The sequence below is a fragment of the Pistacia vera genome, unplaced genomic scaffold (genome assembly GCF_008641045.1).
Source record: "Pistacia vera cultivar Batoury unplaced genomic scaffold, PisVer_v2 Contig1133, whole genome shotgun sequence".
In the NCBI taxonomy this organism is placed as follows: domain Eukaryota; kingdom Viridiplantae; phylum Streptophyta; class Magnoliopsida; order Sapindales; family Anacardiaceae; genus Pistacia; species Pistacia vera.
This window is the reverse complement of record NW_022195175.1, coordinates 44338-182500: the sequence shown is the minus strand read 5'-3', so window position 1 is coordinate 182500 and position 138163 is coordinate 44338. Positions and strand designations below refer to the sequence as shown.

The 138163-nt window shown below is 35.9% G+C and overlaps 9 protein-coding genes across 9 annotated transcripts in view; 4 read left to right on the top strand and 5 right to left on the bottom strand.

Moving 5' to 3' along the window:
- The window catches only part of LOC116143871 (homeobox-leucine zipper protein REVOLUTA), a 6297-nt gene extending 5171 nt beyond the window's left edge, over positions 1-1126 (bottom strand). Inside the window, exons 1-2 of the mRNA XM_031429322.1 lie at positions 322-1126; positions 44-203 (exon numbers count right to left, since the gene is read on the bottom strand). Of these exons, the coding sequence (XP_031285182.1) occupies positions 44-203; positions 322-557 (396 nt within the window). The 5' untranslated portion in view covers positions 558-1126. The remainder of the gene's footprint in view (positions 1-43; positions 204-321) is intronic.
- Positions 1127-24325: 23199 nt separating this feature from the next.
- Positions 24326-28418, bottom strand: LOC116143961 (double-stranded RNA-binding protein 2). Its single transcript, XM_031429413.1, has 3 exons — positions 27936-28418; positions 25704-25923; positions 24326-25280 (listed from the first exon to the last, which is right to left on the bottom strand). Exons 1-3 carry the CDS (start codon positions 28179-28181, stop codon positions 24439-24441), a joined length of 1308 nt encoding a protein of 435 aa, XP_031285273.1. The 5' UTR covers positions 28182-28418; the 3' UTR covers positions 24326-24438.
- Positions 28419-34402: 5984 nt separating this feature from the next.
- On the bottom strand, positions 34403-46616 carry LOC116143945 (vacuolar fusion protein MON1 homolog). Its single transcript, XM_031429392.1, has 14 exons — positions 46050-46616; positions 45334-45413; positions 45135-45206; positions 44959-44998; positions 44518-44619; positions 44214-44335; positions 43234-43366; positions 43010-43101; positions 36728-36809; positions 36219-36283; positions 35687-35986; positions 35509-35600; positions 34869-34933; positions 34403-34532 (listed from the first exon to the last, which is right to left on the bottom strand). Exons 1-14 carry the CDS (start codon positions 46413-46415, stop codon positions 34437-34439), a joined length of 1707 nt encoding a protein of 568 aa, XP_031285252.1. The 5' UTR covers positions 46416-46616; the 3' UTR covers positions 34403-34436.
- Positions 46617-52917: 6301 nt separating this feature from the next.
- Positions 52918-53551, bottom strand: LOC116143986. The gene has a single exon (XM_031429440.1). It carries the CDS (start codon positions 53440-53442, stop codon positions 52951-52953), a length of 492 nt encoding a protein of 163 aa, XP_031285300.1. The 5' UTR covers positions 53443-53551; the 3' UTR covers positions 52918-52950.
- Positions 53552-59832: 6281 nt separating this feature from the next.
- On the top strand, positions 59833-62296 carry LOC116144037 (ankyrin repeat-containing protein ITN1-like). The gene is made up of 4 exons (XM_031429496.1): positions 59833-60503; positions 60607-60756; positions 60874-61412; positions 61504-62296. The coding sequence occupies exons 1-4, from the start codon at positions 59975-59977 to the stop codon at positions 62155-62157; spliced, it is 1872 nt and encodes a 623-aa protein (XP_031285356.1). The 5' UTR covers positions 59833-59974; the 3' UTR covers positions 62158-62296.
- Positions 62297-64568: 2272 nt separating this feature from the next.
- LOC116143810 (protein ACCELERATED CELL DEATH 6-like) lies at positions 64569-68638 on the top strand. Its single transcript, XM_031429272.1, has 4 exons — positions 64569-65257; positions 66266-66415; positions 66533-67080; positions 67754-68638. Exons 1-4 carry the CDS (start codon positions 64729-64731, stop codon positions 68450-68452), a joined length of 1926 nt encoding a protein of 641 aa, XP_031285132.1. The 5' UTR covers positions 64569-64728; the 3' UTR covers positions 68453-68638.
- A 20319-nt stretch (positions 68639-88957) lies between these two features.
- Positions 88958-90887, top strand: LOC116143615. Its single transcript, XM_031429078.1, has 3 exons — positions 88958-89399; positions 89579-89728; positions 90508-90887. Exons 1-3 carry the CDS (start codon positions 88958-88960, stop codon positions 90885-90887), a joined length of 972 nt encoding a protein of 323 aa, XP_031284938.1.
- A 21122-nt stretch (positions 90888-112009) lies between these two features.
- On the top strand, positions 112010-113279 carry LOC116143606 (ankyrin repeat-containing protein At5g02620-like). Its single transcript, XM_031429069.1, has 2 exons — positions 112010-112366; positions 112575-113279. The coding sequence occupies exons 1-2, from the start codon at positions 112010-112012 to the stop codon at positions 113277-113279; spliced, it is 1062 nt and encodes a 353-aa protein (XP_031284929.1).
- A 19568-nt stretch (positions 113280-132847) lies between these two features.
- Positions 132848-138163, bottom strand: part of LOC116143823 (callose synthase 3-like) — a 5591-nt gene continuing 275 nt past the window's right edge. The window contains exons 2-9 of the mRNA XM_031429278.1: positions 137972-138163; positions 135483-135583; positions 134110-134234; positions 133901-134000; positions 133703-133807; positions 133497-133613; positions 133183-133275; positions 132848-132924 (exon numbers count right to left, since the gene is read on the bottom strand). The exon at positions 137972-138163 is cut by the window's right edge and continues 13 nt beyond it. Of these exons, the coding sequence (XP_031285138.1) occupies positions 132874-132924; positions 133183-133275; positions 133497-133613; positions 133703-133807; positions 133901-134000; positions 134110-134234; positions 135483-135583; positions 137972-138104 (825 nt within the window). The 5' untranslated portion in view covers positions 138105-138163 and the 3' untranslated portion in view covers positions 132848-132873. The remainder of the gene's footprint in view (positions 132925-133182; positions 133276-133496; positions 133614-133702; positions 133808-133900; positions 134001-134109; positions 134235-135482; positions 135584-137971) is intronic.

Sequence of the window (138163 nt, the reverse complement as noted above, 5' to 3'; positions counted from 1 at the left end):
CCAGGTCAAATCTGAATTGAAGAAAGCCACCACATATATTTACCGTTTGCAACTGTTGGCGCATATAGCCATTTTCACACACCAGCTGCGACACCTGTTTCTGCAACCGATCATTCTCCTCCATCAACAGCTTGTTCATAGCCGTCAATTTTCTGTTCACAGTTGAGAGTCTTGAAGCCTCTTTTCTCTGCTTCTCTCGACACCTACACAACCAAACACCACTCTCAAAACAAACATTTAAAACCACAAACAAATCAAATGCACAAAATTAACAACAATGAAATATTGAAAAAGATAAATTATCCAAGTGAGCTTTTTTACCTTCGATTTTGAAACCAAACTTTGATCTGTTTGGGCTCAATGTTGGAGAGAATGGGACACTCACGGATCAACTGCTGCCTACGCAATGAACTGGGTTTGGGACACTCAGCATATACTCTCTCAAGAGCCTCCACTTGCTCAGCCGTGTAACGAACATACTTTCCACTATCAAGTTGGTGCTTATTGATACTCCCACTACTACTCTCTCTCTGTTGCTGCGCCATCACCATAGCCATTTCTTGCAAATCCAGGTAGCGAGTTTTGGGTTTTTAAGAGTTAAAGATTCTTGTTTCTTAGTAAAGTCCGTCGCTTGTGATGTGTTTGTAAAAGAGAGAGAAGAGAGTGATAAAAGCTTATGTGTTATGATGTGTTTAAGGTGAAAAACAGCCAAATGGATGGTTTTTTTTCTAAAACCCTTTCAGTTATTGGTTGATCAACAAGCTGTAAACAACTCTCTTTTTTTCTCTCTCTCAATTTTATTTCTTAAAATTTTCTCAATAAAAACAAAACCTCCCCAAAAAAATCCAAACTTTCCTTCAAAAATCCTGGCTTTTCAGCTTAACAACAACTCACATACACAAAAAAACTCACACTCGCAGCTCGATATCACAGAAAAACTTGTTCCGTTTCAGTTTCCTGGTTCTTCTCAAACGAGCTTGAAAAAACGCCAAACAAAAGCCAAATTAAAGCAGGAGAAGAAACGACATGCTCTCTCTCAAAAAAGAGAGCCACCCAGATGTGGCATTAGAGAGAAGATGAGAATGAAGAAACCCTAACATGACTTTGAAGAAGAAGAAGAAGAAGAAAAGAAAAAGAGGAGTGAGGTTTCAAACAGTGAAGAAAAGAAGAGAGAAAAGAAGAGCTGTGTTCAAGTTCATTTGCACGCATACCGACAAACTTACCAGTGTGGGTTTCTTTATAATTTTCCTCTGGAATTACCATTTTGTCCCTATTCTTTCTTCGAAATGACATCTTTCACCCTCTAGATCTCATCACCTCCCTCTCAACGTCAAACTTACCAAATCTGTGTCTATAAATTAATTATTTAATAAAAATAAATAAATTAGTTTGTAAAATCTATTTTAACTCTAGAAAAAACCTAATTTTTGTTAGATTTACATATCTTAAGGATGCTCAACTTGGGTTTTGTCTTGTTTCTTGGAATGGTCAAATGTTTGAACAATAATAATTAGTTTATTAAATGAATATTAAAAAATAATTAATTAATTGAGGAGAAAATAGTTAAATGCGATTTAAAAAATATGAAATTAAAAATTAAATTTCTAGAAAGCTCAGTTGGAAGCAGAAAACGACGCATTGTAAGAATCATCATTATGAGTCAACAGAGACAGTAGTTTATGGATTTCTTTCTTCAACTTAAATATGTTTTTTCATTTTTAAATATAAAAACGTGTTCAAGACAAGACAAATTTAATCCATTTCTCTAGACTCTAGACTCTAAAGGGGGTTTTCAAAAATAATTATATTTTGAAGAATTTTTTGTATTTTAAAGGAAAATCCACAAATTGTGAGACTTTTTTTTTTTTTTTATTTTCTTCTTTAAATATTTAACGAATGTCTTAAATGTGTCTAAAATAAATGTTAAAACATTAGAATAAAACATTAGCATTTTGATGAATTGAAATTTATATATATTTTTTTTGTCGTTTTATATATAATATCGAATAATAAGAAAACTATTTTTTTTATTTTTCTTAAAAACACACATTAAAACAAGTCATAAAAACCCCATGGGTTTATTTGACGGTTAAGAAGTCTTGCTCTCTTCTTTGAGTTACGTGTTCAAACATTGGGGTTATCTATCACAATAATATTGTGGTTTAACTGGTTATTTTGCTTATAAAATGTTAATAGATCTTAATTGTTAATTGAGGTCATGATTGTTAGTATCCTACAATACATGATATGTATCATACGATACGATCGATACAGGTCACCAATGATACGTATCAGAGAGTGTATCCTAAACCTTTCGATACGTTAATATGTATCCTACGATACGATATGTATCCGTTCATATCTTAAAATATCGATATAAATCGATACGACTTTATAATTTGGGCCAAAGGTCCAAAAAAATTTCGGGTCAAAACCGGGTCATCCAACCCGATTTACTAAAACCTATTCAATTTACCCATTTTACATCGAGAAAGTGAAAGAAATATGTATTTCCTATTTTACTGATAATATAATATAAGTGGAGATATTATATGACATTGATCTTGAAATTTTGTGATTAATTTTGATTATGTAATACCGTAATTTAAAGCCAATATACCACAAAATTCTTTAATTAATCTTGGGGATGATATTAATTTTAGAAAATTTTGATTATTTATTATTTTTTTTGAAAAAGGCGTATCTTACGATACGATATATACACGATTCAAAAAATTAGGTTTTCGATACACGATTTGATAACCATGATTGAGGTGTATATAAGCTATCTCGGACATCCCAAGTATCAAAAAAAAAAAAAAAAGTCATGGACCTATTGAAGTTTATTATTAAATTATGTCTAAGTTGTTAATTTGAAAATTAAGCATTCTACCATTCATCAAAGCTTTTACTTAGAACAAAGCTAAGGTGTTCTATTTGGTTTTGAATAAAGAAAATATAATATGTGATACTCATATAAATTCAATATAATATATAAATTAATACCTTAAGTTATTAGTTCCAACAAGTCTAAGAAATACTTTTCAATTGTAGTTTGAAATGTGTTTTGATAATTTATTATTTTATTAGTTTTTGTATGAAAAGAAAAAGGGTATATAGAAATTATAATTGAAGCAAAAAGACAAGAAACGACAATCGAGTCTATAAAAATAAAAATAAACATGCTTTTGGAAATTATAATTAATCTTATCTTAGTACAGTTTGAGTCTAAATTGTAGGTTGTATTTACTATTATTAAATAATCAATCACTTTTTTTAATTGCAATGACCTAAAAGATAAAAGAATATTCTTCCAACCCAAAATAAATAATTAAAAAGAAAAATAAAAAAAGCAGTGGCAGTCTCGAGATTGTTCTAGTGGAACAAGGACAATTACAAATCCAAAAATATTAGAGGGACACTGCTTTCAAATTCAATATTAGTTTCAAGGCGGTTTCTTAATTCCAGACCAAATTTTATTATTATTTTTTATTTATTCAATATTCTCCAGCACAAATTCTTACGGCGGGGTGCACACGACACACAACCCCGGTCTGGTCGGTCAAATTTGGAGATCCATGTCACAATTTTTTATTAATTACAAAAATTAAGATATATATATATATCATGAATTCTTTAATTTTTAAAAAAAGAAAAAATAATATTTCAAGTTGTAATGTGATGGGGTGTGACATTTTCACCTGCTTTTGGCATGCGGGAAAAGTAAAATCACGTGCTACCCACAATCAGAGAGACTAAAAGAAATATCTGATTGGTAATATAATATAATGTTTCTTTTACATAAAATAATAATGGAATTGACTAAATTAAACCTTTTTACAAGCAAAATGTGGGTGTATATAATTTATATGTAATGGGTTATAACTTATATTACATGACAAGCAAACAATAAAGAAATTTTTATTGGCGCACCAGGTTGAAATTAATCTTTTTGATACAATGATTGTGCATTATTGTATTGAGTATTTTTTAATTCTGTGGCCAATTATCTCAGGCCCCTCCTTCCCTTGTGATCTTGCTGTTAACTAAATCTTTAATTATAAAATCAACTTACTAAAGTCTTGAACCCTATTCACAAACCACTAACCCATTACCTATTTTGTTTATCATTATTATTATTATTATTATTATTATTATTTGCATTTTAAACACAAACCCATTTTCTATTATTCACTAAATATGTCAATCACAACTTAAATATTGTTGTGTGTGATTTTGCCATAAGAGCTCACAAATCTCAGAAGCTTACAGAGAGATAGTTTGATCCAGAGTAAGCTCGATCTAGGCGAAACTCGTCACAGCAATCAATCCAAACCGTTGTTCAACGAAATCAAATATAAGCTTCAATCTTGGATATTTCAGAAGAGATAAGATTAACACTACTGGTAATGCAATCTCAGTAATCAATCACGGAATTACAAATCAACTTTGATTGCAATCTTGAACTTATCTCTTTTTCCACGAATTACAACTTGTATAAAAACCCCCTCAAACGATGAGTGAGGGGTTAGCAATTTTGTTTAGGCATATTACTTGTTATTGTAAGCCCTCAAAAGCAATAAGATAACAGTGGATATAGGTTCAAGTTCTAACTTGTCGAACCACTTTAAAAGTCATTTTGTGTTCTTATTTTACCGTATTTTACATTCAATTGCTGGTTTATCTTAAATCACGTACACATTAGTTCTAGTTCTATTAAGGTCAATCGGTTCTCTCATGTTGGTGCGATTTTCGTATCAACAAATATTAGCAAAATTATATTAAAGTAATATTTTATTGGGTGTGAAATGTGAATAAAAAAAAAATAACTCATTTGTAAAAGTTTCTCAATAAAATTGTCTTATATTAAAATTTCAACACCCGCTAAACCAAATTACTGAGTTTTTAATTAAAAAGGGGTAATTGGGTCTATTAACTATTGAAATTCTGGAATAAGGAATTAAGGATATTTCCCGGAACACCTTTACAAACATACTATTTTGAAAGATCCAAAAAATGTTGAAATTTTTGTATTAGGGGTGTTGAAGTTAACTCACGCGTCTCAACTAATTTTCAGGGTTTATTGAACACTTTATAAGTCCAAAGGACCTGGTAAGTCACAAAGTAGTAGATAATCTTGAGGTTCGAATTCAGGACTCAATGAAGAGAGTAAACCTCCTTGACTACCCCTAATCTTGAGTTATGAGTTATACTAAGGTGATGAATTACCATAATGAAAAAAAAAAAATGGTTATTTAATATAATTTTTTTAAATATTATTGTTCAATTAGATGAAGGATTAATTATTGCTTTAGCATCTTCAAGAAAACGAAACATTATTGCAGTTATCTATGAAGATCCCGGCATCGATAGGGAGGTACAAATTTCTCCAATAAAGTTGAGGATATGCATGAGATTAAGCAGTGGTCATATTTCTAAATTTACGGGTTCATATTTCCTAATGAAATGCACAAAACCTTTTTTGTTTCTCTATAATCTTTAGGAGGAACTTAACCATAATCTGTAATGAAGCTGTAATTTCTAAATTTGTGGTTACTATTAGTTAGCAAGAAAAAGAAAAAGAAAAGATAAAGACCGAAGAAAGGGACCAAACATGATTCAGATTCACAACTAATGTAAATAGTGTTCTACAGTTAGAAAGCTAACTAAAAGCGTTAATGAAAAAGATTTTTGACAGTAGATTTGACTGTGTAAAAACACAGTTATTTCCCAGAAAAAAACAAAAGTCATCCTCAAAATTTTTTTATTAAACAATTGAATCATGCTATTTTCTTGAAAAAAATAAATTCATTACCAGAAAGAAATGAAAACACAAAAGCTTTGAACAGGTAATGTCATATCAGAGATATAAGTTTTCATAACAAAATAGTGAAAGAGACATAATGAAGTAGTAGTAGGAATAGAAATGGTAAAAAATTATCACACTGGAAACAAAAATCGGAATAAAAGTTTATCTTCAGAAATGGTATGTTTGAAGTTGAAGTGGGAATACAGATGATTGGAAAAGATGGATGTTTGTTTGGATATTAATCCAATTTTTTCAACAGGGAAATGATTTTTCCAATCTTTATATGTATTGACTTTGCTCTCATCTTGAGCATGCCTCTTAAGTTGTGTAAGCATCATGTGGGAAAAAAATTAAATATTGCAGAAAACAAAAGCAATGAAATTGACTTTGAACAAAACAATGTTCAAAAGCATATTTCATTTCATGCTCCATATATGGTGCTGTCGGCATTATTGTGTATTTATCAGCTCAGACATAATCTTCTCTTTCTTTCTCTCTCTGTCGTATAGACACGAAAAAGAAAAGAGAAGAAAAAAAAGAAAGAAGAAGTTGAGGATATTCTTGATGTGTACACCATTTTGTTTTTTCATTCCATCATGTGTTTTGGTAACACACCGTATGCTTTCAATTCAACATTATTCCAATTAATTGTGTTTTTTGTTCAAACTGAAAAACATAACGTGGAAGCTTTGTAGCACTGTTTTCTCTAGATTTTTTCTGCCATTTGTAGAATAGCTCAATTTTATGAATCCATTAGAGAATACCATAAGTGATGGTACAAAAAGCAACATAAATACATGGGGTGATTGTTTAAGAAACCCATCTGCTTCCTCAATATAGACACTCTCTTGAAAATTATCAAAAACCTTTAATTTGAGGTATTTAATATTAAAAAAAAACCAGATGTGTTTCAATCTAAGCGATCTCATAAGGGGAAAATTATCACTGGATGACCTGATGGTAAAAGAGCAAATAAGGATTTAATATGGTCTCCCAAGTTTCAATCTCTTTAATGATAAAAGAACCAAAAAAAAAAAAAAAATTTAACATGTTCTCCTAAATTCAAGTTTCTTTGATAGTAAAAGAATAAGAGAAGGATCTAACATGGTCTCTCAAATTTGAGTTCCCATGATCTCTAATAAGGTTGATTATTAGAGCTTTTATCTAGTTGATATCTCTAACTTTTTAAGATCTCGAGGATTAATTTAGATATGCGTAAACTGGTCTAAATACCCTATCAGAACCCAAAAAAAAAAAAAAGGAACCGGGAAATGAAAGAAAAAAAAACCCTATATACGTTATGAGAAAAGAGGAAGAAAGTAATGCATTACATGTGCCTTACATTACATGTTTCCACGTAAATAAAAAGAGAGAGAGAGAGATAGGCGGTAGTACAATGAATGAAATATGATGAGGTAGAGGAAAGTCAAATGGGTATATTTTTCTTTTGTAAACTTTTAAATGATGGGATTAACATCCTTCCACTTTGTCCCCCTCTTACCCTAATTTTTGCTCTTTTGTTTTATTTTAAAAAAAAATTAAAAAAGAAAAAAGAAAAAAGAAAAGAAAAAAACTTTATGGTTGATGTTGTTGTTTGCTAATCTCTATTTATGGGTGGAGGGTTCCTATCTGCTTTAGCTAAGAGCCATTGCTTTTCTCATAGGAAAGGAATAATGCCAGTGCTTCCTTAACCCCTTTTGGGCCCCATTTGGGTCCAATCACTGTGGGCCCTTCCTGTCTGGGCCGACTCCAAAAAAATTAATATAAAATATATAAAGAAAAAATACAGAGCATTGTTGCGTAAATCAATAGAATGCTGAGGTGGCATTGCTTTGGGGGTTGGTGTCGTTGAAGTGGAAACTTGACCCCACTCCCCTCCCCAAGTCATCAAAAACTTTGCTTCTTTGCTACACTTGTACTCTCTCTCTCACTCCCTCTGTTTTTTTACATCATTTGATTCACTCTACATTGCCTGCCTCTATTCTTTTCACCCTTTGAGGATAAAGTTTCCTTCCTTGTTAGTGGTGTTCTTCAAGCTTTTCTACTCTATTGGCTCATTCTTATCCTATCCAACAATAAAACTCCAACTAGCCCTTTTTTATTAATTACTTCCTATTCGATCTGATTTGCACTTTCATCGTTAAGATTCTGAGTATACTACACTTAACTCCAATATCATGAGATACGAACAGTTTAATTCAGTTAAAAATTGACGTTAGTTATCATAATATCTAATAATTTTATCATATTCTATTAGGGTCAAGCTAAGTAATAAGAACTGTTTGACTGGATTGAACTATACTGGAATTAAGTGAAAATACTTCAAACTTGAAGGATGAAAGTAGAAATAATCCATTGATTGGTGAGTAAGTGTAAAACATAACACAATGTGTCGTAATTCATAAGGATGAGACAAAAGCTTTGCTTCTTTTGACATCATGTTATTTGGTTGGTTTAGGCATGCACTTGTGCAGGTGTTGTTTCTGTCACACACTCCCACCTCATGCATCATCCATCTCTCTTTTACAATTTGTCTCCATGAAGTTTCCAGATATGATATGACATGGAATTGAATTGGGTAAAATAATTCACAGTAGAAATATGATTTGTTAAATCCTTAATTATGAAATTATTGTATATTATCAAATCAATTGAAATGACATTAACCATTTCTCTAATCTCGGCTATATTATAGCCGATCATCTGATGGTAACCTAAAATAAAGTATAGGCTTCAAATCACATAACATTAAGAACAAAAGGCTAGGCTAGTGGCGGGCCCTGAGGGCCAAGGCCGCATTTAATGGGTGCTAACATGAGATCCTCATGCCTTAAAATGATATTTAATCTACTTTCATACAATAAAAAGTCACACGCATAACCTAATTTTATAAATTTTTTTTCACAATCTCATAGTTCACAATTAGATACCTATTAAGAGCTGATTAATTAGGAACTATCACTTTAAGATTATAAAAAAAATTATAAGATTAAATTATAAATGTAGTATTACAAATCTTTATATTCTACTCTTATAAAACATGAATAATACTAGTCTTACTCACTTTTGTTAAAAAGATTAAAAAGTGAATAAGACTAACATTTTAACAAAGATGAGTAAGAAAAATGGATAGGAGAGTGAGTAAGAAAAATGGATAGGAGAGTGAGTAAGACTTGCATTACTCGTAAAACATTACAACTCCATTAATGCCATCTGACACATTTTTTTTTTTTTTAAAAAAACCGCAGCGAATGATAAATTTCAGAATTGATCGATTTTTCTCCCGGTTTACTATTATTCAACTCTCGTGGTTTAAAATATAGAGATATACCCCTATTGAATTAAGGAAACCGCTGCAGTTTTTAATTTTTATTTTATTATTAAGTTAATATCTAGATAATATCAAAATGAGAAATGCATTAATCTTTAAACAAAAAAATCATCTCAATTACAAATGATAGTAAAGCCATTTTATAGTGATATTATGTATAAGAATAATATATACATAAAATATTATGGTCTCAACTTGAACCAATTATAAATACGAATAAACTTTACATTGTAAAAAATTATAATTTTTCTAAGTCCTGTCTTAAAGAACTTGTCTTTACATAGTAATAATTATTTATATATTATAAAAAATATATGTTATATTACATTAAAAGTTTAAGATAATATGAAATATTTATTTAAAGTTATTTGAGACAATGACTTATGCTTTAGAGTTGTTATCACATCTTTGAACTTGTGGGCACGTAATAACTCACCAGTATGGACACCTTATTGTTGAATCCAAAATATTTTTAGGTTCTCAAGCATGTTTAGAACTTTTTGTATTTTTGTACTATCATCATCGGAATTATCTCTTTCCTCTTCTATTATAATTGCAACAATGATTTCTTTTTCAATTAAAGTATACATAAAGGTGGAAAAGCAGCCCGGCCCGGTCCAGGTTGACCTGACTCGACCTGTGACGGGTTGCTTTTAGTGGCGGGTCAGTCCTGACTCATCCGACAACATTGACAGGCTGGGTTAGACCATCTCCAACCCATTGCACCAATTTGGTGCAAAATTGTACCAAATTGGTGCAAAACACTATTCCATCTCCAACCCACAACACCAAATATTACACCAAAAAGAATATTCCTTAGAATATTCTTTAAAATATTCTTTTTTTCTTTAATTGTAATAATCAACAATTAATCTGTTTCACTCATTATTTTTGTATATATTAATTAAATATTGTGAATGATATTTTTATTAAATAATAATTATTTTGAAAATATACAAAAAAGAGCTTAACAACAAGGTCAAGGATCTCAAAATAACTCTAGTTTTTTTTCAATATTTTGATGATCTTACTGGATCCGGAACTAATCTACCGGAATACTAAATTGTTATTTGAGTTTATGTTGTATTTTCTTTTAATTTTAATGTTTTTAAATTAGTGTTAATTTTTATTTTGAGTTATTGTAGTTTAATATTTGCATTGAATAAAGTTCTATTTTTAATTTTTCATCATTTTTTTAAATTATATCATTATTATAAATTTATTATTATAAATAATAATCAAATTAAATTAAATACAAATACTCAAATTTGGTGTGATTTTTGGTGTAAAATTTAATACTCAAATTAATTTAACAAAATTAAAACAAAAAACAAAAAAAAGCAAAATTTTAAAAATATATATATATATTTTATTTGCTACAGTGTTGCGCCATTTTGGCGTGGTGCTACAGTGCAGCGCCAGATTTGGCACAGCACTGTAGCACCATGCCAAAATGGCGCAGTGTTTGGCGTGGGTTAGAGCACCAACCCACGCCAATTTGGTGTTTTTTACGCCATTTTGGCGTGGGTTGGAGATGCCCTTAGGCCTACCAATGTTGGGGAATTGGTTGGCCCAACCCAGACTGCCAACCTTAACCCGCCAGGTTAGGTCACGGGTTGGGCCGGGTTAACCCTCTTTTTTATTTTTTATTTTGTTTAAGTTTAAATGTTTAATTAACTTTTCAAATGAATAATTAAATTTATTCTTTTATTAAAAAATAAAATAAGAAATTACAATAATTATTGCCTCGCTAAAAACCTCACCAAGAAAAACTCAATGGGACAAAAACTTGGTAAGGAAAAAAGAGTACAATAATTGACAATTAATTTACAATTTACAAAACAATTAATTTTGGGGTTCACTAGGACCTCCCTCATCCGTATCATCTGTATTACAAAATTGAATTGATTCTATTAAAGTATCGTCGACAACCTCGTATTGATCTTGATGACGCGACCATTCCCAATCTCAAAGACATGTGATGACTTCAATCATTTTTTGTGAAAGTTTAGTCCTCCTTTCATTTAAAATTCTTCCACTTGCACTAAATGTTTGTTCGGATGAGACAGTTGAGACAGGAACAGCAAAAACATCCAAGGCAAGTCTTGATAATACCGGAAAAATACATTTTCTCGCTCTCCAATAGTCTAAGAGATCAATGTTGGCTCTCTGTTGTGGATCTACTGGTAACATTTCAGGGATTGCCAAATATTGTTGAAGCTCATTACTCTGCGACTGCATGGAAGACAGTACATTAGTTGTTGTTGTTGGTGGAGCTTATAAATAGGAGACTGTACTTCGAATTCGGGTCCTTTTCGGCCTATTCAGTGCACCCCAAGAGTAGAAGTCTTCATTTGTTTCTTCTGATGCAGCTTCCCTGGATGTTTCGCCTCTTTGCGGGTTCCCATACCTGTTTTCATATTAGAAATATACTTCGAAAAGTGTATTTTTTACCCTCTCCTATTTGATTAACATATACTTCGGTTTGTAAATTTTCACATAATTGTCAAAACCATTTTCTAAACACTGCTAATTTAATTATAGGATCAAATATAGCATCTAAACAATAAAGAAAAAGAATGGGTTTCCAATATTTTTAAAAAAAAAAATTTCATTGCCTTTATTGGTGCATTTAAAATTACATTGTTTTTGTTTTTTATAATAACTCAAAATTTTTTATAATTGTATGTATTACCATGGACAGTAGGATAATACACACCGAAAGTTGTAAGTGGATTGGTAAAAGATTTAAGAAAAGAATGAAATACTTTAGCTATTTGTCATCATTTTCTACCAAATAATGAAGACCTCTATTATTTGCTACAATAACTAATTATATTAGTATAAGATAAACATGAATAAGCATTAAATAAGTACTATTCCATCTAACAAGCATGTCTAATCAAAAGTTCTAGGGACATTTTGATTTTATACAAGCGTCTTGAAATTCAGCATTTCTTTTATTATTACTAGTAATCAAAGCTAAACAATCTCTAATTCTATTATATTTTCTTTAATTATTTTCATCCCACTTTTCATAATTAAATTAATAACATGGCAGCACAACGTTGGTGAAAAAACTTCAATGTTATAAAAGATAATTACTTTGAAATATCTAAACTTTACTATTAAACTTCATTATCTAAAGTTAAACTTATCACTTTACTAACAATTCATAATCTTCTAAAACTTCAACAATTTTATTATATATTTGTTCACCACTATGATCACCATCCATTAATCCAAATCCTAATAAATATTTATTTAATTTACTTCATTATCAAATAATGACTATTCTCACAAATATAATATTGTTTAGCTCTACCACTCCAATATCGGCAGTTAGAGCCACACTAACATGACAAGTATGATTTTAGTTTTTAATTCTAATTTTATTTTTCTAAAAATTTTTATTACCCATCATTTCTAGTTGTAGTTTTAGAATAACTTTTAAATCCTGGAAAAAATGAATTTTGAACAAATCTTTCAAAATATTTATCTTCAGCCATATTAATAGGTTGATCAGTTGCAGCAATATATAAAGCTAACTGTTCCCTATATACATCAGAATTATAATGCCAATTAGTACCTATATTAGTTATTTGAGTTTGATTGTTTTCTCTATTTCCATGTTGATTAATATGTTTATTAGCATGCATTTTTAAAGTACTAGTACCATTACCTGAATCAGCTTTATAAATATTTTCACAGTATTTGCATCTTGCTTTCTTGACTTGAACGTCATTTTCTGTCTCGTAAAGTTTTTCGAAATGCGCCCAAACGTCTGATGTGTGTCTGTCTTTGCTTTCGACGGCAGTTGATGATTCCGCCTCAGTTTGAGATGAAGTTGGACGAGCATGACGATTACGAGGAAGACTTCTAGAACCACCGGGAGCTGTTGGAATTGGAGGCATATTTTGAGGTGTATCAGATTCTGAGAATGGGAAAGCGGGACTATTTGAATCTCCTCCTGCATTTATGTTAGTAAAATCAACGGGACTAGGACTAGGATAGTAGTTTCCTTCATCATTGTAATTGATGGGAGAGAAATAGCTATCCATTGTAGTTGAAAAAAAAAATTGATGTAGAAGAAATAAAAATTAAAGAAAGAGAATTGGAATATGGAAATTGGAATTTGGAATTTGGAATTTGGAAAATTGGAAATATGAATTAAAAATTGTAAAAACTAATAAAAATTAAAATACGAGCAAATTGATAACAAAGAGATTAAGAGAATAAATGAATAATTGAGAGATTAAAGATTAGAGAATATGAGAGAATGAGAGAATTTAAGTTCTGAGAAAAATGTGAGAGTTTAGGGCAAATTTATAGAAAAAAAAGGGGAAAAAAATGACGAAAAAGACCCCTCCAACGGCTATATTTCAAGGGTAAAGGGGTAAATTGAAAAAACAAATTAAATTTTTTTTTTTTGGGCCAACCCGTCGGGTTGCCAACCCGCAGGTCAACCCAGCGGGTTGGCGGGTCTCCTTTAAAAGAGACAAAACAGCAACCCGCCGGGTTGCGGTTTGCCATTTTTGGGCTCAACCCGGATCGCCATATTGGCGGTCCGGGTTCAACCTGCTTCATTGCGGGCCGGGCTAGGGTTGACCCGCCTAACCCGACCCATTTGTTCCACCTTTAAGTATACATGACTTGTTGCTCATTTGATGATTGAGGAAAACAACAGTATTTATTCGATTAATACATACTTTACCTCTATACCATTTGCACTAAGGATAACTAAGTCAAAACAATAATTTTTGTAACTATAACTCTATTAAGTTATAACTTTCTTGTAATAATAAAATTAATTTGGATTCACCGTTATGACTCTAGAGAAGTTATATTTTATATAAAAAATATTTATTAAATTTAAATGGGTAAATAAATAGTTGACCAAACACTGCATAGTGGATAATGTCATTTCTCATAAATTTCACTACCTTGTGTAGAATCACATAAGCACTTCAAAGTTCAAAATGTTAATTATGAACCTAATTAAGGTAACAAAGTCTATTCTAAAATATTTTATATTGTTTGTGGATTAATTATATTGATGAGTGTTCTCTACTTTAGTTATTGTCTAGGGTTATTATGAGATATATATATACTTGTTAGAGGACTTTTTGATAATTAAACCCATCTATTAAGGGGATTCATAATATTTTATATAAAATAATTGGATGTTGATAAATGAAGTGGTCCAATAGACTGATAGAGATCTATTCTACATAATAACCCTATTATTTATTATGTCTTTCAATTATAAAGCATTGATGGTAATTGGAATAAATCAACCCCTTAAATTTTTTTATGTTCTTAAGTTGAAAGTACATGAGCAAAGAAAAATTGACCCATTGGGTTTGTTGGCTGAAATTGAGAAGGAATGAAAAGACAAAATGGTGAAAAAAGGGTTGAAATTTATGAATGAAGAAAAGCAAAAGAAGAAGTTGATGAAAATGTGATGTTCAAATTTAGGTAAAAAATTTAATTGTTGGTTGGATTGGATGGAGAAAGAAAAGAAAAATAGTTTGAAAAAATTTGCAATTAATGAATGGAAATGAAAATACACATATTAAGCCATTCAAAACCCTCAATAATTCCAAAAATCTCTAATTCTAGTTTCTCCATTTTTAGAAAAGCACCACTTTGCTTCATCATTAACTTTCAACCTTATGCTTTGCTTGGCTTATACCCACTCAAATAAAACACCCAGAAATTAAGTGAAAGCAACAAAACAATAATAATAGCAGATATTGTATATCCTAAAGGCCTAAAATCCCTCTAATTCAAGTGTTCTTATGAAAAATGAGATTGCAAATATAATATGGAGCCTACCCACCTAATTCATAAAGGTGGAAAGCACCGCGGCCCGTCCAGGTTGACCTGACTCACCTGTGACGGGTTGCTTTTAGTGGCGGGTCAGTCCTGACTCATCCACACATTGACAGGCTGGGTTAGACCATCTCCAACCCATTGCACCAATTTGGTGCAAAATTGTACCAAATTGGTGCAAAACACTATTCCATCTCCAACCCACAACACCAAATATTACACCAAAAGAATATTCCTTAGAATATTCTTTAAAATATTCTTTTTTTCTTTAATTGTAATAATCAACTTAATCTGTTTCTCTTATTTTTGTATATATTAATTAAATATTGTGAATGATATTTTTTTAAATAATAATTATTTTGAAAATATACAAAAAAGAGCTTAACAACAAGGTCAAGGATCTCAAAATACTCTTTTTTTTTCAATATTTTGATGATCTTACTGGATCCGGAACTAATCTACCGGAATACTAAATGTTTATTTGAGTTTATGTTGTATTTCTTTTAATTTTAATGTTTTTAAATTAGTGTTAATTTTTATTTTGGTTATTGTAGTTTAATATTTGCATTGAATAAAGTTTCTTTTTAATTTTTCACATTTTTTTTAAATATATCATTATTATAAATTTATATTATAATAATATCAATTAATTAATACAAATACTCAAATTTGGTGTGTTTTTTTGGTGTAAATTTAATACTCAATTAATTTAACAAAATTAAAACAAAAACAAAAAAAAGCAAAATTTTAAAAATATATATATATATTTATTTGCTACGTGTTGCGCCATTTTGGCGTGGTGCTACAGTGCGCGCCAGATTTGGCACAGCACGGTAGCACCATGCCAAAATGGCGCAGTGTTTGGCGTGGTTAGAGCACCAACCCACGCCATTTGGTGTTTTTTACGCCATTTTGGCGTGGGTTGGAGATGCCCTTAGGCCTACCAATGTTGGGGAATTGGTTGGCCCAACCCAGACTGCCAACCTTAACCCGCCGGTTAGGTCACGGGTTGGGCCGGGTTACCCCTTTTTTTATTTTTTTATTTTGTTAAGTTTAAATGTTTAATTAACTTTTCAAATGAATATTAAATTTTATCTTTTATTAAAAAATAAATAAGAAATTACAATAATTATTGCCTCGCTAAACCTCACCAAGAAAAACTCAATGGGACAAAAACTTGGTAAGGAAAAAAGAGTACAATATTGACAATTAATTTACAATTTACAAAACAATTAATTTTGGGGTTCACTAGGACCTCCCTCATCCGTATCATCTGTATACAAAATTGAATTATTCTATTAAAGTATCGTCGACAACCTCGTATTGACCTTGATGGCGCGACCATTTCCAATCTCGAAGACGTGAGGACTTCAATCATTTTTTGTGAAAGTTTAGTCCTCCTTTCATTTAAAATTCTTCCATTGCACTAAATGTTTGTTCGGATGAGACAGTTGAGACAGGAACAGCAAAAACATCCAAGGCAAGTCTTGATAATACCGGAAAATACATTTTCTCGCTCTCCAATAGTCTAAAGATCAATGTTGGCTCTCTGTTGTGGATCTACTGGTAACTTTCAGGATTGCCAATATGTTAAGCTCTTACTCTGCGACTGCATGGAAGACAGTACATTAGTTGTTGTTGTGGTGGGAGCTTATAATAGAGACTGTACTTCGAATTCGGGTCCTTTTCGGCCTATTCATGCACCCCAAGAGTAGAAGTCTTCATTTGTTTCTTCTGATGCAGCTCCCTGGATGTTTCGCCTCTTTGCGGGTTCCCATACCTGTTTTCATATTAGAAATATACTTCGAAAAGTGTATTTTTTACCTCTCCTATTTGATTAACATATACTTCGGTTTGTAAATTTTCACATAATTGTCAAAACCATTTTCTAAACACTGCTAATTTAATTATAGGATCAAATATAGCATCTAAACAATAAAGAAAAAGAATGGGTTTCCAATATTTTTAAAAAAAAAAATTTCATTGCCTTTATTGGTGCATTTAAAATTACATTGTTTTTGTTTTTTATAATAACTCAAAATTTTTTATAATTGTATGTATTACCATGGACAGTAGGATAATACACACCGAAAGTTGTAAGTGGATTGGTAAAAGATTTAAGAAAAGAATGAAATACTTTAGCTATTTGTCATCATTTTCTACCAAATAATGAAGACCTCTATTATTTGCTAACAATAACTAATTATATTAGTATAAGATAAACATGAATAAGCATTAAATAAGTACTATTCCATCTAACAAGCATGTCTAATCAAAAGTTCTAGGGACATTTTGATTTTATACAAGCGTCTTGAAATTCAGCATTTCTTTTATTATTACTAGTAATCAAAGCTAAACAATCTCTAATTCTATTATATTTTCTTTAATTATTTTCATCCACTTTTCATAATTAAATTAATAACATGGCAGCACAACGTTGGTGAAAAAACTTCAATGTTATAAAAGATAATTACTTTGAAATATCTAAACTTTACTATTAAACTTCATTATCTAAAGTTAAACTTATCACTTTACTAACAATTCATAATCTTCTAAAACTTCAACAATTTTATTATATATTTGTTCACCACTATGATCACCATCCATTAATCCAAATCCTAATAAATATTTATTTAATTTACTTCATTATCAAATAATGACTATTCTCACAAATATAATATTGTTTAGCTCTACCACTCCAATATCGGCAGTTAGAGCCACACTAACATGACAAGTATGATTTTAGTTTTTAATTCTAATTTTATTTTTCTAAAAATTTTTATTACCCGAATGATAAATTTCAGAATTGATCAATTTTTCTCCACTGTTATTCAACTCTCGTGGTTTAAAATATAGAGATATACCCTATTGAATTAAGGGAACCGCTGCAGTTTTTAATTTTTATTTTATTATTAAGTTAATATTTAGATAATATCAAAATGAGAAATGTATTAATCTTTAAACAAAAAAATCATCTCAATTACAAATGATAGTAGTGCCACTTTATAGTGATATTCTATATAAGAATAATATATACAAAAAACATTATGATCCCAACTTAAACCAGTTATAAATAAGAATAAATTTCACATTATAAAAAATTATAATTTTTCTAGGTCCTGTCTTAAAGAACTTGTTTTTACATAGTAATAATTATTTGTATATTGCAAAAAATATATGCTATATTACATTAAAAGTTTAAGATAATATGAAATATTTATTTAAAGTTATTTGAGACAATGACTTATGCTTTAGAGTTGTTACCACATCTTTGAACTTGCGGGTACGTAATAATTCGCCAGTATGGACACCTTATTGTTGAACCCAAAATATTTTTAGGTTCTCAAGCATGTTTAGAGCTTTTTGTATTTTTGTACTATCATCCTCGGAATTATCTCTTTCCTCTTTTATTATAATTGCAACAATGATTTTTTTTTTCAATTAAAGTATAAATTACTTGTTGCTCATTTGATGATTGAGGAAAACAACAGTATTTATTCGATTAATGCATACTTTACCTCTATACCATTTGCACTAAAGATAACTAAGTCAAAACAATAATTTTTGTAGCTATAACTCTATTAAGTTATAACTTCCTTGTAATAATAAAATTAATTTGGATTAACCGTTATGACTCTAGAGAAGTTATACTTTATATAAAAAAATATTTATTAAATTTAAGTGGGTAAATAAATAGTTGACCAAAAACTGCATAGTGGATAATGTCATTTCTCATAAATTTCACTACCTTGTGTAGAATCACCTAAGCACTTCAAAGTTCAAAATGTTAATTATGAACCTAATTAAGGTAACAAAGTCTATTCTAAAATATTTATATTGTTTATGGATTAATTATATTGATGAGTGTTCTCTACTTTTGTTATTATCTAGGGTTATTATGATATATATATATATATNGAAGGGGTCTTCCTCTTCTTATATCCAGTTATATGTCTGTAATCATCACTAAATCCTTGGGTTGGTGTGATTGTCAGGACCCAATCTTATATAGTATTATTCACATAATATATAGATGTTTATTTTATAATTAATTTAAATATTATTCACTTATGATTGGTGAATAGATATAGATTAATATTTGATTGAATTTGTCAATCTGGTGTCCAGGAGAAGTCAACTAAGAAATTCATCATTGTTTTTGCATATTATTATATGTATTTTTATTGCAACTACACGTCTATACCTTTCTTTAACCCATTTTTTTCCCTCCGTTTAAAGCTTCTATTATTAAAAGACTAAGTTTCAATTGCGATGTAGTATTAATAAATTTATAAATCGATAAAATCAAATAAACAAGTTTTATTGTACGGTCTTTTTTTTCTTAAAGTTTAGTGATGAATTGGTCTCTCAATTTATTCAACATTTATAACCCAATATTTAACAACTAAACATTATTAATTAATCACTGTTAAACATGTATAAACTATAATTTATAGTTGATATAACACCATCATGCACACTTTAATTAATCTCTGAGTCTATTTGTTGAAATCTATTAAATACGTTACAAATCCAGTAAGTCAAATAAGATAGAAATATGATAAGTGATACTTTTGTGAGACTCGAATATAAGATCTTTAGATAATTTACTTAAATGACTAAAATCTTGTCGTACGGTCACAAGAGTATGGTTATCTAGTTGGTTCAAATTTTTTTTGGGAATATTGACCTTTCTTTTTAGGGAGATTTTTGCAAATTTTATGTTATGTTTATAAATTTTAAAAATATGATATTAAAAAAAAAAAAAAGAGAGAGAGAGAGATGAGTTTTGTTGATATATCATAATTCACAAGTCAGAGCAATGATGAGATAAATATTATGTAAATTATTTGAATTTATGGATCATAATAATAATAATTAATAATTAATTACTGTTTAATGTTAACAAAAGAGCCTGATCCTTGGTATTAATAACCTAATTAATGGAATGGTCACGGGTTCAAACTGTTCGGCTAATCACGTGATCTGAACTACTGTCACGTGACCTACTACAGCGTATAGTTATTATCGTGGTGGCGTCCACAGTGTAATAGACTAATATTATCCTGATCCTCCAGTCCTTTCTAAAACAAGATGATGACTGATAGTCTGATAAGTGATCATGCGCAGGTCAGAGGGATTTGGAATCTCCCACATCGAGTATGTAATTATAATTTTACCCTCGAAAGTTTGTTAAAAAGGGAGTTTATGGTCATTAAACATTAGAATTATAAACAGAAGACTTCATTATCATGGGGAGGGTAAGTGGGGAACAAGCTTTTTTATTAATCTCCGAAATTGATGAAGTTTGACTAATGAAATTACTAGAATGCCACCATTAAAGAGTTAATAATGAATACTTTTTTTCATTTTCATTTAATAAATTGATGTTGTCGCATACTCGCATTAAATGAAATTTTAGACCAAAGTTGTATTATACGTATCTTATTTCTGGAAAACGCGTTTTTGAATCAGGTTGCAATTTCCGTAAGAGGTTCTGTAAACCCCTGTCTCATCCTAACCATGAAAAAAAATAACAGTATCTTTAAAGAAACAAAATTAGATACAGCTGTGACCGAAGTGCATCAAGCAACAAACAATACCAAAAGGCCACATAGCAATAAACAAGAACTTTCTGGCAAATTTTCATCATCAATAACCACCTGGGAGCTCTAGACAACAGAAAAAAAAAAACAACTTTAGCTATAACCTATCTGCTCTGTCTTTCCTCTCTCCCTCTTTCTATTTTCCAGAAGGCCATACATCAAGCAGGTAGCAAATTAAACACATGGTAGCTATGAAAGCAATCTATGTTTAGCCGCAGTAATTTAAAAGTTCTATTATTTGCTTCACATACCAGGACCTTTATTGTGTTTATACCAGAAGAATGATTGTCCACCAGTGAAGCCAGTAAGAAAAGGCAGAAATTTTTGTAATTCATATATATAACCATATTGTAAATTCGTAGCAACGAATCGCTAAGAAAGTGATAAAGCTTATAGACAGAGGACATTTAAACAGTTAAATGAAGTTTCAACTTTGGTTATGAGTACAACCAAAACTTGTAACAACTCTTATATCCATGTACTAAACAGAGATGTGAGAAAGTGTCTACCCATGGCAGAAGAGTTTATCCTATGTATACTGTATAGAGGGTATATATTAGGTGCAATAGTCACTACATGGAATATAAAGATGGATAAACATATTTACCAGTGCATATTTAAAACATTGAATCTAAGGTAAATTAAGTTGGAGTCTGAGGTTAGAAAGATGTTAGAACGGTAGAAAAGGATCAGCCAGATAATCATACAGAATTCTAATAATCCATGTCAAAATATATTTTTTTAAACAGTTCAACTTTTTATCACTTGAACAAGCTGGAACAGATTTAAATTAATTTAATTTATTTGTGTCATTTTTTTCCAAGAATAAAAAACAAAAGGTTATACGTCTTAGTTTGCAACAGGAATTTGAATGCAGACACAGCTTGTAGAATGACGAGCTACTTGTTGAAGAAAATTGAGTACAGAAAAAGGATGTGAGAAGACATGACAACGGCTACTCCCTTTCTAAATCCAGCATGCCCACAGACCAATTAATATTGTCTATGAGATATACACCCCCGATAACCTAGATGTTAACTGAGGTTCAAAAAATGCATAATTATAGTACACAGTAAGTCAAATGCCCATAGAGTTGGTATTCAGCATTCAGGCACAGAAAATACATTCAAAATAACTTTTTAGGGAATCAAATTATTCCTTTTCGAAACATTAAATACAATCAAATTAAGATCAATATCCCTATCGTCTATGATTCCCAGAGCCACCAGATACTTCACCTTACTTTCCTAAATTCACTACAATTCCAAAAAGAATATTACTTGTAGAACCCAGGTGAGTAAAGAGCCAGAAGTCACCGAAAAACACTACTTTTTTATGACCGAAATACCCCCTAGACACCAAACTAATAACACAGGCAGACCCAAAACGCTAGAGCTGTTTCCAGATAAAACGACAAAAAAACAAAATTAATGGTTTAGTAAACGTTTTCAATGTCGATCTCCCTCACCAGAAACTCCCCGTAACCACTCTGTAAAAAAAAATATTAAAAAAACTTGATTGTGGTCACCGGGTCAGAGAATCCCACGCATTTTTGTAACCGCAAATACAAACCAGGGGCATTTCGGTCATTTCATCCAACCCACCAAATCCACCCAACTCCGGCGATCGCCGCCGTTGAAAATTTGACCCACAGAAAGAAGCTTAAGCTGGTCATTCAGCACAAAGCTCGCACCAAATCAGCAAATTTTTATTTTTCCTCTAAAAAGTCATTATTTATTACTTTATTCATTGCTATTGACTTCAAATGATCAGCTAAGAACAGAACAAAATTCCTAAATGGAACCTAACGGCGGCGACTAAGCAAGTGACGTAATGTAAAGAGGGAGGCGCGTGAACTGACCAGGATCCTGGCGGCGAGGGAAGGGGAGGGCCCCGGTTGGAGAGGGAGTTGAGAGCCACTCGGCCGCAGGTGTTCGGCCTGGCGGAGAGTAGAACAGTAGTGAGGACTCTCGAAGATCTCGCCGTTAAAGTTAACAGTGGCTTTAAATCTAGGCGCGTGGTCGGGACCTTCCCGAATGCACGTATAGGAGGGGAGATTGAAGCAGCTCCTTGCGCCAGCTCTTGCAGCTGGTTCTTGTACATTTCGAACCCAACTCGTTTGAGTCCACAGCCACTAGTAGTTGAAGTGGTAAATTACGAGTGAAATGAGAGGTGAGTCGGAGCGCGATCGGATCAAGAGAGAAAGCGGGTCGGGGCGAGAAGATCAAAGTTTAGTTTTAGGGTTTTTGGTGCTGTGAAGAGAAGGAGAAAAACAAGAAGAGGGAGGTTGGGGAGAAGAGAGAAGAGAAGGGGGTAAATGGTGAACGTGAAAGTGGGGATTGATTAATTAATTAAAGGAATTGAATTAATAATGGGTTTAATTGAAGATAGTCAACTGAACGTTAGGCTGCATGATGTAATTTTATTTATATTTTGTTTATTTATTTGCATTTGCAGTTTTCAACAACTGTATTTATTTATGTCTGGTGGTGGAGACATCCTGCTTTTAATTTATTTTCTTTTTTTTTTTTCTATTCGATTTAGAAATGTTTGATTTGTTTGTTTCTCTAGGTTGTTAACTATCTGGATTACTCTTGGATAATTAAATGTCACTAGATTTATATCAATTTAATATGGTTGATTTAATATTTAATGTTTCAACATAATATCCATTAAAATTGTATTATAATTTTCTTTAAAAGGTAAAATCTGTTATTTTAATGTTTAAGTGTCGTTCTTTATTTTTATTTCCATTTAAAAAATACCTTGAGAAAAAATAATAGGATAATATTTAAATTTGTATAATGAAAGGAGTGGGCCATGGGCATGGCCATGAACCCACTGTGGGATGGATGGAGGAAGATGAAAAGAGGTTGATGTTGAGTTAGTGCAGAGAATAAAGTTTACCCCACTTTGTCTTTGTGTTAGGATTTGATTAATCAACTACTAATGTGTTTAGTGCTTTTCAAATTTCCACTCCCACTCTCAAATCCCATTTTCTCCTTTCCAATTTTGGATCTCATTTCCCAAATTTTATTTATAACATAATTATGAACTCAGCATTATTTCACACATTAATTTTTTATTTGCTAACTGTTACAATTTGTCACTTTCCAACCCTCCAAATTATAGTGAAAGATAGCCTAATTCTGATTCTATCTTGTTTTCATTTGAATATTGCCAGAAATTTCATTCAGAATCGTGTATGGTAATAATATACAAGTTTTTATTTTTTCATTCAGAAGGCAATAACCCAGAACATTTCCAATTATCAGTTTAACTCCACTAATCAAATGAATCATTCCAAAAATCATATCTGGGCTCTCAACAGTGAAAGAGCAAAACAGAAAGCACAAAAAAGAAAAAAAAAAGATAGTGGAATAGCAAAATAATTACCACCCCACAACTCACTCTAAAATGCTACACTAGGGGAGTAAATATTCTAATTTTGTATTCCAAATGATGTGACATGAACATAAATACGATGAAATGGTGTAATCAATGTTAATTAATTGCCACATCACTTTGAAATGTAAAATTAGAGTATTTACTTCATAAGTGTAACATTACTCAATAACGATACGACCATAATATGCAACTGCTAATAATATAGGCAAATAAGTTGACACTACTGCTCCTGAACTGCCAATATATTGGGCCTGTTGATACTTCTAATATAAACCTGCAGAAACTGCATCTTCTTTGCAAACAAAAAAAAGTAAAATAGCTAGAGATAGGAACATTGAGGAAAGAAGATAAGACACTCATATATGATAAGATGAGAGAAGATCACAAAACAAACTTAAGCCCAACACAAAACCCTGAACTGTTTTCCTATTGTTCATCCCTAAAAGCTATCAAATTTTAAGTTGTCCCAAGCTTTGTGCTGCTTCAATTTCTTCCAGATTTTTCATGATTTTGCTTTCTCTTTTCTCTACTTGGCATTGCGTTCTATCTAGCACAGCAGGAGCACTGATGGTTGGCGAGTCTTCATTAAGAATGGGAGAAGCGATAACACTTGGAAAATCTTCCTTTTGAATGGCAGAAGCAACGTTTGGAGGATCTTCTTTTCGAATGGTGGAAACAATAGTGGTTGGATGATCTTCTTTTTGAGGAGTCATAGAATCCTCTTTACGAACTGGTGGAGCAGCATATACAGGCACAGCCTGCCTAATAGTGACTGCTGGAGCAATTCGTACAGGTGGGGCTCGCATCACCTGATGAGGAAGCATAGATGGTGGCGGAAGTGGAGGTGCAGAGAAACAAGGCACAGCAGTTCGCACTGTTACTGGCGGGGCTATACCATGACAAGTCCTAAATTGCCGAATGGGAACATATGGAGCTGCTCCTGCTGCAGGGAATCTTTGAGGTCGAGCCCCTCGGCCTTCTGTAGCTGACGGATGTACTGCCAGCAGAGGTTTATCATTTATTGTTGTGGATGTTGGTCTATGTCGAGAAGCTGCCTTAGGGCAAATTAAAGGTAGGATTCTTGACGTGGTAGCAAGTGGAGGTTGTGGACTTGTCGGTCTAGGGCTCGGAACAGGAAATTTCTTTGTAAATGGTATGGAAGCATCAGTGGAGTTTGCCATGGCCATCTTTTCCTTCAGCCGGTAATTTAATAAGGCCCGTGCTATCGTTATCTGTTCTAACTCATCATTGTTCTCTGGCTCAGTCGAAGAACTTGCTGTTTCTTTTGCCACTGTGAAAGAAGGAAAACACATAATTCACAAACAAAGCACAAGTTCGTAGGCTAAATTCAGAGTTCAAACATATTACTGCCAACTAGGTCCATAGGAAAGTTTTGATAACACTTCATACCCTTCCAAGAGAGGGTCAGGAATGTTGGATTGGGGACTATATGACCAAAGAGATGACCCTAACGTAAAATGACGGTCAAGAGCAGCAGTCCAGTTTTATTGCACATATAGTGCTCGGATCATAGAGAACTTGTATACCATAGGTCTTAGTTTCTAAATGACTTATAGACAACATAGCACTGGGTAGGACGGAACTGAGAGAGAGATTTCATGTCAAATAATTTTGAGGCTTAGTTCGGATTAATTCTATTTTATCACAACAGCAATTTACCTTTTCTTTAAAGAGAAAAAAGAACAAAACTTACATTGTTTTAGAGATGTCCAAGCTGCCATAGCAGCATTCTTCTCTGCTTGCTTCTTGTTCTTGGCAGATTCTCCTGTAAATGTTATTCCAGCCAATTCTACCATACCTGTAAAAACGGGTAGGTGTCCAAGGCCTGACCTCATTGTTGTGTATTGTGGCAATGGTGCTCCAACTCTTTGTGCAATTTCCTGTAAGAGGTTCTTGTAAACCCCTGTCTCATCCTAACCATGGAAAAAACTAATCAGTATCTTAAAAGAAACGAAATTAGATACAGCTGTGACCGAAGTGCATCAAGCAACAAACAATACCAAAAGGCCACATAGCAATAAACAAGAATTTTCTGGCAAATTTTCATCATCAATAACCACCTGGGAGCTCTAGACAACAAAAAAAAAAAAACCAACTTTAGCTATAACCTATCTGCTCTGTCTTTCTCTCTGCTCCTCCTTTTTCCTATTTTCCAGAAACGGCCATAACATCAAGCAGGTAGCAAATTAAAACACATGGTAGCTATGAAAGCAATCTATGTTTAGCCTACAGTAATTTAAAAGTTCTATTATTTGCTTCACATACTCAGGACCTTTTATTGTGTTTATACCAGAAGAATGATTGTCCACCAGTGAAGCCAGTTAAGAAAAGGCAGAAATTTTTGTATATTTCATATATATAACCATATTGTAAATTTGTAGCAAAGAATCACTAAGAAATGTGATAAAGCTTATAGAACAGAGGACATTTAAACAGTTAAATGAAGTTTCAACTTTGGTTTATGAAGTACAACCAAATCCTTGTAACAACTCTTATATCCATGTACTAAACAGAGATGTGAGAAAGTTGTCTACCCTATGGCAAGAAGAGTTTATCCTATGTATACTGTATAGAGGGTATATATTAGGTGATCACTAGTCACTACATGGAATATATAAGATGGATAAACATATTTACCAGTGCATATTTAAAACATTGAATCTAAGGTAAAATTTAAGTTGGAGTCTGAGGTTAGAAAGATGTTAGAACGGTAGAAAAGGATCAGCCAGATAATCATACAGAATTTCTAATAATCCATGTCAAAATATATTTTTTTAAACAGTTCAACTTTTTATCACTTGAACAAGCTGGAACAAGATTTAAATTAATTTAATTTATTTGTTGTCATTTTTTTCCAAGAATTAAAAAACAAAAAGGTTATATGTCTTAGTTTGCAACAGGAATTTGAATGCAGACACAAGCTTGTAGAATGACGAGCTACTTGTTGAAGAAAATTGAGTACAGAAAAAGGATGTGAGAAGACATGATCAACGGCTACTCCCTTTCTAAATCCAGCATGCCCACAAACCAATTAATATTTTCTATGAGATATACACCCCCATTAACCTAGATGTTAACTGAGGTTCAAAAAATGCATAATTATAGTACACAGTAAGTCAAATGCCCATAGAGTTGGATATTCAGCATTCAGGCACATAACATACATTCAAAATAACTTTTTAGGGAATCAAATTATTCCTTTTCGAAACATTAAATACAATATCAAATTAAGATCAATATCCCTTATCGTCTATGATTCCCAGAGCCCACCAGATACTTCACCTTAACTTTCCTAAATTCACTACAATTCCAAAAAGAATATTACTTTGTAGAACCCAGGTGAGTAAAGAGCCAGAAGTCACCGAAAACCACATACTTTTTTATGACCGAAATACCCCTTAGACACCAAACTAATAACACAGGCAGACCCAAAACGCTAGAGCTGTTTTCCAGATAAAACGACAAACAAAACAAAATTAATGGTTTAGTAAACGTTTTCAATGTCGATCTCCCTCACCCAGAAACTTCCCCGTAACCACTCTGTAAAAATAAAATAATTTAAAAAAACTTGATTGTGGTCACCCGGGTCAGAGAATCCCACGCATTTTTGTAACCGCAAATACAAACCAGGGGCATTTCGGTCATTTTATCCAACCCACCAAATCCACTCAAACTCCGGCGATCGCCGCCGTTGAAAATTTGACCCACAGAAAGAAGCTTAAGCTGGTCATTCAGCACAAAGCTCGCACCAAATCAGCAAATTTTTTATTTTTCCTCTGAAAAGTTACTTATTTATTACTTTATTCATTGCTATTGACTTCAAATGATCAGCTAAGAACTAAGAAAACAAAATTCCTTAAATGGAACCCTAACGGCGGCGACTAAGCAAGTGACGTAATGTAAAGAGGGAGGCGCGTGAACTGACCAGGATCCTGGCGGCGAGGGATGGGGAGGGCCCACGGTTGGAGAGGGAGTTGAGAGCCACTTCGGCGGCAGAGTGTTCGGCCTGGCGGAGAGTAGAACAGTAGTGAGGACTCTCGAAGATCTCGCCGTTAAAGTTAACAGTGGCTTTAAATCTAGGCGCGTGGTCGGGACCTTCCCGAATGCACGTATAGGAGGGGAGATTGAAGCAGCTCCTCTGCGCCAGCTCTTGCAGCTGGTTCTTGTACATTTCGAACCCAACTCGTTTGAGTCCACAGCCACTAGTAGTTGAAGTGGTAAATTACGAGTGAAATGAGAGGTGAAGTCGGAGCCAGATCGGATCAAGAGAGAAAGCTGGTCGGGGCGAGAAGATCAAGGTTTAGTTTTAGGGTTTTTGGTGCTGTGAAGAGAAGGAGAAAAACAAGAAGAGGGAGGTTGGGGAGAAGAGAGAAGAGAAGGGGGTAAAATGGTGAACTAGTGAAAGTGGGGATTGATTAATTTAATTAAAGGAATTGAATTAATTAATGGGTTTAATTGAAGATAGTCAACTTAACGTTAGGCTGCATGGATTTAATTTTATTTATTTATTTTTGTTTTATTTATTTGCATTTGCAGTTTTCAACTACTGTATTTATTTATGTCTGGTGGTGGAGACATCCTGCTTTTTAATTTATTATTCTTTTTTTTTTTTTCTTATTCGATTTAGAAATGTTTGATTTTGTTTGTTTTCTCTTAGGTTGTTAACTATCTGGATTACTCTTGGATAATTAAATGTCACTAGATTTATTATCAATTTAATATATGGTTGATTTAATATTTAAATTGTTTCAACATAATATCCATTAAAATTGTATTTATAATTTTCTTTAAAAGGTAAAATCTGTTATTTTAATGTTTAAGTGTCGTTCTTTTATTTTTATTTCCATTTAAAAAATACCTTGAAGAAAAATAATAGGATAATATTATAAATTTTGTATATATATAGTATTATTCACATAATATATAATTAATTTAAATATTATTCACTTATGATTGGTGAATAGATATAGATTAATATTGATTGAATTTGTCAATCCGGTGACCACTAGAAGTCAACTAAGAAATTCATCATTGTTTTTGCATATTATTATATGTATTTTTATTGCAACTACACGTCTATACCTTTCTTTAACCATTTTTTTTCCCTCCTATTATTAAAAGACTAAGTTTCAATTGCGATGTAGTATTAATAAATTTATAAATCGATAAAATAAAATAAACAAGTTTTATTGTACGGTCTTTTTTTTCTTAAAGTTTAGTGATGAATTGGTCTCTCAATTTATTCAACATTTATAACCCAATATTTAACAACTAAACATTATTAATTAATCACTGTTAAACATGTATAAACTATAATTTATAGTTGATATAACACCATCATGCACACTTTAATTAATCTCTGAGTCTATTTGTTGAAATCTATTAAATACGTTACAAATCCAGTAAGTCAAATAAGATAGAAATATGATAAGTGATACTTTTGTGAGACTCGAATATAAGATCTTTAGATAATTTACTTAAATGACTAAAATCTTGTCGTACGGTCACAAGAGTATGGTTATCTAGTTGGTTCAAATTTTTTTTGGGAATATTGACCTTTCTTTTTAGGGAGATTTTTGCAAATTTTATGTTATGTTTATAAATTTTAAAAATATGATATTAAAAAAAAAAAAAAGAGAGAGAGAGAGATGAGTTTTGTTGATATATCATAATTCACAAGTCAGAGCAATGATGAGATAAATATTATGTAAATTATTTGAATTTATGGATCATAATAATAATAATTAATAATTAATTACTGTTTAATGTTAACAAAAGAGCCTGATCCTTGGTATTAATAACCTAATTAATGGAATGGTCACGGGTTCAAACTGTACGGCTAATCACGTGATCTGAACTACTGTCACGTGACCTATTACAGCGTATAGTTATTATCGTGATGGCGTCCACAGTGTAATAGTATCCTCCAGTCCTTTCTAAAACAAGATCATGACTGATAGTCTGATAGTGATCATGCGCAGGTCAGAGGGAGTTGGAATCTCCTACATCGAGTATGTAATTATAATTTTACCCTCGCAAGTTTGTTAAAAAGGGAGTTTATGGTCATTAAACATTAGAATTATAAACAGAAGACTTCATTATCATGGGGAGGGTAAGTGGGGAACAAGCTTTTTCTATTAATCTCCGAAATTGATGAAGTTTGACTAATGAAATTACTAGAATGCCACCATTAAAGAGTTAATAATGAATACTTTTTTTCATTTTCATTTAATAAATTGATGTTGTCGCATACTCGCATTAAATGAAATTTTAGACCAAAGTTGTATTATACTTATCTTATCTCTGGAAAACGCGTTTTTGAATCATATAATATATAATATAATTAATTAATTTTAATTTTTGTCGATGTGAATGTAGTGAAAAGACGTGTTTAAGTTATCGAGGAGAATTAATGGAAAGTATAAAGATGGTTTTAATTAGTGAAGAAATAAAGAAAGTGTGATGTCCATGGCAACTTTATATCCACATGGGAAAGCAATATTACTATTTCCCCCTCAATGTTTGGGGAATTTTTTGTAACTGACAAATACACTCAAAAATTTGTCTCCCCTTCAACAAACTTCCAACTTCCTTATAAAAAGGTTTTTTTTTTTTTCCTCCAAATTTTTGCATTGAAAGTATATAAATCTTTTTCATCCATCGTGTTTGTTTTTCAAATGATATATTAAAATTAAACTATTCATTTTTTAAAAAACTTTATGAATTTTAGTTTCTTTTAATTTTATGTTTCAATCCTTCCATTGTTAAAATTCCAAAAACATTTGTCTAATTTTGGGTTGTATTTGTGACTTTTCAAAATCCTTGGGTGACTTAAATTTATTCCCCGAACCTCGAGGGGAACCAAAACTCTGTAGTTATGGCTGCGTTTGGTTCAAAATTTGGGGGTTTTGAGAAAAGTTTTTTGAAAAAAGTTAAAAAAAAGTTGAATTGGGCAGGTATTACGAGGTAAAATTTATAAATTAATAAAATCTCCTTTATGTTTGTTTTTTTACAAAATACCCCCTATAATAAAACATTAAAAGTTAACAAAAATACCCCTAACCCACCCTCAAACACCCCCAGCCGGCGACCACCAACCGGAGGGCCGAGCAGCCGTATGGCGCATGACGGTTGGATCTTGTCGGTCATGCGTCGCTATGGCCTTTTCCGGCCAGATCCATGGTGGATCTGCCAAAAGGCCAGATCTACGTCAGATCTGGCCGTCAACGGCCAGATCTGGCCGTATTTGCTCTCAACGACAGCCACACACGGTCGTCATTGATGGTCAACGACGACCTTTTGTTGGCCGTCGTGACCGAGTGTTACGGCCAAAGATCTGCCTCAACGGCCAGATCTAGGCCTTAGATCTGGCCTTTTCCGGCCAGATCCACCGTGGATCTGCCGGAAAAGGCTAGATCGACGCATTGCCGTCAGATTCAGCGGTAGTGCCCATTCTACCAGATTCGGCCATTTTCCGTGGTGGTGGCCGGAATCTGGTAAATGTAGATTATTGGGGTGTTTTTGTAATTTAAAAAAAATATTTAGGGGTATTTAATTTAATTATCAAATTTAAGGGTTTAAAAAGTTAATAATTTTGAGGTAATATTTTCAAAAATCTGAATTTTTGGGTATTTTACTGTTTAACTTTTTTGGGAATACTAAAGTAGTATTCCCAAATGTAAAACAACGCAGCCTAAGTATTCTATTTCCATTTTTCTTTGAAGAGGAGAGAGACGGTCACGACTGATTCAATTCAGGTTTATAACTACACCTCTTTTCCCGTTTTACTACCATTTCTTGCAATTTGAAGGTCAACTGGAATCATAGTGACCAAGATTGAACCTGAATGGAGAAGAAACCAAATTATGAACCTCTTTTTAGCAAATCATTGACAATGGATTTGCTTTGCTATGCACATCTAAAGCATATTGGCTTTGTTATAATCCCTTGATTATTAAGGAAGACTCTATCATTATTGCTGAAATATAGCTAAATCGTAACAACTTCTGATATTCAATTGACTTTGGTGGAACCGAATAATCTGTCGTGGATTAATGAAAATTGGCCTAAAAAAAAATTATGCAAAAAGAAAAGAAGTTGAAGATAATTTTTAAAGTGGTTATGTGAGTTGGAATCAAACCTACATCCACTGTGATGCTATTCCAATATTTGGTGAGGTAGTTACAAAAGAATTGTTTATTGTTGCCTTGCAATGATGACCTCACCCTTTTCTCTCTTTTTTCAAGGGTTTTTATACAATCAAATTATAATTGTTGCCGGAGAAATTTTAGGGATGACATGATTTTGGGAGGTTGATCTCACGATTCTTGGCATCGTTTATAAGCCGAAACTATAGGGATTGTTTGGTTGGAAGGATAAATAGGTTAGTATGTTACATAGATTGCTAAATTGTCTTCCTTTTTAAATATTAACATAATATTATTTAAGAATAATATTTTTATTATTATTTGTTGAATAATTTCTTTTAACCACCACATTTGAAATTCTGCTAAAACAACCCAACCATATAAAACATTAATTTGTAGCAAAATCACCTCACCCACCCCAAGCTACTATCGACAACTAGCCACCACGGCCGGCCGTTGCCGACAGTCGACAAAATCGAGCATGAATGGCTGTATATGGTCGGTCATGCGCCAACAAAGCCATTTCCGACCATGAATCACAAATCCATCATGAAACGGTCATAAAAATGACCAGATATAGCCGTTTCTGTCCATGGATCTGACTGGCCAGATCCCACCGGTCTTGCATCATTACAGCGACTGACACCTACGGTCGGCGGTGGTCTTGGGTGGTGGGGTATTTTGTTAATTTTTAAACTTTTTTGTGACTGGGGTGTTTTAATAATTTCTCAAATGTATGGGGGCAAGGAAAATTGTTATTTGGTAGATATTTAAGGGCAATTGTGTCCAAAATGGTATTTAATTAAAGACAAAATAGGTATAAAAATTAGATTACTCAGTAATATTTTAATCTTAGGGGTGGGAGAGGGTATCAGATTACCCCCACGTTACCAACAGTAAACATTATTTGTAACAAAAGAATCCTGTAATATTTTATTACTTACAAACCAAACACCAAAATCTTACAAAATAAACGAAAATTACCCTGATTATCTTATATATCCCACCAAAAGTATTAAATTTTTTGAAAATTTAAGGAAAAAAAAAACTTCAGCCCGACATTTCGTAGACGATGTAAACAAGTCAATCCACGGAATCAAAAACGAAACATACTAGTCAAACAACGCCGCCGTATTATTCCACGATATGCTTATGCTCAGCTCAGCCGAAGTTGAAGGTTAGGAAAATTACAAGAAAACTCAATGTAAGTTGTACGTAGTAATGAATCTGAAATAAAAAACAAGTCTTTTAGAAAGGTAATGGAATGGTATAATTACATCATTTTCCCACAACTTGTACGCGGGACGGGACACGTTAATCACGACAAATTCTCTAATTTATAAAATTCCCCTGCATTTCTTAAAAAAAAAAAAAATTAGAAAATATTTTATTTAATTATTACATGTTGAACATTATTGATAACATGTTCCACTTCATGTGTTATAAAGTCTACATAATACTGTTAGCTTGATATGGTAGTATGTTTGTCATTCATCACTACTTGTGTGATCTAACTTAGCATTAAAATACTCTTTGTTAAAAATGTTTGAAAATTTTAATAAGGAAAAGGATCACGATTATGAACAATCAGGTCAGGATACCATCAAACAACAATTTAACTCTCTCTTAAAATGTAATGAGCACGAACATCCATAAATGAATTGTAAAGGAGCATCAAAGTCAGTAAACCGTTTGAAATAAAAACATAATCACCAAGCCTTGGAGACAGAGGCAGATGAGAGAAATGAGTTCAAGGATTGGGAACATTAAGAAAGGCTTGATTCTGTTCTGGTGTATTATGGACTGGGGAGGTTTCACTTAAAACTTGAGACTCCACACTGCAACTGCGATTAAATCTTTAAATGCCCGCAAACCATTGAGAAACCAATCAAAGGGCATAAAGAACAAAATAGTCATTCATGATAGTGTAACAATAAAAACATTATCCAACCTCTTCAATACTTGTACATTCACCTTTGATGCTCTGCACACACAGGTCAAATTTTAAATGTAATTTTCAAGTGTTTGGATTGTGGCAGGCCTTGTCTATTGATTCAGATATTTACTAGTAAAATACTGCCTAACTTTAATTAGTGTACATATCAACGACTACTTTTAGAGGTTATCAATTGGACAAACCTTAAGAAGGTAACCATACAAACAAGTAACTAATTATAACCATCATGCAGTTGCAGCGGAGTGGGAAAAAAAAATTATATGAGCTTTTATTAAATAAACAAAACTAGGGTACATGCTGTGTAACAGAATAATTTGGGACATCACCATGAAAAGGGGCTTGCTCCCTGCAAAAATATCTCATTTTCCACATCCTTCACCCACTGACAAACCCGGTTGCAGGTCTTTATAGCCGAAGCCTGCACATTCAATTCCACAAAAATTTGTTACATACTCGATAAAATGAACCACAACAGACATTGCAGATTTACCCTGCCAAACTAGCTTAATTGATGCATATCTATCAAGGATAAAGGTAAAGAAAGTCTTTCAAGGTTTACAGATATCAACAAGTTAATTACCGTATCAAAAATATAGTTTCCCAAGTAAAATTGCCTTGACCAGTAATTATCCATGAAGACTTCAATAATTACACTTTTCACAGAGATAACTCATTTTGAAGATATTAGAGCTAAACTTCTTTACAAGTTATAACTAGAAAAGAAATCTTTCATCTGCATGATCAAAAAGCAAACCTTATCTGCAAGTGGATCAAAGGCTGCATAAAGTTCAAAATCCTGCGTGACCCAGCAAAGAAGAACTGCCACATGAAAGCAATTGTATAAATTCAACAGTAAAGCCTTCCGATCAAGCATGCATATATATGAACAAGTAATGTTATTCAATCAAAAGAAGAAATTAAGTTAGCAACGTTGCAAAAGAGGATCCATCAACAAAAGTCCAATCTTGAATACAGCAGAAACTTCATAGTATTTGGTCCCGGAAAATATTGCTTATGTCTATGAATTAGCTACAAAGCTTCAACTGTAAATGATCAAAAGAAATACCCAGGTCCATCAAACCATAAACACTAATGGCTTCAACTTGTAAATGTATGAAATGAGAACCTCTGAAAGGCATTTATTTCTGTGGGATGAGAGCACAAAATTTTCAAACAACTTGGCATCATTTTCTGTTCTACCATGAAGTTCATTTTCCATAAAATCCCAAAATTTCTTGGTTTGAGATGCCATTTATTGTGTGTAAACTTTGTAAAAAATTGTGAGATAAGAAGAATAGCCTGTGCAAAATGAAAAAAACTGCTCAAGCAGATAATTAGATGTATCCTGAAATTTTAAGATGTAATCTAAAATAAAGAAGAGAGGAAACTTTTACCATAGTTTTCATCTCTTCTAAACTGAGTTTTGTGGGGCCCAATGTCTTTATCATGCATGGAAGAGTAAAGTTTTTGGTAAGCTCTATACAATCTGCAAGCAAGAAACTAGTTATCCAACAGACAATAAAAACCAAAACTAATAATGCTAAAAGATCTGAGAAATGATTAAGCAATTACCTTTTCTGCTGTTGAGGACTGCTAATTGGTGGTGAGAACTCAGAAGACGCATACTGATCCAGATATATACTGCGATAAATAAAATGCCAAAGTCCAGAAGGACCACCAATACCAAAAACTGATTCACTAAACCCTTCATGAGAATCTGTTAAAAGCCTCTGTTGGCTCAAATGATGAGATATTGAAGAACGAGGCAGTGGATCAATAGGCAAATCCTCAACCCGCATTCCCCCTTCTAAGATGGATCTCTGAACTTCACTAAGAACATTTGACTTCACAAGGACACTTTCAATACGAATCCTATAAAAGATTTAAGTCAAATGTCTCAGTATAATATCTATTTGCTACAATCATGAGCTCATTAAGGTTTTTTTATTTTCTTTTTGGGCATGTCGGTATTTGGATACCAACCATATCACAATCACAAGGTTACAAAAAAAAAAAATTATAATTGATCAAAGAAGTTGAAAGTTGAAACACATATCTCTATATCCACAAATACTACTTATTAGATTTCAACAGCAATGTTTACCTGCAATCCTTAAGATGATAAAAGGCATCCGAACTAGTAGTAAGCAACATCAGGTATGTGTCCACCTGTCATCAGAACATGAAATTGCCAAATAAATTCTTCTCTTGTTATGATAACACACTGATAATGCCAATGATGAATATGGGATGTGAAAAAGATAATTCAAGAGGAGAAATTCAGAGATATTCCATTTTCTTGCTCTCTTGTACACTTCGGTTTCTAAAAAGTTCAAGAGATATTCCCCTTTTCCCAATCTAGTTGGGATGCTGCAGTGGTTTCATTAGATGTTTTGCTGTTTATATTTTAGCTGTTTAGTTTCAGTGGACTCCTTGTCTACACTTTTTGTTAATTTGCTTTAAGTACTATAAATTTCAGTTTTTTCTCCACCAGTAGGACGAAAAAGAAGAAGAAGAAAATAAAAGACAAAACCATTCCTCCAACAATCACAGACAAAACTTTAAGTGGTGGAATTGTATGAGATTAAATTTTGTGATTCTTGTCTCACTCACGTCAAAATAATGGACATAAGCATATAAAAATGCCATGGGATTATATCTTGGCAGGCAAATTGGTGAGAAAGATTCAGATGTCCTGCAAAAATCCAGAAAACCAAGTAAGACTCAACACCACAAAGAAATTCAGAAATCGCAAACATTAAGTCCAAGCCAACAGAATACAAGGATAATTCCAATTGTGAATATTCTAGTCCCTAATTTTATAAATATGTAAAGAATGTTACAACTTTTAAGCTAATCAACTGTAATATATAGCTGACAAGGATCACATGGAACTAGACCGATCGTTATGAGATAGGCTGACGCCAATCAAGTTTTCCATACAAGGTCAGTAAGAAAGAAAAGAAGATGTGCAATTAAGAGAAAATTAATAATTTTGACTTTCTTTTTAATTTTTATAAAGAAGGCATGCTAAAGCACATCAAATGACAGGAAAAATAAAGAATATATTCATGAAAAAATTAACTTCAATAGAAATATCACATCCTACTCATGAAATTAATATTACTTAACAAGCATCTATGAAATAAGTTCATTCATCAACAGCATAATCAGATAGAGAGCCAACATTATCAACTGCCAATCTTAAACTGCCAGCATTATTTCTATAGCAATACATGGAAAGGATTTTGATACAACACGCGAAATGAGGGTTTATAATAAGAGCCGTGGGAAGAAGCACCAGGGAATCAATTGTGATTAAGGGAGCAGCTAAAGTGTGAATAAACAGGTGGCAACAGATAAGTGGCTGAGAATGGAATTCTGTTAGGGAAGGAAGTGAATAAAAGGGAGCAGCAGAGGTTGAAAAGGCATCAAGAGAGAATTGAGTAAAAGGGGAGATAGCTGGCCCTCGAAGTCCAGCGTAGCAGTACCATTTATTTTCCTTGTTAATTGTTAATTGAATTCTGGTATTGAGAAGTGTCCATACATGAATGTAAATCTGACTTTACCAGGAAATACAAATTTGAAGTTCTGAATGTTTAGATTGTTTATATTTAATAGTTGAATATTTGATGCTGTGAATTTGTGGGTGATTGAACTAGTATCAGAGAGTAGGTTCGCATCAATTTGGTATTAAAGCACGAGTGTGGGTAATGGTAGCAACGAGAATGGAATCAAGACTAGAAAATGTGTAAAGAGAAGTGACGAAATTGGGGGTTGACATGGGAACGATTCGTGAGTGTATGGTGGAGATACAAAGTTGGATGAGAAGAAAAGATGAAGAGGAAGCTGGACGAGGTGAACCATCATCATCCAGGAACGTGAGAAACCAAGGTGGGGAAAACCAAAACGGGATCAGTGGATCTGGAAGTTCAGGATAGAATCAGAGTGAGGTAGGAGGACGTAAATTTGAGTTACCTATTTTTATGGGGGAAGATCCGTATGGGTGGATTTTTAGAATTGAGAGGTACCTCAGTTTAAATGGAATTCCAGATGAAGGGAAACTCACAACTGCAGCAGTATGTATGGAAGGGGAAGCTATTAACTGGTATCAGTGGATGGAGGTCAGAGCACCGGTTAACTTGTGGCCATCGTTCAAACTCACCTTAGTTCAGAGATTCAGTGGATCCCAAGAGAGTAACCCTTACGAGACACTCATGGCCATGAAACAAACCAGTACAGTTGCAGAATTTAGACGCAGGTTTGAGGCGGTGGCTGTTCTGTTGGTGGAAGAGAAGGAAGAAATCTTGAGTGCTGCGTTTTTTAATGGACTGAGGGCAGAGATTCGGGCCGAATTAAGACTGATACAGCCCAACACACTTCTTCAAATCATAGAGAGAGCCCATAGAGTGGAGGAACGCAACTGGGCTTTAGAGGAGGCAAAGCATGGCCCAGCAAGAACTAATAGATGGAATGGGCCTGGTATTCATGTTGGGTCAAATAACTTTGGACCCAGAAATTTTAACCCAACTTTTAACCCAATTTCAACCCGACCCGATTCACTCAAATCCCCAAATGCAAATGAATCCCTAAAATCAAATACATTTTCCAATTCAGTCTCCAACGTGGGACGACGAAACACAGAGAGTAACGCCATGGGCTCATCGTTTCATTCTTCTCCCCGCGAACACGCGTCTACAACTTTCAGGCCCTTCGATAGAGTTCAGCCACCACGACATGATTTCCCTTTTCGAAAGATGACAGAGGCAGAAATCCAACGAAAGAGGGAAAAAGGCTTGTGTTTCAAGTGTGATGGGAAGTATTTCTTTGGTCATAAGTGTGGTGACAAGCAATTTCAAGTAATTTTAGTTGACAAAGAAGAAGAAGATCCGGATCCAGGTGACATGGAAATCAGTGAAGCAACGATGGAAGAACAAGGCCAAGGTAATGTTGAACTTTCTTTGAGTTCGGTTGTTGGAATCAATGGACCAAAAACGATGAAGTTGAAGGGGAGTATAATGGGTCAGGAGGTGATTATCTTGATTGACAGTGGGGCTTCCCACAACTTCATTAGTAAGGAGATTGTTGAAAAGTTAGGCATTATTGTGACACAAACACAGTCGTTTGGGGTATGTGTTGGAGATGGATATAAGGTAAGGAGTGAGGGCGAATGTAAGGCAGTATGTTTAGAAGTTCAGGAGGTACGGATAATTCAAGATTTTTTTCCTTTTGACATGAGTAGTGCAGATGTTGTCCTCGGTATGGCTTGGTTGGAAACATTGGGTGAAACTACAATGGATTGGAGAAAGCAGGTCATGAAATTTCAACTGGGTAAAGAAATGGTGACTCTTATAGGTGATCCGGCGTTGAGTAAAACAATGGTTTCCCTGAAAGCAATGATCCGAACATTGAAGAGTGAAGGAACTGGTTATCTGGTTGAATTTGGGCAATTACAAAAACAATCGGATGAAGAAGCTAGTGTCAGTAGTAGCCTGTTATCAGTGTTAGCCAAATTTTAGTCTGTCTTTGAGCCTTTGCCGGGATTACCACTGAGTAGACCTCAGGATCATGCCATTCGTTTAAATCCTGATGCCCAAACCCCAAACCTTCGACCTTACAGATATCCCTATTACCAGAAAAATGAGATTGAGATAATTATTAGTGAGATGTTAGCTTCAGGGATCATTAAGCCGAGCATCAGTCCTTTTTCCAGTCCGGTCCTACTGGTTAAGAAGAAAGATGGTGGGTGGCGGTTCTGCGTTGATTACAGGGCACTCAACAAAGTAACAATCCCAGACAGGTTTCCCATTCCTGCCATTGACGAGTTATTCGATGAACTTGAAGGGGCCAATGTATTCTCCAAGCTGGATTTGAAGTCCGGGTACCACCAAATCAGAGTGCGACCAGAGGATACCCACAAGACAGCTTTTCGAACTCACGAAGGGCACTACGAGTTCCTCGTTATGCCATTCGGGTTGACCAATGCCCCGTCCACATTCCAAGCCTTGATGAACGAGGTTTTTCGGCCATACCTTCGGAAGTTTATCCTGGTATTCTTTGATGACATTCTAGTGTACAGCAAAACAATGGCCGACCACATGTAGCATCTCAGTCTCACATTTCAGACACTGCTAAAACATCAATTAGTGGCCAACCGAAAGAAGTGTTTCTTCGACCAACCCCAATTAGAATATTTGGGCCCTTTCATTTCGGCACACGGGTTGGCTGTGGATCCCTCAAAGATTGAAAGTATTGTCAACTGGCCCCAACCGAAGGATGTGAAAACACTCAGAGGGTTCCTCAGCTTGACAGGGTATTACAGATGCTTTGTGAAAGGGTATGGTAAGATAGCTCTTCCCTTGACTAATTTATTGAGAAAGGATTCATTCATATGGGGTGAGAAACCTCAGGAAGCTTTTGAGGCATTGAAATCTGCCCTGACCAGTGTACCGGTGTTGGTAATGCCTGATTTCTCTAAACAATTTCTCATTGAAATTGATGCGTCTGGTTGTGGTTTGGGAGCTGTTTTAATGCAGGAAGGAAGGCCGCTTGCTTTTCTCAGTAAAGGGCTATCAGCAAATTTGAAACTCAAGTCGGTTTACGAAAGAGAAATGATGGCTATCGTGATGGCGGTACAGAAATGGAGACATTATTTGCTTGGCCGACATTTTGTCATCAGAGCTGACCAGAAAAGCCTCCATTTTCTGACTGAACAAAGGTTGTTGAATGAAGAGCAGCAGAAATGGGTGTCAAAATTACTGGGGTTGCAATTTGAAATACAATACTGCCCAGGGCCAGAGAACAAAGCTGTGGATGCATTGTCCCGGCGGCCCGCGAATGTGGAGAATAACGCCATTTCAATGGGCTGTTTCGACAGATTCGAAGAACTGGAAGAGGCCATCCAACAAGATGATAAGTTGCGGCAGCTCACCCAACAGCTCATGGTTAACCCTCATGGCCATCCCCATTTCAAACTCAGGGGCAGACACCTTATGTACCAAAACAGGTTGGTTGTTCCGAAACAGGGCCCTCATATCCAAAAACTTTTGCATGAATTTCACTCATCCCCGATGGGAGGCCACTCTGGATTCTACAAAACATACAAACGCCTGATGAATGTGTTTTATTGGATGGAATGAAGAGGGATATCCAAAATTATGTGAACTCTTGTAGTGTGTGTCAACAAAACAAATATGAAGCATTGCGGCCTGCTGGTTTATTGCAGCCCCTTCCTATTCCAATCCAGGTTTGGGAAGATATTTCCATGGATTTTATAGTGGGGCTTCCGAAAGCACACAATGTGGATACTATCTTGGTGGTCGTTGACAGACTCACTAAATATAGCCATTTTCTCACACTCAAACACCCTTATACAGCCAAGGAAGTGGCAGCCGCATTCATCAAAGATGTGGTACGACTCCACGGCTTTCCAAGGACGATTGTTTCGGACCGCGATCGAGTGTTCATGAGCCATTTTTGGGGAGAACTATTTAAGCAAGCTGGAACTAAGCTTCATATGAGCTCGGCCTATCACCCGTAGACAGATGGTCAAACGGAGGTTGTTAACAGATGTTTGGAAACTTACCTTCGTTGTTTTGTAGGGAATCAACCTCGACAGTGGCCTCACTGGATTCCGTGGGCGGAATTCTGGTTTAATACTACTTACAGCAACTCCATGGGAATGAGTCCTTTCAAGGCCTTATACGGACGAGATCCTCCAACATTATTGAAATACGCAGACCACAGCTCCCCGGTAGATGAAGTGAATCAGTAGATTCAGAATCGCAACAATATTATCTTGGAGCTTAAGGAGAATTTACATAAGGCTCAAAACCGCATGAAAAGTTCGGCCAATGCGAAGAGACGGGATGTTCAGTTTGAAGTGGACGAATCTGCATACCTTAAGCTACAGTCCTACCGTTTGAAATCACTTGCTGCCCGCTGCAATGAAAAGCTAAGTCCCCGGTTTTATGGGCCATTCCGAATCCTAGAGAAAATCGGATCAGCCGCCTACAGGTTAGAACTTCCAGCTAGTGCTTGTATCCACAATGTCTTTCATGTGTCCCAACTCAAGAAAGCCAATTTTCCTCCGCCAAACATTCAGCCCCTTCCTGATTCCTTAAATGAGGACCTGGTTCTAATGGTCAAACCAGAAGACGTGCTGAAAGTGCGCAAACTAATCAATGGTCAAAGAGAAGTTCTAATTAAGTGGAAAGGGTTACCCCACCATGAGAATACTTGGGAAGAGTATGACGGCTTGAATTACCAATTTCCTTCCTTCCACCTTGAGGACAAGGTGGCTCTTCTTCAGGAAGGTATTGATACAACACGCGAAATGAGGGTTTATAATAAGAGGCGTGGGAAGAAACACCAGGGAATCAATTGTGATTAAGGGAGCAGCTAAAGTGTGAATAAACAGGTGGCAACAGATAAGTGGCTGAGAATGGAATTCTGTTAGGGAAGGAAGTGAATAAAAGGGAGCAACAGACGTGGAAAAGGAAAAAGAGAGAATAGAGAAAAGGGGAGGTAGCTGGCCCTCGAAGTCCAGCGTAGCAGTACCATTTATTTTCCTTGTTAATTGTTAATTGAATTCTGGTATTGAGAAGTGTCCATACATGAATGTAAATCTGACTTTACCAGGAAATACAAATTTGAAGTTCTGAATGTTTAGATTGTTTATATTTAATAGTTGAATATTTGATGCAGTGAATTTGTGGGTGATTGAACTAGTATCAGAGAGTAGGTTCGCATCAGATTTCCAAATAAACAAGTCAATATATAGCAGAGCCCAAAGAGTTCTCCTTAGAGTCCATAGTCATTTTATACTTTCACAACACCCATGCCAAGTTAATCAACAAAAGATGATGCAAGACTCATCAAAGTCAATCTATTTACCTGAATGATTCTGAAGACATAACAAAGTTGGAAAGAAGTAGCATATCATCAGGATGAAGAGAGGCTTTTTGTGCACCAACAAGACTCACAACCTGGAATTTAACTCCAAGTGAGAAAATGCCATTGGCATCAAAAGATTATAGACTTAAAGATCAATAAGACCTTAAAAATTGAAGTGCTTACAAAGAAAGAGAAAGACCAAAGAGCGATGAGGGGGATTTTACCTTGTATTTACACATTAGCAATGCAAACAGGACACCTGAATCAGCAACATCTTGCAATATAGCACCAGCAGCTTGCCTTGTTGCATAAGCGAGGGGGAGACAAGTATACGCATGAAGGAAGGAGGCTGGATTCCTAACAAGGAAGAAATGGTTGGCTAATTCAACAGTGTCATCCAACTTACAATCATGAAAGGTGAAGTATGGGTATTCCAAAGTGCAATTAGTTATAGAAACATACGGAGTTGTATGCAAACATATATGAAAAAATTTAGGTATTGAAATCACGAAGTTCTTAAAATTCGAGCTAAAGGTAAGTGACTAATTGTTAGCTTTGATTTCTACATTTTCTTAAGCCAGCGACCATTGTCCGCACATTGAACTTCAGAAAGTCCACAAACACACACACATATATGTATGGGCTTCTTCTTCTTATTCTCAGCAACTAGATCTAGACCACCACTACCTAATCTCCGAAGTTTTGATTTATTCTGAAACCCTAACGAGGTTTTCAAGCATAAACCCTAAAATCAGCAATCCCAAAATTATCACTCTCACTATTTACTACCTAGGAATAGCATCTATCGATTTGGCTTATTTTGTATATATCAGCCCCAAAACCATACCTTACCACTAAACCTTTATAGTATAATACCCCTAAATCAAAGCATAAGAAATTCAAGATAAGTGCCAGACAGAAACAGCCTAACCTGGAATATTTAACCGTTACACCATTTTAAATCCTAAATTCTTTATTTATTTATTTTTGGTGCTCAATTTAAACAAATAAGCAACCACACCCAGCTGACTGAAAAAATTCTGCTGAATTAGAGAGATTTCAACAACTTTTGTCCTATAAAATAGAGAAAAGAGGTAATTGAACGAAGATAGAAAAAAAAAAATAAGGAAACCCACAAAGGGGTAAAAAAAAAAAAAAGGTCAAAACAAATATAAACATTCACAAAAAGGTCAGAGAAACAAACCAGCTGAAAGAATGAATGAGTGATGAGAAGACAACATCCGTTCCTCCAAGCAGGGGTGTCATATCAAACTTTGGGTTCTTCTCGAAGCATCTGTTTACGGACTTTGTTAAAATAAGTATCATCTGCATTGATACCATATCAATCAAATGACAGTGGAACAATCAAAATGATTCTGGTTTATTAAAGCTGTACTGGGCTAATAATGTAAAGGGTAATTAACAAAGTAAATCACAATCTGTTGGTACAGCATCAGGTAAAACACAGCTGCCAGAAATCAAAATTCTGAGCGGGAGATTGTAATAACCTGGCCATATAGAAGCTCTAATTGTCCCCTTAATGATTCATAAGGCTCTTCCGTGCAGCTAATGCAAACTAAGTAGATTGGTCCCTTCACAAGAAAGATTACCTGGACACACAGAAATGTCAACCCAATCTAAGTCAACAGATTCAAAAAATCAAGACTTCACTCTCTAAATGAGAATTATAACATCAGCAAACTCATGCAGAACCACAAGGCATAAAGAAAAGACATTTAAGCTAACCATTACATTGCATCTTGCCATTGTTGCTTTCTTGGAATTTAGGATGACAAAATACATTTCAAAATACTCAATTTAAATGTTATATTAGCAAGGAAACAAAAACACAGTTTTTATCAGAACCCAAGAAACAAAGATTTATTAGAACGTTAAGAGCTCGAAGTAAAAATTTAAATCAGCTAGAAGAAGTGAAAACTCAAAAACACCTGATGCTTCCCTGCCTTAACCAATTTGACACGATCACCACTGAAAAACAGTAAAGCAATTAATGGAGGTAAGTACTAAAATTCAGTAATACAACTGCTAAGAAAGATTACCCTGAGAACAGATATATGCTTCATTGTGAATTCATTAAAATAAAGCAACAGATGCAGCCACATACCCATTCTCCACAAAGGAAATAATTGCTTGTAATGTTGCTGAAAAGCCCGCTAGCTTATGTTCGTCTCCATATCTAGAAGTCAATGAAAGATGCAATGAAAAACTGAAACAGATACTAAACATTTTCCTCCACTGTGAATCAAGATGGATGCAACTTGAGCACTACAGAATGCTGAATTTCATAAGCACAAGAGACAAACCTGGAATATATTGGTTTCCCAGAGTGACTCAAAATGAAAAAGTGTTTCTTTCTCTTTCTCCATGATATGGAAGCATCATCCTGCACTTTATTTATAAATCAAACAGGATATAACATTGAAAAATATACTCATAAACAGAAGATTAGTACTATACGATCCTTCTACTCGTCTCAACTTCACTCATTATAGAGCTTGAACTCCATAACTATTTGCTAATGTGCAATTCCCATAGCTCTCTGGGGTGTGTGTGTGTAGTCTTCAAATGTTAAAAGTACACTGCCTGCTAGACACATTGCTAAATTTTTATCTAGAAACATTACACTTGTGGACACTATACAGGAATACTGGAACTCTTCAAGGAGAATAGCACATCTCATCACATTGAGCATCAAACTTGTAACATTTAAAAAAAAAATGCCAACAATAAACTGACAATGTTCAATATACTAATTGCCCGGTCCATTACATTAAGCATCAAACTTTCAACATCTTAAACAAAATGTAAAAATTTTCATATTCAATGAAACAATAACTTCCCACAATGCACTACACAAACAAGAAATCTCCCACTCTTGGTCCATCATTTCCTGTCATTGAGAAATCAATTGCAAGACCTTCTCCACACTCAGTTGGACAGCAAATTCTCCAACAATTTACAAAATCAAAATTCAACACATTCCAAATCAACAAAGCACAACCAAAACCGACTGACTCACCTCATCAACGTGGCGTTTACCAGGCACCCAAGCGGCCTGAGAATCGTGAACTCCATCACCAAAACCATCATCATTCCTCACTTCCTGTATTTCATCCTCATCAATTCTCGAATTACTCGTCTCGCTACTACTCCCTCTCTCTCCCGCATACCCACTACTGCTAGCACTGGAAGACCCATCCGCCTCCACTTCTGCCTCCGAACTCTTCCTCCCCCACGCCAATTCACTATTCTCATTCACTGATCCATTACCGTTGGATTCGGTCAATGTTACTGACGCCAATGACAACTCGTCTTCGATTGGTTTAGGGCTAGGATTAGGGTTGAGTTCGTCATCTGAGGCTGGTGCTGATGAAGAGGAGGACATTGAATTTGAAATTGGATTCAATTTGGGGCCTGCTGTAAATGAAAGTTTAGATTTTTATGGAATCTTCTGACGATGACTAGGTTTAAGTGGGAAATAGTTTAGAGGTCCATGCCCAGCCTACCAGTCGTCGCTTGGTTGTTTAATTTCTCTCTGTGCGTAAAATTTGCGTTGCGAGAGACGACGAGCTTCTGACCAGTAGGTGCAGCTTAGCGAGCAATCGACTCCGGATTGATTCGTTTTGATTCTGGATTTTCAGCCTTGTAATTTTGGGCCACAAATTCATGGGCTTTTACTTCTAAGGAATAAGGATTGTCATGCTTTCAGATATATTTTGGGTTATATCTTTGGGCCTTTTCCTGGAGATGGAGATAAAACCATTAGCTTAATTTGAATCCACCATGTAGTTTTGTCCACTTCCATCCTTATGGATACGTTTGAGCGTCTGCATGGGAGTGTTTTTTCCATTGTTTCTTTTTTGGAGGTTTTTAATTAGACTGATTTTAAAGTGTTTTAAAATCAGTATTTATCAGATTTTTTATGTATTAGTTTTGACTGGCTCGAAACCCCCATAACTAGTGTAGTGTATTTTTGAGGGGTTTATAAAACGCCATAAATCAGATTGTTTTGGTTAGTTTTAAAATTTTATTCTACAAATACCCTATCTACTATAAAACTATCTCAATTATATCCAAAAAAAAAAAAATTAATCATATTATGCACGTCTTCAACCATATTAAATATAAAATAATTTTAAGCAATCATAAAAAAAATATTAAAATCTCATTTCTAGATGCCTTCTTGGAGAAGTGGAGTTACAATTTTTCAATCATTTCAGATGTTGCAAAGAATGGCGAAGAAGGACAAGAAGACTTTATCACATTTGAAATTATAAAATACTAATAAGTAGAAAACAAATAACAAACTCTTACCTTATAATTGAAAAAACAAAACTCTCAAGTACTGATTAGAGTTGGGGTATTTTTATGGGCATATATGTAAATTTATCATTTTAAAAAACTGTTAGAACCGCTGGAAAATAAACTTCCAAGCACAGGTTATGTGTTTTAAAAACTGCTATTAAAAACCCCTCAAAACCGCTACGATGGTCTACCCTCAAAACTACTACGGTGGTTTACCCTCATATCTGCTACCATAAAACTCCCAAGCAGACCCTAAGGGTTGTGTCAAAGTACATTACTATAATAATACATAAACATGAAACTTGTAAACTCACAATATAAAATTTGTAACATGTACTTTTACATGACTATATTATAGCCAACTTTTACATGACTATATTATAGCCACTAAGGGTGATTGGTTCCTGGGACCTTGTATTTTTTTAGGGAATTGGAATCGGAATTCCTAGATGAAACTGAAACCTGAAACACAGGTTCTGGTTCCGATTTGGTACCTAGGTTAACTTTAATTACCTCCACTTTTAAAAAATGTTAAATACACCTAATAGTTTATAAAAATTATAATTCAGTCCCAATTCCTACCCAAATACCTAGACCTTGGTTCCGATTCCCGATTCCAACACTGTTGGAATCAGAACCAGACTCGAGAAGTCCTGATTCCAATTTTTCAAAACTAAAACCAGATCCTAATAAGGCCAATTTTGGTTCTATCCTTTACTCATGCTCATCCCTAGCCATAGCCATGTTCCTAGTGGCTTTAAGACTCGATGAGAAGTTGGCAAAAGATGAGAATCATGAGGACAATTTTATAATGCAGAAGCCATCGTTGTCAAACTTAGGAGCTAAAGAATTGTGTTGTTTCCTTGTAAAAAAAAAGGCAGTGATTCCCCACCCATGCCAAAGCCATGCATGCATTATCCAAAGCCATCCGGGTTTGATGATTATCCAAAGAATAGATATATTATGAATACTTTTCCATAAGAGAATAAATACATACGTTAGAATATTCTCCCTTGGCCCAACTTCTTGTACTTTCACCAACATTCTAGTTTATCCATTTCGTATTACACAATCATCTTCAAATGTTATGCTACATTTGGCAAATATTTTCACCTATCACTTGGTACCACTTCTACCAAATCTGGTAACCATGTGATTGATGAATGATACATGAATCCACGTTTTCAATTAATAGAAATTGTGTAAATTAAATCTTCGCGTGAAATAAAAGTAGTAAAGGGAAATTTGTGAACTCCGAAAGCTAAACGCGTCATAAGAAAAACATAGAATAATAACTGAACACAATGATTTACTCGGGTTCGTTCATTTTTCAAGAACCTACGTCCAACATTTAAACAGAACGATTTTATTGAGTATCAGAAAACTGCAGAATACAAAAGATAAACAATATTGGCAACTCACTCTTCTCTCTATCTTCACACCTAAGGTTTTTAATTATTACAGAAAATATATAATAGAAATCTAGGCTCCGTTTGGTTCACTTTTTTACACTTTTTAGAAAAATTTTGTGAAAAAAGTTAAAAAAAGTTGAATTGGGCGGGTATTACGATGTAGGATTTGAAAGTTAATAAAAGTACCCCCTATATTTATTTATTTATTAAACACCCCTATAATAAAACATTAAAGTTTAACAAAAACACCCAAACCCATTCAAAAAATATGGACAAGCGGAGGGTGGCCGGAGTGGTCATATCGGCCTATGACCGGCTAGATCTTGTCTGTCGTGCACCGATATGGCCTTTTTCGTGGATCTGGCCAAAAAATGTCAGATCTAGCCATTGACGACCAGACCTGGCCGCATTTACTCATCAATGACGGCCAACATATAGTCGTCGTTGATGGTCAACGACAACCATATGTTGGTCGTCGTTGACGACTAGCTACGACCAGATGTTTGGCCTTAGATCTGGCATTTTCCGGCCAGATTCAGCTGGTAGTGTGCCGTTTTACCAGATTCTGGCCATCTTCCGGCAGTGGTGGCCGGAATCTGGTAAATGTGGGTTGCTGGGGTGTTTTTGTAAATTATAAAAATATTTAGGGATATTTAATTAAATTAACAAATTTAAGGGGTTTAAAAAAAGTTAAATAATATTGTGAGTTTTTGTAATTTTACTGTTTAATTTTATTGGGAATACTAATAGTAGTATTCCCAAAAGGGAACCAAACGGAGCCCTGATCTCATTTGGGCTTACCAAAATCTAAGCTAATTCAGGCCCAAATATTAGTAAACTAATTTTAAACCAAATTAAACATTGGGCTTACCGTGAAGGGGTCCAAAATTAGTCGCCTTAAATAAATAATTTGTCAAAACTAAGAGAAGTATACAGTATACATCAACAACACCATATTCAACATTATCTATTATTAGGCAAGGCCACTATTTTCAATTTTTTAATAGGAAAATAATACAGTCACCGATGGTAGTACACCGAATGACATAGCAAAATCCTGACCGTTTATTAAATTTAACTTAATATTAATAAATGTTCAAGGGTGCGTTTGGTTTATTATTTTGGATAGGATTTTGGGGATAGTATTGGATAATTGAATATAGGAGTATTACGAGGTAAAATTTAAAAATTTATAAAAAAACCCCATAAGTTTGCTAATTTCATAAATACCCCAATATGTAAATTGACAAAAATACCCCCACCACTTACAGTGCCAGATTCTGGCCACCACCGTCGGAATCTGGCCAGAAAATCGTGTTACGACACAGACCGGTCGGATCTATATCGTAACTCGTCGTTATGGCCTTTTCCAGCTAGATCTACCACGGATCTGGCCGAAAAAGGCTAGATCTACGGCCTGCCGTGGCCGTCGACGATCGGAAAAGGCCAAAGATATGGCTGTCGTTTTCGGTCAACGACGGCCATTTCTTTGGCTGTCGTTTTCGGTCAACGACTGCCATTTCTTTGGCTGTCGTTCACGGCCAGATCTGGCATTTTCCGGCAAGATCCGTGGTAGATCTGGCCGGAAAAGGTCAGATCGGTGAACTTCTAGCCATTTATGGTTGGCAGATTGGTCGTTGTATAGATTTCGGCTACCACCAACGGTGGTTGTCGGAATCTGACGAGTATGGGTTACGGGGGTATTTTTGATAATTTTTAAACTTTTTTTTATGGCGTATTTAATGAAATTAATAACATTATGGGGTCTAAAAGTAATTACAAAAATAAGATAATATTCTTGGAATAATATGTCAAACATTATTTGGAGAATAAGATCCAGAATTTAGATAAAAATAATAAGCTAAATATAATTCAAGATTTTCAATATATAAATTTGATGTACTACTATTGATGATTGTAGTAACCCGACCCACAACTTTTATTGTGTTTTATTTTTCTTTGCGTCACATAACATAGCTTCACAAAAAGTCCATGTGACCAGTGGTGACACCATAGTGTCGACACCATCACTCGGCGGAGTTTCATTTACATATTCCCATGTCGCCATTAAGTTCGAAAAAGACAGGACGATGAAAACGACAGGTGAACGTAAACAAAACGCCACAACTTGGTAATGGTATTGGTAGATAATAAAATGTTCAACTAAACGTCACTATCATCTGGGTCCCATGAAAAAATAAAATCTAACGGTGCGAAACATTCCAATCTGTCAAAAAGAAACGGCTGCAAGTTTTGTAACTTTTGCTTGTGAAAGACCGGCGTTACATATTATTTTTTATTTTTGTGGCCTGGAATGACTCTTTGCTTTTGTCCCATATTGAAACAACTAATGTCCATTGGGTGTTTATCTTTTTTTTTTAAATTTATAAAATTATTCATGCGTCATTTTCCTTTAAAAGTTACTTCTCATATGACGACATTCATTACATTACCCAATTAAGTAAAAGGATCAACTCAACATTCAAATATTACTTAAAATTGTAGGAGTTGTCACTGGAATGAAAAAAAGACTCAATACCAATTTTTTTTTTTTTTTTAATTTATGATCTCTTTCGAGATTCTAGAACTATCGACCTTACTCTTAACATCCGAGAAGGGATTCGAATTCATAAACTCTGGAATAACATTTAAAAATCTCTATTGAATCACTCGATCGTCCAGATATAATTAATGCTTAAAAATAATTTCTCTTTCTAATACAAACCATTTATTTGTAAATAAGTATATAAGTAAATGTATTAATTATGAACTTAAGATGAGTATTAATTTATTTAAATAAGTAAGACTAAATATGTAAATCATATTCCATAATTATGGGATAAATTGAAACAATTAGTTACAAAAATGTTGGTCAAGGTTATCCATTTTTGTCTAAAAGTCTCTAGTCTTATCCAGGTATATATTACATCCCATTGCCAACATATAATTTTTTGAAAAAAAAAAAAAAAAAAAATAGAGGATAACTTAAAGGTAATAATTGGACGTATTAAACATTATTCAATTAATTTGTATATCATAAAAAATAACGACATTATTATATATGATTATATTTATGATAAACAAAACGCAATAAGAACTTTTTTCAATTGCAAGTGTTGAAAAATTCCTCTCAAATCAGTATTTGGCAGTCTATTAATGGGACCCACAGCAGGAGAAATATTGGGTTAATTAAATTAAACTTGTCACGTTAATCATTTGGCTTATTCTAACGATTGTATTACTTTGCTAATTAATTCAATTAAGATATTACATTCCCCCCCAGTCTCAGCTACCAAATACAGCAGCAGCACGAGGGCATTGTCTTCTTGCAATTCACATGAAGAGTTCCAATAACCGAGTTTACGTATAATAATAATAATAATAATAATAATAATCAGCTAATAATTAAATCAAGATCATTATCTATTTCTTACCAGATCCGAGGTTTAGATATTTCATCCAAATGTCGATTAGTTTTAAAAAAAGGTTGTAGCATTAATTAATCTGACATGAACTGGATAATTAAATGCTTTTACTTAAATAATTAATACTCGAACCTTCCTGGCTCCCACCCTAGGCCTTATCCAATACATTTCAAGGGGTTTGTTCAACGTGGTTTTTTCGAAAAATGTTTCCTGAAAACAAAGAAAACGCTTTCATTTCAGTCTTTTTTACGTAGTCTTAGCAAAGTGAACCCAGAAGGCAAAAGCAAAGTTTACGCGAGGAAGTGCCAATGCTCAAAGCCGAAACAAAGGGTAGATTTGACTATTGTACGATGTGAACCATTTGTAAGTGTCATTATCATGAGCTAACACTGATTGCACCCTCTGCTTTTCTTACCAACCCCACCCACATCAACCCCAAACCCCCACCAATTATTGACCTCAACAGCCCTCTTTAATTTTATATCCCTTAATTGCCCCTGTTCTGTTTTAATTTTAGGAACTTCCGTCTAACAAGAACAATAATAAAAATAATTAATAATGAGTAACAAAAATTTAAAACAATTAAATTCCCTCTAAAATTTTGGATACAAACTCCCAGTTAGAAGATTACAGGCAGAAAATTGATCCGTCCCCCCAAAAAAAGGCAAAAAAAAAAAAACTACTTAAAAAACAAAAATAAAGATCATGTAATAAATCATTTCACTATAACTCCTCACTCAAGTCCTTTTTTTTGAAGGATTTGATGGTTTTTTTTTTTTCAATCTTGGAACCCAGTTTTTTCCCAAATTGCATTTCGTACCCTCGTTAGATCGCCTCCTTTCAAAGTCCTCCCCACACCTTCGTGAACCGAAAACGAAACGATTCTCGTCCTGGCCATCTGCCTCGCCAAAAACTCGTGCGGTGGAACCCTCACGCTTCCCTCGCCGTTCAAGTCATCGTCGTCGCTATCCGCCCGCCGGTTGTCCCTGTACTCATCCTTCAATATCTTGGACCAGTCAGGTATGTTAACCGGCAGCGAAGAGGGGGTCCCACCCGTAGAATCGGAACGCTTGGTTGCTTTTTTGCTCATCCGGGAACTAGAAACGGTGGGTTTGCAGGGGAACTCGGTTGAGGGGTCCGAATTGTTGTAGAAGTCAGACTCGTCGAGTTCGAATGACGACGACTCGTTTGCCGTCCCTAAATGAGGTGAGTCACTGGGGAGGAATCGATAGCTGGGTCGTCGGGGATAGTAACTCTTGCCTGTTGCCATTAGGGTTCTCTCTTCCCTTCTTCTCTCAGTTTTTTCTTCTTCTTCCTCTCTTTGCTTTTGTGTGAGTGTTTTTTATTGGTTAGATTTTGAGTTTGGTTTCAAAAATGTGAATGAGTTGATCTGCTTTTATAAAGGTTAGGTTACAAAATGGATAAGGCTCTCTGTTTTCTCTCTCTGTAACTTGATTTCCCGTTGAAATTACCAAGACACCCTGCAATTTCAGTGGGCAGGCCACGTAGGATTTTCCAGTTATCCAGTGATACGCATCCATACTACGGGAATGACAAATCAAATCAAATAATTGAAATCAACATTGATTGAAATCAATATTGATTTTAATTAATATTAGGGGAACTATATTTTATCCTAGAAATTAGTTTAAGATTGTAAAATTGCTGCGTCCAATTAACTGAAAACTGTATAAATTCCACCATAATCGCAGTTGAAAAAAGCAAATAATAGTAAACGGCGTTATTGAAACAGCGTGGAAGAATGACGCGTGCCAATGAGCAATCAAACTGTAACGCTAGCTAGTGGACAAAGATGACAGAGGGGGGGTAATTTGGGAAGACGAATTTGTCTCTTACGAGAATAATTTTGTACTGCCAGTTACACATTTGTCGTGACTTGGATTTAAAGATTTAAGAGAGAGAGAGAGGGGGTCACCTGACCTGGTTGGCTGGTTCTACGAAAAGATACAAAGTGGTTCTGTTGAAGCGATCAATGATTTCGACACGTGTTCAAGTTCATTGTTAACCATGCCACGTGGCTGGATATCGCTTAGTCTAATGGAAGGGCGTGATGGCACGTGAAGTGGGACCCACATCGGTTGTAGCGCTCTCATAGCCAGCTGGTACTGCCCACTCCTCTGCTGCTGTCCCATCAAATGCGACACTTGATAATATCATCTAATTATCGTCTATTATCTGAAATATCGCGTTGCGAGAAATTGATATTTTTTTAACGTTTTTTAACTATGGCCTATGGGGAGAATTATTGTGACTTAATTGTCCAAACAGATATTTAAAATTATTAAATTATTTTTCATATTAATTATTGGGAAATTGAGGATATTTTTAGGTTTATTCCTTTAAAATATTCGAAATTTTGGTAGTCAAAATAGTAGTGAAAAAGGTGTTAAAAAAATAGTGATAATGAGAGTGTGATTCTAAGTTAATGGGGTATATTGGTGGCTAACAAAAGAATAAAAATAGGTGGTGTAGTCTATGATGCTGTTTAAAAAATGACATCTCAAGGTGTTTATGTGTCATTATAATGTTCTCCATATTCAAAAGTTAGATTTAATTTATTTATTCCTTTTATATCTACTTTTTTATGCTCCATCGACTCCCCATTATTGATTTAGACTAACATATCAACTTTATTTAAACAAAATAAGACAGTAACAACGTGGCATCATATTAATCCATTTCATAATGCCAAGTTAGCAACTAACAATAGATATGTACCCATTTTTTTTTTTTTTTTAATAATTAAGGTGTTCAGATCGGTTTATGCGCATCTTAACCAATTTTTGAAGTCCATTGAATACTCTACAAACTCAATATTTCAGGTAAGCCATAAATATGGTAGGTAATCCGAAAGTGGTTTGAACCCAAGAAGTCAATGAAATAAACAAACTTTCTTGACCCTCAGATCAACCCATACCAAATTTATAAGAATATTGGATAATATAAGAGATGTCTGTATTTATCATCAAATTCAAAAGCAAAAAAATACATATAATGAAGATTTTATCGTCCGATTCAACCGTAGATTTTACTGATATTAGAAAATATAACAGATGTATGTATTTATCATCAAATTCAAAAGCTAAAAAATATGTGTAATATAGATTTTATTGTCCGATTCAATCGTAATGATTGATATTAATATAGCAACTCATTTAAACAAAAAATCAAAGAAGAGTCTATCACTAATTTATACATCTTCATAAAATTAGTATTGTTTAATTTGAAAGAATGAGTGATAATTTATGATTGATATAAAGGAATAGTTGGACTGGCATTGTCTGATATTTTAATTTATATTTATTGACCTCTAATCTAGTGGTGGTTTGGTTATTGTTAAGCACCCATTAATAAAGCAAATTTACTTGTTTAATCCAACACTAATCACGTGGTTTAACAGTAATTATCTCGTTGGTTTTAGAACCATATCGTGGTACCAAAAGGGGCGTGTGGGTGTGACTTTCGAAAACTCCTTTATGTTGACACCATGGATTAATTAATATGCCCTGTTTCCAAAGAGATTATAGAATAATAATACATACCTTCAATAATGTAGATCGTATTAAAATATTATTTTAATACCCATTGGTTATAGTTAATTTATGCTTAATTATTACGATTTTGTTCTATCCTGATTGATTTTTTAATAGACAAGTCAGAAATAAATAAATAAGATGCACCAACTGAAGAAGAAGAAGAAGAATAAATAATATATAAAGATGATCATAATCTATATTATTAATAACAAATTTTAAATAATGGATAACATCATTGTGCTTATTTTTACAAGATCTACTCAAGATATTTTTTGTAGTATAAAATTATACAAAATGTTTATAAATAGATAACAATATTTTTGTTTATGTAGATTAAATATATGCCTCTAATTTTTTCAATTCACATAATTTTGGACATTTGGGATTTTAAATATTAGCGTTAGCAATCATTGTTACGACTCTTTCCCACATTAAAAAAAAAAAAAATTCTATAATATAAAAATAATTATAACAAGAAAAAAAGTATTCTTAAACCAAAAATACTTTTAAATTTAATATTGACATATGTTAAACCTATTGCCTATCGTGTTTCTCATTGTTTTTTATTATAATTATAGATATTTATGTCAGTTTATGTATACTTCAATTAATCTTCTAAGACTTTAGAATTATTGGTCGGATAAGAGCTCAAACAACTACCTCTATTAGTAATCAATTGAGGAAGAACTCAAATTCAGAATCTCTTCAGTAATACATCTAAAAGTTTTTATCGAATCACTCGAAGAGATAATTACGGGTCCTTTGTGTTGATTAGAAAAGAAAGTTAAATGACAATGGCGGGCGTTAATTAAAAATGGGAAAGTAAAAGATGAAAAATTAATAAAAGGGTTTTATTAAGTGATTGGTTTCTTTTTAGTTAGTGGACCACGATCTTTTTAAAGAAAGATTAATAGAACTGAAGAGGTTACTACTTATAACATTATACGAAATCAAATTAGGAATTAGAAAGTGATTGGTTTGAAAAAAAAAGTAGCAGGTCTGCATCTTACTTTCCCTTTGCGTGTAAATGACAAATAGTGCTTGTATTATTGTTTACGCTCTGCGTTTACGTTTAGTCTTTTTTTGATCTTCCCCAAAATGGAATTCAAGTTGCTAATCTTACACTATTTATGCTAACTTGAAGAGTTTGTAAGATATTTGCTGTCTTTATCTAAAACAAATGTGTACAAACTTTGGAATTACCTATCATATTATGACTTATTTTATATTATTGGGTTTATAGGATGTTTAATAGATATTATAAATTAGTTGAGATACACGCAAATTGATGTTTATTTTTTTTTTTAAACTCCAAAGAGTTGACCTGACAGTTAATAAGATTTGCTTATTTCATTGACTTTTGGGTTCAAACCACCTAAAGGTCACGTACTATATTTATGGCTTATTTTGAAACATTAGGTTTATAAGGTATTCAATGAGTCTTAAAGATTCGTTAAGGTGCATATAAACTGGCTCGAATACTTCTGATATCTAAAAAAAAAAAAAAAAACAAAAAAAAAAAAATTGTGTATACACTCGAAGATCAGATTTGAAATTTGTCCAATAAAAAATATTGAAGAGAGAAGAATTACAACATTATAATTATATGAAATGAATGATTTTGTAATATTTTTTTCTTTGCATAAATTCGTTTCACTTGAATAACTATAATCTTAATGCCCAATTGGGTAGATGGAATGGGATTTGATTTGGTTTGAGTCATTTTTTCCATGAATTTGAAAGCATTATGCAATTATCTTATCAATTAACTTGAGGTAATGATACGCTCACACTATGATCAAATAAATAAGAGAGTGAACTTGAATATAAAAGTATCTTTGGTCAGAAAGAATTTATTTAAAGTTTTAAATATTGGTTTCATATTAAATGTGTTTATAGAATTTTAAATAAGTTATTTTATATTTATTTGAAAAAACTTAAAATTTGAACTTTTATAAATTTTATCCGAATAAACAGTACCAAACAAACCCAAATTTATAAAAAAATAATTAACAGAAAGAGGATGTCTGAGTCGTGGGGCAACAGACAAAATAAGTAATCTTAATCCTAATGGGTTAGAAATGTTGGATAATAATTAAAGTAGAGAGTAAAAACAAAGGCCCACCCCTCATTACTTGTCTCATCACCTATGAACTTAATTAATTATCTAAGCTAAGCTAAGTAATCGTAATCCTAATGGGTTAGAAATGTTGGATAATAATTAAAGTAGAGAGTGAGAAAAAGGCCCACCCTTCATTACTTGTCTCATCACCTATGAACTTAATTAATTATCTAAGCTAAGATAGTAGGGATGGGATTTCCATTTCATGCTAAAAGGTTGATGTGTAAGCTGAGGGGGCCATAACATAACATATAATAATAATGGCACTATAACGATGGGTAAGGTTAAGGCTATTAAGAGGCCGCTTGTTTTGTCACACAGATAATGACTTCAATTTCAAAAAGAATGGGACTCCAAGTGGTTATAACCTCTGTTTTAAAAACTGGACCGGTCGGATCAGGACCCGGTAGCTTTTCCGGTCTGATTCAGGTCTTAGGGGTTTTTTGTAATATTTTAAAATTATAAGAGTTAATTTGTAATTTTATAAGGGTGTTTTGGAGATATGTCAAAAGTTTAAGGATTAATTGGTAATTTTTTGGGATATTTTTGAAATAAATAAAAATTTTAGGGACTAATTAAACTTTTTAAGGAGAATTTTTGTAATATATTAAAATCTGAATTAATATGTAATTTTTTAAAAATAAAATTATCGCTGACATCATCGGTCCAATCGGTTGGATTGGTTGACTCGTGACCCAACCAGCAAAACGGGTTACTCTCCGATCAGGGTTTTAAAACAATGGTTATAACTTGTAGGGCAGAAGCTCTTCTTCGTGTTGTTTTCGCACTATTGGAACTTGGCAGTCAACGATGAGACTTTTGCACGTTTTACCTATACTTCAAAGTAGTTGTGTATGAAACTATAAATGTGTTTTCGTCTGTAACTATTCTTTCGTCTTTCTATCATTGCCAAGCTTCAAAATAAATGGACCACACACGCAAGAGTGGACAACTTCTTTTAAGGGTTGTTAATGGACTGGAAGAAAGATTGGATCAGTTCTGTAGGGCTATACATTTCGGCCCACGGTTACCCTAATTGAGCATAAGGAAACTGAGCAATACTTTGTACAATAATAGTGTAACTTATGATAAACTGTGAAAGTGCAAAAGCATTAACTAATTTTCTCTCACCGAGTTTCCTCCTAATTGTATTTTCTCTCTACTTTCTCATTGTCCAAACAATCTGATCCAATCAACACATCGTTAGAGGGATCATCGATCCTTCAATAAGTAGAGCAAGTCACACTTTCTCTACTTTCTCAAAATTCATAGCAATTAAATTTTCATTACTAAACTCAAAAAGATACTACTTATTAAGCCCTCTACTTATTAAGCCCTGAGGTGTTTTAACGTGCCAAAATTAATCAAAAAGTTAATTGAAATCTAACAAACATGTAAAGGTATGACAAGAGTCATAACAAAAACAAAAATACAGTTTTCCAAATGGTATGATCATACAAGAAGGAACAATCATTCCTAGTTTCATAAACTACCCAGATGAAGGTTCCACACAGAATGATCTCGTTCCAGGAGATTGTTCATGCTTCTGCCAAATCATGTCAGCTCATTAATATAAAATTTTTTATCAATATTTTTCTCTTCTAGGAGTGTACAAAGTCTCAAGTTTTTTCCTGGAAGAAGCCACTCTGCATGTGTTACATATTGAAAAGGATTAGAAATTTAGAATCCGGAACCAATGAACTTTACATTCATGGCTACTAAAAACAAAGAATAAGATGCTGCTTTAACCTTAAAACTATGCGAGCATAAACCAACAATTAATTCTTTATCCAATTCTCCAAATTTTAATTTATCAATTATAAACTACTTTTAATTGTTCTTCCTGCAAAATTAGTGGGGGAATATAAAGTTCTTTTGTAAAGACAAGTTAAACAGTACTCCACCCGATCTGCAAAGCAAGATTATGTTTTACTTATTCCTGACTTTGTGGAAAGACAGCCTCTAACAACTAGCATCAACATTCACCTGAATTGTAAAATCACACCAAAAACAATGGCAGAATTTTCAAGAAACTGCAGGCCATGAATTTATATACACGCAGGATATAGAGAATTTACCAAGAAACAGACTATCAACCTTAATTTTCTCGGTTGCTGCCATTGATGGGTTCTACCATAGACGGTATTGAAGTTAAAAATTTTATTAACTCAGAGCTTTACAATGCTCTGATGATCCAGGAGGACGAGAAGAGGGTGATTGATCTCTGCAGAAAGATTCCCGATCATGCGTTGCACATATTGACAGTCCATGATGATTCATTACTGCATATGGCAACTTATTCAAAAAAAAGTGATTTAGTGGTGAAGCTACTTGAAGAGTTGCCTGACCAGTATCTTGATAAAATGACCCGGCAAAATAAAGCTGGAAACACAATCCTTCACGAGACTGCAACGAGCAACCATGCTCTCCCTGTTGCCGAAAAAGTGTTGAAGAGAGCTCCCGGGTTGTTATGCATACGTAACAACAATGGCGAGACAGCTCTCTTTCGTGCTGCGCGTTATGGGAAAGCTGACATTTTCAATTTTCTTGCTGGGAAAATCTGTAATTATGATCAAGCCAGTAAGCTGCCGTTTTTTCAGAGGACAGATAAAACCACTGTTCTTCACATTGCTATTCTTTCTCAACACTTTGGTAAGCTCTTTTTTGCCATTAATTTGGTTAAATATGATATTGGAGACGTGTTTTATGAGATTGTAATCCAATCTTAATTTCACGATTGTTGTGTTAATGAAAGGTTTGGCCCTGCAAATTGCAAAGGAATATAAGTTTCTAATCGGCGAGCAAGATGTGGATGGGATGACTAGTCTTCAGCTTCTCTCATGCAAGCCAGAAGCTTTTCATCGCAAACGTGAAGATGGATTTCTCGAGAAAATCGTCAATTATGGTAATGGAATCTTATTCACAAGAACTAAAGATTCTGGTCTTAGAAAATTGTTGTAATCATGTCTATTCATGGATTACTAATTAGTAACTTCTTTTGGCTTTTTTTTTTTTTGATAAGTTAAATTTAGTTGCATTTTGAGTTGGAGACAAGATATTCAACAGGAAAAGCACCAATATCAATCAGCTATTGAGCTTGCCAATTTTTTGATTAAAAGAGACACCTCGTGGGAGCTTACTTATTCTATCCAAGATCAGAGTAGGCCTAAGATACACAAATACGGGCGTGCTAATATAGAACCTTCTTCTACCAATATCGTCAGCCCAACAGGAAATATCGATGCAGAAACTCCTCTGTTTTTAGCAACAAAGTCAGGATGTCTAGAGATTGTTAAAGAAATACTTAAAACATACCCTCAAGCAGTCGAACATATTGATGATGAAGGACGAAATATACTTCATGTAGCCATCAAGTATCGCCAGTTAGAGATCTTTGAGCTTGTAAGACAACTGGAAGTGCCAATGCGAAGACTAGTACGAAAGATTGACAACAATGGAAACACAATATTGCACATGGTTGGTGTGAAAATAAAAGATTTTGTACCCGAAAAGATGGAAGGACCGGCTCTGGTATTGCAGGACGAATTGCATTGGTATCAGGTATATACAACTTGAATTAATTAAGCATGCATTAAAATTTAATGTTTAAGATTTGGCTGAAAAGAATCAAACATTTTGAGTGTTTGTGCAGCGAGTCAAGGACGTGAGTGTGCCGCATTTTATGAATCACCAGAACAGTTTGAGGCTCACTCCAGAAGCCTTATTTGCATCTTCAAATGTTGACCTTCGTCTCATATCCAAAGAATGGTTAAAGCACACAACAGAAGGGTGCTCAGTGGTGGCAATTCTAATTGCAACCGTGGCCTTCGCCGCTGCATACACAGTCCCGGGAGGTTCAAACGAGAATACTGGTTTTCCGGTCCTCATAAACGAACCTTTCTTTGTGGTTTTTACCATATCCGACGTTCTCTCTTTAACATTCTCTTTGGCGTCCGTGCTTATGTTTCTCTCAATTCTTACATCTCCATTTAGATTAGAAGACTTCAAGAACTCTCTTCCTAATAAAATGATTCTGGGCTTCACGTTTCTGTTCCTTTCCGTTTGCCTGATGATGATAGCATTTGCAGCAACGATTTTGCTCATGATAAAAAATAAAGAAAGTTGGGCGAAAATCGTGCTTTACACTTGCTCTTTTATCCCAGTTGCGATATTTGCTCTATCGTATTTTCCTGTGTATGTAGTGACATCAATAACAAGAGGTTGCAAATACTTAGCCAACAAGGGAAAACAGTTGATTCCTCGGAGTTTCTCCAAATCCCGAACTCCTTCTTCCATTCCATATTGATCTCCACCGCAAAGGCTACTTTCATCAGAAGCTCAACGTAATTAACTTATTATCATGTATGTATTGGTTTGAATATCTCTTTAGTCTTTACTGCATTGATATATGTATGTTTAGAACTCTTCAGAATTATTATTTTTATTATGGCTATTATTATTATTATCATTATTTGATCATGATTCATGAAAAATCCAAATATGAGAATAGTATTAAAAGGACTTGACGAAGAAACCAAACAATAAGTTTATATATTCGACAAGTTATTGTTGGAGTTGTCGACCACTTTAACAATAAGGGGTCATACAGACGCATTCGGAGACTCTGTTGGAAAATGCTCGTAGGTTGTTTGGACCTTTTCTATGAAGAGCCGCAAAATGATTTCTTTAAGTTATTAAATTCATTATTGGGTTTGAGTTTAAGAATATGAATCCTTATATATTAGGTTTTAGTTTTTTAAATCTAGTATATAAACATTTTTTTCTCTTGTATGAGTGTGATAGCAAATCATAAGACAAATTACTTTTATTGTAACAAGAGAGGTGTGACAGTATTGCAATAATATTGACTTTACTAGATGTATCCTGTTAATTAGGTGAACCAGGGTAAATCAGACATACATTTCTTTCTCTTTACTCGATTAATATTTTTATGTGTTTTCTGTTTTGATTTCGTATTATTCTAGATTGTTTCAGTTATATTGCAAGATAAAAATCATATGAAGATTATTATAATAGTCTAAAACAAAACACACATGCCTCAAATATTACTAATTAACATGCGGATTTACTAGCTGATCATTATAAGCACAATACTTACTGTAAAATCCTACAACCGCAACAGAATATTTCTGCCAGACTTATTAGATCAACAGCAACTTTGAATGGAAGAAATGATGCTTAATCAGATGCAAGAGCTTTCACTATCTCTTGTTTCCACTTTGTTGGACAACATTCAACTTTATTATCCATCCTTTATCAACATTTTTATCAATTCAGCATGATCTTTCGCGAAATTTCCTTCCCGATATAACTCTTCAAATCAATTTAGAATTGATAGTCTGATGGTATATTTTGGCCATGATTAATGATTTACTTTTTGCTAGTGCATAGCCAGCTGTATATTTTACTCTTATGCTATCTCAAAAGTCTGATCTGAGTCATCAGGAAGTATTATCGGTTTTGGATTATTAAGACAAATTATCTTAAGCTGGGGTCAAGAGTGATTTAGCTGGGTCGATCTTATAGTCTCCTGTAATATTTATATCGCAAAACATGTTTATGTGATTAGCTTACAAGTTATTAGATGTAATCAATCCCCTGCAAAAACTAACAAGTGTTTAATGACATTAGCGGTTGCACCATATTAAACTCTCTTTGGAGAATTTCTTAATTCAGTAGTATAGCAGACAACTTAATTTTGTGCTCTTTTCGTTTTCGGTGAATTTGGTTAGAGATGATATACTAATACATGTACCCACGAGTCAATGAGTTGGAAATATAAAATTACACGAATACTGGAAAGAAGGTGTTGTACATTATTTTCCTACGGTCAGATTTGTGTCATCCGTCTACAGATTACTCTAAGATTGAGTGACCAGAATCACTACGTGTCACTCCCACAACAGATGATTTAACTAATAATCTCATTACTCTTTAAGCATGATTGCTTTGACTTAATCCGGATTACTCGGGATTATACGCATAATCTTCTCTGTAATCTATCAATTGTCAACTACTACCCGACAACATGTATAAAAGGGAGGCATCACCCCCATTTTGAAAACATGACACAACCCTGGAAAACACACTTGAGCAAAGAACCTATTTGGTGAGGCACTATAAGCTCACTACCACAGTTCCCCTGTGGTACCCAATTTGTATGTAATCCAAACTCAAATAATTAGATAACAGTAGACGTAAGCTTAGTTCTAACGTGTCGAATCACTTTAAAAACCTATTATCTAACCTGTTGTAGATATTCTAATCCACTCTAAGCTGATTATTTATAATCAAGTGCACACCCTACCCAATCCCATCTTGGTCGACTGGGTTCGTCTGGATATTGCTGATTTTTGTATCAACAGAAGGCAGTCGAGTTTCAAGTGTTTTTGTATCAAAGGCAAATGGAGTTTGGAGCCTGTGGAAACTTAATGTGGTTACATACTTAACTGCAGAGAATAAGATGCTCCTTAACACACTAATATCTGACAATTACCAGTCGTTTAGTAAACAACGATTCTCAGTTCGAATACAATTCATTAGCTGTTAATCGTCTTTAACAAAAGTTAGTGGGGAATATATTGCTTTTTAAAATTTTCAAAAGATAACAAGTTTAAAGACGCAACCTTCACCAAACAGGATTATATATATATATATTCCAAACTCTCCGAAAAGCATCCACTAACAGCTCTAGCATTCACACTGAGTTGTAAGAATCATAAAAATCGATGGCAAAGAGAAAAAGAGGGACCTCTTAAATTCCACTTGGCCATATGCAAACTCTACTAGAAACCAAATTAAACCCCCAAAATTGACTATTTTCTCTCCTGTATCTAGCTCTAATATCCAGCCAGTAATGTATTGTATCGCCGGAGATGTTGATGAAAAGCATCGCGTTAACTCAGAGCTTTATAATGCTCTGATGATTGTAGAAGATGAGGAGAAGGTGATAGAATTGTGCAGAAAAATTCCTGATCATGCATTGCACATATTAACAATACATGACGACACCGTACTACATATGGCTACTTATTCGAAGAAAGAGCATTTAGTGCTCAGGCTACTTGATGAGTTGCCTGAACACTATCTTGACAAAATGACCCGTCAAAATAATGCAGGAAACACGATTCTTCATTACACTGCCACGAGCAATCATGCTCTCCGTGTAGCGGATAAAGTGTTGAAGAAAGCGCCAGGGTTGCTGGGCATGCGCAACACCAATGGAGAGACTGCACTGTTCCGAGCTGCACGATATGGGAAGACTGATATATTCAACTTTCTTGCTGGTAAAGTATCGGGTTATGATCAAACTAGTAAGCATCCTTTTCTTCAGAGAACGGATAAAACCAATGTTCTTCACATTTCCATTCTTTCTCAGCACTTCGGTAAGTTTCATCTTCTAGATATCACTCCAGCCATAATTCATTTTTCTTTGCATATATATTCCAGAGCATATCACTCCTATAAGCATCTATCTACATGGATAAGGGCTGCAAGGGAATTTTTAGAAGTACTTTTGTACAAAGCAATTGGAGTGAAAAATAATAATTAAATTTCGTATATAAATGGTATTACTTTCTTATAAATGATTAAATTTGTAAATTAATGCTATCACGTTGACATAGTTATATAGTTGACATCCCAAATACATTATACATCTTAACATCTTAAGAGATATTCTGAATTCTCGTTCTGAATGATCTATAGTATTAATTATTGTTGACATATAAATAATTTAATTATTTGATGAAGGAAATGACAATTTCAAAGAGCTTGTGTAAATAGTATTATTCTTTCAAATATGATGACATATAACTTACGGTAAGAATGAGATTTTCTTGTACGATGTGTAATAGTACTTTGTACATTTATACCCAAGATAACAATAAGATTAAATAGTATTTGACACTGCTGGTACAGCCTACGTTGATAGAAATAAAATTGTGAATATATTAAAGGCAATATCTTCTTTAGAAGTTGTTTTTCTCCAAGAAGATGGAGCCTAAACCATTGGGATAGGAAAGGGTGAATATAACTGGCTAATAAGATTGACTGCCACATCTTCATATGAATTAATTAAACAAAACCACGATTCCTAGCCTAAATGACTAACGTTGTCCTTAATTTAAAAGACTTAGATCTTTTGTGGACATTTATTTCATTAAATTATTTAAACTTTATACATCTTTTCCCCCTTTCTTTCTGTGTTTAAAGAGATCCAATATTATTTTCGAATGGTGGGTTTCTTGTAAGAATATAATGTATATGTATTTCGAAACTTAAATATTCTTGCCTTTCAAATGGTGGGTTTCTTGTTAAGGATATAATGTATATGTATTTCGAAACTTAAATATTCTTGCCTTTTTAACCAAAATGAATGCGTGCAATTACAGAATTGGCTTTGCAAATTGCGAAAGAATATAAGTCCTTAATTGGTGAACAAGATGTGGACGGGATGACTCCTCTTCAGCTTCTCTCATGCAAGCCTGAAGCTTTTAAACGCAAACGCGAAGAAAATTTTCTCAAGAAACTCATCAACTGCTGTAAGTACTTCTCTGTTCATTTTTATAGTTAAAGACACATGTTCATTGATGTAAATATATTTATAGTTAAAGAGCGGTGGTATGCAAATGCAATTGTTAACTTTGTTTTTTGAAAAGTTACATGGACTTGTAGCTTGAGGCAGAGAGTATTAATGGAAAAGGAGGAGCGACAATATGAATCGGCAATGGAGCTCGCCAAGTTTCTAATTAGAAAAGATACTACGTGGGAGGATTCTTATTCTATTCAAGACCAGAGTAGGCCTAAAATACACAAATATGGACTCAATCCAACTCTCTCAGCCGCTGAGAAAGGAAGCGGAGAAGCCGGAGCCGGAGGAGGAGACGGTGCGGAGACTCCTTTGTTTCTAGCAACCAAGTCAGGATGTATAGAGATTGTTAAGGAAATACTGAATGCATACCCGCAAGCAATGGAGCATATCGATGATGAAGGACGAAATATATTGCATGTAGCGATTAAGTATCGGCAATTAGAGATCTTTGAGCTTGTAAGACAAATGGAAGTACCGATAAGGAGACTTGTACGAAAGACTGACAACAGTGGCAATACCATATTGCACATGGCCGGAATAAAAAGAACAGATTATGTGCCTGAAAAGATGGAAGGGCCTGCTTTTGTATTGCAGGATGAATTGCTTTGGTATGAGGTACGCTTGCTGTTAAACCCAATATATCCAGTAAGGATGTAAAAACCCCGGGTCCAGCCGGGTTTGTCTGAACTTTTGTTTTTTTAAAAGAAATATAAGTTCGGGTTGTGTTTACTGCGCTTCAAACCAGGCTTTGGTTGATATAACAAGAAAAACGACTCTTGAGATTAAGTGATTTAATAGAAATTTTAGAATATATTATCCCAGAGGTATTGAGTTTGAGACCCTCCTCGATTGCTAATAAAGAAAGTCCTTAAAACTCTTACTTGATTGATAGTTCTAAGATCTTAGAAGATTAATTGAGGTATATGTAAACTGGTCCAAACAAGCCCGATCATAACAAAATAAAAAATTAAAAGTTTTTTAAAATTTACTTGATATATGGGGGTTGGATATAGTTTTTTAAAAGGTTGTTTGTAATTTTATATTATAAAAGGTCGCTGGAAAGCCTGGAATAGTTTATGAACTTGGGTGGGGCTCCAGCTTTCCTGCCAATGCCCTGGCTGGGCCGGGTCTGGGCTTTCCTGTGAAAGATCAGGCCCGACTTGGGTATAGCTTGGGTTTGATTTTCGAGGATCGGGTCTTACATACCTAATATTGTCCTCTCCAGAAGAAAGTAATTGAAATTTGCTTATTTTCCTAATGGAACTAAAAGTCGATTTTTGCATGGCAGCGAGTTCAGGAAGTGACCATATCCCATTTTATGAATCACCGGAATGATTCGGGGTTGACCGCAGAGGGATTATTTGCCGCTGCAAATAATGAACTTCGTGTTACATCCAAAGAATGGTTAAAGCACACAGCAGAAGGATGCTCAGTAGTGTCAGTTCTTATCGCGACTGTCGCATTTGCAGCTGCATACACGGTACCAGGAGGATCAAATGAGAATACTGGTTTTCCCGTCCTTATCAATCAACCGTTCTTTGTTGTTTTCACTATATCAGACGTTCTCTCTCTCACGTTCTCTTTGGCGGCTGTGGTCACATTTCTCTCAATTCTCTCATCCCCCTTTAGATTAGAAGACTTCAAGCACTCTCTGCCGAATAAAATGACGCTTGGTTTTACGTTTCTGTTCCTTTCTGTTTGCCTGATGATGGTGGCATTTGCAGCAACGATTTTGCTGATGATTAAAAATAAGGAACATTGGGCGAAAATCATGTTGTACACCTGCTCTTTTATCCCAGTTGGGATCTTTGCTTTATCGTATTTCCCTCTCTATATAATAACTTCAATAACAAGAGGCTGCAAGCAGTTGGGGAAGAAGGCAAGGCGGTTGATTCCACGGAGTTTTGAAGCCTTTCTGAAGAGGATCTTTTGTTTGTCGACTGGTTTTAAAGCCCGAACTCCGGCAGGTTCTTCAATTATTCCATGAACTCCACAAGCTTCAAGTTTCTTGATTTGAATTTCAAAGTTTTATGTTTGCTTAATGTCAATTTGTGAAATTAGTGCTACTACAAAGTCCGCACTTCAGATTTTTAAGAGTATGCTTTACTTAATTTCTTGCCCCCTAATTATATGTATTGTTTTATAAATTTATATAATAGTGTTCGGTGTTGTGGTACTGGTATATACATCGTTATTTATTAGTTTAAATATTTTGGACTCCTTGCAATGACTGCCTAAGGTTTTAGAAATACTCATATCAATAAAACTACACTTATAACCAGGGTCAAGGAGGAACTTGGGGCGGAAGGGGTCATGGAGGGTTAGTTGACCTTCTTGACTTTGAAAAATTATCAAAATTAAAAAATATATATATAAGGGCTAGCTAGCTTACAACCCCTAGTCACGCCCCCCACTTAAATTACAGATACTCAAATGGAAAATCAAACCTGAGACTGTGTGTCTATCCACACTATCCTTAATTCGTTCTAACCATGTAGATTATCCACAGACAGGTCATATCAAAATATTGAAGTTAGGAAAAAAAAGATAAATATAAAAAATATATATTTTGATACATTATTTTAAGGGGTCGAAACATAAAATTGAAATTACAACAAAAGTTATAATACTTTACTATAAAAGCTAGATAAATCTTTGAATATTTTATTAGCATAAATTTTATTATAGTTTAATTTGGAGGTATTGTTATTTGTTTTGGCTTAATAACTTGTTTATTATCCACACTCCCCACTTAAATTACAGATGCTTGGATGGAAAATCAAACCTGAGACCGTGTGTATAGCCACACTATCCTTAATTCGTTCTAACCATGTAGATTATCCACAGACGGGTCATATGAAAATATTGAAGTTAGGAAAAAAAAGATAAATATAGAAAATATATATTTTGATACATTATTTTAAGGGGTCAAAACATAAAAGTGAAAGTACAACAAAAGTTATAATACTTTACTATAAAAGCTAGATAAATCTTTGAATATTTTATTACCATAAATTTTATTATAGTTTAATTTGGAGGTGTTGTTATTTGTTTTGGCTTAATAACTTGTTCATTAGTAAATTTTCTAGGTTTTGTTTCACTCGTTAAAGTATTATAAATTTATTTCATATCGTCAAACACAATTATAAATATATTAATTATAAAGAGCATTATAAATAAATACTCATATTTTTTTTATAAGTTTATTTACAATTATATTATTAAGTTTAATTAATGTCTTGACCCCCCCTAGAATGAGTTTCTGGCTACACCCCTGTTTACAACTTTTTTATACAACCCTGAGGTGGCAGCTCACAATTGGTTAGTTTGCATTTGGGTAGACAGGACCCACTACGAGCTAACCAATCGTGAGCTGCCACATTAGGGTTGTATGAAAAAGTTGTAAGTGTAGTGCTGCTCATACACATATTTGCCTTGGTGTTAAGAACCATTTACAAATATTAACAAAGTTCATATTTATAGGAATTTATGAATTTAAGATAGTTGTTAAAATTGAAATTTCTAAAATGTTTTTTTTTTTATGATTATGGATGTCGAGGCCAGCTTACGCACACCTCAACTAATCTCCTAGGACCTTGGAATTACTGTTTGAGTAAAAGCTCCAGTAGCCACCCTTATTACCAACCAAGAAGGGATTCAAACTTATGACCTCTTGAGTAATACACCCAAGAGTCCTTATCAAACCACTTGGACACCTAAGAGTCCCCATCGAACCACTCGGCACCCAGAGGTTGTTATTTCTAAAATGTTTTGTGTAATGGGGGCGTTTTTACCTTTTATGGAAATAAAAGAAAAATTTTGACTTTAAATTAATCCAGAGTTGAAATTCTCGAAAATCAAAAGTAAACATCTTTAGTTTAAGGGTCATATAAAGAATTTAGTTTCAACTGAAAAGACAAAAAATTTGATTTTTAGTGATTTTTTAATTCAAAAGTTGATATTGTAGAACTGTCTTTATTTTTAGAGTAATGCCGATTTACTAAAATAATTTGACCAATTTAAAAAGAAAAACAAATCGACAATTCTTGGCAGAATGATTTAATTTTTGTTTGAAGCATGTTAAAAATTAAGATTTACAGTTTTGTCAATTTCTTCACAGGAAGGTTGCAGTTTTGGAAATGAGTAAACGACATTTTCCCACACAAGGTTTGGTGAATCAACGTTTCCACCCCTGGTTTTATAATTTGAGATTCACACCCTTAAATTAACACCATTATTTTCTCTAATAACCCCCACATCTCAAATTTCTCTCAAATAACCCCCACAGGAGATCCCGGCCAAGCCAAAAATCCGGCCTAATTCTAGCACCATTAGACCTCCCCGACACCACCATCAACATCCCCTTATCCTCCTCACTAAAACCCTTAACTTTTCCACCGGAGTGCACCTCAGCGAGGTACCGGAATTTAGCTGTAAAGGAGCGACAACATGTAAAAACCTAAGGGAGAGGCGGCTGCGATCAATGATGTCGGGGGTTTTGGTAGGGGGAAGTCGGTGATGCTATTAATGGTGTCAGGGGTGGTTTCCGGTGCTGGGACTTGTTGGAATTTGGATGAAATGTGCGACTAAAACTAAGAGCGGCGAGCGGTGATTGGGGTGTTCAATTAGGTGGGGAGGTTAGATGTTTTGATGTGGGGGTTGAGGGGATTGTAATGGTGGTGTCAGGAGGGGTCGATTGCATCGGGAACAAGCTAGAATGGCCCGAAGTCGCTGTTGGGGTGAATTTGAGAAGTGAAGGGTTATTTTAAAATTTTCATCTTTAAAATGACAATTTTACCCTTTTAATTGTTAGATTAAACAGTTTTATATTAATTTAAGGGTGAAAATCTAAAATTTATGAAATCATTAGTGGGAACTTGCAGATTTGCCAAACCTTGGGTGGGTGAATGTCGTTTACTCTTCGGAAATTTGTCTCACATAATTCAAATGTCTCACAACGACTCTACACTATATCACTTCTAAATGTCTACATAAACTCTATGAAAATTATGGGATAATAAACCTGAATATCCCCTCAGGTATCAATATACACAAAGCCTCGATCATTTGTAAGACGTTAATAGAATTGATCATTCACAAAGTTGAGGTTAAATACCATGTTTACCCTCGATCATAATTTTTTGCGTATAACAAAGAAAATGTTAATTACTTTAACCCCAAAGGTTTGCCAAAACTTGAAAAACCCACCCCAGGGCGTGTGTTAAGAGCGTTTACAATGATTATAGTTTTGGACTAAATCGTTTGTGACACGACCCGTCCCGAATTCCCTTGTCCTGTAGAATCCGGGCGCTCCCACAAGACTCGGATACCCGAGACATGCCATGTAGAAAAACTGTGAAACCTGTTAAATGACCTGCTTTTCCTAAATAACATCATAGTATTTCTATTTCCAATATCTCAAAAAAACATACACCATCGATCGTTTTACAAAAGAAAAGATTTAGGGAAACTTGTGGTATCGGGTTTTTCCACTTATACTACACATTTCAAAACATAAATAAAGGAAATACATGATGGGAAACATGAGTTTTTGAAGCGGAAGTCCAAAATACAATACGACATAAATATAAATCCCACATAAAAAGATGTCGATGCGTGGCACAACCCTGAGCAGAGACTCACTGCTTGGCACGATCTCCGAGAGATACTAGTGAGGGGGGGAAACATTTAAAAAGAGTGATCTGAAATACTCAGTGAGTGGGGGGAAAGGGGAGGTTTATAAAAGTTCTTTAAAAAAAGAAATAATGATAACATACAAAATCCTGACGACAATATAATTCTATGAATATGCAATGGAAACAACCACCCCATTCACGTATGCAATATGTGATTTATTTCTAACCATCATGTACTCAGTGAACCGTACTCTAACTTACTTCCTTTAACTGTATCGAATTTTGAATAAAACCTCAACATTTGGTATTAGAAACTCTCACCACAACTAGTACCCTGAGGAAAATTTGTCATACCTGGTGGGAGTCCCGCACGAAGGCAGAGCGAGTGACATACATGTCATACCCAGCAAGATCTATCATCACGCGGGCAGAGCCTCTAAAACTGTCATACCTTGCAGACCACTCAACGCCTAGATAGAGCATTGATAACTGTCATACGCATGCGCAGAGCCAAAATCTAAAACTGTCATACTCAGCAGAATCCTACATTGCTCAAGGGGATGGGTACTTCGTATGGTGGTTTTAGAACCAAAATTATCTCATCATGATTTTAAATAATATTTAAATTTAAAGACATACCACATAATTGCTTGTAACTCATTATATGCAACATAGTATTTGAAATCACATCCAAGGGTGAAACTGCAAATTTTTAAACATGTTTCGAAACTGAAGGTTTAACCAGATCTAGAGTTTCTTCAACATCACATCACACTAACACGTCCCACACCACTCGTGCGTAGTTATCACTTTCATAATTTATATATAATCCCAAGGAAATGCCATACAATCATAAATAAGAAGTATTTTCATGACTTCCAAGACTCATTATTCCATACTTATAAAACATTACTCAATACCAAAACATTACTCAATACCCAACACACTTTCCATCCCAAGTTGCCTTAAATTCGAACACTTTTTAAACACTAACCAACCAATTTCCCAAAGGTATTCCAGCTAAGTGCATGCAATATTGCAATGTATTACCCAGCAAGCATTTCAATTAAAACACAATCCAAGCACAATTCCCACATACTGTCCAGCCCAGTACATGTGATATATTACCCAAATAAAAAGACAGCCGAGACACACAACCCATGTTAAATCACCATTATTCACTTCAAATTTTATGGCACTTTAGACACACTACAGCAAGTTCCCATATATATATATATAAAGCATGCAACATGGAAGGTTCCTCATTTGACTAGATCTAGTGTTGTCTCACTCAAATATTGTACAGCGGAAACATAAAATGGCTATTTGTATATTCTTAATCAACATGTAGCATGAAACATATTCCATTTAAATCGAATCTGAAGGCATTCCCACACAAACTCATTCAACTGATGCATGCAGAGTAACCCTTTAGTCAGATTTTTACTTAACATAATAAATTTTATGCCGAAAGCACACAATAGAAATTCAATAGTTGACATGCAATAGGAAAGGTTTGGATTTTGATAAAACCACTCACAAATTCAGCTCAGCCGAAACTCAAATGGACTGTCAAACACTCTTCTCTTCCATACCTACACCCAAAAACTCAAGATCAAACACTCATTCTGAAAGCAAAGAAGAAACACTTAAAGAAATTGCTTCCTAACCCCATGCATGCACTACCCGAACCCAGATTTTGGAGTGNGGGGCAATTGGAGCTAGTAGTGAATCAGCTCATGTCTTTACGGATGGATCAGAGTTGCACATAGGGTATTTATTTGACAACAAAGAGGAAGTGGTGAGGAAGCTAAAACTTGTTGCTGTGAAAGGTAATTTTGAGTTCATCACCAAAAAGTCAAATTCATTGGCTGTGACGGTTGCATGTCGTGACCGAAAGTGCAAGTGGCGGATTTATTGTAGAAGGTTGGCGGAGTCGGAAAAATTTATGCTAAGCACATATACCCGTGAGCACACTTGTGGATTGGGACATATTTCAGGTGAGCATCGACAAGCGTCTGCTGATGTTATTGGACAATTTGTCAAAAGTCGATTCGTTGAAGGGAAAGGTCCATCTCCTAAAGACATTCAGAGACTTGTGCGCATAGAGTTGGGATGTGCTGTTAGTTACTGAAAATGCTGGAAAGGGAGACAACATGCACAAGATTTTGTGAGGGGCACGCCGGAGCATGGGTACGCAGTATTAGAAGCGTACCGTTATATGCTTGAGTTGACAAACCAAGGTAGCAAGACGGCTTTGAAGTGGGATAGAAATATGATGTTTAAATATTTTTTTGTTGTTTACGGTTTTGCTATAAGGGGTTTTGTAAATATGATAAAGGTGTTAGCTATTGATGGTTGCTTTCTGATGGGAAAGTATGGAGGTACATTGTTGGTGGCCACTGCACAGGACAACGAGAATCACACATATCCTGTTGCATGGTGTGTGGTTGACTCTGAGAATGACGAGTTGTGAACTTGGTTTTTTCAGCAGTTACGTACGACAATGCCTGACATTGACAAGTTGTGCATAATATCCGATAGACACAACTCTATAAAGAAGGGGATTGCCACTATTTACCGTCAAACACATCACGGATTCTATATGAGGCACCTTGGTGAGAACATAAAACAAAATTTTAAGTGTGCTGACCTCCTTCAGACATATTACATGGCAACAAAAGCTTATTAGGTTGATGCATTCGAGGAGCACTTCCAGCAAATCCGAATCAAGGATGATAGAGTTGCTAAGTATCTTGAGCATGATGTTGGTTTCGAGCGATGGAGTAAAGCTTACTTTCCTGGAAGAAGGTTTGATTTCATGACCACTAACATAGCTTAGTCCATAAATTCGAAGTTGTTAACAGAAAGAGAGTTTCCAATAGTTGCACTTTTTGATGCAATCCAAAGGACACTGTCGCGGTGGTTCCATGAGCGTTGTACGGAGTCAGATAATTTTACTACAACCCTTGTTCCATCAGCTGAAAAATTATTGCGAGAACGTATGGAACTGTCAAATGCACTATTTGCCTATCCTCTTAATGCTCAAGAATTCATTGTGCGCGGCTATGGTCCAGATGCTCTAGTTAACCTTGTTAGAAAAACTTGCAGTTGTAAAGTGTTTGACATTAAACGTTTACCTTGTCCTCATGCACTAGCAGCACTGAAACAATCCAGATTTTGGTTCAAGAATTTACATGGAACTTTGCTCCCCTCTCTATATGACAGATCACTACATGCTAGCTTATTCAGAAACGATATATCTGGTGCCTTCAGAAGAGCAGTGGGTAGTGCCGCCAGAGGTGGCTAACATTATCATTCACCCGCCATTCAAGAAGATAGCAAAGGGGAGAAAAAGAATTAAGCGTATTCCATCAGCCTTTGAGGTTCCCCGAAAGATGAATAAGTGCTCAATTTGCAAGCAACCTGGCCACAAGAGAAGCAGTTGCCAAAAGCAATCACATGCAGATCCAGCAAATTAGGTTCGAAGAAGGATGAAATTCAGGGAGTTGCCAAGGCCAACCGTTAATGAGTTATTGTTTTCAATTATTGATGTTATAAATTTTATTGTTACCTTTAATAAATCACTCTTTATATTTCTTGTTACATGGCCCAAAAATTTGTTGTTGATTTTAGTTTGGAATTAGGTTATCAAATTGAGGAGAAAGTATGGAATTAATACATGTTGGTAATTTTAGTTTGTCAAAATTCAGGAGAAAAGCAGGAAAAGTATATATTGCCAATGATCGCTTAAGCGACTGTATATCGCTTAAGCGACAAAGGGTTTTTCAAACAGGATCGCTTAAGCGATATCACGGATCGCTTAAGCAATCGTGCACCTGGGTAGATGATTCTACCCAGGTGCACGATCGCTTAAGCGATCATCATCTACCCAGGTGCACGATTGCTTAAGCGATCCATGATCGCCTAATCGACCAAGACAAAAAGAGAAGAATCGCTTAAGCGATATATAGGATCGCTTAAGCGAAGCGATCCATGATCGCTTAATCGACCAAGTGAAAAAGAAAAGAATCGCTTAAGCGATATCTACGACCGCTTAAGCGACCCTGTGTAAATAAAGTTTCTTTTATTACGATCGCTTAATCGACCAACGAAAGATTTGAAAATTTGACAATTACACCCCCACCTACCCAACTTCCCAGATTCCGGCCACCACCGTCGGAATCCTACCGGGAAAGGGCGTTATGACGCATTGCGGTCGGATCAGGTTGATAGGGCATCAATATGGCCTTTTTCGGCCAGATCGACCATGGATGTGGCCGAAAAAGGCTAGATCACGGCCAGATCTACCCGTCGACGAACATAAAAGGTGACATCTGGCCGTCAACATCAGCTATTTCTTTTGAAAGTCGATGACGGCCCGATGTGGCCTTTTCCATCCATATCCATAGTCGATCTGGCCGGAAAATGTCACATCTGTGAATTACCGGCTATTTTTGATCGTTTGTAGCCGTCGGTGGTGCCAGAATCTGGGAAGTCTAGTGGGTAGGGGTGTTTTTGTTACTTTTGAAACTTTTTCAGGCGATATTAATGAAATTAATTCAGTTAATGGGTCTAAAATTTATTAAAAAAATACTAATATTTGCTAGATAATTAAATATTTGTTGGTGATTTTAGTTCGAAATTAGGTTATCAAATTGAGGAGAAAGTATGGAATTAATATGTGTTGGTAATTTTAGTTTGTCAAAATTCAGGAGAAAAGATGGAAAAGTATGTATTGCCCATGCTCGCTTAAGCGACTAAGTATATCGCTTAAGCGACAAAGGGTTGTTCACACAGGATCGCTTAAGCGATATGACTCATTGCTTAAGCAATCATGCACCTTAAAACAAACTATTTTGCCCATCACATGATCGCTTAAGCGACCAAATGAAAAAGGGAGGAATTGCTTTAGCGATAAAACGGATCGCTTAAGCGATCATGCACCTAGGCTGATTGAATCTGCCCATCACATGATCGCTTAAGCGATCCAATATCGCTTAATCAACCAAGTGAAAAAGACAGGAATCGCTTTAGTGATATCACAGATCGCTTAAGCGATCATGCACCTTAAAACATATTTGAATTTTCCCATCACATGATCGATTAAGCGATGTAGGATCGCTTAATCGACCAGGCAAAAAAGACAAGAATCGCTTTAGCGATATTACGGATCGCTTAAGCGATCATGCACCTTAAAACAGATTTGAATCTGCCCATCATATGATCGATTAAGCGATGTAGGATCGCTTAATCGACCAAGCCGAAAAAAGAAAAATCGCTTAAGTGATCATGGATCGCTTAAGAGATCATGCACCTTAAAACAGATTTTGAATCTGCCCATCACATGATCGCTTAATCGACCAAGCGAAAAAGAGCGGAATTGCTTAAGCGATCATGCACCTTAGAACAGATTTTTAATCTGCCCATCACATGATCGCGTAAATGATATACGATCGCTTAAGTGGTATCAAGGATATCTTAAGCGATCATGCACCTTAAAACTAGATTTTTTGTGCAAATGATTTTGCACAGTTACGACTCCGTACATAAAATTGTTAGTTATTGGCAATTGTGTGATATAGACGTAAACAGTCTATACCATATATGTTTGATATAGATGTAAAAGAATTATATGTTTTATTAAAATAGAATAACAGTCATGTTCCACTGAACAAATCGTACACCCTAAAGGCATTTTATTGCTCGAAGTTTTAACATCTTTATGTTCGGAGAAAAGAAGAACCATATTTGTTCTTAGAACTTGCATGGTTACCTAGTTCTCTTCAACCCTATATATTTAATATAGACGGCCACTTTCTACACCATATATGTTTGATATAGATGTACAAGAACTATATATTTAATAAAAATCTAATAACGATCATGGTTCACTGATCGAATCGTGAAACCAAAGATGTTAAGAGTTCGAGCAATAAAATGGCTTTAGGGTTGAGATATGGATAAAGAAGAAGACAGTTTTTGCTTGTGCAGATGGTTTTGCAGAGTTAGAGCTGGCTTCAATAAAATGGCTTTAGGGTTGAGGTGTATGATTCGTTCAGTGGAATATGACCGTTATTATATTTTAATTAAACATTTAGTTCTTTTACATCTATATCAAACATATATGGCGTAGAATGTGGTCGTCTATATTAAATATATAGGGTTCAAGAGAACTAGGTAACCATGCAAGTTCTCGGAACAAATATGGTTCCTCTTTTCTTGGAACATAAAGATGCTAAAACTTCGAGCAATAAAATGCCTTTAGGGTGTACGCGATATCATAAATAGTAAACAAATCTTATCCTTCATTTTTCATAATATAAAGGGTGCGTTTGGTTAAATATTCGTATCCATATTTCAAAAATGTTTGTTTGTTTAATTATTTAGAAATATTAGCTTATATTTTTAATTACTTTTAGGCCCCTTAAGTTTATTAATAATCAAATACCCCCAGGAGTAATTTTAAAATTTAACAAATACACCCTCACCTACCGAAATATCACAGTCGGAAAAGGCCATATCGACGCCGGCATCCAGTCAGAAAAGTGCGTTACGACGCACACTGGTCACATCGACCACGGATGTTGCCCAAAAAGACCAGATCTACGGTAGATCTGGCCGTCATTGTGGCCTTTCCTTTGGCCGTCCATGATGGCCACATGTGGCCTTTTCGGCGAGATCCAGCATCGATCTAGTGGAAAAAAGCCACATCGGTGAATTACCACCGACGGGACGTTTGTAGGCCGTTGTCACACATCCCGGCGACTCTTGGTTGCTTACGTGATTTAAGATCGCTTAAGCGATCTCTTCTGAGGCAGAATCAAATCTGCCTAGATCTAGGATCTCTTAAGCGATCCTCTAGGATCGCTTAAGAGATGAATCGCTTTTACTCTTGGTCGCTTAAGCGATCTTTAAGCGATCTCTTCCGAGGCAGAATCAAATCTGCCTATATCTAGGATCGCTTAAGCGATCCTCCGTGATCGTTTAAGCGATTTTAGATCGCTTAAGCGATCTTATACTGGGCAGAATCAAATCTGCCAAGATCTATGATCTCTTAAGCGATCCAAGTGGATCGCTTAAGCAATAAATCGCTTTAGCTCTTGGTCGCTTAATCGATCTTGGATCGCTTAAGCGATCTCTTACTGGGCAGAATCAGATCTGCCTAGTTCTGTGATGGCTTAAACGATCCTACATGATCGCTTAAGCGATGAATCACTTTTAATCATGGTCGCTTAATCGATCTTTGATCGCTTAAGCGATCACTTCCGACGCATCTGCTTAGATGAAGAATCGCTTAAGCGATCCATTGTATCTCTTAAGCGATTCTTCTTTTTCAAACTTGGTCGCTTAAGCCAGTTAAGATCTCTTAAGCGATCATTTGGGGAAAAATGTTGGTTGCTTAAGAGATATATGTGGTCGCTCATATATCGCTTAATCGATCATGAGAAAAAGAGAAGAATCCTACATTTCTCCTGAATTATGTAATGATCTGTCTTTATAGAGGTAATTTTGAAATAACTGTGATTGTGATACATTCCGAGGCAAAATCATTTTCCTCCCAAATCCGAAAAGAATAAGCAGCAAAATGAAGTCATTTATATCAATCTAATCCATCACAAATCAAAATGTAAGAGGCATCAATGAATTGAAAGTTTAAACTTAAAATCATTCATAATAGTGCCAAAATAGGATAAATCCTCAGCCACTTTGAAAAGCTTTCAAGTTCGGTATAATTACTGCCAGAGATCATTGTTTGGTACCATGCCTTGCCAGCAGCCTTGCTTGCAGATGCCGCCACTTTGAGAAGCTTTCAAATTCGGTTTAATCACTGTCTGAGATCATTGTTTGGTACCACGCCTCGCCAGCAGCCTTGATTGCAGATGCCTTGCGGGCAGCCTACTCTGACAGCCCAAGCCAGTTTCAGAAGTTCCCTCTCATTGTTTGCCAGCAACCTGCAAAATTTTCTCTCGTCACGAACCCAAGTTATGGAGTGCAAGATTGAAAAGTTCACTGAGTTCGTCTATTTCGGTAAAGCTCTGTATAACCCAAAACCTGCAGCATCAGCACCACAACCCAAGTATAAACATGAACATCACATAAACTACAAAATTCAAAGTCTAAGTTCCAAACCTTTTGATTGGGTTGTGGTAACTCAAAACGGATCTATTTCCCCATGGAAGCATTCAATAGCCCAGCGCTCCCGAAAGATGGTCATTGTTTCGTCATTCAATCCGTCCATCGGGGTGTTGGTCATGTCGAATTGAATAAATTTCAGGGCATATGCCCCACAATCAGCACTACAATAGGAAGAGCACATTAGCATTAGAATCAACTTATTTCACAATTGTATTATGTAAGTTAGTTTTATACAAAATTTACCTTGATTCATTTGTTGGGACGGGAATGCGCTTGAGTGGCCACTTTCCCGTCAATGCTTCATCACCGAGGTGGTCAAACATCCCGCTGTCGCGTAACAGCCGTGGGAACAACATGGATAGTAGCTCCAACTCGGCCTCCAACTGCCTGTCTCGACAAACTGTTGGGTTGCAGTCAAAGATCTTCAGCAACCTCTCCTCTAAGAGCGTGACAACTGCTATCCAGTGCATTTCCTTGACCAGGATGATGCAGTAGACGCTCTTAACCTTTGCCCAACTGTGGCCATATTTGGGCCTGTCCCCCATTACATACTGCATCATCCTATCATCAAACCTAAAATCATTAGGGACGCAGTCTAAGTCTTCTATGCCCGATCGTTTTCGTTTGGCTCCTTTTGCTACAGATGCACCGATGGCCTTTTTCAATAAATTGCGATATGTGGATACCAGCGTTTGGCCAAATGCCACATCAGTGATGGTACAATTGGGATACAGTAGATCACCATTGCTGGTTTGTCGCAGCCTCATCAGTGCCAATACCTCGTTGATGTGCTACATCAAATAAAAACAACATGATAAGTATACAATAGCTCATGGAAAAGATAAGCAAAAATAAGGAAAATTAAGCAAAAATAACTGACCGAGTCGTGAAGCCACCTGCCCATCATCAAAATCTCTCCAAACCATTCCCGAGAATAATCCACGGTCTTACACTTTACAAGGGCATCACTTCCGGATTCATTGTAATAGGCATAAAAGGGTTTTTTCCTTTCCTCCTCTATTGGCCTATACAAATCGACAGTGGATTCCATTTTTGCTTGCCCGCTTCCTCCCGCTTCCTCCATTTCTACATCCCCGCTTCCTTCGCCTCCCGCCTCAACCTCTTCCATTATAACTGCCCCACTGCCTCCAACAACCTCCTTAACCTCTTTAATTTTAGCTTCTTCCTCACTTTGTTTCTTTGTTTTCCTCTTAATTCCACGTGTTAGTACGATGTAAGGCGATTTCACAAACCTGCTCTTTCGGTTCTCTCTTCTCAGCCCAGGTTGCACTTCAACCGCCTTCAATACTCTACCAACTTCCTCATCCACCCTAACAACTTTCTCTTCCACCCTTTTCAATTGCTCTTCCATCCTATCAAACTTGCCATAAACAGCTATTGTAAAACTATCAAATGAACTGTTTATAAGGTCAACCACCTCACTCTCCCGACCCGCACGCCTCGGCAAAGCGATACTTGTTGTACTGGTTTACTGAGGCATACGAACATGTTCCTCCCTCCCTCCCGCCGATTCCTGCTTCACCCTCCTCGACGTCAACCACATTCTCAAGCAGTGACCCTGCAACTGCCCTCACATGTATGACCCCTTGTAGCTCCCGCGTCAGGCGGTCTATCTCTTCATCCATTTCATCCTCCAGTGCTCAGAAAGATGTGACATAGTCCCATTGCGCTTCACCCCTAGTAGCGGTGAGGAAGGGATGGACAACCCCCTGCAATAAGAAACAAAATCAATTAGATTTAAGCGACATTTTAAAGCAAGTGCATATTCAAAAGTTTAATCCTTTAATCTTACCCGAGCTGATTGAATTTCAATCTCTATTTGCTCATATCCCAATGGGTACACTTCTGGTCCTGCCACTGCAACATCCTAGGAAATGTCTGTTGCATAACCGAAGAAGACCTAATCCTCCCCCTTGCCTTAGCCAGGACAGGGATGACCTCATACATTCAAGCCTACATTGTAAAAAAATAGTCCATATCATAATTCAAACACATATATTAAAAAAATATTTAATAAAAAGCTATTAATATTTACCTGCATTGCCCACGGGAAGCCAAACAAATTGTACGTGGCCTTTCTACCCTTCTTCGTCCATTGGGAGTGCTTTGACGCCAGCTCTTTTGCTTGTAGGGACTCTATGGTTTGCTAAAATGATAGTTGTCCCCACGGATAAGTATTAAAGAAATTCAAGTTGCTTACAAACATCACCCAATCAATATCAATGACTTTTGTTGAGTCACCAGCCATTAGGATTGAATATAAGAACAAAACCAAGCACAGTTTGAACGTCTCTGAATCGTTAAACTCATCATTTATTAACATTTCCTCTAATTCATGTGCCTTAATAGACGTGTTCCCCGCCAAAACCTTGTTAGCCAACCTTTTGGCTGCCGGACTGTCCTTTATTCCTTTTGCCTCAACCTCACCTAGCAATTCCCCACATCTTAAGCCAGTCACCAACACATATTCCATCATCCCGAAACGTAGTGGCTTTCCATCCACCACGAACCACATTTCGTACTTTTTTTTGCTTTTTATTGAGTGCAACAACATATAATGCACTCCCGACCCCCAGAATGTCTTTTTCCATTTCGTGTCCATATCCCAAAATTGATTGAAACAAGTCTCTTTGAATCTCCTTTCACCATTCCTCAGTGTCCCTAAAATCCCCATTATTCTCGTTAAAACATCCCAACTTGACCTCATGTCACCCGCACAGGGAAGTACGGTACAGTATCGCTTACCCAACCCGTACTCTCTAAAGTTTATGCTCTGGAAAATCTGCATAATCGATATAAACAGAATATCACCAAAAAAATTTAACCAAATCAAATATAAACAAAATACGCTCCGGAAGAATCGCTTAAGCGATGGGCATATGATTCTGCCTTGTACAAGATAGCTTAAGCGATCTGAAATCGCTTAAGCGACCAAGAGTAAAAGCGAAGAATCGCTTAAGCGATACATAGGATCGCTTAAGTAATTCTTCGCTTTTACTCTTGGTTGAAATCGCTTAAGCGATCTTGCACGAGGCAGAATCAACATCTGCCCAGATCTTAGATCGCGTAAGCGATTACTGTTAAGCGATCTATAATCGCTTAAGCGACCCACAGTAAAAGGGATGAATCGCTTTTACTCTGGGTCACTTAAGCGATTACAGATTGCTTAAGAGATCTTCTACGAGGCAGAATCAACATCTGCCAGATCTAAGATAGCTTAAGAGATCATTTATATCGCTTAAGCGATTCATTGCTTTTACTCTTAAGCGATCCTAAATTGCTTAAACGACCAAGAGTAAAAGTCATCAATCTCTTAAGCGATCTTAGTTCTTATCAGATGTTCAGTATGCTTTGGACATTATTGCTTACATCGCTTAAGCGACAATACTGATACCTTTTCTTCGGCGGCCTTCTCCTCCTCGTCTGAACTCTCGCGGGACTCCTCTTCCTCACTTGAATTCTTGCCGGCCACCTTTTCCTTGCCAGAACCGTTTTGCTCCTGTTCTCTCTCTTGTTGTGCCGCCGTCATCTCCGCTGCTAGAACACCTTCACTGATCGGAATATCCACCGGAGCAGCCATTGAACTGCTTGCGCCATTAGACTCTACGATTTGAAGAGGCGTTGGGTTTTCTTCGTCATTGTGAATGTCAGCCATTGTTTTAAGAAAGGAAGAAGCTTTAGAATTGAATTTGGGTTTGAAAATTTGTAGGAATGTGGACTGTTATCGCCGAAAATTGCGCAGAATGCATTTACGGTTTGAAGAATCGATTTTTGCCTTAGTCGGTTTCGATTAAGCGATTTGAATGGGTAGGGCTCTTTTTCAAATTTCAAATTTTAAAAACTTTCATTAATTATTATTTTTTTCTTATACGTTTTAATCTTTTCATTTTAACCCCTTTTACATGTTTAATTAATCCTAACTATGCCATGTCATCTTCTCTAAATTAAAAAAAAATGAAAAACAGTTTCAAGGCCATTTTGTTAAATGCAAACTTGGCATGTCCTGGGAGTTAAATTTCCTCCATTTTATTCATATAGCATGAATATATACATATATACCAATAAACGAAAAGGTTAAAAAAAATTATACTACCATTTAACATTTTAACAGCCAAATTACCTTAATTTCCAGCATGTTAAGACACCATTCAATCAATTATCTCAAAGGCATTCCAGCCGAGAGCATGCAAGTGGATTTACCTAGCCAACTTTTTAAAACAAAGTACAATCCAAGCACCTCTCAAAATATTGCCCAGCTGAATTACATGCAGTTGAAGTACCCAGCCAACATCACATTTTGGTCAATCAACCGAATGCAAATAGATGCAGCTAGCAAGCAAAATACACTCCATTTTAAACCTCAAATTAAACAACCAAACATTCATCCAAAAGCATGGAGAGGAAAGCAAGTTCAGCAAGCTTCAAATTTAGCTCAACACTCATCAAAAAGCAAAAATGGCCAACTATATTTAACAAGCAAACATAAATCAGAATTTTTAAGGAAAACTTTCATTTGATCCACTCACAATTCTAGCTCAGCTGCAACTCAAATGGACTGTCAAACACTCTTCGCTTCCGTACCCTTCTAATCCTATAGTTGGCTGCCCATTACAGTGCTTGGATTTCGATCTTCACCGTTCATAATATAGAGTTGTGTTTCATAAACAACATATCCAAAAATCAGAACGATCGGATGGCAAACGAGCTCCAGATCATGATTTGATGATGCACCGTTCACAGACCCAAAATCTCTCCTCTCTCACTCTATTTCTCGTTTTCTTCTTCTTCCTTGGGGCGAACTGCCCAGTTTTCTTCTCTTTTAAACAAAACATTTTTCTGAAATTATTTCTGCCCCCAAATATTCCCTAAATTTCAATCTAACCCTGCCACCTAAGCTTTTCCTAGCAAAAATGTCCAAATTTTTCCCACTTGTTTGCAAACCCATCAAGATTTATTTCTTCGCTTTTACCCCTTAACGCAACTTTAAAAACTGACAGAGATGCCCCTATCTTACCACAATACCAAAAACTCAGAAAAATTAAAAAAAAAAAAAATTTAATTAACTAAATACAATTCATGATCTAACTAAAATCAGGAATGGGGTTTTACAGTTTGTATCCCATAATGTTAGACGTAAGTGCAATATACTTCAAACCTCAAGAATGAAAGTGTAATTCACTCTATAGACAATGTTATGGGTGTAGCCACATAAAAGTCTACGTTCTACCGTGATTATGCTAGAAAGTATTAACTCCGTGAAACACATGCATAAATATTAAATATTATGTTACAAAGCTGTGGGGTTGGATAACCTTCTTCTACTATGAATGGAATCTTACAAAGTTGTTTCCAAACTCTTTATCAATTTAAAAGCTTTTAAAGAAATTCTTTAATCCAGATTCAAAAATTATAATCTTAATGTGTACCTCTGATTAAAGTTTGCTCGTGCATATCGAGTTACCTTTGTAATACAGAAGTTCGCATTTTAAATTAATCAACAATCCAATGCCAATCAAAGTGTAAAACGTTGATTAAATTAACTTACATATTGTCTTTGGGTAAAGTAAAAGTGAGAGAATTTATTAAAACGTTGATTTAATTAAGTTATATGTTTATTGTCTTTGGGTAAAGTAAAAGTGAGATAATTATTAAAACTTTGATTTAATTAAGTTATATATTGTCTTTGGTATCACTTCCAGGAGAAGCAAATATGAAGAAGAAGACTTTTATTTTTATTTAAGAGTGATACTACATTTACAAAGAAATTTTATAAAGATCTCCATACAAAATGATGTGGCAAAAAATGAATGGAAGAGTGAATTTAATGAGTTTGACTTTTTGTTTCACTCTTCCATTCATTTTTTGCCATCTTACTTTGTATGGAAATCTTTGTAAGATTTCTTTGTAAGTATAGTATTATTGTTTATTTAATTGATTATGGGAAAAAACAAAGTATCAGGAAAAGACACGGTTGAAACTTAACTATGCCAAATACGTACCCTTCATAAACTTAGGAGAAATTGAATTCTTGACAAAAACATGCATGTATTTATAACCGTTAGACTAAATTAATAACCATTAATAATTGATGAAATCATATATATATCAAACAACGAAATCAAAATATATAAAACCAAAATCCAAAAATTCTAGCTTTACCCACCCATGGTAGCCCAGCGGTAAGAACGAACTAAGCGGGCTACAAATGGGTAGAATCCACAGTCTCAGATTTGATTCCTAGTTGGACGCAAATGTAATACATTTATCTATGATTTACTTGGGGGGCCATGATGATAGGTTGTTGTGGAATAACTCTCTTAAGAATTAATCAAGGTGCGCGTAAATTGGCTCAACTGCAGTTAAAAAAAAAATATATATATATAGCCTTCCAAAACTAACCCTAGTCTTAAAATCAAATCAAATCCCATTAATATGGAAATAATGTTACAGAGGAATATGGTGAATAAGGTAAATGCTAGCCTTGTTCGTAAGTCCAATCCCAAATACTTGATTGTGACATGGTGCGATATGAATTGGGGATGTAGTTGATAGTTTCAGAAAGTTTGGCGAAGTCAATTATAAGGATAATTGGGAGCAGTGTCGGTAAAGTTTTCCCTTCATATATATATAACACTAACAGACCAGGATCTTTATACAAGTCTTCTAAATTACCTCTTTCTCATATCTTACTTGTTTCCTTTATTTGTGCTCTACCATAGAACAAATTTGTTGACGCTTGATTTTGGACGCTAACGACTCGCATGTGAGAAGCGTTAAGCGGAATTAGGAATCATACATGATAGATCCATGAGATTTGAATATAGAGCTGAGATTATATATTTTGCAGAAAAATAAATAAAAGATTGGCAAGAGGGGGTTTTTATAGTGGTTTGGATGCTCAACAAGCGACTCCTACATCCACTGTTATTTTATTGCTCACTGACTATTTCTATGATTTTGCCCGTAAGGCATACAAAGATGAAGAAATACAGTGTTTACAGAGAGAGAATGAAAATGAAGCTCAAATCTCAGCCCAGCCTCCTTCTTCGGGAAGAGGAGTGCCCACTTATACACCTTTGCACTCAATGTAATGAGTGTTTTGCAAGTTGCCTTGATACATGGAAGGCTCTCGTCCATTCATCTCTTGAAATGCGATAAAGTTGGTGAGAATATCTTTGGAGATATGGGCTTGGCAGTTGGTACAAGAAGACATTAAATGAGCTGACATAGGCGTGACTTTTTAGGCATGACAGAAGCCCCCCAATTTTTGGAGTCCGTAATCGCGCTTCAGAAACTAAGGTCTTTGATCTGAATAGCTGCAGTCTCGAACTGAAGAGCTAGAACTGAAATCTGTTAGGAGCTCACCTGAAATCTGTTAGGAAAACGATCTGAAATCTGTTAGGAAAACGACCTGAAATCTATTAGGAGCTCGACTTGAAAACAAAACGAGCTCAACTTGAGAGCAAAATAAGCTCAATCTGAGCTAAACAAACTCAATATGCACATAACGAGCACGACCTAAGCACATAACGAGCATGACTTGGGCTCGACCTGAGCACATAACAAGCACGACCTAGGTTCGACCTGAACGAGCACGACCTAGGCTCGACCTGAATGAGCACGACCTGGGCTCGACCTGAGCACATAACGAGCACGACCTGGGCTCAACCTGAACGCATAACGAGTACGACCTGGGCTCGACCTGAATGAGCACGACCTGGGCTCCACCTGAGCATATAACGAGCACGACCTGAACGTGCGATAAGTTATCTGGCCACGTGATCTGGGTGATCTGAACACGTGATTTGAACGGTCTTGAAAGTGCGATTTGAGCGTGCGATCAGCGATCTGACCACGCAATTGGAGAATTCTGACATGTGCGATCTATGATCTAGCCAAGCGATCTGAGAACTCTGACACGTGCGATCTGCGATCTGGTCACGCGATCGAAGCTCTAATGCATGCGATTAGCGATCTGGCCATGCGATTAGAGAGCTGATGCGTGCGATCTACGATCTGGTCATGTGATTGGAGAACTCAGACGCTTGTGATCTACGATCTGTCCACACGATCAAAGAACTTGGACGCATGTTTGAGAATCGGACCTGCATGGGCCACCAAACTGTTAACGCTTGATTTTGGATGTCAACGACTCGCACGTGAGAAACGCTAAGCGGAATTAGGAATCACACGTGATAGATCCATGAGATTTGAATATGGAGCTGAGATTATATATTTTGCAGAAAAATAAATAAAAGATTGGCAAGAAGGAGTTTTTATAGTGATTCGGATGCTCAACAAGCGACTCCTATATCTACTGTTATTTTATTGCTTACTAACTATTTCTATGATTTTGCCCGTAAGGCATACAAAGATGAAGAAATATAGTGTTTACATAGAGAGAGAATGAAAATGAAGCTTAATTCTCAGCCCAGCCTCCTTCTTCGGGAAGAGGAGTGCCCACTTATACACCTTTGCACTCAATGTAATGAGTGTTTTGCAAGTTGCCTTGACACATGGAAGACTCTCGTCCATTCATCTCTTGAAATGAGATAAAGTTGTGAGAATATCTTTGGAGATATGGGCTTGGCAGCTGGTACAAGAAGACATTAAATGAATTGACATAGACGTGACTTTTTAGGCATAACAACATTAATGCCAAACATGGACGAAACTCAGAGCTCTACAAGGCTCTGATGAACAGAGAAGACGATAGGAGGTTGATAGAACTCTGCAGAAGGCTTGCTGATCATGCATTGCACATTATGACAATACATCATGATTTCGTACTTCATTTGGCTATTACTTTTAAAAGAAGAGACCCGGTCCTCAAGCTCACAGATGAGTTGCCCCCGCATCTTCTTGATAAAATCACCCGCCAAAATATATTAGGAAACATTGTTCTTTATGAAATCGCCGTTGCGGAGAAGTTGTTAAACAAAGCGCCGGGGCTGTTAGGCATGCGCAACAACAATGGACAGACAACTCTCTTTCGTGCGGCACTCTATGGAAAAGCTGAGATTTTCAAATTTCTTGACGGTAAACTCTCTGGTTATGATCCAGACAATAAGCAGCCCTTTGTTGAGAGGAATGATAAATCTACTATTCTTCACGTTTCTGTTATTGCTCGACAGTTTGGTAACTACTTCCCATCTAAATTATTGTCCTTTAAATTTGTATCATATAAGCTCTTTCGAAGGTACATTACAATTATTATAATGTTAAAAATTTTAAAATTATAAGCATATCATGTAGTGAATTTTCGTTTTATTATATTCTTCTTATATAATTTATCTAATTTTCAAATGCAAGAATAGATTTGGCCCTGCAAATTGCAAATGACTATAAGAACCTAATTGAGCAAAAAGATATGGATGGTATGACTGCTCTTCAACTTCTATCTTGCAAGCCGGAAGCTTTTAGTTGTCAGAGTGAATGTGATTTTTTCGATAAACTGATCAACAGCTGTAAGTTTCCTAATTATTAGAACATTTATAATATAGGGGTGTTTCTTTTAACATCTCCAATGATATTCTTTATTTTGAAGAGTATTTTTCATATAAATAAATAGTATTTTCATTAATTTTAAATATAAATAAAATATAAATAACACAATTTTTATTTAAATCTAATAGACTCTTTAAATTTAATAAAGATGTTCTTTATTTTTAAGAAAGAGACTTAATGTGAGAGAGAATTAATAAATAAAATGCATAGGAACTTATAGTTTATTAATTAAAATTAAGATAGAGAGTAAAATTTGACTCTCTAAATGTGGAGAGTTAAACTCACTCTCTAATTTATATTTTAAAGATAAAGAGTATGTTGGACTCTTATTTTTATGGATAGACTCTTTATAATAAAAAGTTTGAGTCATATAAAGAGTCATTCAGAGATGCTCTAAGTTGGTTAAACTAGAGCATCTCCAAAAGGTTCTTTATATGAGTCAAACTCTTTATTATAAAGAGTTAATGCATAAAAACAAGAGTCCGATGGATTCTCTATTCTTTAAAAATAAATTAAAGAGTGGATTTGGCTCTCCACATCTAGAGAGTCAATCTCACTCTTTATCATAATTTTAATTAATTAAATTACAAGTTTCAATAAATTTTGTTTATTGTTTCTCTCTCCTATTAAGTTTTTTTTTTTTTTTTTGAAAAATTGTTTTTCCTCCCACCATGATGGTCTTTTGAGTTTCTATATATTCATGTTCTGTTTTCTTTTCTCTAAAACATGAATTTTCAAGCTGGTAGTGATGAAAATTTGTATATTGATTCCATTGAAAATCCTCAATTTTCAACCCAACTTTCAAACTCTGATAATATATCTATTTTCACCAATACTGAAGAATCTCATTTGTCTACTCCAATTGAATCTAACTCTAAAAGATCACGTGGCGGCAACTTTACTGCAAAAGAGGATCTTCTTATTGTGTCAGCATGGCTTAATACCAGTTTAGATGTTGTGCAAGGAAATGAACAAAAACACAAAACATATTGGGCACGATTGTTGGAGTACTTCCATAAATACAAAAATTTTGAATCTGAATGTACACAAGTTTCTTTGATGAACCGTTGGTCAACAATTCAACTAGCTACAAACAAATTTTGTGGATGCTATGCTTAGATTGAATCAAGAAACCAAAGTGGCATCAATGAGCAAGACAAGGTATTTATTATTTTATATTTAGGAAAAAGAAAAGAGGGAAAAAATTAAAATCATAAATGCTTTATGGGAAAATTCAAAATAAAGAATTAAAATAAAGAGTTCATTGGACTTAAATAAAATTTTTGCTCTTTATATTTAAAAATCAACAAAGATGCTCTTTATTTATAAGAAATATGCTCTTTAAAATAAAGAGCACTATTGGAGATGTTCTAAGCTGGTTAAAGTAGCTTATTAAAAAAAAAAAAAAAAATGTTAGGGTAGAGGTACTTAGGGGGTGTTTGTATGAGCTTATGAAAATCAGTTTATAAGGGGGTGTTTGTCTAAGCTAATAAGCTGATCAAACTAGCTTATAAGCTCTAAAATTAAGCTGACCTGTTTGTTTATAACTTTTTTGAGCTTATAAGTTGAGCTTATAAGCCAAAAAAATAAGTTGGGGGGAGGTACTTTTTTTTTTTTTAGCTTATAAGCACTCTGCTTATAAGCTAGTTTGACCAAGTATATTACCACATTATCCTTGTTTAATTTTAAAATTCCATAGTATACCCTTATTTAATGTAGTACCCTTTTTAGTCATTTTATAATAAAATGTACTTATAAGCCANCACTTAAATTACAGATGCTCAGATGGAAAATCAAACTTGAGACCGTGTGTCTATCCACACTATTCTTAGTTCGTTCTAACTATGTAGATTATCCATAGATGTGTTATATTAAAATATTGAAGTTAGGAAAAAAAAGATAAATATAAAAAATATGTATTTTGATGCATTATTTTAAGGGGTCGAAACATAAAAGTAAAATTACAACAAAAGTTATAATACTTTACTATAAAAACTAGATAAATCTTTAAATATTTTATTAGCATAAATTTTATTATAGTTTAATTTGGAGGTGTTGTTATTTGTTTTGGCTTAATAACTTGTTCATTAATAAATTTTCTAGGTTTTGTTTCACTTGTTAAAGTATTATAAATTTATTCCATATCGTCAAACACAATTATGAATGTATTAATTATAAAGAGCATTATAAATAAATACTCATATTTTTTTTTATAACTTAATATTTTTTTTATAAGTTTATTTACAATTATATTATTAAGTTTAATTAATGTCTTGACCCCCCTTAGAATGAGTTTCTAGCTACGCCCCTGCTTACAACTTTTTTATACAACCCTGAGGTGGTAGCTCATGATTGGTTAGTTTGCATTTGGATAGACAAGACCCACTGCGAGCTAACCAATTGTGAGCTGCTACATTAGGGTTGTATGAAAAAGTTGTAAGTGTAGTGCTGCTCATACACATATTTGCCTTGGTGTTAAGAACCATTTACAAATATTAACAAAGTTCATATTTATAGGAATTTATGAATTTAAGATAGTTGTTAAAATTGAAACTTCTAAAATGTTTTTTTTTTATGACTACGGGTGTCGGAGCCAACTTACGTGCACCTCAACTAATCTCCTAGGAACCTGGAATTACTGTTTGAGTAAAAGCTCCAGTAGCCACCCTTATTAGCAACCAAGAAGGGACTCAAACTTATGACCTCTTGAGTAATACACCCATGAGTCCTTATCGACCCACTTGGACACCTAAGAGTCCCTATCGAACCACTCGGTCACCCAAAGGTTGTTATTTCTAAAATGTTTTGTGTAATGGGGCGTTTTTACCTTTTATGGAAATAAAAGAAAAATTTTGACTTTAAATTAATCCAGAGTTGAAATTCTCGAAAATCAAAAGTAAACATCTTTAGTTTAAGGGTCATATAAACAATTTAGTTTCAACTGAAAAGACCAAAATTTTGATTTTTGGTGATTTTTTAATTCAAAAGTTGATATTGTAGAACTATCTTTATTTCTAGAGTAATGCCGATTTACGAAAACAATTTGACCAATTTAAAAAGAAAAACAAATCGACAATTCTTGGCGGAATGATTTAATTTTTGTTTGAAGCATGTTAAAAATTAAGATTTACAGTTTTGTCAATTTCTTCACAGGAAGGTTGCAGTTTTGGAAACGAGTAAACGACATTTTCCCACGCAAGGTTTGGTGAATCTCAGTTTCCACCCCTAGTTTTAAAAATTTCAATTCTCACCCTTAAATTAACACCATTATTTTCTCTAATAACCCCCACATCTCAAATTTCTCTCAAATAACCCCCACAGGAGATCCCGGCCAAGCCAAAAATCCGGCCTGATTCTAGCACCATTAGACCTCCCCGACACCACCATCAACATCCCCTTATCCTCCTCACCAAAACCCTTAACTTTTCCACTTGAGTGCACCTCGGCGAGGAGCTGGAATTTAGCTGGAAAGGAGCGACAACATGCAAAGACCTAAGGGAGAGGCGGCTGCGATCAATGATGTTGGGGGTTTTGGTGGGGGGAAGTCGGTGATGCTATTGATGGTGTCAAGGGTGGTTTCTGGTGCTGGGACTTGTTAGAATTTGGATAAAATGTGCGACTAAAACTAAGAGCGGCGACCGGTGATTGGGGTGTTCAATTAGGCGGGGAGGTGAGAGGTTTTGATGTGGGGGTTGAGGGGATTGTAATTATGGTGTCGGGAGCGGTCGATTGCGTAGGGAACAAGCCAGAACGACTTGAAATCGCCGTTGGGGTGAATTTAAGAAGTGAAGGGTTATTTTAAAATTTTTATTTTTAAAATGACAATTTTACCCTTTTAATCATTAGATTAAACAATTCTATATTAATTTAAGGGTGAAAATCTAGAATTTATGAAATCATGAGTGAGACCTTGCAGATTCGCCAAACCTTGGGTGGGTGAATGTTGTTTACTCTTCAGAAATTTGTCTCACATAATTCAAATGTCTCACAACGACTCTACACTATATCACTTCTATATGTCTACATAAACTCTATGAAAATTATGGGATAATTATTTTAAACCTCCCAAGGTTTATCCAAACCTAAATATCCCCTCAGGTATCAATATACACAAAGCCCTGATCATTTGTAAGATGTTAATAGAATTGATAATTCACAAAATTGAGGTTAGATACCATTTTTACCCTCGATCATAATTTTTGCGTATAACAAAGGAAATGTTAATTACTTTAAACCCCCAAAGGTTTGCCGAAACTTGAAAAACCCACCCCAGGGCTTGTGTTAAGAGTGTTTACGATGATTATAGTTTTGGACTAAATCGTTTGTATCCCATAATGTTAGAGGTAAGTACAATATACGTCAAACCTTAAGAATGAAAGTGTAATTCAGTCTATAGACAATGTTATGGGTGTAGCCACATAAAAGTCTATGTTCTACAGTGATTATGCTAGAAAGTATTAACTCCGTGAAACACATGCATAAATATTAAATAGTATGTTACAAAGCTGTGGGGTTGGATAACCTTCTTCTACTATGAATGGAATCTTACAAAGTTGTTTCCAAACTCTTTATCAAGTTAAAAGCTTTTAAAGAAATTCTTTAATCCAGATTCAAAAATCATAATCTTAATGTGTACCTCTGATTAAAGTTTGCTCGTGCATATCGAGTTACCTTTGTAATACAGAAGTTCGCATTTTAAATTAATCAACAATCCAATACCAATCAAAGTGTAAAATAATTGACTTACTATCGTCTTTCGGTAAAGTAAAAGTGAGAGAATTTATTAAAACTTTGATTTAATTAAGTTATTGTATATTGTCTTTGGGTAAAGTAAAAGTGAGATAATTTATTAAAACTTTGATTTAATTAAGTATATATGTCTTTGGGTATCACTTCCAGGCGAAGCAATATGAAGAAGACGACTTTTATTTTATTTAATTGATTATGGGAAAAAACAAAGTATCAGGAAAAGACACGGTGAACTTAACTATGAAAAATACGTACCCTTCATAAATTTAGGAGAAAGAAATGATCTTGACAAAAACATACATGTATTTATGACCATAGACTAAATTAATAACCATTAATAATTGATGAAATCATATATATATTATATCAAACAACGAAATCAAAATATATAAAAACAAAATCCAATATTCTAGCTTACCCCAATGGTAGCCCAGCGGTAAGGATAAACTAAGCGGCTACAAATGGGTAGAATTCACAGTCTCAAATTTGATTTCTCGTTGGAGGCAAATGTAATACCTTTGTTTATGATTTACTTGGGGGGTCATGATGATAGGGTGTTGTGGAATACCTCTTTTGAGATTAATCGAGGTGCGCGTAAATTGGCTCAACTGCAGTTAAAAAAATAATATATAGCCTTCCAAAACTAACCCTAATCCTAAAATCAAATCAAATCCCATTAATATGGAAATAATGTTACAGAGGAATATGGTGAATAAGGTAAATGCCAGCCTTGTTCGCAAGTCCAATCCTAAATACTTGATTGTGACATGGTGCGATATGAATGGGGATGTAGTTGATAGTTTGAGAAAGTTTGGAGAAGTCAATTTATAAGGATAATTGGGAGCAGTGTCGGTAAAGTTTTCCTTCATTATATATAACACCAGCAGACCAGGCTCTTTATACAAGTCTTCTAAATTACCTCTTTCTTATATCTGACTTGTTTCATTATTTTATCATAAGAATGTGCTCTACCATAGAACACATTAATGCCAAACATAGACGAAACTCAGGCTTACAAGGCTCTGATGAACAGAGAAGACGATGGAGGGTGATAGAACTCGCAGAAGGCTTGCCGATCATGCATTGCACATTATGACAATACAGCATGATTCCGTACTTCATTTGGCTATTACTTTTAAAAGAAGAGACCTGGTCCTCAAGCTCATAGATGAGTTGCCCCACAATCTTCTTGATAAAATCACCCGCCAAAATATATTAGGAAACATGTTCTTCATGAAATCGCCGTTAGCGACGATAATCCCATGTTGCGGAGAAGTTGTTAAACAAAGCGCCGGGGCTGTTAGGCATGCGCAACAACAATGGAGGGACAGCTCTCATTCGTGCGGCACTCTATGGAAAAGCTGAGATTTTCAAATTTCTTGACGGTAAACTCTCTGGTTATGATCCAGACAAAAGCAGCCCTTTGTTGAGAGGAATGATAAATCTACATTCTTCACGTTTCTGTTATTGCTCGACAGTTTGGTAACTACTTCCCATCTAAATTATTGTCCTTTAATTGTATATATAAGTTCGAAGGTAGATTACAATTATTATAATGTTAAAAATTTTAAAATTATAAGCATATCAAGTAGTGAATTCGTTTATTATATTCTTCTATATAATTTATCTAATTTTCAAATGCAAGAATAGATTTGGCCTGCAAATTGCAAATGACTATAAGAACCTAATTGAGCAAAAAGATATGGATGGTATGACTGCTCTTCAACTTCTTCTTGCAAGCCGGAAGCTTTTAGTTGTCAGAGTGAATGTGATTTTTTCGATAAACTGATCAACAGCTGTATTCCTAATTATTAGAACATTATAATATAGGGGGTGTTTGTCTAACCACTTTAATGGTATTCTTCATTTATCTTTATTAAATACAGAATATCTTTATTAATTTTTAAATATAAAAAGTATAATTTTTATTTAAATCTAATAGACTCTTTAAATTTAATGAAGATGCTCTTTATTTTTTAAGAAAGAGACTTAATGGGAGAGAGAATTAATAAATAAAATACATAGAAACTGTAGTTATTAATTAAATTAAGATGAAGAGTGAAATTTGATTTTCTAAATGTAGAGAGTCAAACTCATTCTAATTTATATTTTAAAGATAAGAGTATGTTAGACTCTTATTTTTATGGAAAGACTCTTTATAATAAAGAGTTTGAGTCATATAAAGAGTCATTTGGAAATACTCTAAGCTGGTCAAACTAACTTATAAGCTCTAAAATGAAGCTGATATGTTTGTTTATAACTTTTTAAGCGTACAAGCAAAAAAAAAAAAAAAAAAAAAAAAAAAAAATGTAGGGTGGAGGTACTTTTATTATTATTAATTTTTTTTGCTTATAAGTTAGTTTGACCAAACATATTACCACCTATCCTTGTTAATTTTAAAATCCATAGTATACCATTGTTAATGTAGGACTCTTTTAGTCTTTTATAATAAAATGTACTATAAGTCACGTTTTACCCAACACGTCCAGTATTTATCATAACTTATAAGTACTTTAACCAAACACTAATTGATTAAAATTTCAAAAGCAGTTGTTGCTTAAAGCTAATTTTCATAGGCTTAATATTTAATTATCTCTCCCTCCCTTTTCTTCTTCTACTCAAATTTTTTAAATATTATTGTTGTGTACTTACATCTCCAATTATAAGTACGTAGATTAATAGTTGAGTAATTTATTAATTATTAATTGTTTCAGATAGTAGTGATTTGGCGATCTAGCTAGCGGGGGTAACAATTTTTAATTCTTTCCTTTTTTAATTTTTCTTTTATTTTAATGAAAAGGGAAATCTATGTGTTTTTTGGCCTGGAGAGAAAATGCTCGGAATGAAGAGCAAAAATAGAATCAGCTATGAAGCTTGCCAAGTGTCTTATTGAAATGGATACTCATGGGAGTCAACTGGTCCGCCAGTACAACATCAGGCCTAAGATACACAGATATGGGGCAGTCCTACAGTCTTAGCCATTGAGAAAGAAATCATGAACCAAGGAAAGGGAGAAAGAAACGATGCAGAAATTCCTTTGTTTCTAGCAGTCAAGTCAGGATGTAGAGAGATAGTTGAAGAAACATTCAAAACATACCTCAAGCAGTTGGTTATATTGATGATTCAGGACGAACTATTATACATGTAGCAATCAAGTATCGCCAGCAAAAGATTTTTGAGTTGTAGTTAAGGAAATGGAAGCAGTCATGCCTTTCTGGTAAGAAAGATGGACAACGATGGAAACACCATCTTGCTATGGTTGGAATAAAAAAAACCAGATTACGCACCTGAAAAGATGGAAGGACCGGCGCTGCTATGCAAGAGGAATTACTTTGGTTCGAGGTGCGTTTTAATTAGTACCCAAATATATACCTTCCAAACTTACGAGTAAATACTAATGAATTTTGTTGGTTGTGTTCGCAGCAAGTTAAGATGTGATAATCAGCATACCCCAATTCCTAGATCACCCGAATATATGGGGTTGACGCAGAAGCGCTATTTGGTGCTACAAATAAGGACCTTCGTATTTCGTCCAAAGAATGGTTAAAGCGCCCGGCGGAAGGATGCTCAATAGTGGCAGTTCTCATTGCTACCGTTGCCTTTGCTGCTGCATATACAATACCAGGAGGTCCAATCAGAATACTGGTTTTCCTGTCCTCATGAATCATCCTTTTTTTACGGTTTTTACCATATCTGACATTCTCTCTCTCACATTCTCTTTGGCTTCTGTGGGTACTTTTCTCTCTATCCTCACTTCACCGTTCAGATTACAAGACTTTAAGCACTCTCTTCCTAATAAAATGACGCTAGGCTTACCTTCCGTTTCTTTCTGTGTCCATGATGATGATTGCATTTGGAGCAACAGTGCTACTCATGATAAAAAAGAAGGAAAGTTGGGAACGAGATGCTATACTTTCTCCTTTATTCCGGTGGGAGTATTTGGATTATCATATTTCCCTCTCTATATAAGAAAATCAACATCAAGAGCTTTGGAATACTAACCAGGAAGACTAAGCAGTTAATTCCTGAGTTGTTTCTAGTTCTACTTATGAAGCTCTATGCTTTTTTCTGTACGTGCTTGTACAACTCCATCAGCTAGTCATTCCATCCCTTGAGCTGACCGCCACTTCAATAATTTTACAGACTAGTATGATAATTAATTTTTTCTTTATCAATTACGATGCCCTAATATTAATTAATTGTAGAAACAGAAATTTATGTTTAATGCATCATTAATTAAGTAATTGATGAATATGAAATACAAAAATATGAGAATGTTTAGTTACTTTAGTATGTAATTTGTAATTAGTAAATAAGTTTTTGAATCACAATCACCTGAATATGTTTGATTCTATCGTACAAATATGAGTAACAACCTATTTCTACCAAATAATGGTTTAATGACACTTCCTATCATTAGGGGTGGAGAAATATCCGGAAACTGAAATGAGCTGAACCGAACCGAAAACCGGTCCAAAACAGAACCGAAAATTAGGATTTTTTGTAAACTGGTTCGGTTTGTAAAAATTTAAAAATTGGAAAACCAGTTTGGTTTTCTGTTTAGGAGATTTTCCAAACGGTTAACCGAAACCGATTTTTAAAACCGGTTCACCCTATGTATATAAATAAAATATGTTTTAATTTTTTTTCCTTTTTTTTCAATATCTCTTATTCTCTTCTCCGCTCCACTCACTCTTTAGGGCCCATCTTCATTTTCAATATCTCTTATTCTCTTCTCTGCCTCCACTCCACTTTCCCGACTCCATCTTTGCCAGCGCCACCCACCACCACCAAATTGAAACTCCAAACCATCCATCTGTAATATCGCCAATGCCATTTCGCCGACACACTCCAGTGACTAGCAACTAATACCCACTCAACCAGCGATGACACAACTACTGCACTACAGTTCCTTGAACAGGAATAGCAATGACAGTCAACCACAGCTCCAGTTTTCACCGTTCAGATCTTCAATCCTCAATGTCACCCGCTCCACATCAATACTCCACCGCCGATTCAACAACCTAATGCATCTCTAATTCAACAAGAGATCTGATGAATATTTGATGGATGCTTTAATTTTAGAGGCTTTGATAAGACTCCGCATTGATAAGCACAAACAGTTCAAGATATAGAATATATTCACTCAAGCAAGCCTCAACCAATTATATTACTAGAGAATGGAAAAGAAACCACCAAAATATTTGATAAACTCAACAGATAGATCCCAGCAATTCGAGGAGCTCGAGGCCTCCACAATGACATTATTTGATCTGTATCCTTTCACCAAAATAGACCCTTTATTTATTACCTTCATGACTACCTATTCCACTAACAACTTTGATTCCCTTCTCATACGTGGCTGTAACTACTTCTCTAACAACCTACATCAAGGCACCTCACACTCTAACCCCTTTCTGTTATTGTCCCTTATGCCCTTTGTAGGTAAACATGCTAATGGGAGGTCTATCAATACCAAACCACCCCCCCCCAAAAGAGGGAATTGCTGCTAGATCACATCGTAAGCCTCCCATGATGCTTCAAAAGGAGCTAAATCTTTCCATTTGATAAGTACTTCTCGAGAGCCATTTAATAAAGTGCGGAAACCAATAACGATTCTGGTTGAACAAGGAGTTCCATATCTTGGTGAGGCAAGGTGGCAGGGGTTGGGGGTACCGAAGGGTGTAAACTTCGTTTCGGTTGAGAGATGTGAAAGACGGATGAATTCTGGCCGTAGGAGGCAGCTCCAACTGTAAGCCCTGCCCAATCTTCCCTAGTATGGGGAAAGGACCATAAAACTGGGGGCTGAGTTTTTCATTTAGTTTTTTGGCCAAGGACTTAAATAGTATGATTGGAGCTTCAATATACCTGGCCCCTGGTTGAAAACTAATATCCCGACGACGGAGGTCAGTAGTTTCCTTCATTTGTGCTTGAGACAGACAAGTTATGCTTAAGTTCAGCCAATATGGAATTTTGGGCAGCCATTTGCTGGTTGACTTCTACCACCGAGGAGGGGTAATCTGAAAACTTGAGGAGAATGCGTGGATCCCTGTCGTAGAGGGCTTTAAAAGGGGTCATTTTAATGGAGCTGTGATGTGTGGTATTGTACCATATTCCCAGGACAGCCACTTATCCCACTATTTTGGCTGCGAACTACAAAAAAATCGCAAGTAAGTTTCAAATATCGGTTGACCACCTTCGTTTGGCCATCGGTTTGGGGGTGATATGTTGAACTGAACTTCAGCGAAGTGCCAACAGCCTTGAAAAGTTCCTGCTAGAAGTTGCTGATAAAAATCTTATGCGGTCTGAAACAATAGAATTGGGAAAGTCGTGGAGCTGTATAATACCAAAGACAAAATGGTTGCAACATCTTAGTGCTGTAGGGGTGACATAGTGGAATAAAGTGGCCGTATAGTGAGTCGGTCACTACAACCATTATGGTATCCTGTCCTTTTGCTTTTGGTAATCCTCAATGAAGTCTATGCTGATATCTTTAAAAAACCTGGGATGGAATGGGTAAGGGCTAAAGAAGACCTGCTGGTTGAGAGCAATATTTATGTGATTGGCAAATGGAACACGTAGGACATACTTCTGCACATCCCTTTAATACCATCCTAAAATATATATTCATCAGTTCTTATATGTTTGAAAAAGCCTGAATAGCCCCCTTTTGAGCTGCTGTGAAACTCATCTAAAAGTTTAGGAATGAACTTCAAATTTCTAGGCAAAAAATCACATATTTGTAGATGAGACAGCCACGACGAAACCATACAAAGGATGAATGGTAGGGTAAAAAAGAAGGTTTGGATGATTGCTTGTAGCTTTGGGTCTTGCTGTGCTTCAGCTGCTAACTCATCCCATTCGAAAATTGTACTATCGAAATGGCTACTAATTCAGCACCCCTCTCGCGTCTCGACAAGGCATCAGCCACTTGATTGAGTTTCCCGGTTGGTAGTGGATTTCGAAGGAGAATCTAAGAGCTTGAAAATCCATTTCTGTTGTTCGGGTGTTAACACACTGATCCGTCAGAAACTATAAACTGCGCTGGTAAGATTAATGATAAATTGCGGTCCACTTAGGTAATGGCTCCATTTGTGGACAGCGAACACAATGGCCATCAGCTCTCTCTCGTATGCTGATTTCTGTTGGGCTTGGTGGGAGAAGGCTTGGCTAATGAATGCAATGGGTCGCTGATTCTGGACCAGGACAGCTCCAATTCCCTAACTTGTGCATATGTGTGTACCTCAAACGGAAGAGTGAAATCCAAAACTGCCAGCACCGGAACTAAAGTCATTGCCCTTTTAAGAGTTTCAAAGGCCTGTTGTGCTTGGTATCTCATGCAAAAGAGTCATTTCGCAACAGCTGTGTTACGGCTGCGCGATTAAACCATAATTCTGCACAAAACGGCGATAGTACCCAGTCAAACCCAAAAACCCCCATAATCCTTTGATTGTGCATGGGACGGGCCAATTTAACATTGAATCAATCTTCTATGGATCAGCTTCTACCCCTTTTGCTAAAATTAAATGACCCAAATACTCAATCTCTGACGCCAAATATACACTTCTTGTAATTGATTACCAATTCATGCTGGGTGAGGATCTGAAAAGCATGTCTCATGTGGCTAGGTGAGTCTTCAATCAGGACTGTAAATAAGGATGTCGTAAAAAAAAACAAGTATGAATTTGCAAGACTGGTTTAAATATGGTTTTCATCAAAGCTTGGAAAGTGAGGGGCATTGGTTAATCGAAGGGCACTGACTAGGAATTCATAATGCCCTTCGTGTGTCCTGAAAGCTGTTTTGGGAACATCTCCTCTTTCATCCTAATTTGGTGGTAGCCGGATTGAGGTCCAATTTTGTGAAAATGGGGCCCTTGATAGTTCATCCAACAGTTCGTCAATGGAGGGAATTGGAAACTTGTCGGGTTAGTGATGTTATTTAGGGCCCTATAGTCCACACAAAAATGTCAGCTTTCCTCTTTTTCTTAACTAACAATACAGGACTAGCAAAGGGACTAGTGTTAGGTTGTATTATCCCTGCCACCCATTCACCCACCAACTTTTCGATTTCATTTTTTTGGGAGTAGAAGTATTTGTATGGGCGAATGTTAGGAGGTTGGCATTGGCTGCTAAACTATGGCATGATTAGTGGGTCTCTTGGGTGGAAGTGGAGTAGTAGTGTTCAAACAGATGGCTAAACCTATTACAATTACTGCTACTGCAGGACATAGGTTCCTCTGCTTTCTTTCTTGACCCCAATGGAACAAAACTCAATCACATATCCGCATCCTGCTGTTGTAGGGATTTCATCATTGCTTTTAAGGACACAATCGTGTTGACTAATGATGGATCCCTTGTAAAACCACCCTATTTCCTTCACTAATAAAGGTCTGTGATTCCTCCAGTTTGCACACATATCACCAACGTATGAGCCAGGAAACCCCTAATACGACATCTGCCCTCAACTCAAATGGAATAGTCCTGGCACAATTCCATCCCCTATATCCTCAATTTTACTCCCCTACAGATTCCTCCCCCTGACAGTAAACCTATTTCCCACCATCACTCCAAACGCTTTTCCCTTTTCCACTGCTAAACCTAATTTTCGCACAGTCATGTGAAATGAAATTGTGGAAGCCCACTGTCCACCAGCACAATCACTCTGTACTTCCAATCAACCCTTTCAACTTTAAGGTTTTATCGGTGGTTACCCCAATGATTGAGTGCATAGACGGGCCAAAAATTACCTTTGTCGTCGTTTTCTGAGGTAAGGTGTGTACTTTGTCGTTTTCGAGCACTTCATCATTGGTGACCAGCAAGATCTGGATTGATTTGCTCCTGTAGTGATGGTTGGGTCCGTATTCTCATTACAATAGAAATAAAGGCCCTTTTTCTTTTGCTACAGCTCAGCGTCGGACAATTCGCCGGAAAGTATCCCCGCAAAAGTTCTGCGTCGTTGAATTGATTTGTGTCGTGAAAGTGAAATCGATTTGGGGAAAATGGGTGACCTGGATCTGGGTTTCGTGTTGGGTTAGTCCAATTTGGGTGAATGGGTTCTGGGTTTGGGCTTGGGGTGACCCTAGTGTAAGAGTCCAGCTTGTGTCCTTGGGCTTTAACAAACCTGGGTCTGTTTTTGTCTAAGGCCCAATTTCTTTCCCAACGTTCCCCATCCCTTTTTCCAAACCTTCAACTCTGTTCTCCATCTTCGATTTAACCATTACCCAAACAAAGCTTTGATACCACTTGATAAGACTCCCTGCACTGATAACAAACAATAGCACAAACAGTCCAAGATAACATAATATATTCACTCAAGCAAGCCTTAACCAATTATATTACTAGAGAATGGAAAAGAAACAACCAAAATATTTGATAAACTCAATAGATAGATCCCAACAATTCGAGGAGCTGAGGGCCTCCCACAATGACACTATTTGATCTGTATCCCTTCACCAAAACATACCCTTTATTTATACTACCTTCATGACTACCTATTCCACTAACAACTTTTATTCCCTTCTCATACGTGGCTGTAACTACTTCTCTAACAACCTACAGTAAGGCACCTCACACTTTTAACCCCTTTCTGTCGCTATTGTCCCTTATGCCCTTTGTACTGGTAAACATGCTTAATGGGAGGTCTATCAGGCTCTAATACTATGAATTATTCAAACACATTACTTAGTTTGGTTGTGGTAAATTTAATACTTTATCACCATATTATGTTGAGTAAAAGGTAATTTTGGTTTAGCAGGGCCCTTTTTTATATATTATCTCTATGAAATTTGAGGTGCTTTTGCCATCAGTTTTCAGTTTCGCTAAGCTTTCTTTACTAGGATCATGATGACCATTTTCTTATCAATTTTATTCACATGAATTTGAAAACCGGTTAACTAGATAACCAAACCGAATATTCGGTTTGGTTTAAATTCGGTTTATTCTATAAACTGGTCCAATTTCGGTTTACATTTTTGCCTAAACCGAATAACCAGTTCGGTTTACCCTATCCAGTTTGGTTAATCGGATTATCCCGCCCTATTATCCATAGACTTTTAAAATACCATTTTATTACCTAAATTTATATTTTGGCGGCGAATAGAAAAAAATTGAGTCTAGGTTGTTGGGACTTTTAAAGAGGAGAGCCTGATGAGTTTTTTGGTGGTAGAAGATTAGATTTTGGTGTTTAAAATTGATCGAAATTTGACTTGGGAGGGGCGGTTGTGCAAACCTAATCGCTCGATTATCGGTAATTGGCGAGGTCAGTGGGAGTAGAGTTTGAGGGATTTTAGTAAGTGATGATCGAAGAAGAGAATTGTGGTGGTGAGGGATTTTTTTTTTCATGAAAAGTGAAATCTATTTGTTGTTTTCCCTGGAGAGAAATGCTTGAAATGAAGGTTGAACCATGTGACTCTAATGTATACTATTATGTTCTGATTTTACCAAATTTCATTTTATTGTGAAGGAGTTGGTTAACATGTATAAGGAAAGATCGACAAAAAATACATACATACATATGTATATCTATTCTTTCTTAGGATTTAGTGTAGTCTTTCTTAGGATTCAGTGTAGTTGATCAATTTGTTCTTTACTTAACCTTTATCTCTTAGAGTTTGTCTTTTTTCCTTTTCCTTATCCTTCATAGTGAAGTGTTAAAGAGAAAACATCATTTGCAACTGAATTTTCATTTTCTAAGTCTCTTCGTCATTATGAACTGTTAATGGACATAGACATATTGGCCCAATCATGTAAGTCTTTTTCTTAGCATGTTTTATTGTAAACTACAAGCTTCAACTCAAGCAACTGAAGTTTTCAATTTTTGAATATCGGCACGTTCTGCATGTCTCTACCAGACAGTATGATAATTAATTTTTTCTTTTATCAATTACGATTAGGGGTGTTCGGTTTCGGGTACCCCTACACTTTTGAAGGAATCAGAACGAAACTGGAACCGACGGTTCCTTGAAATTTGGAACCAGAACCAGAACCGAGGGTTCCGGTTCCTAGGTACCCAGAACCAGAAACTATAACAACGGTTCCGGTTCCGGTTCTGGGTACCCTGTAAAATTACATGACCCCCCCAAAAGTTTTTAAAATGGTAAAAAAACCTTTAAAAATACAAATACCCCCCCACCTGGCACTTGTTAAAAAAATAAAATTACAAATTAAAATTCAAAATTACAAACTCCATTACTTTGTAAAGGTAGATTCTCAAAAGTCAAACCAACTTACTTAAATGTTATGAAAAATAAAATAAATGTATTCACATTACTTTTTCTACAAAAATTTATATTAACTCCCTAATCTTAATTTTATTTTATATTAGTCTCAGTCCTGGTTCCGATTCTAGTTCCTAACTATAGGAACGGAACCGGAAACGCACAGTAACGGTTCCAAAAATTGGAACCGGAAACCTACCCATGACGACTGGTTTGGGTAGGAACCGGAACCAAACCCGGGTACCCGGGTTCCGGTTCCAACCGGTTCTTTTGAACACCTAATACGATGCCCTAATATTAATTAATTGTAGAAACAGAAATTTATGTGTTAATGCATCATTAATTAAGTAATTGATGAATATGAAATACAAAATATGAGAATGTTAGTTACTTTAGTATGTAATTGTAATTAGTAAATAAGTTTTTGAATCACAATTCACCTTGAATATTGTTTGATTCTATGTACAAATATGAGTTAACAACCTATTTCTACCAAATAATGGTTTAATGACACTTTCCTATCCATTAGGGGTGGGAGAAATAATCCGGAAACTGAACTGAGCTGAACCGAACCGAAAACCGGCCAAAACCGAACCGAAAATTAGGTTTTTTGTAAACTGGTTCGGTTTGTAAAAATTTAAAAATTGGAAAAACAGGTGGTTTTGTTTAGGAGATTTTCAAACGGTTAACCGAAACCGATTTTAAAACGGTTTCACCCTATGTATATAATAAAAATATGTTTTAATTTTTTTCCTTTTTTCAAATCTCTTATTCTCTCTCGCCTCTCTCCCTCTCATTATTTTCAATATCTTTATTCTCTTCCCGCCTCCACTCACTCTTAGGCCATCTTCATTTTTCAATATCTCTTATTCTCTTCTCTGCCTCCACTCCACTTTCCGACTCCATCTTGCCAGCGCCACCCACACCCACACCAAATTGAAACTCCAAACCCATCCATCGTAATATCGCCAAGCCTTCGCCGACACACCTCCAGTGACCAGCACATACTACCCATCACCCAGCGATGACCACAACTACTGCATACAGTTCCTTGAAACAGGAATAGCAATGACAGTCAACCACAGCTCCAGTTTTCACCGTTCAGATCTTCAATCCTCAACTGCTCCCTGCTCCACAATCAATACTCCACCGCCGATTCAACACCTAATGCATCTTCTAATTCAACAAGAGATCTGATGAATATTTTGATGGATGCTTCTAATTTTTAGAGGCTTTGATAAGACTCCCTGCATGATAACACAACAAACAGTCCAAGATAATAGAATATTCACTCAAGCAAGCCTCAACCATATATTACTAGAGAATGGAAAAGAAACAACCAAAATATTTGATAAACTCAACAGATAGATCCCAGCAATTCAGGAGCTCGAGGCCTCCACAATGACATTATTGATTTGATCCCTTCACCAAAATAAACCCTTTATTATACTACCTTCATGACTACCTATTCCACTAACAACTTTTTCCCTTCTCATACGTGGCTGTAAATATTCTTAAAACCTACATCAAGGCACCTCACACTCTTAACCCTTTCGTCCCTATTGTCCCTTATGCCTTGTATTGGTAAACATGCTTAATGGGAGGTCTATCAATACCAAACCACCCCCCAAAAAGGGGAATTGCTGCTAGATCACATCGTAAGCCCCCATGATGCTTCAAAAGGAGCTAAATCTTTCCATTTGATAAGTACTTCTCGAGAGCCATTTAATAAAGTGCGGACACCAATAACGATTCTGGTTGAACAAGGAGTTCCATATCTCGGTGAGGCAGGTGGCAGGGGTTGGAGGGTCGAAGGGTGTAAACTTCTTTCGTTGAGAGATGTGAAAGACGGGATGAATTCTGGCCGTAGGAGGCAGCTCCAAATGTAAGCCCCCTCCCAATCTTCCCTAGTATGGGGAAAGGACCATAAAACTGGGGGCTGAGTTTTTCATTTAGTTTTTTGGCCAAGGACTTAAATAGTAGATTGGAGCTTCAAATATACCTGGTCCCTGGTTGAAAACTAATATCCCGAGACGGAGGTCAGTAGTTTCCTTCATTTGTGTGAGCTACAGACAAGGTATGCTTAAGTTCAGCCAATATGGAATTTTGGGCAGCCATTTGTGGTTGACTTCTTCCACCGAGGAGGGTAATCTGAAAACTTGAGGAGAATGCGTGGATCCCTGCGTAGAGGGCTTTAAAAGGGGTCATTTTAATGGAGCTGTGATGTGTGGTATTGTACCAATATTCTTCCCAGGACAGCCACTTATCCCACTATTTTGGCTGCGAACTACAAAAACACGCAAGTAAGTTTCTAAATACGGTTGACCACCTTCGTTTGGCCATCGGTTTGGGGGTGATATGTTGAACTGAACTTCAACGAAGTGCCAACGCCTTGAAAAGTTCCTGCTAGAAGTTGCTGATAAAAATCTTATCGCGGTCTGAAACAATAGACTTGGGAAAGTCGTGGAGGCTATAATACCAAAGACAAAAATGGTTGCAACATCCTTAGTGTGTAGGGGTGACCAGGGAATAAAGTGGCCGTATTTAGTGAGTCGGTCCAAACAACCATTATGGTATCCTGTCCTTTTGCTTTTGGTAATCCTCCAATGAAGTCTATGCTAATATTTAAAAACCTGGGATGGAATGGGTAAGGGCTAAAGAAGACCTGCTGGTTGAGAGCAAAATATTTATGTGATTGGCAAATGGAACACACGTAGGACATACTCTGCACATCCCTCTAATACCTCCCAAACTAATATATTCATCAGCTTATATGTTTGAAAAAGCCTAAATGCCCCTTGAGCGCTGTGAAACTCATCTAAAAGGTAGGAATGAACTTCAATTTCGGCAAAACAACCTATTTTGTGAGATGAGACAGCCACGAGCGAAAACCATACAAAGGATGACTGGTAGGGTAAAAAAGAAGGTCTTGGATGATTGCTTGTAGCTTTGGGTCTTGCTGTGCTTCAGCCGCTAACTCATCCCATTCGAAAATTGTATATCGAAATGGGTACTAATTCAGCACCCTCTCCGCGTTCGACAAGGCATTAGCCACTTGATTTGAGTTTCCGGTTGGTAGTGGATTTCGAAGGAGAATCCTAAGAGCTTGAAAATCCATTTCTGTTTTCGGGTGTTTTAACACACTGATCCGTCAGAAACTATAAACTGCGCTGGTAAGATTTAATGATAAATTTGCGTCCACTTAGGTAATGGCTCCATTTGGGAAGCGAACACAATGGCCATCAGCTCTCTCTCGTATGCTGATTTCTGTTGGGCTTGGTGGGAAAAGGCTTGGTAATGAATGCAATGGGTCGCTGATTCTGGACCAGGACAGCTCAATTCCCTAACTGATGCATTGTGTGTACCTCAAACGGAAGAGTGAAATCCAAAACTGCCAGCACCGGAAATAAGTCATTGCCCTTTTAAGAGTTTCAAAGGCCTGTTGTGCTTGGTCATCTCATGCAAAAGAGTCATTTCGCAAGCTGTGTTAACGGCTGCGCGGATTAAACCATAATTCTGCACAAAACGGCGATAGTACCCAGTCAAACCCAAAAACCCCCATAATCCTTTGATTGTGCATGGGACGGGCCAATTTAACATTGAATCCATCTTCTGGATCAGCTTCTACCCCTTTCTAAAATTAAATGACCCAAATACTCCAATCTCTGACGGCCAATATACACATTCTTGTAATTGATTACCAATTCATGCGGGTGAGGATCTGAAAAGCAGTCTCATGTGGCTCAGGTGAGTCTTCAAATCAGGACTGTAAATAAGGATGTCGTAAAAAAAACAAGTATGAAATTCCGCAAGACTGGTTTAAATATGGTTTCCAAAGCTTGGAAAGTTGAAGGGGCATTGGTTAATCCGAAGGGCATGACTAGGAATTCATAATGCCCTTCGTGTGTCTGAAAGCTGTTTTGGGAACATCCCTCTTTCATCCTAATTGGTGGTAGCCGGATTGAGGTCCAATTTTGTGAAAATGGCTGGCCTTGATAGTTCATCCAACAGTTCGTCAATGGAGGGAATTGGAAACTTGTCGGGTATAGTGATGTTATTTAGGGCCCTATAGTCCACACAAAAATGTCAGCTTTCCTCTTTTTTCTTAATAACAATACAGGACTAGCAAAGGGACTAGTGTTAGGTTGTATTATCCTGCCACACGCATCTCACCCACCAACTTTTCGATTTCATTTTTTTGGGAGTAGAAGTATTTGTATGGGGAATGTTAGGAGGTTTGGCATTGGCTGCTAAGATATGGCATGATTAGTGGGTCTCTTGGGTGGAAGTGGAGTAGGCTTTCAAACAGTGGCTAAACCTATTTACAATTACTGCTACTTAGATCCATAGGTTCCTCTTGTTCTCTTCTGACCCCATGGAACAAAAACTCAATCACTATCCCGCATCCTGCTGTGTGGGATTTCATCATTGCTTTTAAGGACACAATCGTGTTGACTAATGATGGATCCCTTGTAAAAACCACTATTTCCTTCACTAATAAAGGTCATTGTCAGATTCCTCCAGTTTGCACACATATCACAACGTACTGAGCCAAGAAACCCCTAATACACATCTGCCCCTCCTAACTCAAATGGAAAATAGTCCTGGCACAATTCAATCCCCTATATCCTCAATTTACTCCCCTACAGATTCCCTCCCCTCTGAAGTAAACCTATTTCCCACCTCACTCCAAAACGCTTTTCCCTTTTCCACTGCTAAACCTAATTTTCGCACCAAGTCATGTGAAATGAAATTGTGGGAAGCCCCACTGTCCACCAGCACAACACCTCTGTACTTCCAATCAACCCTTTCAACTTTAAGGTTTTACGGTGGTTACCCCAATGATTGAGTGCATAGACAGGGCCAAAATTACCTTTGTCGTCGTTTTCTGGGTAAGGTCAGGTGTATTTCGTCGTTTCGACACTTCTCTTGGTGACCAGCAAGATCTGGATTGATTTGCTCCTTAGTATGGTTGGGTCGTATTTCCATCACATAGAAATAAAGGCCCTTTTCTTTTGCTACAGCTCAGCGTGGACATTCGCGGAAGTATCCCGCGAAAGTTCTGCATCGTTGGATTCCATAGTATACCCTTATTTAATGTAGTACCCTTTTTAGTCATTTTATAATAAAATGTACTTATAAGCCACATTTTACCAAACATGTCAACTACTTATCAGTAACTTATAAGTACTTTAACCAAACACGTAATTGCTTAAAATTTCAAATGCTTATAAGCTAAAATTTGCTTATTAGCACTTGTTGTTTGTAAGCTAATTTTCATAAGCTCAGACAAACACCCCCTAAGTATTTGAAATCCTAAGTATTTGAAATTTTAAGTAATTACGAATTTGGTTAAAATACTTATAAGTGACTGATAAGTAGTTAACGTATTTGGTAAAATGTGGCTTATAAGTACATTTAATTATAAAATGACTAAAAATGGTATTACATTAAACAAGGGTATACTATGGATTTTAAAATTAAACAAGAATAATGTGGTAATATATTTGGTCAAACTAGCTTATAAGCAGAGTGTTTATAAGCAAAAAAAAAAAAAAAAGAAGTACCTCCCCCAAAACTTATTTTTTTTTTGGTTTATAAGCTCAAAAAAATTATAAACAAACAGGTCAGCTTAATTTTGAAGCTTATAAGCTAGTTTGACCAACTTATAAGCTTAGACAAACACCCCCTTATTATTATTATTTTTTGCTTATAAGCACTCTGCTTATAAGCTAGTTTGACCAAACATATTACCATATTATCCTTGTTTAATTTTAAAATTCTATAGTATACCCATGTTTAATGTAGTACTCTTTTTAGTTATTTTATAATAAAATGTACTTATAAGCCACGTTTTACCAAACACGTCAACTACTTATCAGTCACTTATAAGTACTTTAACCAAACACGTAATTGCTTAAAATTTTAAAAGCAGTTATTGCTTATAAGCTAATTTTCATAGGCTTAGACAAACATCGCCATACTAATCTTTAATTATCTCTCCCTCCCTTTTTCTTCTTCCACTCAAATTTTTTAAATATTATTGCTTGTGTACTTATGTCTCCAATTATAAGTTACGTAGATTGATATGTTAAGTAATTTCATTAATTATTAATTGTTTCAGATAGTAGTGATTTGGTGATCTAGCTAGCGTGGGTAACAATTGTTAATTCTTTCCTTTTTTTTAATTTTTCTTTTTATTTTAATGAAAAGGGAAATCTATGTGTTTTTTGGCCTGGAGAGAAAATGCTATGAAGAGCAAAATATGAATCAGCCATGAAGCTTGCCAAGTGTCTTATTGAAATGGATACCTCATGGGAGTCAACTGGTCCCGTCCGGTACAACATCAGGCCTAAGATACACAGATATGGGGCCAGTCCTACAGTCTTAGCCATTGAGAAAGAAATCATGAACCAAGGAAAGGGAGAAAGAAACGATGCAGAAATTCCTTTGTTTCTAGCAGTTAAGGCAGGATGTAGAGAGAGAGTTGAAGAAATATTCAAAACATACCCTCAAGCAGTTGGTCATATTGATGATTCAGGACGAACTATTATACATGTAGCAATCAAGTATCGCCAGCAAAAGATTTTTGAGTTTGTAGTTAAGGAAATGGAAGCATTCATGCCCTTTCTGGTAAGAAAGATGGACAACGATGGAAACACCATCTTGCATATGGTTGGAATTAAAAAACCAGATTACGCCCCTGAAAAGATGGAAGGACCGGCGCTGCTATTGCAAGAGGAATTACTTTGATTCGAGGTGCGTTTTAATTAGTACCCAAATATATACCTTCCATAACTTACGAGTAAATACTAATGAATTTTGTTGGTTGTGTTCGCAGCAAGTTAAGAATGTGATAATCAGCATACCCCAATTCCTAGATCACCAGAATAATATGGGGTTGACCGCAGAAGCGCTATTTGCTGCTACAAATAAGGACCTTCGTATTTCGTCCAAAGAATGGTTAAAGCGCACGGCGGAAGGATGCTCAATAGTGGCAGTTCTCATTGCTACCGTTGCCTTTGCTGCTGCATATACAATACCAGGAGGTCCTAATCAGAATACTGGTTTTCCTGTCCTCATGAATCATCCTTTTTTTACGGTTTTTACCATATCTGACATTCTCTCTCTCACATTCTCTTTGGCTTCTGTGGTTACTTTTCTCTCTATCCTCACTTCACCGTTCAGATTACAAGACTTTAAGCACTCTCTTCCTAATAAAATGACGCTAGGCTTCACCTTCCTGTTTCTTTCTGTGTCCATGATGATGATTGCATTTGGAGCAACAGTGCTACTCATGATAAAAAAGAAGGAAAGTTGGGAACGAGTTATGCTATACTCTTTCTCCTTTATTCCGGTGGGAGTATTTGGATTATCATATTTCCCTCTCTATATAAGAAAATCAACATCAAGAGCTTTGGAATACTTAACCAGGAAGACTAAGCAGTTAATTCCTGAGTGTTTTCTAGTTCTACTTACGAAGCTCTATGCTTTTTTCTGTACCTGTGCTTGTACAACTCCATCAGCTAGTCATTCCATCCCTTGAGCTGACCGCCACTTCAATAATTTTACAGACTAGTATGATAATTAATTTTTTCTTTTATCAATTACGATGCCCTAATATTAATTAATTGTAGAAACAGAAATTTATGTGTTAATGCATCATTAATTAAGTAATTGATGAATATGAAATACAAAAATATGAGAATGTTTAGTTACTTTAGTATGTAATTTGTAATTAGTAAATAAGTTTTTGAATCACAATTCACCTTGAATATTGTTTGATTCTATCGTACAAATATGAGTTAACAACCTATTTCTACCAAATAATGGTTTAATGACACTTTCCTATCCATTAGGGGTGGGAGAAATAATCCGGAAACTGAACTGAGCTGAACCGAACCGAAAACCGGTCCAAAACAGAACCGAAAATTAGGATTTTTTGTAAACTGGTTCGGTTTGTAAAAATTTAAAAATTGGAAAACCAGTTTGGTTTTCTGTTTAGGAGATTTTCCAAACCGGTTAACCGAAACCGATTTTTAAAACCGGTTTCACCCTATGTATATAAATAAAATATGTTTTAATTTTTTTTCCCTTTTTTTTCAATATCTCTTATTCTCTTCTCCGCCTCCACTCCACTCTTTAGGGCCCATCTTCATTTTTCAATATCTCTTATTCTCTTCTCTGCCTCCACTCCACTTTCCAGACTCCATCTTTGCCAGCGCCACCCACACCCACCACCAAATTGAAACTCCAAACCCATCCATCTGTAATATCGCCAATGCCATTTCGCCGACACACCTCCAGTGACTAGCACATACTACCCACTCACCCAGCGATGACCACAACTACTGCACTACAGTTCCTTGAAACAGGAATAGCAATGACAGTCAACCACAGCTCCAGTTTTCACCGTTCAGATCTTCAATCCTCAACTGCTCACCTGCTCCACAATCAATACTCCACCGCCGATTCAACAACCTAATGCATCTTCTAATTCAACAAGAGATCTGATGAATATTTTGATGGATGCTTCTAATTTTTAGAGGCTTTGATAAGACTCCCTGCATTGATAAGCACAAACAGTCTAAGATAATAGAATATATTCACTCAAGCAAGCCTCAACCAATTATATTACTAGAGAATGGAAAAGAAACAACCAAAATATTTGATAAACTCAACAGATAGATCCCAGCAATTCGAGGAGCTCGAGGCCTCCCACAATGACATTATTTGATCTGTATCCCTTCACCAAAATAAACCCTTTATTTATACTACCTTCATGACTACCTATTCCACTAACAACTTTGATTCCCTTCTCATACGTGGCTGTAACTACTTCTCTAACAACCTACATCAAGGCACCTCACACTCTTAACCCCTTTCTGTCCCTATTGTCCCTTATGCCCTTTGTATTGGTAAACATGCTTAATGGGAGGTCTATCAATACCAAACCACCCCCCCCAAAAGAGGGAATTGCTGCTAGATCACATCGTAAGCCTCCCATGATGCTTCAAAAGGAGCTAAATCTTTCCATTTGATAAGTACTTCTCGAGAGCCATTTAATAAAGTGCGGACAACCAATAACGATTCTGGTTGAACAAGGAGTTCCATATCCTTGGTGAGGCAAGGTGGCAGGGGTTGGATGGGTACCGAAGGGTGTAAACTTCGTTTCGGTTGAGAGATGTGAAAGACGGGATGAATTCTGGCCGTAGGAGGCAGCTCCAACTTGTAAGCCCCCTGCCCAATCTTCCCTAGTATGGGGAAAGGACCATAAAACTGGGGGCTGAGTTTTTCATTTAGTTTTTTGGCCAAGGACTTAAAATAGTATGATTGGAGCTTCAAATATACCTGGTCCCCTGGTTGAAAACTAATATCCCGACGACGGAGGTCAGTAGTTTCCTTCATTTGTGCTTGAGCTACAGACAAGTTATGCTTAAGTTCAGCCAATATGGAATTTTGGGCAGCCATTTGCTGGTTGACTTCTACCACCGAGGAGGGGTAATCTGAAAACTTGAGGAGAATGCGTGGATCCCTGTCGTAGAGGGCTTTAAAAGGGGTCATTTTAATGGAGCTGTGATGTGTGGTATTGTACCAATATTCTTCCCAGGACAGCCACTTATCCCACTATTTTGGCTGCGAACTACAAAAACATCGCAAGTAAGTTTCTAAATATCGGTTGACCACCTTCGTTTGGCCATTGGTTTGGGGGTGATATGTTGAACTGAACTTCAACAAAGTGCCAACAGCCTTGAAAAGTTCCTGCCAGAAGTTGCTGATAAAAATCTTATCGCGGTCTGAAACAATAGACTTGGGAAAGCCGTGGAGCCATATAATACCAAAGACAAAAATGGTTGCAACATCCTTAGTGTTGTAGGGGTGACACAGCGGAATAAAGTGGCCGTATTTAGTGAGTCGGTCCACAACAACCATTATGGTATCCTGTCCTTTTGCTTTTGGTAATCCTCCAATGAAGTCTATGCTAATATATTCAAAAACCTGGGATGGAATGGGTAAGGGCTAAAGAAGACCTGCTGGTTTGAGAGCAGAATATTTATGTGATTGGCAAATGGAACACCGTAGGACATACTCCTGCACATCCCTCTTAATACCGTCCCAAACTAATATATTCATCAGCTTCTTATATGTTTTGAAAAAGCCTAAATAGCCCCCTTCTGAGCTGCTGTGAAACTCATCTAAAAGTTTAGGAATGAACTTCGAATTTCTGGGCAAAACTAACCTATTTTTGTAGATGAGACAGCCACGGCGAAAACCATACAAAGGATGACTGGTAGGGTAAAAAAGAAGGTCTTGGATGATTGCTTGTAGCTTTGGGTCTTGCTGTGCTTCAGCCGCTAACTCATCCCATTCAAAAATTGTATTATCGAAATGGCTACTAATTCAGCACCCTCTCCGCGTCTCGACAAGGCATTAGCCACTTGATTTGAGTTTCCCGGTTGGTAGTGGATTTCGAAGGAGAATCCTAAGAGCTTGAAAATCCATCTGTTATTCGGGTGTTTTAACACACTGATCCGTCAGAAACTATAGACTGCGCTGGTAAGATTTAATGATAAATTTGCGTCCACTTAGGTAATGGCTCCATTTGTGGATAGCGAACACAATGGCCATCAGCTCTCTCTCGTATGCTGATTTCTGTTGGGCTTGGTGGGAAAAGGCTTGGCTAATGAATGCAATGGGTCGCTGATTCTGGACCAGGACAGCTCCAATTCCCTAACCTGATGCATCTGTGTGTACCTCAAACGGAAGAGTGAAATCCAAAACTGCCAGCACCGAAACTAAAGTCATTGCCCTTTTAAGAGTTTCAAAGGCCTGTTGTGCTTGGTCATCCCATGCAAAAGAGTCATTTCGCAGTAGCTGTGTTAACGGCTGCGCGATTAAACCATAATTCTGCACAAAACGGCGATAGTACCCAGTCAAACCCAAAAACCCCCATAATCCTTTGATTGTGCATGGGACGGGCCAATTTAACATTGAATCAATCTTCTGTGGATCAGCTTCTACCCCTTTCACTAAAATTAAATGACCCAAATACTCCAATCTCTGACGGCCAAATATACACTTCTTGTAATTGATTACCAATTCATGCTGGGTGAGGATCTGAAAAGCATGTCTCATGTGGCTCAGGTGAGTCTTCAAATCAGGACTGTAAATAAGGATGTCGTAAAAAAACACAAGTATGAATTTCCGCAAGACTGGTTTAAATATGGTATTCATCAAAGCTTGGAAAGTTGAAGGGGCATTGGTTAATCCGAAGGGCATGACTAGGAATTCATAATGCCCTTCGTGTGTCCTGAAAGCTGTTTTGGGAACATCCTCCTCTTTCATCCTAATTTGGTGGTAGCCGGATTTGAGGTCCAATTTTGTGAAAATGGCTGCCCTTGATAGTTCATCCAACAGTTCGTCAATGGAGGGAATTGGAAACTTGTCGGGTATAGTGATGTTATTTAGGGCCCTATAGTCCACACAAAAATGTCAGCTTTCCTCTTTTTTCTTAACTAACAATACAGGACTAGCAAAGGGACTAGTGTTAGGTTGTATTATCCCTGCCACCAGCATCTCACCCACCAACTTTTCGATTTCATTTTTTTGGGAGTAGAAGTATTTGTATGGGTGAATGTTAGGAGGTTTGGCATTGGCTGCTAAGACTATGGCATGATTAGTGGGTTTCTTGGGTGGAAGTGGAGTAGGCTATTCAAACAGATGGCTAAACCTATTTACAATTACTGCTACTGTAAGATCCATAGGTTCCTCTGCTTCTTCTTTCTTGACCCCAATGGAACAAAACTCAATCACATATCCCGCATCCTGCTGTTGTAGGGATTTCATCATTGCTTTTAAGGACACAATCGTGTTGACTAATGATGGATCCCCTTGTAAAACCACCTTATTTCCTTCACTAATAAAGGCCATTGTCAGATTCCTCCAGTTTGCACACATATCACCTAACGTACTGAGCCAAGAAACCCCTAATACAACATCTGCCCCTCCTAACTCAAATGGAAAATAGTCCTGGCACAATTCAATCCCCTATATCCTCAATTTTACTCCCCTACAGATTCCCTCCCCTCTGATAGTAAACCTATTTCCCACCATCACTCCAAACGCTTTTCCCTTTTCCACTGCTAAACCTAATTTTCGCACCAAGTCATGTGAAATGAAATTGTGGGAAGCCCCACTGTCCACTAGCACAATCACCTCTGTACTTCCAATCAACCCTTTCAACTTTAAGGTTTTAACGGTGGTTACCCCAATGATTGAGTGCATAGACAGGGCCAAAGGATTACCTTTGTCGTCGTTTTCTGAGGTAAGGTCAGGTGTAGTTTCGTCGTTTTCGATCACTTCGTCGTTGGTGACCAGCAAGATCTGGATTGATTTGCTCCTATAGTAATGGTTGGGTCCGTATTTCTCATCACAGTAGAAATAAAGGCCCTTTTCTCATTTTTGCTACAGCTCAGCGTTGGACATTCGCCGGAAAGTATCCCCGCGAAAGTTCTGCATCGTTGAATCGATTTGTGTCGTGAAATCGATTTGGGGAAAATGGGTGACCTGGATCTGGGTTTCGTGTTAGGTTAGTCCAATTTGGGCGAATGGGTTCTGGGTTTGGGCTTGGGGTGACCCTAGTGTAAGAGTCCAGCTTGTGTCCTTGGGCTTTAACAAACCTGGGTCTGTTTTTGTCTAAGGCCCAATTTCTTTCCCAACGTTCCCCATCCCTTTTTCCAAACCTTCAACTCTGTTCTCCATCTTCGATTTAACCATTACCCGAACGAAGCTTTGATACCACTTGATAAGACTCCCTACACTGATAACAAACAACAGCACAAACAGTCCAAGATAACAGAATATATTCACTCAAGCAAGCCTTAACCAATTATATTACTAGAGAATGGAAAAGAAACAACCAAAATATTTGATAAACTCAATAGATAGATCCCAATAATTCGAGGAGCTGAGGGCCTCCCACAATGACACTATTTGATCTGTATTTATTTATACTACCTTCATGACTACCTATTCCACTAACAACTTTTATTCCCTTCTCATACGTGGCTGTAACTACTTCTCTAACAACCTACAGCAAGGCACCTCACACTCTTAACCGCTTTCTGTCCCTATTGTCCCTTATGCCCTTTGTATTGGTAAACATGCTTAATGGGAGGTCTATCAGGCTCTAATACTATGAATTATTCAAACACATTACTTAGTTTGGTTGTGGTAAATTTAATACTTTATCACCATATTATGTTGAGTAAAAGGTAATTTTGGTTTAGCAGGGCCCTTTTTTTTATATTATCTCTATGAAATTTAAGGTGCTTTTGCCATCAGTTTTTAGTTTCGCTAAGCTTTCTTTACTAGGATCATGATGACCATTTTCTTATCAATTTTGTTCACATGAATTTGAAAACCGGTTAACTAGATAACCAAACCGAATATTTGGTTTGGTTTAAATTCGGTTTATTCTATAAACTGGTCCAATTTTGGTTTACATTTTTGCCTAAACCGAATAGCCGGTTCAGTTTACCCTATCCAGTTGGGTTAATCGGATTATCCCGCCCCTATTATCCATAGACTTTTAAAATACCATTTTATTACCTAAATTTATATTTTGGCGGCGAATAGAAAACAAATTGAGTCTAGGTTATTGGGACTTTTAAAGAGGAGAGCCTGATGAGTTTTTTGGTTGTAGAAAGTTAGATTTGGTGTTTAAAATTGATCGAAATTTGACTTGGGAGGGGCGGTTGTGCAAACCTAATCGCTCGATTGCTGGTAATTGGCGAGGTCAGCGGGAGTAGAGTTTGAGGGATTTTAGTAAGTGATGATCGAAGAAGAGAATTATGGTGGTGAGGGATTTTTTTCTTTTCATGAAAAGTGAAATCTATTTGTTGTTTTCCCTGGAGAGAAATGCTTGAAATGAAGGTTGAACGATGTGACTCTAATGTATACTATTATGTTTTGATTTTACCAAATTTCATTTTATTGTGAAGGAGTTGGTTAACATGTATAAGGAAAGATCGACAAAAAATACATACATACATATGTATATCTATTCTTTCTTAGGATTCAGTGTAGTTGATCAATTTGTTCTTTACTTAACCTTTATCTCTTAGAGTTTGTCTTTTTTCCTTTTCCTTATCCTTCATAATGAAGTGTTAAAGAGAAAACATCATTTGCAACTAATTTTTCATTTTCTAAGTCTCTTCGTCATTATGAACTGTTAATGGACATAGACATATTGGCCCAATCATGTAAGTCTTTTTCTTGGCATGTTTTATTGTAAACTACAAGCTTCAGCTCAAGCAACTGAAGTTTTCAGTTTTTGAATATCGGCACGTTCTGCATGTCTCTCAACAAACTGCAAGTGGATCAAGTTTCAGTTGAACGAATTAACAAGTTGCAGCTGATATTGTGCAAGTTGGCGNACCTCAACAACAAACACAAGACAATTCAACCAGACTTTCTGAAATACCTCTGTATTACTATTAATATCCAAAACAAACACCAGTTCAATCCTCAACAAGGTACACCAAGTACAATCCAAAAAATGAACAGCAATTTACAATAAGCAATTTGACAAAAGAGAAAAAGAAAGAAAAGAAAGATAACTCAAGATAAGCAATTGGCTTCGAAGGCCAGTACCTCCCCAACCCAAATTCCCCCTTACTTTTTCGATGCCACAAACATTCCTTGTCAACCCTTTTTATGTACAATTCCTACTCTAACAGAATTTCTTTAAACCCAATCTGAAGATGCCACCTATCCATTGCTTAATGCGCAGTAAAATGGTATTTATCCTCTATTCCCTCTCTTATTCTTTCTGCTGACGACGTGCACTAAAGGGGTCTCATCATTACCCTCCCCAAGGAGAGCCACCTTGTCTCCAAGGTGGAATAAAGGAAATTGGTGATCAATGGAGGTGAATTCCTCCCAGGTGTTCTCATATGTGGGTAGGCCTTTTCATTTGATTAAGACTTCCAAGGTACCATTTAGAAGTTTCCGTGTATGTAAAACCTCCTCCGATTTGGGAAAGGTTAGGCAATAGGTGGTGGATACTTCGTTTTCTTGAGTTGTGATACATGGAAAACATCATGGATGCGTGCTATGGGAGGGGTAGATTCAAGCGATAGGCCACTGTTCCAATATTTTCTTTAACTTCAAAAGGGTCATAGAATCGGGGACTTAGTTTCTCAATGTACCGACAAGCTAAAGAGCGAAGACGGTAGGGTTGCAACTTAAGGTAAATTGAATCTCTCACTTCTAGTTGAACTTCCCTCCTCTTTGCATCAGCAGAACTTTTCATTCGGCCTTGAGCTTTGAGGAGATTCTCCTGTAACTCAACTAAGATAATATTGCGAGCTTGCAATTGACAATTCACTTCATCAACAGTTGAACCCATGATCTGAAACCTTAAGAAGAGTTGGAGGATCGCGACCATAAAGTGCTTTAAAAGGGGTCATACCTGTGGAGCAATTGAATGTCGTATTAAACCAAAACTCGGCCCAAAAGATCCATTTAGGTCATTGACGAGGCTGACTACCCATAAAACAGTGTAGATATGTCTCTACACACCGATTCACCACTTCAGATTGGCCATCTGTTTGAGGATGGTAGGCTGAACTCATTTGAAGCTACGTTCCCGAATGATTGAACAATTCTTTCCAAAAGTGACTAATGAATATCCGGTCGCGATCAAAGACAATCGATCGGGGAAACCCATGTAGCCGAACAATCTCCTTAATGAAAAGGTCAGCAACATCCATGGCCATGTAGGGATGTTTAAGAGTCAAGAAATGGTTGTACTTAGTCGATCGGTCAACCACCACCAATATAGTGTTGACGCTATTTGCTTTCGAAAGTCCGGTGATGAAGTCTATGGAGATGTCTTCCCATACCTGATCAGGGATAGATAAAGGCTACAATAAGCTAGCGAGACTCAAAGCTTGGTACTTATTTTGTTGTCTGTTTAAGAGTCGACATACTCTTTGATATCCCATTTCATGCCTCCAAATATACCACACTTTTGAGCCTTTTAAAAGTACGAAAGAAACCTGAGTGCCCCCCAACAAGTGACGAGTGAAACTCATGTAGGAGTAATGGGATGTAAGCCCCTTTCTTTGGTAAAACCAGTCGGCTATTATACAAGAGATGGTGCCCAACTAATTTAAATGGTGTATGGCCATTCGGATCCAACAACAGCTTTTTGACAATCCCACACAATTTGTCATCTTGTTGAATAACATTCTCCAATTCTTCAAACCCTGCAAAATAACCCACAGACAGCCCATTGAAATCAACCTATTCACTTCTTCTAGATAACGCATCAGCTACCCAATTCTTTGTCCCTGGTTTATACTGGATGATAAAGTTTAAGCCTATCAATTTAGTAACCCATTTCTGTTGGTCTTCACTCAGTTGCCACTGATCTGTTAGGAAATGTAAGCTTGTTGGTCTGTTCTAATGATGAATCGCCGCCCCAATAAGTAATGTTGCCACTTTTAAACCACCATTACAATAGCCATTAATTTGTTTTCATAAACTGATTTAAGCTTAGACTGTGTGGATAACCCTTTGCTCAAAAAAGCTAACGGTTTACACTCCTGCATCATAACAGCCCCTAACCCACTCCCTGAGGCATCCGTCTCATTGATAAATTCTTTAGCAAAATCCGGCATAGCCAACACCAGTACTGATGTCATGATCTGCTTAAGCTCATCAAAGGCTTTTTGGGCTTCAGGATTCCATTGAAATGCATCTTTCTTAAGTAAACATGTAAGAGGAATTGCTATTTTTCCATAATCTTTGACAAACCTTTGGTAGTATCTAGTCAAACCAAGAAATCCACGTAATGCCCTGATATCCTTAGGAATTGGCCACTGTAAAACACTGTTGATTTTGGAAGAATCAACAGCCACCCTATCCGCCGAGATGACATGCCCCAAGTATTCTAATTTCCGTTGGCCGAAGAAACATTTCTTTTTGTTGGCAACCAGTTGGTGTTCTTCAAGTGTGCTAAGGGTGATCTCCAAGTGCTGAATGTGATCTTCTTTTGTATGGCTGTAAACCAATATGTCGTCAAAGAAGACCAAAATGAACCGATGCAGGAAAGGTCAAAATATGTCATTCATCAAGGCTTGAAATGTGGCTGGGGCATTGGTCAAGCCGAAAGGCATGACTAAGAATTCATAATACCCTTCGTGTGTTCTAAATGCCGTTTTGTGGGTATCCTTATCCTTCACTCGAATTTGGTGGTAGCCCGACTTCAAATCCAGTTTAGAAAAAATTAAAGCTCTTCCTAATTCATCAAATAATTCATCCACCACTGGAATGGGAAACTTATTCGGAACCGTTATCTTATTAAGGGCCCTATAATCAACATAGAATCTTCATCCGTCGTCTTTCTTTTTCACCAACAACAGTGGGCTGGAAAAGGGACTAAGGTTGGGTTTAATGATTCCGAAAGCTAACATCTCGCCTACTAGTTTCTCTATTTCATTTTTTGGTACTAGGGATAGTGGTAAGGTCTAATGTTTGGGGGTTGGGACCCGAGAGTGAGGCTAATGGAATGATCTAGGGTTCTAGGCGGCTGTAATCTTGATAATGAAGTGAAGACTGACTGAATCCGATTCAGAACTAGTAAGATGTTGTTGTCCCCCTCAAATTATAATTCCACTTGCTTTTGTAAATTCCCAAACTCAACAAAATATCCATGTCCCTCACACTGGATAGTCCTAAGCATAGCCTTTAAAGAAATTAGGGTCTCGCTTAAGGCAGGGTCACCCAAAATCTTCACAACTTTGTCTCCTAACTTAAACTTCATCACTTGTGTTTTCCAATCGACTGTTGTTTCTCCCAAGGTTTCCAACCAAGCAATACCCAGAACCACATCCGCATTGTTCATCTCAAATGGGAAAAAAATATGTATAATTGGAACTCCTTGGATATCCAGCTGCACCTCCCTACATTCTTCCTCACATTGCACTAGATAACTGTCACCAACTCTCACCTCGAAAGTCTGCGTCTGCATCACTAATATCCCCAATTTTTCTGTCACACCTTTGCTAATAAAATTGTGTGGTGCTCCATTATCAATCAACACTATCACTTCAGCCCCTCTGATTTTACCCTTCATTTTCATAATTTTTGGACCCGAAATACCCACAATCGAACTAATTGAGAGCTCTGTATCATCTTGCAATTGTTCTGCTACAGATTCACTCAACTCACCCCCACCATTGTTCATCTCATCCTGGTTATCCTCCTCATCAATCAAAATGACATGGAACTGTTTGTCCCCACATACCCCACACGCCCTTTTTCTCTGAATCTCAAGTTCTGTCATTTGTTTGAAAGGAAACTCCCTCCTAAAATTCGAATTGGTCGGTGGTCGTTGAATAGAGTTGTTGCTGCCGCGTTGGCTGTCGCTCGAAACAACATGGACATGTCGATCATTCCAATTTCAGCCTGTCTGTGCACTAAAAGTTGGGTTTTGGTTTGCATTTGTGTTTGCAGTACCTGATGGTATCATCGGGTTAGACACGTATGAATGCCTTGACCCGTTTTAATGCTGCCCCAAATTCTTACCTGACCCACTACTATGAGTCCAAGCCATTCTATTAACTCCATTTACAACTCCAGGCCTTAAACCCTTACTTAGCCCATTCTTCAATTCATCCAAGGCCCAATTTTTCTCTTCTATTTTCTGGGCCAATTCAATTAGTTGAATTATTAAATTGGGTATGCCTAATCTGACTTCAGCTTTAATTTCTGGCCTGAGCCCATTTAGGAAAGCAACCCACAGTATGTCTTCTTTCTCATCTCTTAATGGTGCAAAGAGTGCTTCAAAATTGCATCGGTAATCTTCCGTAGAACCAGTCTGCGGGATTCCCATCAGTGCTTCATATGGTCCTCCCTCTTGGGATCCACCAAACCGATGAAGTAAAGAGAGTTTAAACTCAGGCCATGATGCGACTGAAGCATGTATTTCCATCCATTGAAACCAATTTATCGCGTCTCCCTCCATACACACAGCCATTGTGTTCAACCTCTCCTCCTCCGCCACATGATACACATTAAAGTATCATTCGATCCTAAATAACCACCCATAAGGATCCTCACCCATGAATATTAGCAAATTTTGGTCGACTTCGTCCAGTCATTGTGTTTTCATCGTTTGTGTTTAGGTTAGGTTCCCCGTTTTCCTCCTCTATGTTTGGAGTCGGGTTCACCGGTATTTCTATCGACCCACCCCTTTTAGCTGTCCTAGCTTCTTCCTCGTCTTTACATCTAATCCAAGCTTGGATTTCCAGCAAACAATCTCTCATCGTTCCCATGTCCTCTCCATAATATCTAACCTGTTTTCCATCCTTATTCCAACCATTCCCCGATCGTTACTGCACTCTAATACCACTTTGATAGAACCCTCCTTTTATGTCAACCTGCAAAATCACACATGCACTCAAATACCCAGAATTCCCAGTCACCTCAACAACAAACGCAAGACAATTCAACAATACTTTCTGAAATACCTATGTATTACTATTAATATCCAAAACAAACACCAGTTCAATCCTCAACAAGGTACACCAAGTACAATCTAGAAAATGAACAACAATTTACAATAAGCAATTTGACAAAAGAGAAAAAGAAAGAAAAGAAAGATAACTCAGGATAACTAGCTGGCTTCGAGGGCCAATACCTCCCCAACCCAAATTCCCCTTTACTTTTTTGATGCCACAAACATTCCCTGTCAACCCTTTTTATGCATAATTCCCACTCTAACAGAATTTCTTTAAACCCAATCTGAAGATGCCCACTTGTTCATTGCTTAATGCATAGTAAAATGCTATTTATCCTCTATTCCCTCTCTTATTCTTTTTGCTGAAGACGTGCAATAAAAGCGTCTCATCAAAACTCCACATTCGATCAAAGCTTCTGAAAATCTGTAAGAATGAACCAATCTCCACAAAATTAACTTTCCCAATCCATCGATCTTTATCAGCAGGCTCGTTCTCCTGAATAACAAGACAATCAATCATATGCTAAGGCTTCATGGATGAGGATAACTCTAGGAAAAAGAAAAAGGAAAACAGTGACTAGCAAGCAGAGCTTACCCCCATTTTTTATCATGGAGTTGTTCCATGGGTGGACAAAAGAAATTAGCATTTACACACATTGGCCAGCCTAGCCGGAAACAGTCAAAAGACCTGTAATTAAAAGCACAGTGAATTTTATCTACAAAAGTATGTCTGGTGAAGAGAATAAATGTAACAAATGGAAGTCTAATACCAGAAGTACTCATTTAAACCATCATAATTCCTCCATTGAGAATATTTTGATCTTCCTTTCTAGCTTCGTTCAGCTTCCTGTCAAGAAACACAATCATTGTGATCTTTTTTCAATATCTATGCCAACAGAAATACAAAAACATGGAATGAACCGAAAAGGAAATACAACACTAAAAACTTATGGGCCTTCCAGAGATATCATATAGCATGCATACCCTTGTAATTACATATAGGCGTAACGACTTTCCTCAAGAAAGCTTTTTCATCACCTCCATAGGCTGGCCTCGCACGCTCTCCTGTCATGGGACTGATATTTCCAGCAAGCATACCATACAATTCAAATGCTGTCTACAATTGTAAACTACAACAATCTTCAGCTCAAGCAGCTAAAGTTTTCAGTTCCTGAATATCGGTACTTTCTGCATTTCTCTTTCAACAAACTGCAAGTGGATCATTTTTAGTTTAATGAATTGACAAGTTGCAGCTGATATTTTTGTGCAAGTTGGCAAGGTTGTTACTCGTTTGTTATGCAAGTGGCATGGGTTGTTATTCTTTAGTTATGCAAGTTGACAAGTGGCCATGCAACTTGCATCAATGTAAATAATCTAATGGTTAGAGTAAACCTATGTAACATAGAATGTGTGGTTGGGATTCCAGAGAAATGAGGCAGCACATGACCTGCTTTTGTTATAAATTGTGAATGTAAAAGTCAAATTGTTATTAAGAAAAATCAGTAAGAAATAAATGCTTCAGTACTGATTCCTTTACTATCTGTTTCAGAGTCTTTATACTCTGTCTTTTCTTCCTTTTTTTCTTTTGTATGTTTTTATGGTATCAGAGCCTTAATTGACAAACGTCAATGGCTGATCCTAATTCCTCTACATTAACTTACATCAACACTGATGGAAAGATCTCAAGCTCAGTATCATCTTTTCCTCTGGCAAATGCTCTACCAACCATCACCGTGAAACTAGGAGAGAAGAACTATGCCTACTGGAAGTCACAAGTAATCCCTGCATTAAAAGCCTACGAACTGGAAGGTTTTGTTACAGGTGATAAATTATGTCCTTTACCTTACTTAATCTCTCAAAATGATAACTCTGGAAAAGCTGTTAACACAGAGTATACCATCTGGAAAAAATTAGATCAATTTCTGTTTGGCTAGTTGATATCTTCCATTTCTGAAACAATGTTTAGGCATGTAGCAAATTGTGAAACAAGTTTTGATGTTTGGAAAACTTTATAAATGCATTTTCTTACTGATTCGAAAGCTAGAATACTGCATCTGCGAAATCTTCTACAAACAACCAGAAAAGAAAATTTGAGCATCAATGACTATGTACTGAAAGTGAAAGAAGTTGCTGGATCTTTAACTGCCAGTGGATAGTTGTTAACGATGAAGAGTTACTTATGTACATTCTTGATGGCCTGGGAACCGAGTATGATGCAGTTGTAGCAAATTTACCTCACGAAGTGGAGATGTTTCTCTTTAAGAAGCGCAGTTCCTATGACACAAGCATGAGATGAGGTTAGAGAAACAACACTCAACGTATGTAGGTTTTCATGAAGCTCAGTCTTTCTTGCAAATAAACAGACTATGAACTCTCAGCCACATCAACAAAACTCAAATGCAACAGCTCATCAACCAAACCAACCTGTGTATGGACAAACTCAAGGACAGATAGAATCACATAATGTCTATTCAGGTGGTCAGGACATGCATCAAACTATTGGAAGCTTTGGAAGAGGCCGTGGCAGAGGTAGAAATTTTTATAAACCAAGAATGATATGTCAACTATGTGGGAAAACTGGACACATGGCACTCCAATGCTAAAAATTGGACACATGGCACTCCAATGCTTTCACAGATTTGATACAAATTTTCAAGGTACTTAGAATCATAGGTATCAATCTGCACCAATTCTTTCTCCTGCACAAGCTTACTTTGCTAACACATGCTCTACACCTTACTATACGAACCAATCTTCCTTGGTTCCCATGAACACTATAAGTAATCAGTCTCCAGCACTGAAGTAACAACCAAATGCCTTCAACTCTCAACAGCAACAACCTTCAAGTTCAGCCACACGTGGTATTGAAACAGTTTTTGATAACCATCAGAATGGAATTTTTTCACAAGGGCTACTCCTCTTACAGTCATGGATCCAAATTGGTTCATTGACTCATGAGCAACTCACCATATCACTCTTGATCTGTAGAATATATCTCTCAAAAGTCAGTATAATGGTCCAGAAACTTTACAAGTTGGAAATGGATAAACCTTGAAATCTCACACACAAGTATGACCACTCTTCCCTCAAATTATTTGAACAAATCCATTTATCTTCGGAATATACTTTGTGTACCCAATGTAACAAAAAATTTACTTAGTATCTCTAAAATTACAAAAGACAATAACATTGTTGTTGAGTTCTTTACTGATGGATGTATTATTAAGGACAAGCTGTCACAGAAAACTCTGCTTCAAGGAGTTCTAAATAAAGGCTTGTACCAACTTACAATACCAACTGTCGGGAGAATTGAAAATAAAGTAGCAAGTGACTCTCTGCATAGCCTTGTCAAGACACTTCCTGGTCAGTCCACTGAAATGATTCATCAACTGTCTCTGCATGTTACCTTGTGTGCTCCAGTCAAGTTTCAATCTGGAAATAACGTCACCAAACTGGCAGAAATTGCTCCAGCTAAATTGAGTGACGATACTGTGCTTTTATGGCATAGAAGATTAGGCCACCCTCATGCTTCTGTTCTTAAAACCGTTGTGAACAACATGAATGTAAAGCATCATGCTGATATAAATAAAATTCACTTTTGTGAAGCTTGTTAGTATGGAAAACTTCATCTCTCAGTCTAGCCGTCAACCTCTTCTAAATCTCTTGAACCCTTTGAGTTGGTGTTTGCAGATGTTTGGGGACCAGCTTCAATTGTTTCAGCTACTGGCTTTAGATACTATCTACTGTTTGTGGATGATTATACCAAATACACCTGGATTTATCCTCTAAAATTTAAATCTGAAGTTTGTACCACTGTCTCTCTTTTCATTAAGCTTGTGGAACAACAATTTGACAAGAAAGTTAAAGTTTTTCAGTCTGATTGGGGCGATGAATTCATACCTCTGGTCACTTATTTTTCTCAACAAGGCATTCACTTTTGTCATCCATGTCCCCATATTCACCATTAAAATGGCAAAGTTGAACGCAAGTATCGCCATATCACTGAAACTGGACTTACACTTCTAGCTCAAGCCTCCATCCATGCCACTTCGTTACTGGTGGTTTGCCTTTCACACAGCAATGTATTTAATAAACCAACTACCCTCAACTACCTTGACGCATAGCAATCCTTTCCAAATGCTATTCAAAAAGGCTCCTGATTACACAGCACTTAAAACCTTTAGATGTCAATGATTCCTTTTTATCAGGCCTTATCAAAAACAGAAGTTTTCTTTTCACTCTAAAGCATGTGTATTGTTGGGATACAATTCACATCACAAAGGCTACCTATGTTTAAACAGTCATGGCAGAGTCTACACTATCCAGAGTGTTAAGTTCAATGAAAGTTGTTTTCCTTTTGCTCAAGGTTTTTCTGACACAAACTCTACTTCTTCCGAATATCACTGCCTAATTCCACAACCACACAGTCCCATTGGAAACTAACTTTACCACCCTTATCTGCTTCAAAACCTCTTACTGAAAACAACTACCAAAACTATGTTTCTTCCTCACCGTCAGTTCCTCCTTCCTCACATTTTACTCCTATTCATTTGCAGGTTGATCTTCACCCATAAAATTTTTCACACTCTTTACAAACACCGACGTCTGCATCTACTGCTCCAAAACTACAAAACTTTCATCCCATGATTACAAGAGCAAAGGCTGCTGCTCTGCTTAGTACCACTACAAACACTACTACACCTATAGAACCTTCATTAGTTTCAGCAGCTTTGCAAGATCCACTTTGGCATGCAGCTATGATCTCTGAATTTGAAGCACTGCAAAATAACAACACCTGGTCCCTTATGCCTTACTCTCCCAATATGATGTTGGTTGGTAACAAATGGGTATTTCATACTAAAACCAATGCTGATGGCAGCTTCCAAAGGTGTAAGGCACGTCTTGTTGCAAAGGGTTTTCATCAAACCCCTGGTATAGACTATCTTGAGACCTTCTCTCCTGTTGTAAAAGCCTCCACCATCAGAGTCATTCTTACCTTGGCAGTTCACCATGGCTGGGATGTGCAACAAGTGGACGTAAATAATGCGTTTTTAAATGGAGACCTCTCTGAATCTGTTTACATGACACAACCAGAAGGCTTTATTGACAACCATCATCTTACTCACATTTGCAAGTTACATAAAGCCCTATATGGATTAAAGCAAGCCCCTCGGGCATGGTTTGATAAATTGAAAGCTGCACTTCAGTCTCACGGCTTCCAAAACTCCACCTCTGATTCCAGTTTATTCTTTTACCATCAAGGAGCAACTAAACTATATTTTTTAGTCTATGTAGATGATATAGTCCTCACAGGAAATGATCCTAAGCTGCTAAATCAAATTGTTCAAGATCTTGACCACACTTTTGGTCTTAAGATACTCGGTAAACTAAACTTCTTCCTCGGCATTGCGGTTCACCATACCTCTTCTGGTTTGCTCTTAAATCAAAGCTCCTATGCGCAAGATCTGCTTGTCAAATATGAAATGCAAAATTGCAATCCTTGCTCCACACCAATGATCCTCAATTCAAAATTATCCCTTGATGATAGTCCTCTATTTGATCAGCCTTCACTTTATCGAAGTCTCATTGGTGCACTCCAATACCTTACTCTCACATGGCCTGACCTGTCGTTTGTAGTTAACAAACTCAGCCGATTCCTTAAAGCTCCAATCGTGAATCATTGGCAAGCTTGTAAACATATCCTTCGGTATATTCAAGGGACTCTTCATTATGGTTTAACTTTCACCAAAAGTGACACTTTGCAATTGGAAGGTTACACTGATGCTGACTAGGCAGGAAACATTTCTGATTGTAAGTCTACCACCAAATATTGTATTTTCCTTAGTTCCAATCTGGTTCAGTGGTGCTCCAAAAAACAATATGTTGTCACCTTGTCCTCCACTGAGGCTGAGTATTGAGCTCTTGTCTAAGCTGCTACTGAAATTGCTTGGCTTCAAAACTTGTTTCAAGAACTGTGCATCTCCCTTCCTGGCATTCCTGTTCTCTGGTGTGACAACACTAGTGAGGGAGCTCTTACTTCAAATCTTGTTTTCCACGCCCGCACTAAACACATCGAAATCGATGTCCACTTCATTCGTGAGATGGTTTGTTCCAAACGGCTTGTCGTTCAATATGTTGCTACTGCTTTTCAAGTAGCTGACATCTTGACGAAACCCCTCTCTAGTTCTCGTTTCTGCACTTTACGTGATCAACTTCATTTAGCTTCCTATGGTCCCTCTTCCTTGTTCTTGCTTGAGGGACGATCGGGTTCAGGGCAAGCTGCAAACTTCAGAGAAAGGGACGATCAGGAACATAACAAATGATTACAGTTTTTTTTCTTAGAGCAGTCCAACATCAGCCGTCTCATGCAAATGCAACAGCTCGTCTCATGCAAATGCAACAGCTCGTGACGAATTGGTTGCTATAAGCAGCTTGACTCATGCAAATGTAGCCAGCTCTGGTGAACTGGTTGCTACAAGCAACTCGTCTCATGCAAATGTAAAGCTCGTGGCGAACTGGTTGCTACAGCGCTCGTCCATGCAAATACAGAGCTCGTGGCGAACTGTTTTTTTTTTTTTTTTTTTTTAACAAAAATGCTTGGATTGAAGGCTTAAACTTCATCTTAAGGGACGATGTAAACTACAGCAAGCTTCAACTCAAGCAGCTAAAGTTTTCTTCCTGAATATCGCACTTTCTGCATTTCTCTCTCAACAAACTGCAAGTGGATCATTTTCAGTTTAACGAATTGACAAGTTGCAGCTGATATTTTTGTGCAAGTTGGCAAGTTGTTACTCTTTGTTATGCAAGTGGCATGGGTTGTTATCTTTAGTTATGCAAGTGACAAGTGGCCGTGCAACTTGCATCAACGTAAACAATCCATGGTTAGAGTAAACCTGTGTAACATAAATGTGCGGCTGGGATTCTAGAGAAATGAGCAGCACGTGACCTGCTTTTGTTATAAATTGTGAATGTAAAGTCGATTGTTATTCAAAAAATCAATAAGAAATAAATGCTTCAGTACTGATCCCTTACTCTCTGTTTCAGAGCTTTATACTCTGTCTTTTCTTCCTTTTTTCTTTTGTACGTTTTTAACAAAATAGCAAGCACAAAAGCTATTAGCATTCAAATAGAGCAGAAATTTGGTGAAGGCATTTTTATGAGACGACAATCCATTGGGATAATGAAACAAAATTAATACACAAGAAAATGAAAAATATCATTTTATCCCATATAACCTTGTTAAGCAATTGTTGAAATAACCATTTTTCCACATAAACAGGTGCAATATAGAAGATGAATATTTGAAAACATCATGGTGATAAATATACAAAGACATTCTGCATGATTCTCAAATTTGCAGCCTCCCCCAAATAGAAGATAGAGACCCATATAGAGTAATTTAGCTGTTGACATCCTGTTGTTTGTTGGTAACCTGCAGCACTTGAACCTCCTATTCAGGTGAAAAATTAAGTTACCTGTGATTTATATATCTCAAAATTATAACTAGAAGATGAAAAAAAAGCCACATAAGCGAACATAAAATTGTCGGGTGACTGCTACAGTGCCTTACCAAAAACTACTTTTCCGATCCAAGTATTTGCACCTTTTTTTAGTTCTTGAAGAGCTTCTTCATCACATCCTTCAGAGCTCTATCATCCAACTAAATAATAAAATGAAGCATATCAAATGAAGGTATAAGAGGAATAAATAATTTTGTAAGAAGGCACCTTGAAAGCTGTGAGTCTTGCATGTCTACATAATTTAGCAAGAATTTTAACTAGAAACAAAAAACTCGAAATCATATTATAGTCAAGAAGAGAGCAATAATGTTGTGGCCACCATCCACGGCTTGGTAGTGGGCTATTTAAAAAGAACAAAGTACATTCCCTAAGAAACTGTTTTAGGGTAAAGGAAAAACCTCGGGTTGTCCATCAGACTTTGGAAACTGCCTTATGTGGACATTTGCAAGTAATAAGATCAGGTGCTCCCTCTGATTAGCTACATTATCCTTCTGTACAATGGTGAGACTAAGAAATAAGAATAGTTCAAGAAAACAAAAGGAACTGATTCTTCCAGATATTTAATTATAGGACTCCCAACACAACATTGCAAGACCATAATTTATTGACAAAAGAAATAATTCTGTCTCATTCATTCAACAATTTTTTTCTTTTTTCATTTTCACAAAATATTTCATCAGAAAAAAAAAAAGGGAAGACGTTTTCATTCCACCTGAAATCCATACTTCTCCTGAAGCCAATCTAGAATGTCTTCATCTTGCTTTTGATTGTGTTTCTTGGGCCATCTAAGACCCCTAGTGTTACGGAGGGCAACAACTGCTGCTTGAATCTGCAAATGATGATTTAAAATAATAGCGTAGCAAAAACAATAGAAAGCTAAGAGTCGAGGACCAGACAAGGTAAAAGTTTGAGACAAACCTCAGGATATTTCATAATAGCTTGATTTGCACTATCAGGATCCAGAGGAAGGATATTGTACGGGACACACATCTGTATTCTTTCTGGAAATAACGGTTCTACAATCTGTACAAATGATAAACCACAGTTCCATCAGTCATTTAAGTGGAATATAAGCTCGTACTCAAAACCACTAAGAGTCAGGATATGTCACATCACCTGACAATCGACTTCCATAGTCTCTTTCCAATTAATATACCTTAAAACCTCAAAAAGAATTTTAGCAGTTTGGTACAGCTTTGTAATCTGTGCACTGGATCTAAATGAAAAAAGGTTATCAGTACAACAAATACCACTACCAGATCATATCACCTAGAAGAATTTATCAAATATCATATAAAGAACTATTTATCAGCCGCAGAACTCACCGGTCAGCTTTATCAGCGGCATTTTGAAATGCTTGGATATATTCATTGTAATAATGTTGATAAATTCTCTCTATTTCATGCACATCACTATTTTTCCATCTTTCTATTAATATTGGATCATTCTCCTGCAAAAAATAAATAAATAAATAAATAATTAAATTAAATTAAAAAGAAAAAAACAAAAGCCATCAAGAAACCCACACTACTTACTACAAGAAGAAAAAGATTTAGACACCAAAAGATAGAGATAAATGCTAGTCGAGGTACTTGTGGCTACTGCATAAGGCTTCGTTTGAGCACATAGGATTTAACATGGCATAAAAATTGTCTTAAGTGGATTCGCCCATATCAAATCTTGCTTACAAAACAAATTCCGGAACTGTTCTCTAAGCACCTGGAATATTTGAACTGAGCAATGTGTTTGGCAAAAGTTGCAGACAGTGGACATCATTCTACAACAGGTTTCAGCATAAACTTTATTTCAACCCAAAAGTCCCCCGACCTTTCCCATTTGTCACAGAAATTTAAAATTGGGGGCCACTTCAAAACACTATAACTTTGGCAGCCACAAAAAATCATTAGATATAATATCCCAAGCAGGTGGCTAGAAGGGGTTTTGAACCCTTGACATCCTGGTTGAAACTGAGGGCTTTTACCACCAAGTCCAACCCTTGAGGTTAACTAGTCAAAACACACTGAATATCTGACCTACAGTTTCTTCAACAACAAGCACAAACAAGGTTTGCTAGTGTTATGTAACAAAGACATTGTTGCTCATTTTTTTATCAAACATTTTATTACCGTTCAACACATGCAGCATCAAACTCAGTTTTTTTAATACATATTCAAAGACAACATTCAAGTGGAATACAAATGAACCCTCCCAGTTTAAATTTCACTCTATGTCATATTTTACACAGCTGTTTCATTTTTATCACAGCACGTTCGTGTTGACGAATCACGGTCAAGGCCATAAGCAACTTGTTTGCATCCCATATACATTGATACTTAGCACCTAATAAGAATTGCATAATACAATAAATGACATTCTCATGGACCATGTTTCTCGTAAGTTTAAAACAAAAAAATTTTTATGATAGACGACTCAAGAAATGAACATAAGTTAAGCATATCCACAGATCTTCAACAGATAAAGACAAAAAAGGATTTTTCCCTTGTTAGATATTTTCTTTTAATGGCACATCTCAGCCTACTCCAGTTCTCAAATATAACCACATGAATAGTTAACAAACACATAAAAATTCTGAAATTAAGAGTAAACTTCCATGAGAAAGAAGGCAAATATTGAAAAATAAAAAATGAAAACAAGGGTGGTAGGCACTCAATTCAGAGCTAAAAAACTAAATGCTCACTCTTTGGAGACTTCGAAGCATGGCCGTTAGGAACTGGCTAACACCTCGTCCACTAGAAGCGGGATCCAATCTCTGAGCTATGTGATAGGCATAACAGCGGCCTACATTCACCAAAACATATAAATCACAGCATTAGAAATACAAATAAGAAGAGAATTCTGCCACAATAAAATTTTAAATAAGAACAAGAAGCAGATTGAAACTGAGATTTAAAAGCAAACAAAAGATAACATGAGAATACATGCTGCAACTATAACGATGGATAGTCATGACTATAGAGAAAAATATATATATATATATCTGTTCTCACTTTCTAGACAAACAAATTAAGGGAGCAAATGATTACCCCATAAACACTTCAAAATTCATATGAGTCCAGGAAAAAACTTTACAATGAGACACATATGACTCTTTTGAATACAATACCATTTGGGTAAGGTCATACCCTAGTCAAGAGTAATATCACTAATCCTAAAAGTTTAAACTCATATGTAAAGATCAACAATTCTAAGCTGTAACACACTCCCTCATGTGCAAGGCAATTACTAGTCCAATGGTTTACCAAGTGAACACAAATATTGGCATTCTTTTTGCCATGTTTTGAAGCTTGATTAACACAAGTACAGGTTTTCAAGAATTAACCACAAAATATAAGAGTCAAAATAGGCTCTGACACAATTAAGGAACCAGTAATTGCAAAAGGTAACAGCCAGAAATATCATTTAAGTTCTAAAACCACAGAAAATTAAAAAAAAGTAGTTATTATGAAGCTCTTGTTTTCTGTGGCCTTACATTTGGGAAGCCAATGTTTATTAGTTTTAGATGTCATTACCTCTCAAATTTGTGCTACTTAATATGAATTTGTAGGCAGCAATTACAACCATTTTTACAAAAGGTTATCTAAAGAAAACCACATTTTAAAACGATTTAGCTTTCTTGGACTAGTACAGCTCGAGAATTCATCATTTTGTAAGGTCATCCAAACAATGTTTCAAGGCAACTTACAAGACTTTAAACTTGTTAAATTACATCACAGCACTGCCAAACGATTTTTGTACAAGAAACAATGAATCCATAGTGTTTTTCAACGGTTTAGCTTTCCTGTGTTAGGACAGCTGAGAGTTCATCATTTTGTAAGGACATCCAAACAATATTTCAAGGCAAGTTACGAGATTTCTAACTTATTAAATTACATCAAAGCACTGCCAAATGATTTTTGTGCATGAAATAATGAATCTCTAGTGTTTTCTAATGCAAAAAACCAGTCAAATGCAATTTATGGGCGTATCACCCAAGGTCCAACACTCTTGAAGCATAGCATAAAGTAGCCAAGATAAGGAGGTAAGAATGGAGCTTAAAAGTCCAATATCACTTGCTCAGAGGAAGTCATTAGATCATATATGTAAGAGATCCCTTTTCATCATTATTGAAACCTTTTGGGTAAATCCAACTGTACGGGTTAGGATCAAAGCAAACAATAAAATATTATTTGACATTGGGTTGTTACAATAGCTAAGTAAAGAAAAGCTATACATATCCACGGAGGAAATTAACCAAAAAAACAAAAAAAAATTATCTTGTAGCATAAAATACTAAAAAACAGAATATAGTCGTGGTAGGGCCTTAGAATTCTACATTTTCAGACTATTCAAAATTTTCGTTAAACTGGCTTAAAGGATGTTTAAAACAAAAGCACTTCCAAAAGAAGAGACTCTACTATGCATTTATGTGCATTGCACATACAACAAGCCAGTTATGAAGTACATGCATGCCCTCATGCTGGTTGCATGCAACAGATGCACAAATGTTTTTTTCCCAAAAGAATAATAAATTAACTCGAACTTAAGTTTAATACCATAACAGAGGAGAACTTTGAAGAACAATTCAAAAATGCATTTCCCTTTTTCAGAAATTTCAACAGGTAACACCAGGAATTGATTAATATCCCACTCCAACAATGCAGTGTGCTCACGGAGAGAACAACCATAAAGACAGTCAAGACACACAAATATCCATTCACTTCCACTGCCGGTGACCCACCACATCCACAAGCAAACATACCATCAGAGCTTAAATACTTGTACCTACTTGCTTGAGCCTCGCGTGGTTAGTTAACAATGTTACCATATTTACTTATATCAGCATTCTCGTCTGTCCACATATAGGTTAGTTCAATCCTTGTTCCATTTTAACAAACCTAATAGCTTAAACTGTTTTGAGCTCAAAAAACACTATTAATACATCCCTCACTCCACATTTAGGTGGAGTGAAGGATGAATTGAAGAGTTAAAAGACCAAGGGGTCTTGGGCTCAAACACCACTATCAATACATATACCAGGCCACAGAGTGAAGGATGGATTGAAGAGTTACAAACCAAGGGATCTTGGGTTCAAGTTGTAGAAAAGGCAAAGGTGGCCACCAATTACCATAAAAAAATAATAATAATAAATAAATAAATAAAACTATTAAGCTAACAACAAGAACTTACATCGATAAGCAACCCTCGGGTTACTCGATTCAACTTCTTTAGCCACACCGAGAATCGGCTCAACATCACCAAGCGCAGACGGCACCACCAACAGCTCATTATCAAACATCGTCACTACGAGATTCCCCGCCATCTCCACGTCGCCTGCGTCTGCGTCCGCGTGATTCTTCTACCAAAACCTCAGTGTCCAAA

What these genes read in the sequence shown, in the direction of transcription:
- LOC116143615 (XM_031429078.1), top strand. Translation starts at nt 88,958, where the DNA reads ATGAACAGAGAAGACGATAGGAGGTTGATAGAACTCTGCAGAAGGCTT. An exon ending in TGTTATTGCTCGACAGTTTG is followed by an intron (nt 89,400 to 89,578) that starts GTAACTACTTCC and finishes ATGCAAGAATAG; the next exon opens with ATTTGGCCCTGCAAATTGCA. An exon ending in CGATAAACTGATCAACAGCT is followed by an intron (nt 89,729 to 90,507) that starts GTAAGTTTCCTA and finishes TGAATTTTCAAG; the next exon opens with CTGGTAGTGATGAAAATTTG.
- LOC116143986 (XM_031429440.1), bottom strand. Translation starts at nt 53,442, where the DNA reads ATGGCAACAGGCAAGAGTTACTATCCCCGACGACCCAGCTATCGATTC.
- LOC116143961 (XM_031429413.1), bottom strand. Translation starts at nt 28,181, where the DNA reads ATGTACAAGAACCAGCTGCAAGAGCTGGCGCAGAGGAGCTGCTTCAAT. An exon ending in CCCTCGCCGCCAGGATCCTG is followed by an intron (nt 25,924 to 27,935) that starts GTCAGTTCACGC and finishes TTCCATGGTTAG; the next exon opens with GATGAGACAGGGGTTTACAA. An exon ending in TTGGACATCTCTAAAACAAT is followed by an intron (nt 25,281 to 25,703) that starts GTAAGTTTTGTT and finishes CTTCTTTCACAG; the next exon opens with TGGCAAAAGAAACAGCAAGT.
- LOC116144037 (XM_031429496.1), top strand. Translation starts at nt 59,975, where the DNA reads ATGGGTTCTACCATAGACGGTATTGAAGTTAAAAATTTTATTAACTCA. An exon ending in CGAGAAAATCGTCAATTATG is followed by an intron (nt 60,757 to 60,873) that starts GTAATGGAATCT and finishes TTTTTTGATAAG; the next exon opens with TTAAATTTAGTTGCATTTTG. An exon ending in ACGAATTGCATTGGTATCAG is followed by an intron (nt 61,413 to 61,503) that starts GTATATACAACT and finishes GTGTTTGTGCAG; the next exon opens with CGAGTCAAGGACGTGAGTGT.
- LOC116143810 (XM_031429272.1), top strand. Translation starts at nt 64,729, where the DNA reads ATGTATTGTATCGCCGGAGATGTTGATGAAAAGCATCGCGTTAACTCA. An exon ending in CATTCTTTCTCAGCACTTCG is followed by an intron (nt 65,258 to 66,265) that starts GTAAGTTTCATC and finishes GTGCAATTACAG; the next exon opens with AATTGGCTTTGCAAATTGCG. An exon ending in ATGAATTGCTTTGGTATGAG is followed by an intron (nt 67,081 to 67,753) that starts GTACGCTTGCTG and finishes TTTGCATGGCAG; the next exon opens with CGAGTTCAGGAAGTGACCAT.
- LOC116143945 (XM_031429392.1), bottom strand. Translation starts at nt 46,415, where the DNA reads ATGTCCTCCTCTTCATCAGCACCAGCCTCAGATGACGAACTCAACCCT. An exon ending in GTAAACGCCACGTTGATGAG is followed by an intron (nt 45,414 to 46,049) that starts GTGAGTCAGTCG and finishes AATAAAGTGCAG; the next exon opens with GATGATGCTTCCATATCATG. An exon ending in TATCATCTTAAGGATTGCAG is followed by an intron (nt 35,987 to 36,218) that starts GTAAACATTGCT and finishes AATCTTTTATAG; the next exon opens with GATTCGTATTGAAAGTGTCC.
- LOC116143606 (XM_031429069.1), top strand. Translation starts at nt 112,010, where the DNA reads ATGAAGCTTGCCAAGTGTCTTATTGAAATGGATACCTCATGGGAGTCA. An exon ending in AAGCATTCATGCCCTTTCTG is followed by an intron (nt 112,367 to 112,574) that starts GTAAGAAAGATG and finishes TTGTGTTCGCAG; the next exon opens with CAAGTTAAGAATGTGATAAT.